The sequence below is a fragment of the Filicampus tigris genome, chromosome 6 (genome assembly GCF_054856515.1).
Source record: "Filicampus tigris isolate MCC_2025a chromosome 6, RoL_Ftig_1.0, whole genome shotgun sequence".
NCBI classification, from domain to species: domain Eukaryota; kingdom Metazoa; phylum Chordata; class Actinopteri; order Syngnathiformes; family Syngnathidae; genus Filicampus; species Filicampus tigris.
Window position 1 is genome coordinate 18,992,986 of NC_141222.1, and position 118,890 is coordinate 19,111,875.

The 118,890-nt window shown below is 40.2% G+C and overlaps 5 protein-coding genes across 9 annotated transcripts; 3 read left to right on the forward strand and 2 right to left on the reverse strand.

The window, feature by feature from the left end:
* Window positions 1-4,483: 4,483 nt before the first annotated feature.
* Window positions 4,484-14,647, reverse strand: aimp1a (aminoacyl tRNA synthetase complex interacting multifunctional protein 1a). Its single transcript, XM_086033271.1, has 7 exons — window positions 14,305-14,647; window positions 12,016-12,146; window positions 11,743-11,856; window positions 10,623-10,781; window positions 6,486-6,688; window positions 6,155-6,323; window positions 4,484-4,731 (listed from the first exon to the last, which is right to left on the reverse strand). Coding segments are annotated over exons 1-7 (945 nt in total). The 5' UTR covers window positions 14,307-14,647; the 3' UTR covers window positions 4,484-4,564.
* tbck (TBC1 domain containing kinase) lies at window positions 14,478-42,022 on the forward strand. 4 transcript variants are annotated; one of them, XM_086033268.1, is made up of 27 exons: window positions 14,836-15,392; window positions 15,522-15,715; window positions 15,811-15,883; window positions 17,017-17,131; window positions 17,209-17,282; window positions 19,100-19,241; window positions 19,320-19,380; window positions 19,457-19,518; window positions 20,126-20,187; window positions 20,951-21,099; window positions 21,396-21,534; window positions 21,615-21,714; window positions 22,328-22,377; window positions 22,664-22,793; window positions 22,875-22,973; window positions 23,049-23,111; window positions 23,839-23,965; window positions 24,613-24,663; window positions 24,742-24,825; window positions 26,439-26,524; window positions 28,244-28,280; window positions 29,873-30,034; window positions 35,164-35,336; window positions 36,014-36,174; window positions 36,848-37,007; window positions 37,724-37,879; window positions 41,201-42,022. In XM_086033268.1, exons 1-26 carry the CDS (start codon window positions 14,950-14,952, stop codon window positions 37,832-37,834), a joined length of 3,108 nt encoding a protein of 1,035 aa, XP_085889394.1. In that variant the 5' UTR covers window positions 14,836-14,949; the 3' UTR covers window positions 37,835-37,879; window positions 41,201-42,022. The 4 variants fall into 4 exon arrangements, with proteins under 4 accessions (XP_085889395.1, XP_085889394.1, XP_085889393.1 ...); XM_086033269.1 differs by lacking the exons at window positions 14,836-15,392; window positions 41,201-42,022 and adding an exon at window positions 14,478-14,820 and having other exon boundaries at window positions 37,724-37,929; XM_086033267.1 differs by lacking the exon at window positions 41,201-42,022 and having other exon boundaries at window positions 37,724-37,929.
* Window positions 42,023-45,138: 3,116 nt separating this feature from the next.
* On the forward strand, window positions 45,139-55,429 carry LOC147146092 (arachidonate 12-lipoxygenase, 12R-type-like). The gene is made up of 14 exons (XM_086033409.1): window positions 45,139-45,306; window positions 49,010-49,214; window positions 49,304-49,385; window positions 49,476-49,598; window positions 49,722-49,825; window positions 50,051-50,217; window positions 50,344-50,487; window positions 51,466-51,669; window positions 51,771-51,857; window positions 51,932-52,101; window positions 53,063-53,184; window positions 53,310-53,410; window positions 53,485-53,655; window positions 54,103-55,429. Exons 1-14 carry the CDS (start codon window positions 45,166-45,168, stop codon window positions 54,280-54,282), a joined length of 2,001 nt encoding a protein of 666 aa, XP_085889535.1. The 5' UTR covers window positions 45,139-45,165; the 3' UTR covers window positions 54,283-55,429.
* A 1,050-nt stretch (window positions 55,430-56,479) lies between these two features.
* LOC147146093 (arachidonate 12-lipoxygenase, 12R-type-like) lies at window positions 56,480-67,097 on the forward strand. The gene is made up of 14 exons (XM_086032528.1): window positions 56,480-56,767; window positions 58,260-58,464; window positions 58,555-58,636; window positions 58,739-58,861; window positions 59,154-59,257; window positions 59,483-59,649; window positions 59,810-59,953; window positions 61,145-61,348; window positions 61,450-61,536; window positions 61,611-61,780; window positions 62,014-62,135; window positions 62,690-62,790; window positions 62,872-63,042; window positions 64,623-67,097. Exons 1-14 carry the CDS (start codon window positions 56,627-56,629, stop codon window positions 64,800-64,802), a joined length of 2,001 nt encoding a protein of 666 aa, XP_085888654.1. The 5' UTR covers window positions 56,480-56,626; the 3' UTR covers window positions 64,803-67,097.
* Window positions 67,098-69,198: 2,101 nt separating this feature from the next.
* Window positions 69,199-118,190, reverse strand: npnta (nephronectin a). 2 transcript variants are annotated; one of them, XM_086032529.1, is made up of 13 exons: window positions 117,881-118,190; window positions 111,080-111,180; window positions 102,571-102,621; window positions 100,248-100,340; window positions 88,275-88,394; window positions 84,973-85,092; window positions 83,117-83,251; window positions 81,632-81,754; window positions 79,678-80,112; window positions 74,372-74,455; window positions 73,396-73,494; window positions 72,294-72,553; window positions 69,199-71,086 (listed from the first exon to the last, which is right to left on the reverse strand). In XM_086032529.1, the coding sequence occupies exons 1-13, from the start codon at window positions 117,952-117,954 to the stop codon at window positions 70,976-70,978; spliced, it is 1,806 nt and encodes a 601-aa protein (XP_085888655.1). In that variant the 5' UTR covers window positions 117,955-118,190; the 3' UTR covers window positions 69,199-70,975. The 2 variants fall into 2 exon arrangements, with proteins under 2 accessions (XP_085888655.1, XP_085888656.1); XM_086032530.1 differs by lacking the exon at window positions 102,571-102,621.
* Window positions 118,191-118,890: the final 700 nt, after the last annotated feature.

The following is a 118,890-nucleotide window of genomic DNA, read 5'->3' on the forward strand; positions in this document are numbered from 1 at the left end:
GTTCCCAGTCCACACTTCACATTGATAAGAAATAGTCTGTTTCAGGAATGGCTCAGATAAGATCAAAGAAAGCAGTAGGGTAATTATAAAGACACATAATACTTCCCTCTTTCCAGCGCCCTCTTAAACACGGCTGCTGCAGTGAATGATTTCACATGAGCTGGATGCTTCAGATCAGCTCCAATGTCAATGGAGGGAGGGAGGGGGAAGGAACATTTAAAGGTCAGCTCAATTTAAAACGTTTAGCTGTTAAATGAGCTGACAAAGCCTCGTCTTTGAAGACATGTGGGACTGGACACTATTGCCCCCCAGTGGACTGTTTCAATGCGTTCTTCAGAGGTATATCACAAGAAACGTTAGCATCCTAATGCAGATTAGCACCAGAAGTCTGAATCGGGATCAGAGTCAAAGGTCAGTCAGCACTGCGGCCTAATACTTTTACCAACTTTTTTTTACCAACATTTCATGTTGGTAGTAATACCACAGCCCTTGGTTTAAGATGCAGTTACTTTACTACGACACCAATGTAATTAGAAAGACATTGTAGTCTCATTACTATAGTAGTCATCATCATCAAGTCATCATTTTAGTTTGTGTAAAAGGCCAGAAATATAAAATGACTTACCTTTACTCCTGTGGTTGACTCGCACACCAAAAAGGGTGCAAATGTAAGCATGAAACGTTAAATCACGGATCCCCTCTATAAAAATGTAATCAAAAACATTACCTAGTCCCATTGGCAGTGGTAATAAAGCAGTCTCCCAAGAGGAAGACGATGGCCATGGACTAGGGCTACCGTTTCATCCCGGAGATGGAAATATGTTGCTTGAGCCTCATTTTCCTGGCATTTGTTAAAGATACTCAACTGTTTAAGTGTAAACAACAGCTCAGTCAGTAAGGACTTGACTTGGGGGATGGAGCATTGAGAAGATTCTACTCCAAATTCTACCAAAAGATACTGCTTGGCGAAGAGATGCTTGCCCTGAGCTCAGTTGAATTGACATTGAAGAACTGGTTTCGGGAGTAGTATCAGAAAGCAGTGGGCTGAGGACGCAGCCGTGGGGGTGGTGTGGTGGGGGATAGGATAATACCGTAGGTGCGGATATGGTGTTGTTAATCCTTACAGACTCTCTGTGGGGTCTGAGGGTCAGAAAATCCAAGATATGGTTACAGATTGAAGTACCAAGGCTGTCAAGTCACTGACATCTTGTTCACCGGTATTTGTAGGCTGCCTGTGTTGAAGGTAGTACAAATGTCCAGGAAGGGCGGCCTCACATAGTATAGTAGATATCTTGAGGCATGTTGGAAAAGTGGCCCGGGACAGTGAGATTTTATAAATATCCTTCATGCTACTACTTACATGTTCTTTTGAAAGTCTATCCTTCAATACTGAGAGGTGGGGTTCAAGAGAAGTGATCCTGTATGTACTTGTTCAAATAGGGATGGGTGTGGATTTTTCCTGCTGTAGTCCATAATGTGTTCAGTGCCCCGTGTGATAGACCAGGGGTCATTCAAGCACCCCAGCCATAACTTGGTGGGCCGCAAAACAATTTGCAAAAGCTTTTGTCAATTAAAAAGAAAAGTGCATAGGCCTACCAGCGTGGGAGGTGTTTCAGGCAGTAAGGACTTGACAAAGGTCTAATTCCAAAATTGGGATTGCTTGTGATTGGTGAAGAGATGCTAGACCTGAGCAATTGCTGAGTTTATCTTTATTAAAGGAAGACAATATCCCTGTGATAGGCTTTGACCCAAGAGGATACATAGGATAATGTGTTTGCCATTTTTGCTTTTGATTTGAGGTCCCATCACAGAAAAGTCAAGCAGGCAAACCGCATGAGAATGATAGTCCATGAATCTTCTATGGTGAGGGCAATTGCTCCCCTCAGACAAAATGCAGGCATGTAGAAGAGGCTTTATGACGTCCCACAGTGCCCGTCTTACGTGTTATACATCTCCTACAGTTAAAGCACCTGGATCGTATTGGTCATTGCAAAGTGTAGCAAAGCACAAAGCCACACACAGAGTATGCAAGCGCTTCTCTTTCAAGTGCAGCCAGAGTGAGCCTGCCAAGGGTTGTCTTTCCATCAGAGCTCTCAACCCAAAATATGTTTCTGTCCATCTTGAGATGTTTTACAAACAATGCTGTTGACCATTTTCCTTGTTTTTTTTTCCCCGCTGACAAACACAAAGTCTGACTTGTGCGGTTTTTCCATGACGAAATACACAATGAGGCACAGGATACTGAGGGTGATAACTTCAACATAGTTATGGGAGTCTGTTTGGCGAATATTGTGATGTTCAGGATTTCAGTTGGACTATTACTCAGTTAAATCTATTAATCATCATGTTGGTATGGATACAATTCAAAATCAGTTGGATTGTTCTAAGATAATTATTTAAACCCTAAGTTTAAAGAAATAATCAATAATGACAATCAAAAGATGACAAGGACCTTAGGTACCGATGCTAATTTCGAGTCACAATGCAAACGCTGGCTTCCACAGACGAATAATCCATTAAGTGGGTACGATTTTTAGTTGATCATATTTAAGACATTATTTAAAAGGAGCCATAATGTGGAAAATTGATTGAACCTCTTGTATACATATAGTTGGGTCTCTGGAATGTGTGAAGCTTGAAATTTAATGTTTCCTCGCCTTCCCTGCCCTTCAATTGCGAGGCTGGGTGATGATTTGCCACTTTCAAGCCACAGCCAGGCACTGTCTGAAACACTATGTCAAAAAAAGGTAAGCAGAAGTACTGATTTCTGCTGGAGTCACAAATTAGTGCTAACAGCATCAACAGCATGACCATTGGGGTATTTTGACTGTACTAAGACACCTGGGAACTGTTTTGAATTGCGGGGGAAAAATGCAAGAAATGTCTACTTTAAAATTGCATAGCCCTTTGACTCTTGATATTCTTGGGACCTTTTGAGATGGAAGAGTGACACGCCCCTAAATTATTACCAAGATTACATACCTGAAAACAAGCAAAGTCTGAATACAAAATGCATGAGTTAGGTTTGCAACACCACTTTGAAGAAGGATTACTTTGCTTCAGATACCAGAATTTGTCATTTCTACAGCTTCGTGACTGTTTGGAATTTAGAAAAAGGTTTAGGTAACGCGGGGAGTATTAGTACACTGCATCTCAGCGTTTTGATTCTTCATATTGGAATGAGCAACTCAAAAAAGTGACGTATGCTTGGACATGTACTCTAGCGTTCGTTTGCCTGCTTGCTTCTGGACAAATGCTTAACTTTCCAGAAAAGGCCTTTTGTCTGGACTCCCGAGCCTACTGGACATTAGCGTTGATGTGATGGCTGCTTTATGCTGCATTTCCCCATTTCATATTTTACCCTGCTTCTATTTTCAGCATTTAAGGCTCACTTGAGGCTAGTAAAGATTTACAACTTCTTCCCAAGCCATCAAAGTAAACACTTATAACAGGCTCGATGTGACACGCCAGGCGCTGAGTGGCAGGGCTTTGTTTTTAAATGATCTGCTGATTTCATCATCTATCACGCAAAACAGAGCATGGACCAATCTGCGGTCCAATGCAGTATAGTTAAGAAAATGACACTGTGGTCAAACCGCAACAAATATTTCAACAGTGTGGAACTTAAAAAAAAAACAAACACTCCAGTCGGAGCCTCCACCCGTAGCCCACTCCGAGAAGTTTGGTACCTCCAGTCTTAGAGACGATCTGTTCTTCCCGAGGGACGATAAAGAAAAGTGAAGGACAGAGGCACATAAAATCCACGAGAATGCCAGGGAGCACCGTTGAGCGATGTCTGTAAATCAATTATTTTTCAGGGTAATGCAAGTCGACTTTGAAATGTTCAGTGTTTTGGCATGATAGTTTGTGGTATATTTATGGACTATTACTATGGGCACTTAAAAAACATTTGGGGTTTTTCGCTTTCGCAGCAGGGCTACCCCCCACAAACTGGACCTACATGTGACAACAATCATCTAGATTCTTCACGTCTCGTTTGTGGGGTAGTGTGGCAAGATGGAATTTTCTTACCAAGAAAAACATCGGAGCCAAAAAAAATGACCATAAAGTCTCCCAAAAGCACAATTGCAAAAGATGTTTTGCACGGCCTCCTGGCAATTCTGCGGTTCTGGGGTCAAATCTCTGGCCTTCCTGTGGTTGAGTTTGCAATTAAAAAAAAAACAAGCTTGTTAGGCTCATTGACTACTCTAAATTATCCATAAGCATATGAATGACTTTTAATGGTTTGTCTGCATGTGCCCTGTGATTGGTTGTTGATTTAAGTGTTCACTGCCTCACGCGCAATGTCTGATGGTCTCCAACTCATTAGTGACCATAATGAGGACAGGCACTGGGAAAAAAAAAACAAAAAAAAACCGGACGGACAAATGTATATTTGACAAAACCACTGAACATCACCGTAAGAACGCTTTACCCTCTGTGAAGCATGTGTTTCTTTAGGAAATGAACGTCAGAATTCACATTAGGAAGATGATCAAACTTTTATTGAAGCCCTTCAAATGCTTTTTCACTTCCATTTATCACCGGGGGAGCAGCTCATCTTTTATTTGATGCCGCTGTTGGTCATGGTCTGTGCCCGGCACACTCCCTTACCGGCCACTTCGAACGGCGCCCCCTTGTAGGTCGCCACGCACTCGCCGTCTGTGCGCAAGTCCGGCTGAATCTGCTCCCACACTTTTTTCTTGGGGTTCAGCTCCTTGTCGGGCTCGCCTGAAAGTGTTAGATTGCAGTAGCGACCGTCACATTTTATTTCATTGTTAGCATTCTTAACGCTTGGCTGAGCGATTGCAAACATGAGGATTCGATGGACTTGGTAGGCGGAACCAAAAAAATAATTCAAACAACACAAAACAGCCAACAGTCCCAACGGACCACCGGGAAAGCAGTCTTCTCTTTAGTTCTTGGAATGGTCAAAAGAAACAATTGTGTGACCGATAGTGAAACCATCAACATGACGGGTACAGCTGCAACTTCATCCAAATGCACCACTTGTTTTTCTCTTAAGCTCACTGTTTGATGTTGTAGAGAACTCATCATTTACTTTTAACATGAAAGATGTCAATCGGGCGCATGAGTGTCTCCAAGCAATTTTAAATAAATGAACTGCGGAAAACGAGGTACGCATACTTGAGCCATCCCTCATTATCTAAGTCAGTCAATGCTCACTTGTCGGATGCATTTGAATGATTATCCCATGGAGTGGGAAAAGTGATTTTTCCTTCGCGATGCACCCGGGAAACGGTGGAGGTCGTCAATCGTAATATTGAAATTGTTCAATATTTACGATCACAAATCCTCACGTGTGTTCTAGGCCAAATTCGTCCGAGCCACAGATTCCGTGAGTGATTATGATGTGAAATGGAACAATGCCCAGTTAGGATGTGACATTGACTGTTCTAGGACCTTTGTCAAGGGGCAGCTAAGTTTAGCCCGGGCTGTGATTTGCCACTGCATATGTGTTTTTTTTCTACCAATGCCAATAAGATGCTCACAATGAATCAGAGGTGGGCAGTTTAGAAAATTTTGCCAGTCCGTCATAAGTCATTCATCAGCAGCCTGGGCACCAGTGCGCACCAGTTATTGCCAGTCCGTCATTTTTTCAAGCCGAACCAAACTGCAATTGTCAGTCTGTCATGTTATTTAAACCGCGCTTCGGTTATCGCTTTCATCAATAAAAATTTTACCGGTCTGCCAGTCCGTCTATCGTCAGTGGCATCAGGCTGCTTCTCACTGGTCAGTGTTTGTACTACAACAGACTTTGTGTGTGTGGTGTGCTGTGTTGGGTCGAGTACATCACATGGGATAAGAATAGTAAGCATACTTTTGCCTAATTTTTCGTTGTCACGTGTAGAGTCGCTTACATTTGAAAGATCAGTTGTTAAATATGTACAGGTTTGTACCCCACTTAAATGTCATCTATGAAAGAGGAAAGCAAGTTATCTTTCAAGCATTAGCATCGTTCGGCTGGTCAAAGGTAATATAGTTGCAACAAATAGGTCAGAGGACGCAAGCTTTTCCCAGAGGATTTGAACGATAAACTCGCTGTGTTGTTTCTGGCAGCCGGAGTATCAGCCAATGGACTAGCAGGTGGAAAATTCAATTTTTGCCAACTAAAAGAAAGAAGAAAATAGACCTGAGAAGCCCTGGAAAGTGACTCTTTCCCCTGGCACAGCGCCACTTGGAGGGTCGAGGATTTCCACGACATCGGGCGAGCTGGCGCACATGACCATGGCCTGGGACGTCACCCCTCTCATCTTGGCTGGCTTCAGGTTACACAGCAGAATGGCCATGCGGTTCTGCATCTGTACCAGAGAGTTAAAAACATTGTTAAGGTCCATTTATCCCGATACAGGAGAGGGGAAAATGTCAAACCCCTTACGACTTATTTGAATCAACTAGAATTTGACATTATGGAAAAAAAATGTAGGCATCTTTTCCAGATTCGGTTCAAAGTGAGTGTGTACCTGGTCTAGAGGTATATGCTTGACCAGCCCGCTGACCACCGTTCTGGGCGAGGGCTCCCCGACGTCCACCTGCTCCACATAGAGACTGTCCGCGTCCGGGTGCTTCTCCGCCGTGATGATGCGCCCGACGCGGAGGTCCAGCCGCGACACATCCACCTTGACGTCTTCCTGACCAGATGTCGCCATCTGCTGTGGCTTTTTCTCTATGCATTTTAAAGGCAACATCAGTCATTTTATGCCACATAAATTCAGACTTTAAAGTACAGTGGAAGACACAATATTTGGCATAAATCCATTAGGGCTTTTCGCTTTGTCTTTCACTAATTGCGACGCCACCACAGAACGGTACCACATGATGGCAAAGAGGGAAAAAGCCATAACCATAGAACAAGAAGTGAATCATGTTGTGAGACTTCAGAGCATCTGTTCCACTTATTTTCTTTTCTTTTTTTTTTGTGATGTCACCACTGAAGGGCTCCTATGATGGCAAAGAGGACATGTTTAATGACAACCATAGAACAAATGTCACTTGATGTGAAACTGAGTTCTGTAAGCATCTAAAGCAATTATACCACTGGTGGTACTCAGTCTTCCTTTTGTGGAATGTGAAAGAATTATTGTCTATGTACAGGTAAGTTATATTTAACATTTATTTAACTTTTACTTAAAGGGAAGTCAACGCAAACAAATATTTTTTTTAAAGAATATGTACTATGCAAGCTCACTAGTATAAACAAGGCATTCTGATGAATATTGCATTTGTGGAATAAGAGTTAATCCACGTTTTTCTAGCCATCTCTGGGGGCGGCCATTTTGTCACTTCTGTCGACTGAAAATGACATCACAACTGCTCAGGGCTCAGGTAATGACCAATCACGGCTGACCTGTTTTCTGAAGATTAACTCATATTCCACAAACGCAAATTAATCAGAATGTTTCAACTAGTGGGCCTGCTGGGAACATATTCTTGAAAAAAAAAATGTTTGGGTTGATTTCCACTTTAATTATTTTATATACAATGCATTTGCAGTTGATCTTCAATAATTTTTGTTTTGTTTTAAAATGTTTATTTGAACGATTATGGGCGGTACATCTGAATGGAATCAATATTTAAGGACATTTTTTCCCCTGTGTTAATGTTAGAACTGTGCAGAATGTTACTGTGGATAACAATAAAACCATATTTACTAGTCTGTCTTGTTTTTGATTAACATTTAGGCTGACTACACTACTTTAATTCAGCTTCAGTTTCATTTTTTTTTGTGGTTCTGACTGATTTAAAGGATCCACTCGACACACAAGTTGCTTTTTCTTTGGACTTAAATGTGTTACTTAAACATTACATATACAGTAAGGAACAAACGAGTTCACTTGTTTTGGGAAATGCTTTTTTAGAACAACTTGGAAGTCAACCACCATCACAGAATGCATTGTATTCCACTTGGAAGTTTCTCATGTATTCTCAACATGTTAGGGACAGAAGCATCTGTGAGTGTTTTCATGCTATTTTAACTAAGAACATGCAGCGCAAGTTTCTAGGAAATGATTATTCGAAAAAAACTCAAGAGCTTTCACTGAAGAAGTGAACCTTTGACTTCTCAAAAAAGGGAGACTTCTAACTGGATTAATATTTTAACTCATCCAATTAATTCAAGACTGCCACGGAAAACTACTCTATGGATGTGACTTCACGCAAAAAGCTAAATAGCAATTAGATGCCAACAGTTGCTTAGAATGCCCTCTGAAGATTAATGAAACTCAGCTGTGGCTTTTCTGAAACTCACTTATTTAAAGCACTTGCAACGCATTAAATTATCCGCAGATTTATGATGAGTGGGGTTTTCCATTGCATCAAATACAACCTATCAACACCTGAAATGAGAAATGTGAACGTTCTGAAATGAAATGCGTGTTTTGAATGTGGCCAACTGCTTTCAACACTGTTGAATGGCCACTTTCTATAGCTTCAATAGAGCTCACGCCAACACATTTCAATGAAATCCGCAGCTTGTGACGTGCGACGTGACACATATCACCAGTCAACGTTGGTGTCAGGACTTCAAAAGGATTAATAACTGGAGGATGTTGATGTGCTACGGAGCCCCTAAGGCACATATGTCAAAGTCAAGGCCCGTGGGCCGGATGTGAAGGTTTTCTACAGCCCCTGGGATGATATTGCTTTATTATTAGATCCGGCCCGCAGCAAGCCGGTGTGGGTAGCAGATCTGATTGGGTCCTTTGCGCCTGCCGAAGACGTCACGCTTTAAAATATATTGTAGCGACTTCAAAGAACACGCCGTTAGACGTAGTTTAATTATCATGTTTTTATTAGTCCAACCGGCTACTGTGGGCCACAGCCGACGCCAATACAGTACGACAACCGTTCAGTCAAAAAAGAGCAACGGCTCTCCTGTTTGTCCTCCACTACTCTCGCTCGCATACCCTCCCATCCAGCGAGCTGCGCGATGCATTCATTAACCTAGGAAACAACACAACTTGGCAAGACACAAATTCGACCACAACACAGATAACCCAATTCGTTACACTCTTTCTGGAATATATTTCTTCTGCCACCCCATGGCTGTTCTACATGCTGACTGAAGACTTCTCGTCACTTTTCGTGGCTTTCAGAATCGGATTGTGGTGAAAAATTTGGAGTAAAACACACATTATTTCATGTTAGAAATCTCACGTTGTTTTATTATTAGTAATGGTTGGCATTTGATAAATTCATTGAGTTTCGACGTAGTGCTGAGATGTCCCACACTGTGAGCAGGCATTGAACGCTATTCGAGCGCTAAGTGTTGATAGTGAGTGACTTTTTTTTTTCTCTTTCCTCCTTCGACACAGCTCGTAGTTTGTTCGTGCCAGCAAACTCAGTAGTTGCAGATTGTTGCAGATGTTTCACCACGTTTGTTGTTGTGTGTAAATGTTAAAAGGTGAGTTTAACCATTCAAGTTCGTGTCAGGTAACTGCTGTACATAATAGCCTAGATATGTTCTCGTGAGTGATGTCACGTTGATGAACACTAGTTAGTTATTTTGGCTCATATGCTAACTATTCTAGTGATGAAACGTGTGAATGTGTATTGTATGTATTGTTTGGCTGATTAATTTCTTAATACAGTGAATTGTAATGTTTAGGCATATTGTTAACAAATGGATATGCATTGGATGATGTTGCTAGGTTATTCTTTGTCTGTGTTGTTGCAGACCACAATAAATAGAAGTGTCAAGTGGAATACGGGCCTGTGTTTTCTGACAGGATCACCCACATTCATACCTTGCCACTCTAAAATAGGGTCAGCTGGAGACATCATACCAATCATATGATCCTCTCCGTTTTATTACACATTATGTACAGTTCATATAATCTTGCAGCCCGAGTCAACCAGAAAATTGTTTCCAGTTTGGCAGCAGAAACGCAAATGGAAGTGACGTACGAGCTGCCTCGCAAAAGTAGCGTAGCGGTGATGTACTTTATTTCATTTTTTATTTAGTAACTCCGAAGATAAAAACACAACAGCCAGGGGGGTGACAAACATAGACGCAGAGAAATCTATTACAGATATATAAAGCGTCACATCATCAGCAGACGCGAAAGGACCCGATCCAATCTGGACATTTTAAAAAATTTCAATGAACATTCTATCAGTCCGGCCCTCGGCTTGTCGTAAAATTTTGTATTTGGCCCTCCATCCATTTGACTTTGACACCCGTGCCCTAAGGTAACATGGAAGTAAAAAAAAAACAAAAAAAACTTTGCGTTCCCTCACAAAGATTTGCGTTCCCTTTTTTTTTTTTTTTTTTTTTTTTTAAATGCGTGTTTATGTACTTATGGGTCAAACAAAAGCAACAAAGGGAGCGTTTTCAGCCGTGGGCGGGTTTACTTGAATTGCTTTGAAATTCGCTTGAAATACAAAGACCTAAAATCAGTTTTTGATATTAAGCATGGTTTCTCCGTCTCAAAGAGTCGCACATTAGAGGCTAGGCTAGGCTAGCTGCCAAACTGACCCGGAAGAGTACATAAACATGCATTTAAAACAAAAGCGTTCTCTCGCAAAAAAACGTAACACGCAACGTTTTTTTTTTACTTCCATGTCACCTTAGGGGCTCCGTAATGTGCGCCATCCGTCACCTTTTTTCTCTGGCTTCTTCTTATTGTGGCTGTCGTCTTTCGGGGGATGACTCTGCACATTGGCGGTGGGGGTGACAGAGGGCGCCGGACCACCGGGTTGGGGAGGAGTGGCATTAGATTTCACAACGACTTCATCTGATGGCATGGCAACATCTCGCACTGTGCGAAATGGTAAGAACAAGATTTCATTATATGATGATACTTTCCAGATGAGTGCCTACCAAACCTTTATTTTCCTTTGAGACCAACTACTATTAGGGATGTAACGATTTACCGAAAATCAATATAAAATCATATCAATATAAAAAGGGAGGGGCGTGTACCCATACCTGGCAGGCAAATGCACAGACATTTTTGGGGGCAGGTGCTCCAGCAACCAAAAAGGCCAAATTACTCAAACAATAAGAAAAAAACAGTGACCCTAGGAATGGATGTATTTCTTTCTTTCTGTTAATACAAGCAATGCATCCAATATTAAACCTCTGATTAACCCCAAATAAATCTCAGCTGTGCTGCTGGTGTTTTATTTTTGTCTTTAAAGGGGAAGTCAACTCAAATATTTTCTTTACATTAACGTTTTAATCATGGCATTATGATTAATATTGTGGAATATGAATTAAAGAGGAAGTCAGAATGCTGTATTTCATCTAGTGGGCCTGCATTGAACATATTCTGTATGTAATATGCGGTTGTTAAAAAACCCCGGCTACGTGTAGACAAGGCCTTTAGGGGGCGGCCATTTTGCCACTTGCTATCGACTGAAAATGACATCACAGTTACTGAGGTGAGGACCAATCGCGGCTCATCTGGCGACCGTCACATGACCAAATTCAGAAAACAGGTGGACTTTGGAAGACAACAATGTTCATGCTATTGTTTGTGTTGCTTTTGGAAAGATGAAATTCAACCTTTTGTATGAATACACAGCTGTCATATTGATCCAAAAATACTGCAAAATACTAAATTATCCTTATCATGGATGTCTTTAGATTTCGTAGGAGTACTTAAGTTTATTTTGGAAACTTTACATTCAAATAAACCTAAAGACTATACTATAAATGTAACTTGCTGTGTGTTCTTCAGTAGATGAACAGTAAGGCTAAGGGAGACTTGACTTTACCTCCCCTCTTCTTTTCTTTGTCCAGCAGTTGTTTTTTCAGGTGCTCGATGTCCTGCTTCAACTTGGCATTTTCCACCAGTAGTTTCTTCTCCTCTCTGACGCTGGCCTGGACACCTACAGGGCGGTTAATTCTTGTTAACGTCTCCCGTAATGGCGCAAAAACTCCTCACTTTAGAAGCACTCCATTAAAGCAAACATACTACTGGGCGAAATATAGCAAAGGTTTGGCTCTATGATAACAGCTAGTTATGCTGTAGACTTTCAAGCATTTACTGGCTTTCTCCTTGAGCAGCTGGACTTGCTGTTTGAGGTACTCGATGATCTGGTCAGCCTCTGCGGCTCGCTGCTCCAGCCTCGCCAAGGGGTTGGGACTTGACATTTTGAACAAGGAGCGAGCTACAAACCTGAAAAATAAATGCTTTTACAGTGCGGGATTCACAATTTGTAGATTTGTTTGGTTAAATCCATCCACCGTAACAAGCTGACAATCTCATCGAGCAATCAAAATATTTTTGCTTGATTTAGTGGAACATTGTTGCTGTTTGTGTTAGTTTTAATTCACTGATGTTTTTTTTCATCTCCGAATGAAATGTCCTGTTTTGGTGGTGCTTGGTGTTTTGGGAAATGCACCTCACACACATACAAGGTGAAACATTCAATTTGCCTATATTCCCTAACATTATTCTGTGTGAATGACAAAAGATGAGTTCATGGACATAATACCCTTCGCGTACACTGCTAGTGTGCATATTCACTGCCCATATGGTGTTAGCATATTATGATACTACTGATAGTCCGCATGTAATGTGGATTTAGTTGTATAATTTTTGACTGAATATAGTTATTTATAAACATGGCTAAATGATTGTGGACGTGCTAGACGCATGGTGTTGTTGCAATATGATACTCTCCATTTTCAGTGCTTTGCTGCCATATTGGGGCATCTATATGCAATTACAAACCCTCTTTGGAGGCAAATTGTTGGCAGACTTTTGATAGTCGCGGCAGGGCTCAGTCGCTATCCCCGCAAACAGAGTATGAGCATCCATCTATTTTCTGTAGCTCAAGACAGGCATCATTACGGTTATCATGGGTGAGCTGGAGTTTACCCCTGATGATTTTAAGCAAGAGAAGTACTTTCACCGATTAGCTGTTAATACCTGTAGACAGAAAATCCACTCAAGCACCTTGATACATTTTTTTTTACTTAAACAGTCCTACTATGATTATATTGTTTTTAGAATTGTCCGGTGGGATGACTTTGACATGGCCACAATGGCCGGGGATCGAACCCACAACCTCTGGGTTGGGAGATGACCATTCTACCTAAAGCCTGGAATTGGACTCACTGCAGACTGTTGCTTGGTCAAGAGTCATCACTTCCTCGGGACGCTATGGCTCATTTTGTTGCCCATTGTTTCTTTTGATTGTGAAAATAGCAAGAGCAGATCATCGTGACATGCTCTTGCTATTGGCTGGATGTCCGAAATGAGGAAAAAGGTGACCTTTGTCCACAAGGTGCAGAGAAAGATAAACAATTAACCAGCCAATCCCAAATGAAACTCTTTACGAAAGCGAAACGGAATTTTAATGTTACTGAATTTATTTACAGGGATGACAAAAAAGGTGTACTTAAAGATTTGGATATTAGGTTTAAAAACTTCTACACGAGTACCCATTTCCGATTATTCCTTTTTTTTTTTCTTTTCCTCTTTCGGGGGTACAGTTCTAAAATTATATGTGAGGTGCTGTAAAACAACAGCTGGCTCAAGATGATAAAGGAGTGCTATAAAGGACAAGGAAAATTAGAAACAATTAAGCGCTACAGTTGATAGGGAAAAAAACTAAATAAGGATCAAAGAGTTGTTTTCTTGATAGGGAAAAAAACTAAATGAGGATCAAAGAGTTGTTTTCTTGATTTAATAAACTGGGCCAGCGACGGGGCATACCACATGAAGGCTGAACTCATTTGGAAACGCATTTAAACAGGCCATGGTACACATAGACGCATTACATCTGTAAATAACGTATAAACACAAAACAGGAAAAATCTGTTGGCATCTTGTGCACCACTATGACGAGTACAAAAGTGTAGTCATAGCGCCACCTTAAGTAAAATGAACTTTACTCTAAAAATAGCCATGGGACCCTAATAGTAAGTTTAGAACACATTTGTGGTCATATTCTCCAAAACAAGCAAATGTTCTATTGTATTTTTGTTTGTTTATGACCGTGTGTATGATAAAAACATTTGGGAGCGTTCTTGAATGAATATGAATAAGAATGTCAACATGAAAGCATGTTGACCTAAGGGGCCAAACGTATTCGAGTTCTGTGCTGCTACCTAAAGCTCTTTAGTTGTAGGCAAATATTATACAGACGGAAATTAATGTGAATAAGCAACTTGCAGAAAAGTGGATATTAAAATAGCTAGCTGTCAACTAACCGCACCAAAATTGTTTCAAAGACGTTCCAATAAAGACATTTATTCGTAGCTGGCGCTGCTAGTAAGAGTGCTTTAACGAAATAAGGGATTAAAACATAAAAATAGATGGCACTTACATGGACTTTTAGCATTCACCTCTACACGTTTCCACAAGCGTCGGCGAGGGCTTTGACACTTGCTTTAGCTCAGGCATGTACACGGATGCTAAATTAGGCCCAACATTATAGATCAGCAAAGCATGCGGACGCTCCGGTGGCATAAGATGGCTTTTGTCTCCATGCTATATAATTCGTTTCGACAACTGGCCGAAACAATCGCCGGTCAATAATTATTTCCCATTGACATTATAACGTTAGGACAAAAAAAGAGAAGAACACTGTACGAATTCGTGCTCCAAATCTTTAATTTGCATCCCATAACCTCAATTGTGCTTTAAAGTCATGTAAACTAATGCCCCTTTGAATACTTTAGTGTCGCACAAGTATGACGTCACAGATCACGTTCAATGCCTTCTCGTTGACGGTAGTATCCGACTTCATAAATGAAAATATCGCTTATATCAACCTGTTGTTCACGCTCTAGGACGACCGCACCTCTTTGCCGTGAAACGGGTGTGCACACAGCGTTCGCAGGTAATGTGTACATTTTGTATTCCTTTATTTCCTACCGGAAAACGATATTTTTAATGGTGTGTTCAGCGTTGTATCGACTGCAGCATAATGTGTCTATCACAACTCACTGAGCGCTGATAGAATAATAACATGCTCTCTATATATTGTAAAGTAAACCCTTCACTTGGTAGATTATGTACGTGTGTGTGTGTGTGGGGGGGGTGCTTGTTTGTCATGGTAGCATCCATCCATCCATTATCTATATTGCTTCTCCTCACAAGGGTCGCGGGCGTGCTGGAGCTCATCCCAGCTGTCTTCGGGCAGTGGGCGGGGGACACCCTGAATTGGTTGCCAGCCAGGGCACACAGAGACAAACAAACATCCGCACTCACAATCACACCTAGGGGCAATTTAGAGTGTCCAAACAACCTACCAAGCATGTTTTTGGAACGTGGGAGGAAACCGGAGTACCTGGAGAAAACCCACGCAGGCACGGGGAGAACATGCAAACTCCACACAGGGAGGCCGGAACCGGGATCGAACCCACGACCTCTGAACTGTGATGCGGACGTGTTAACCAGTCGACCATCATGGTAGCATTTGTTAAGTAAATCTGATGATGATAGAGCTGCAGTTAATTTCACGCAGTGCCGAGCTAGGATCACAGTGTGTCAGTAAATAAACCCTAATTAGACCTCTTTACCTCCATGATGATAATGCAGGATGCAGCCTCTCAAGGATGGCCAGTTGGGGGCTTTTACTTTCTTCGCCTCGGCGCTCCCCCATGATGTGTGTGGCAGCAACGGCCTCCCCCTGACCCCAAACTCCATCAAAATATTAGGACGCTTCCAGATCCTGAAGATGGTCACCCATCCCCGACTCTGTCAGTATGTGGACATCTCCAGAGGAAAGCATGGTATGCATTGTGTACTATAACTCATGGAATTTACGTGGCAAATTATCACTCAGCATACCCATACATGTCTCCTTCTACTTCGTCTCTTCCTGCAGAACGACTCATTGTTGTTGCCGAACACCACGAGAACAGTCTGGGTGATTTCCAAAAACAGGGAAACAAAGTCAGGTTGGAATTTTGTTAGAAATTTGTATTAACGGTCCATTAACAACAGGGGACTTAAGGAATGACAGAACTATTCTTGATGTAATACTATGGTCACTTTTGTATGGCATTACAGTTTATTTCACACAATATGTGTGGTTTTTTTTGCCCTTGTGTAGTGGGCAAGGGTATTGACTGACCCAACTGCAGAAAGCAGACCTATAAATGTGCAAAAGCATTTTTATGATTATATTATGCTTTCGTATTCATTTCCCACCAATTGTGATTGACTGGCCTGGCAACCTTGCCAGGGTGTAACCAGCCTCTCACCCAAACATCAGATGGGCTAAACTACGGTTTAACCTTGACCCTAATGAGGACAAGATCTCTGTATAACAATATAATATGCTAACCTTTGTCTTTCAAACAAATTACAAATATTAGCTTTACTGAATCCACGTCTGCCCCATGTCCTGGTCTGCAACACATGGTGGTATAGCAAAAGTTTTGTTTTGGGTTTTCTTTTTAAACCGGGGGTGTAAAAAGGGAGACGTGTGAGGCATTTATTCCAGTGGATGTATTAGGGCATGTAATTTGGTAAGGTATCTGTTTGAGGAAATACGATGTGATGGCATTTGGTGGCTGTTCTAGTGGTGTTTGCATGTGTGTTTGGTTTGCCAGCTGCACAAAAGCAGACAAGAAGGCTCTCCACAGGGTCATTAATCTGGCCAAGAAAAATCACACATTGCCCTTTTGCATTCCCCCATTGAACTGTACATGTCTCGTTGCCTCAGTAAGGCGCAAAAAATATCAGAGACCCCCAGCAGTCGTTGAAAACAAACTGAAAACAAAAATAGGCTCAGAAATACTTTCTTTGCAAATGCCATCTATGTATTAAACTTCGGACACAAACACTTAATTTTAGTGTTTAACACATTTATTGGTTGATTTTATGAATGTTTATTGTGACAGTCTTTTACTTTGTTTAGTTTTTTTTTCCTTGATTTTAAATATTATGCACTGTAAGAAGCACTCCAATGTTGTTGTTTTAATACAATGACCACTTACAATAAAGACATTCAATTGAACTTAATTATTATTACAGACCTTTATGGTGTCATAGTATGTGTGTGTGTGACACAAATGTGTGTGTTCAGCCCAGAGAGGGTTCTGCAGATCGCCTATGAGGTTCTGGAAGGCCTGGCCTTTATGAACAAACATGGTATGGTGCACAGGGCCCTCAGCGTGCATAATGTGCTCCTGGATAGCAAGGTAACTTTATGCTTATTTCAAATATAATGTAGTGATTTTTGTGAGCTGATGTTAACAGTACTTACGCTTCATTGTAGGGCAATGTCAAGCTAGCAAAGTTTGGCCTCTATCACATGACCGATCACGGCGCTGATGTGGACTTTCCAATTGGGTATGTCGTTTTTTTTCTCTTCATTTGTCACATCACAAAAGACCTCCTAGTTCTTTTTCAGATAGAGAACCTGAAAAATGCCCGCATCAGAGCAGTAACAGAAGATACATTTTTAGAATACGGTGAATGTCGAGCAAATGACACGCAGATAGAAGCCAAGATGACACTAAAGGACTACTTTTGTTTAAATCAAGCTCCTCAACACACTTCAACACTTCCTTGGCATCAAAATTCCACCAGATAGTGAATGGATATTGCTTTGCCCAGAACAAAAAAAACCCCAAAGAACAGCAACTAACAAGGTGCCAAAAATAATTAAATAATTCTGGGAAACAGCGAAATTGCGGTCAATCCATCCATTTTAGATGCCACTGAAGCTTACCCAGCTGACTTTGTCCTAGAGGTATGCTCTGGTTGATTGCTAGCCAATCAAAGGGCACATACTGACCAAAAAAAAAACATTTGCATCTACACTTATGGATAATTTAAGAGACTTCAATACATTTACATTTTCTAATGTGGGTGGAAGCTGAAATTCCCTTAAAAAAACGTACACCATACTGCCCATCAACAAGCATCTAATGAGATGTTTTTTCGCAGTTTGCAAAGAGGAAGGATGTCTGACACTGATGACTCGTGAAAAAAAATCAGTTAAAATACCACGTGGCATATTTTTGAGAGGAATGCTTCAAACATGTTTTCCATGTTTATTGATGTTTTGTGCAGGGGATTTATGACATTTTGAGCTGCGCGGCACAAGACGGCATGCTCAGTTACCGCCATGTTACAGTCAGTTGTTTTTATTTTTATTACGAACATTAACATATAACAAAGGACAAGGACAATCATCCTTACAATCAAAAGTCAGAAACAAAACACAACCACTATACACAAAACAGTCAATGTTACAAAAGTACATGCACACAACGACAACACGAAATATAATTTGTAAATCTTTCAAAAAAATTAATAATAATCGAAAGCAGGGTATCTTTATTGATCTTGATCCGGACCGAAACATTTATTTAAAACCGCCGATTTTCTTGTATAATTTCTAATTTCATTGTTTGTTCCAGCCATATACCCTTCCAATGTTCTATATCACCTCAATTCACTTTTATTTTTTTAGGGGAAATTCTATTAATACCTTTGAAAATAAACCGTTTTCTTAATAATATAGTTATTAAATACTCCCCAAGCATCAGAGAGATTATATCAAATTTCTGACACAAGTCTATTATTTCAACATCTTTCCAAAAGGAAGAGAAACAATGCCAAAACAAATGTATCAAAGACTCTGACTCTGCGAAACAAAAGCGGCAGTTATCAGACTCAACTAATCTCCAAACATTTAATATTTTCTTTTCATATATCGTCGCTGTCATGTGAAAAACACTTATCTCCATTTTTTACAATTTTCTTATTTTTACATGAATCATGCTTCCACGTTACAGACGACGCATTAAAGTTTAAATTAAAAAAGTTTCCAAGATGGAAGGTAAGTGTTTTTCACAGGACAGCGACGATATGCAATTAATTGCATATATGAATGAGTTGTACAAACCGGACTATATACAGCTCTAAATTCTTCAGATTTCATCATTTTCCTATTTTGTCGAAGTGGTTGATGTAAAAATGTTTCCTATATTTGTCACTTTATAGCTGTGTTAGCGAAGGTTAGCACTAGAGTCTAGTTTAGTGACTAGACTATTCTATACAAGAAATTCAGGTTACCTCGTCACGGGAGGAACAGAATTCAGTCATGAACCTGACGGTAAAATACTTGGACAAAGATTGAAAATGTGTGGTCCTCACAGGTACCCATCATACCTTGCTCCAGAGGTGATTGCGCAGGGCTCCTTTCACCCCAGTCACCCTTCCCACGATGAAGCCCCGCGGCCCTCGGGACCCAAAACTGATGTGTGGTCACTTGGCGTTCTGCTGTTTGAGCTGTGTGCTGTAAGAATGTTTTACATAAGGATACATTCAAGCTAGTCTTGCTGCCTTAACAGCTCTTTTGTTTCTACGGTGGACCAGGGTCGACGGCTGCTGCATAACATTGACATAAATGAGAGGCTGAAGTTCATTCTAACTCTGGGTAAGCCAGTCTTGGACAAAGAATGGATACGAGCTTTGGCGGACATCTCTCATTATGTTGTCTGTGTCCTTTCCAGGCTGCATGGATGACATTGTCACAGTCCTCGCTGAAGAGCACGGCTGCCTGGAAAACATTAAGGTAGTTCTTAAGTGGGCTGTATTTCAGCCCAGAATGTTGTAATCAATATGCTGAACTTAAATATTTTGGTTTCTTAGACCCTCATAGTCAGTTGATCCAAAATCAGAATTATTTTTTTCCAATAGGAAATAAGGGAAATGGAAAAAAAATCCCTATTGGTTAGCTGTCGTACAGGTATAAAAAAAATGTTTGCCTAACTTTTATTTGATTTTTGTTTTGATTTCAGAAGGAGATTTCTGCAAATGCTTATCTGCATCTTACTTTTCGCTATAAATTGTATTGCTGTTGTCCACTCAGTACTGCTTTTCCTATGTTGCAATAAGTTGAAATTGCATTGCCCATATTCGACCAAGCAACCAAAAGCTTTCCTGTATATTCAGTTTCACTTCCTGTTCTCTGATTACTTACCTGATATCCTTCTGTGGTGGCTGGAATAAAAGTCAGAGAGAAAACAAAAGCACACTTTGAGCCACATTTTTCTCATAAATGTTGGTCAAATTGCACAACTGCTTGTTCAAATTCTTTTATTTCAGTTTTCTGCTTTTAATATGAAAATTGATATGGAAAAAAATGTGTGTGACCTTGGCTGATAAAATCCTTATGACAGGAGCTGCCCGAGAACGTTCTAGAGTTGCTGCGGAAATGCTTGACCTTCCTTCCTTCCAAACGGTATGTTAGTCATTTCCTGTTTTCCCAATCTCCTTTTTGAACATCACACAGGGCTGGGCAATTACAGTATTCGATTTTACCCTCTGTCAACACTAACAGGCTGACAGGCCGACGGACTTCTGAAGGACTTAACTGATGGACTGCCGATTACAATTCGCTTCGGCTTGAAAAATAACGGACTGACGAATGACGGACGGGTACCCAGGCCACTGATGCGTGACAAATGACAGACCAATAAAATTTAGTAAAATGCCCGCCGCTGGTCATTTGTATCTAGCGCTACATAACAGGTTCAACTTATCGCTCATAGATGCAAAGATGCAAAGAAAGTATTTTCTACTAAAAAAGCAACGATGGAATTTTGTTCAAGTGTAGGGTAAGCTGTGGAGAAAAAAATTATTATATTGCAAAAACCTGGCATTTGAACATGGGTTTGTAGACTTTTTACATTAACTGTAGCAGTTTTTCAAATTAGCTAAACAATATATAATAGCTTGATGGCTTGGTTGTAGCACGTTTAGTAAATTAAAGTAGTAAAATGTCAAAGCGGCCTTTGCATCCTTCCATTTTTTCTGTATGTGGCCCTTGGAGGAAACGTTTGAACACCCCTGCCATAGATATAGAGCATGTCATGCAGTGCGCCATTCAATTCTAAAAACAAATAAAACATCAAAGGAGTTGTTACAAATAGTTTCCCTACCATTGAATGATATGAAACGGAAACATGATACCAACAAACAGATGTTATGTGTGCAACCTCCAGGCCGAGCCCAGCTGAGCTTTTGGGGGACGCCGTGTTCGATGGCGTGTCGTGCCTCTACACGCCCTTCCAGAAACCCGTCAGCCTGTTCTCATCCTCGCTACGCTGTGCACATCTGGAGCTCGCTGAGGACATCAGCGACCTTTGCAAAGGTTGGCCTCAAAAGCTCACTTTGTGCATGCTGATATTTCACCTTACATGCTCGTCAAAAGCGCCAGTCAAATGTCTCTCCTGGGCTAAAACTGAAATGACTCAAGTGAAATTTCGGATTCTGGTCTCAGATACCTGGTGAATCAGTTCATGGAGAATAGTGAGATTATCATCATTTTGTAAAACCTTTGTAATTAAGTGTGCAGGGGCATACTCGAAATCAAGATTTGATGTTTGTCTATCAATACATCATCAGGACAAAATGAATAATAATCATTTTTGCTTGTGCGGCTGTTAGGAGACAACGACGACTACCTTTCGGAGCGGGCCATCAACGAGGTGTACCACCTGTGGTGCCTTGCAGGGGGCGACCTTGAGAAGGAGCTGACCAACAAGGAAATCATCCAGTCCAAACCTCCCATATGCACGCTGCCCAAGTACAGTACATCGATGTTTGTTTGTTGGCGCATGACTGAACAATGTTCTTAATCCCTCCCCGTTTCTTGTTCATATGTAGTTTTGTGCTGGAGGATGGAGAATCGTTCGGCCAGGGCAGGGATCGCAGTTTCTTGCTGGATGACACCACGGTGACACTTTCTCTGTGCCAGCTCAGAAATGTAAGACCAACAAGAGTGTATCAAAAAACTCTGTACATAATATTAAGTACACTTGCACTACCTCGGGGTCCACTGTCTATTAGGGCTGAACGATTTTTAAAAATAATATAATTGGGATTTCACCCTTATCACTCAATATTGTGATTTAATAATAAAAATGATTACTTTTTTCAAGGTCCTTTTACAGAGCTGGGCACTTGACCCATTTTCGCCGGTCCGGCCGCAACCCTCCACCCTTGACCTGGGTACACTTCCAACCGCGACCCCCCACCCTTATTCATAAAAACTATCACTCCCCGCCCCGTTCCAAATTAACCATACATTAATATTAAGATTTATTTATCTACTTCAATTAGAGTGTGTAACTTACTAAACAATTTGATTTGCAGTCTTTTGTAAGTGGTCATTACGACAACTTAACAAAATTCTTCCAAACAAGGTTTTCGTCAACATAAATCTGTAAATCTTACATCAGATTACATGCGACTTTATCACCTCAACTTTTAAAGTGTCATAAAACAATGATATGTATGTAAACATGTGGTAGATAGATAGATAGATAGCTTTACGCGCATACACATACTTTTAAAGATGATCTTTTGTCCTTTTCCAGAGACTAAAGGACGTCGCCGGAGAATCTTATTTCCCTTTGCTGGAGGATGAGTAAGTGGAGCTGGCTTTCCGTCTCTTATTTTTCACCCCGTTGCCACAGGGGCTTTGATTTACCCAACTGCAGATGTGAGGAAATGCCTATTACGTTTATCAATCCATCCATTTTCAATAGCGCTTATCCTGTTCAGGCTTGCAGGGAGCTGCAGTTGATTATGGGTGAAAAACAGACCATACCCTGGACTAGTCGCCATTTAATCACAGGGCACATACTGCACATGCATATATGACTTTGAGTAATGACATCACACACCGTACGTTCTTCATCTGCTTGCCCCAGACAGTCAAGTCTGGTGCACTCCAACAGCGCCAACGAGCTGTCAGCCACCGTCACGCTACCGCTCATCATCCGGGAGAGAGACACGGAGTACCAGCTCCTACGTGTCATCCTCTTCGACAGGCTTCTCAAGGTCTCCCCCGCCTGCTCAAACACGCGCTGTTTCTAATAGCTAATATCACAAAATTCATATTATACTTATTAATGTCCTCAGGCTTATCCTTACAAGAAGAATTTAGTGTACAAAGAGGCCAAGGTTGACATCCCCCCTCTTGTGCGTGGTCTAGCCTGGGCTGCACTGCTGGGAATTGAGGTACAAAAGATGTTCTAGAACAAATTCAATGCCACCCAAATGCACCCTTTTGCTTCTTGTATTTATTTTGTACAGGGGGACATTCAGGCCAAATACGAAAGCATTGACAAGGACACACCCATTCCGACCGACAGACAGGTAACAGCACGGCAGAGGTGGCTGAAGTACTCACACGTTGTACTTCAAGCGGCGGTCCACCCAAACATATATTTTTTTAAGAATATGTTCTATGCAGGCCCACTAGTTGAAACGCCGCATTCTGATTAATCATAGCTCAGCTTCAGAAAACAGTAGAGCCGTGATTGTTCGTTATCTGTCTCCTGGGGGTCTGTGATGTCATTTTCAGTCGACAGAAGTGACAAAATGGCCGCCCCGCCCCCTGAGATGGCAAAAAACAAGTGGATTTTGCTACTTAACTCATATTTCATATGAATCATATTGCCTTGTTTCATCTGGTGGGCCTGCATAGAACATATTGTTGAAGAAAATGTTTGAGTTGACTTCCTTTTTAAGTAGATGTACACATACATCTGTAAAAAAAAAATACTCAGGTACTGACTCAACTCCTTTACTTCAGAAAAAGTGAAATTGTACAGACTGCAATTGACTTAAATGTGGCGTTTCGGTGTCTATTGTATATAGTTTTTATGTTAATTTATTGATTTCACTTGTTGTATTATGACTATTTTGTTGTTTGTGTGTAAAGTGCTTTGTTACAGCTCTAGGTGTTGTGAAATGCGCTTTACAAATAAAATTGTATTGTATTGTATTGTACTTTGTTACTCCCCAACACTGCAACACAACCATTTGAATGCTCAAATAATTCATTCGTGGTGTTCAAATGCGAGCCTATTTTCTCTCACAGATCGAGGTGGACATCCCACGCTGCCACCAGTACGACGAGCTGCTGTCCTCCCCACAGGGTCACGTAAAGTTCAGACGTCTCTTGAAAGCCTGGGTGGTCTCCCATCCCGACCTGGTCTACTGGCAGGGTCAGTCTAACCCAGGCGCATGATCCGTCTTCATCCCAACTTTTACCGTGCACCACCTAGATCATTATTTCACACACTTTCTGAGAAGCACCTGATACCTTGTGGTGTAATATGTGATTGGCCACAAGGGGGGCGTCCTGTCCCATCTCTGCCTGAGCCAGAAGTACAATGATTGCAATAAATATTATTTATTTATTATGTCTATAAAATATTGTCTTTATAACAGGGCTACAAATAGGATCAAATGATTAAGTCAAATAACATTTAAATTCAATTGAAAATCATTTGATGAAAAAATATGAATATAATACAAAAAATATGAGTGACATAAAACAAGAAATATGTAGTATTTTTTTACATGAGTAAAGTTGCAGTATTGATCGGAAAAATGTATGATTGCTCCAAGATCACAACTGTTGCGGATCCAGTTAGATAAAATGTATTTTACTGACCCCACCCAAAAAACATTCCAGCCCCCCGAATGCCGGTACTAAACCACATTTAGTCAAGATCTGATCCAGGTTGTTTATTTAGGGAATTTTCTTATGTTATGACTCTCAATAAAACATGACCTAATTTTAGCTGTTGTTAAGCTGTTAGATACAGCAGATGTAAGCATATGCTCTTTTGTTTTTTTTCTCTTTTAGGTTTGGATTCACTTTGCGCCCCATTTCTTTACTTGAATTTTAACAATGAGGGTAAGAAATCACAAATTGCTGCTCCTTGTGCTTGGCTTTTGTTTGTTTTCTTGTTTGAGATCCCTCTGCTCTTCACAGCGTTGGCATATGCTTGTATGTCCGCCTTCATCCCAAAATACCTCTACAACTTCTTCCTGAAGGACAACTCACATGTCATCCAAGGTGAGATGGAGAAAATTGATGAATTGTACTTGATACCACCATTGCGATTGCTGCCCTGTTTAGCCTGCGTGATGTTCAGCTGCTAACGGAGAAAATAAAAATGCAAAGGCTCTCAACGTGGCTGCAGCGCAGTTCAAAAGCAAATTATCACGGTCAGCAGCCAGCTGCACATTGTTGATTGCATTTTTTTACGTGTTGTTTCAAAGCCGTGAAAAGGAAGTTTTAAACCTCTCTTAATGCATTCCCACAGCTGTGCCACATCATGTGGCAATCGGGAAATAAATGAAACGGCAATTAAAAACTGTTCCTGCATGACTGATAAAAAGCTACAAACTGGACTATTGTCAACTCACTCCCATTAAAGGTGGTCCGGAGAGTCTGCTTTCTGTATGGTCGGAGCTCTTGTGTTGGTAATAAAAAATGCATGCCTTTGCTGCCAAAATAGACAATAATAAATCCAAGTTTAAGCAATAAAAAAAGTGTCTGCTACTGTTTCACTCGATATTCCCCGTTCCCTGTGCCAATCGCACCCTGACCAAATGTATTGATCCACTATATATTTTCCTAAAGTTGGGCACATAGTTTCCCCTCAATTTGATTGCTTCATCCTCAATTTGATTGCTTCATCTTACCTAGACATTTTGGCCAAGTGAATGCTTCCAGCTGTGTGGAAACACCTTAGTGAAGTTCTCACATGCTCAAAGTGAAGTCCATAAAGGAATTTGGTACGGAAGAACTTGACTTCAAGTCCATCAAACACCTCTGAGATAACTACAACACATTTTTAGCATTTGTTCATATTGGTGACTGTAGTCAACACAAATGTTGGTGCCAAGAAAAATTCAACAGTTATAGGGTATTTTGATGACCCTGAATGTGAAAATCATTTTGTTTTTCTGAATTGGCTTTTTAGGTAGTCCACATTTTTGTTTAAAAACAAAGTTAGGACATTGATATTCCCTTTATGCTCCAACTTCGATGGCCTGTGTCTGTCTTTTCAAGCGTGTCCATACCATATTCTTCCATGATGCGATATTGTGAAAGACTGCAATTGTTGATTGTTGTTGCGGAGAGCCTTCTGTATGCAAATTGTTTCATGTGAAATTCAAGCATCATTTAGGAAAATCAGTCAATATTAGCCGTAAACAAATGAAAAAACAGGTGAAGTCAAAGGACAAACATTTATTTTGGTCATGATAAAGTATATTTCGTAATCTGGCAAAGCACATAAATTATCGTTCGATTATCCAAAATAGCGATTTCTCAACAACTAAAGCCAATTCAAAGAAACTGATGTCATCTTCGAACTCAGCGGCCCAAAATTACCCAGAAACCATTATAATGTCTTGAGCACTTGAAAAAAATGTTGGCCAGTGTTATGTTTTATCTTCATGTGACAGCTGAATTATGAAGAGTTTTTGTTTTTATCAAACATAGATGGGCTTTTAGCACATATGCGCAAATCTAAATCTTCCTCAGGCTCACTATACTTGAGGTTGTAAGCGTCCACCAAATACACAACCAAGGTGATTGCGCTTGCTTTTGCTGGCTTCTGATTGGCTGATTCGTAGAAGCAGAGGATACTCACTTGTCCTTTGTGGCCTCTTTTTCAGAGTACCTGACCGTCTTCTCACAAATGATCGCCTTCCATGACCCTGAGCTCAGCAACCAGTTGAATGACATCGGCTTCATCCCTGACGTAAGAATACAGACAGCATGAGATCATTCACATCTCTTATAGCCAGTTTGTGTTGAAAAAATGCAGTGTAAAATTTGTGAGCATTTAACACAAAAAACATGTGACTGTGCTGTTATATTTCTTCAAGTACTCTGGGATTTATTTAATCCTTTTCTTTCAGCTTCCCTCTTTTTGACGAAACTGATTGTTTTTGCTTAATGTCTGTGTTAAGTTTAGAAAAATAAGATAATAAAACATCTGCCTTTTGTTGAGTTTTCACACTAAGCATGCATACAACTGCTAAATTTCATCCCAAAAGGGAGTTCTTTTCTATTTGATATTTTCCGAGCGGAATTATTTGGCAATTCTTGATGTCAGTCCAAGTCATTAGACCGTAAGGACCATGAATCACATTTTCCTCTCTGAACCTCATCCAGCGCTCAGGCCAGCACAACACCAAATTTATGGGAGCATTTAATAGAAGTATGAATGAAACACTTCTGTATTTCACTCTTATGGATTGAAGACAAAGTATCTAGGATGACCCAATGGCAAGCAAAAAAAACTAAAAATGTACACAATCCATCCATCAAGATGCCAAGTAAAGAAATTGGTATCCATTTTGTCTTTGTGTTAAAGGAAAAAAATGTGTTGAATTGTGTCGATGTCTAAATATTTGTGGACCAGACTCTAGGTCGCACACAGACTGTTAGGTTTTGGTAATGTTGTCTCTGACCTAATCACCTTAGAAAAGGAGTCCCACAAGGTTCTATTTTAGGACCACTTCTCTGTCTTTTAATTGTAAATAACATCTGTAGTCAATCAAATCACTCCCGGCATCTCATGTATGCCGATAATACAATATTGAAACTTCTGTCCTCCCTCTCTTCACGCTACTGTTTCAAATTTACAGTCTGATTTTGTTTCAACATGCTTTCGTTAATTCCAAATTACGATTGAAGTTAGTATTATTTAAAAGTGAATAGGTGAATTTGCAAATAGCGTATCACAACTAGTTAAGTGTAACAGGCACCTGTGGCGCAAAAATAACTAAATAAACCCGCGGCTAATTTGATGTACTGTTGAAGCGTGCAAGGTGTCCTCTCCAATAAATCCTGAGGCCAAAAGCAGACCTTCCGTAATGTGTATCCAGAGGTTTAATTTAGGTTGTTTTCAATTTGGCTCCCCCTTCCGGGTGTGCCATTTATGCTGCACTAATCCAATCTGGCCCAAACTCAACATCCTGTCGTTTGAAATTGAGGCTGCGGCCGGTGGCGCCGCTTATCGTTTGTGTGCGCGGAGTGAAACAACGGCATGCTCCTCGGCTCACCCTCCCTCAATTATCTGTCAGCTGAGTGGCCGAGATAAGCGCCAGCTGTCCACATCCGGCGATAACCATCCCCCACCACCCCCCGTACATCTGGCAGGTGTGTGTACAGGTGCTTCATTAACGGCCGACTATGCTTCACAATGTATTCATGTAGTCTAATTTAGCTTTTAAATTAGTCCTCAGGGGCAGGATTGAGAGATTGCAAATTGGTATAATGAGATTAATTGTGACTCGGAATCATAGTCAGCAGTTTTTGTTCCTTCTTTGCTGTCTGTTCCTTCAGGGCTTTCAGAGTTACGATAAGTCACTGACTAATGCCCATTTCGTGATGCTCATTTCAGCACATTGTGGAGAACAAATGTTGCTTTATCTCACTAATGTTTTTCCCGCCTTGTCTCTTACATTCACAGCTGTATGCCATTCCTTGGTTCCTGACCATGTTCACCCGTGAGTAGTTATCATAAGTCTCATTTACACAGACATCCTGCAAAATTGTGACTCAATTGTGTGACTGTCCGTTGAATTTCTCCTTAAGGGTGGGTATAATATACAAAAAAAAAATAAATAAATAAAATTGAATTAAAGTTTAAATTAGGGCATCGGTGACATAACAGTAGAGCTGGAAGACTGTATGTCTTCGCCTTTCAGAAGTAACCCAGCGAAGGATAATCTTGCCATAAAACTGTGACCCATAATGTAAGCAGATAACCAAATGATGGACAATGTCAGAGTCAGATGTGACATTTAAAATTCTACGTTTTCTAGTGTCACCTTAATACTCTCGCACTCAAATTTCGCCACATTGTTGGCATGTGTGTCCCCTGCTTTTTGCACAGGTGTCATTACATCGCGCTTCTATTACAGCTCTGATACTACTTCTGTAGGCAGCAAATTCCCATATCATCATCGTCATACTAGTCCATGTCGTGCTGGTTATACAGAACAATGGCAAAAAAAATAAAAACATCCAGCTTTTATAAACCATGTGAAAGAGGCTACAGTAGGGATGACTGGTGGAAGTGAACAAAGTACAATAGCATTAGTAGGCTTCGGGAGTCTGCTTCCATTTGAGGAACAAAGAATGAATGAGACTGAAAAGGTCAGAGGCTTCCCCTGGGATGTTATTTTTCATATTTTGGTGACCTTTATTCATTTATTCATTATTTAGTCTACTGATTAATCTGTAAAATATTTTTGATGACTCAAGCCAATGGAACAGCTGTGTTTAATTCTTAAGAGACCCTCAAAATGGACGTGCTCTGCTGAAAAAAAATGTCTGCAATTCTTAAATGGTAAATGCCATGTTTTTTTGAAATCCCTTCAACTAAAACCTGAAGTCTAGGCCATCAGCACATCTTGACGGTTTTATTTCAAATCAACTGTAGTGTTTTTTTTTACAAAGGCCAAAATTGTATAAACGCTGTCATTGTCCAAACTGGCTGTGTTTTCTGGTTTAGTTTCCGCCATCTGTCCCAGCATGAGAAGCACACATATTGAGAGTGCGGCTGTGGTGGAAAGGAGTGTGAAGCATGACCTTCTTACCTCCTTTTCACCCCCCTGAGGCAGAGTCCAGCACTAGGGTGTCCTGCTCTGACTGCTAATGTCCACCTTCCGAGCATCAGCCAGTTTTTCAGGGTCATGTTCTCGTCACATACATAATATACCACATTGACTGCCACTCCAACGCCGCAGCACACCCACAGGGGATCCAAACTGGTGGATGATCTACTTCATATGTGAAAACGATCATAAAAAAAAAGTAGGATGGCCATGTTAAATATTCTGCCAGAAAACCAGCCCCGCATGCAAACTCCCCATGGGCAACCTTTCCCCAGCACATTTCTTTTCTGGATTGGCCTTTTTTTTCTTTCTTTTTGCACAAACACAACCGCGCTTTAGCCAATGTATAATTCACATATGCAAATTATGCTGTTTTCTTTACAAAGCGTTTTCATTGTGGCCAGATCTTGTTGTCTCACATGCTGCTGCGTCTCTTTGATTTATTTATTTATTTTTCATATCTGCACCCTTCTTTGCAGATGTGTTCCCGTTGCACAAGATCTTCCACCTGTGGGACACGCTGCTGCTGGGGAACTCGTCGTTCCCGTTATGCATCGGCATGGCCATATTGCAGCAGCTTAGGGACCGCCTTCTTGCCAATGGCTTCAATGAGTGCATCCTGCTGTTCTCTGACCTGCCAGGTGACTGTTAACATGTATTATCACAGTGGTTTTCAGAAATTTTACACCATGACCACCTGAAAAAAATTACTCATCTCTCAAAAGTACCACCATCATTACCAACATTAAAATACGGCAACATTGTAAGCCAACTGTAAGTGTTCATCAAAAATGAAGAAAATTATGTTTTATCTCTAAATGGTATATTTAATATTATTTTAAGCCAATGTAACATGTTGCACGATTTGTGGCTTTGTGGCCACATACGTGGACAGCACATTCTAGCTCTTCTGGCCACAAGCGTGTGCACTGTGGAACTGTGGGTGTTTTGGACACATGCGGGCAATTACACTGCCATCTTGTGGTCTCAGAAGAGTATTACATACTACAGTCAAAATACATTATACAAAATACAGTAGAATACAATACAAAAAACTAAAAGATGATGCTTAGTTTTTCTTCTAATTTATTTCCAATAATCCCAAATAGCAAAAAGAAATGCAAAATGCATATAAAATAGTTTGGGCCTTAGGAGGTTAAGCAATGTGCTTAAATATAGAAAAATAAAGTTTTCTGTTGCTGGCTCAGATGAGATGTGAAATATCTTCTAAGACAGCCAGAAAAAATTTATTCAAAGCCCTTTTAATGAAAGGACCTGGATTCATGAGAATGTTCACAGGAACATAGTTTTCTGGTGTTCAAATACATATATAATGTAAGGCATTTCTAGGCTTAAAACTGTTTTAAAAGTGAGTTTTATGATTTCACTCTATTGCAGATGTTGACCTGGGTTGGAATGTAACTCCCACAATGAACAGGGAATCACTGTACTCCCAAACGGACTTTGTTAAAAAATTGAATAAAAACAGGAAAACTTTACACTTTTACTTACACACATTTTCTTCTTGAGACAACCTGGAGTACTGTTGTTATCATGATCCATCAAATTTTGTCGAACTGCCCTGAATTTCACACTTCAACACAAGTTGAAGTGAAATTTCTTAAAACCACTGCAAGCACTGGCATCCCCCTTCCGTGAAATCCTTCTCCTTATCTGCTATTGCAAGTTCAGTGTGCATCTCTGTGGAAATGAGATGCAAGCAGGCTGCCTCCAGCACCAAAACACTTGAGTTACAGCGGCGTAATATGGACTAAAATTTTTAGGCAGCTTGCTGTTGGGACAGTCTTATGTTTTCTGCTTTAAAATAGTTCCGCTGCAATGACAAACTTGCCTGACCAAGCCGCGTTTTCGACTGCACACTACCCACTCTTCTGATTGACAAAAACAGATACAAGGCACTAAAAAGTGGTATTTTTACAAGTACGCAGTCAGCCTAGGTGCTTCAGTATTTTACTTCACTCCTTTTTGTAGCCTTTGGCTAACAACCACATCCTGTTACGTCGTTGCTGCAATAGAATACTTGGATATTGTAAGCACATTGTGGTATTGGATTCCACATTGTCCAGTTTGCTGTCGTGCTCCTCTCTGATTAAACTCGTTGTGAGGTAAATACGGGAGAAATTCCCATTACTCCATTGTTGTTGTTCATCCAATGCCTCGTGGTTTTCGCCTGTAATATTAGAGCACAAGTGATGTTGTTGCCTTTGGGATTTGCGGTTAGTTCTCTCATTGTGGCCTCGCACGGTGCATTACTTCAGCGAAAAAATAAGATTGGCACAGAGCGAGCATGTGGCATTCACAATGAACTTGAGAATGTACAAAACGCATGGGGGATGACTTCCCTTTTAAAGCTCTTGCTTTGCCAGATTCTGCTGGGCCTTGCTCTCTGGCCTTTCTAAAAACATAACAACGAAACCAAGTCCAGCAACCTCCCGCCTTCCTAGTTGCCTTCCCTGTTTTACTACTTGACATGCGCATGTGACTGAGGAAGGAGGGCAAGGCAGAGGCAGATCTCCTTATAAAGGCAAAATATGTCAGGTGAAATAAGATGCAGGCAGCTCCTTTGCCAAGCTTTCTGAAGAGCGTGGGCCCTTGCCATCACCTTAAAGTGAAAGTCAACCCAAATTTTTTTCAAGAATATATTCTATGCAAGCCCACTAGTTGAAACTAGGCATTCTTATAGATATTGCGTTTGTGAAATAAGAATTAATCTACTCGTTTTTAGCCATCTCTGGCGGCGGCCATTTTGTCACTTCTGTCGACTGAAAATGACATCACAACTACTCAGGGCTCAGGTAACGACCAATCACAGCTCAGCTTCAGAAAACAGGTCAGCCGTGATTGGACGTTACCTGAGCAGTTGTGATGTCATTTTCAGTTGACAAAAGTGACAAAATGGCCGCCCCCTGAGATGCCTAAAAACGGGTGGATTTTGCTGCTTAACTCATATTCCACAAACGCAAAATTAATCTGAATGCCGTGTCTCAACTAGTGGGCCTGCTGGGAACATATTCTTGAAAAAAGTATGTTTGGGTTGACTTCCACTTTAACTCATATTTCACAAAAGCAATATTAATCAGAATGCCGTGTTTCAACTCCAGTGAAAAGTCTGGAAGTAACTGTGTTAGTGGAAAAAGTAGCTATCCCGTGGTACAAAAACATGTCACTTTGTCACAGTTCCTAAAATTGCCGATGTCCAGGAAACACAGTGTAGGTCAATTAACAGATGAATTGTTTCTAGTTACTTTCAGGAAACATCATAATTTGATGATGTGATGGTGTCATGGTTAAATACAACCTTTAATTCCAAAAAGCGTAAGATTAGCACTGCAACATTGTGCCTGTGAGCATGCGCTATATCTCAGCCTGACACCTGTGGTCAATCAATCTCAGTTTGTTTGGCCCGTAGCCTCGAGTTATACCGTAAGTCACTCGAGTTTAGGGACTTCATTGATTCACATTGGAGCATTGAGGTATTTATTGATGACGCAGCAGCATTTGCCTTCACGGAACATTAGTATCTGTCTCTGTAAGAGGAATTGGGCACTGAATTTATGGGCTCCAGCTTGTAGATTTGACAGGGAACAACAAACCACAGCTTCGATTGTTGAACTACGATGACATGCAGTTTTGTCATGTAGATTGAAACAGGGCTACTTACATTTTCCTACACTCTCAGGGAAAAAAGCGTACTGTTAGGGTGCTTTTTTTTTTGTTCTCCAAAGGCACCAATTTTTGTGATGCACCCTGTTGTAGTCACAGTCCTAAAGGTACAAGTTTAGCACTTTTTTCTGACAGTGTAGCATACATACATGCACAGGAGAGGAATCAAATTATTGGTATTGGCAGAATTCTGTCTGTGCTACCATAACTAGCGCCTTACCATTTGGGCTTTTTTTGTGTGTGTGGTTATCCAATTATCAGGTCACAAACTCCTATCATGGCTAAGTGTGATGTTTAATGAAAGTGCAGCATTTCCAAGTTGTCCTACCTTGGAAGTCCAATTAGTAGTTAGCATTATGCAGGTTTGTTAGCTTGAGACAAATATATTCTGTACGATTTCAGTTGACCAATTGTCTTATATTATTTATGATAATGATTTGACCACATTTCCTTAATTGGCTATTCAGTATTGAATGTTTTTTTATGTTTCTTTTAATGGGAGGTTTTGTATTGAGCAACAAAATGCTTATGCCACAGTGTATGTCTGTATTTGTCAACTTCATATAGCTGACGTGATGTAGTTCGCCTTAAAAAGTCAACCCCCCAAATTTATTTTCAAAAATATGTTCTATGAGCCTCCACTAATCAAAACACGGCATTCTGATTAATATTGTATTTGTTGAATATATTAAATAGCAAAATCCACCCGTTTTTATCCATCTCAGTGGGCGGCCATTTTGTTACTTGCTGTCAACTGAAAATGACATCACAGTTGCTCAAGGCTCAGGTAACTAACAACCAATCACGGCTGAGCTTCAGAAAACAGGTGAGCCGTGATTGGTTGTTACCTGAGCCCTAAGAAACTGTGATGTCATTTTCAGTTGACAGCAAGTAACAAATTGGCAGCCCCCTGAGATGGATAAAAACATGTGGATTTTGCTTCTTAACTCATGTTATGAGCGATATAAATTAAATTGTATTGTATTGTATTGTATATTCCACAAACACAATATTAATCAGAATTCTGTATTTTAACTAGTGGAGGCACATAGAACATAATATTGTAAATATTTTTTGGGTGTTGACTTCGTCTTTCAGTTAACGATTCAAGACTGAATTCCTGCACGCAAACAGGCTGAGAATTTTTGCTGTTGACATTGACAGTTTGTAGGAGTATTCTTACCAGGGAGTTGTGAAATATCCCCTTGTCAGTTTTATCATCAGGCCATGATGTTCCCAAGCTGAAACATGGGCTAGACAACTATTTTAATTTCATTATACTTTAGCAACTACCGGCTTTATCTTACAAATAACTTGTATTACAGATGACAATCCTATTATTTTGGACTCTTGAGTTATAATAGTACAATCAATTAGTCTTTTTGTAGCTTTCCTGTTAATTGGATTGGTAATTAATTTTCTGAATGTTAGGAACTCCTCTTTTCGTGCCAGTTTTATAATGGTCAGAAAAATGATTCACACAGGAGGTACGTCACAGTCAATGTCTGCGCAGATGTAGCTCTACTTTTCATAGCTAACGTCATGTGGTTGTTCTTTTGCAAACTTGTCAAGACAGACATCAACAACACCTCTGCTGGCTGCAACCAAATTGTGAATTCCATTTTGCTTCCACACAATGGACCAAATTCTTAACCATCAATTAATTGATTATTATGCTCAACCTGTTTGGAATGCCCCATTTGGGTCCGATATGTAAATGTACTGAAAGCAGCAGAAAATTAGTAAGTAAAGCGGAAAAGCGGAAATCTATGAATGAAATATGGCCCAAATTACAAAATAAAAAACATAAACAAAGCTCAAACCCATGAGGAGCATCAATTAAGTCACTGAGCCATGGTATTGCATCTTCTGGTGTGCACCACACAAAGGGCACTGACTGCTTGAGTAACAAAAAGTCTTTACCTTTGTTGTTGTCACTGCATTACCCATACCAAAGAGAAACATTTTATGGCTGTAGTTTCATTGTCTTTTTTTTCTTTCTTAGAGATTTTTTGATGATTTGCAACCTAGTTAACACAGCTAACTGAGTGGCTCGTTGGTTCATTTGGGTTTTTTTCCCCTCTAGAAATTGACATCGAACGCTGCGTCCGTGAATCCATCAACCTCTTCTTCTGGACACCAAAAAGTGCAACATACAGACAACACGCACAACCACCGAAGGTCTCCGGTGACAACAGCTTTGGAAAAACCACAACGTGCTACTCCTCTGACGATCAAGATTTTCCCAAGACGGACCTGGTCAGTATAGTAATACATATTACCACATATGTTGGAGACATACAGTAAGTAATGTCCACACATTATAGTATAAGGTCACGTTTCTTATAAATGCATTTCACAGTGTGTAAAACACAATAAATACAACGAACTTCATTGAAGTAGGAGATAACTAAATGTTTCAAAATCATACACTCTGCCAAGCATAGTTTTGACAAATGTTTTGTTTTTACTCAGACTCTAACAGTCTACAAAAATACCAGAAGAAAGAAAACTCCACCCATGCACACAGTTCGACTGTGCTTTGTGCTAGACTTGCGTTCAAAAATAGGGCATATCGTCTTACATAATGGACAAGACTACATTTTGGCAATTGGGCAATTCTGTATGAAATGATTTGTGGATTTTGTGTGATCAATCGTTTCTAAACCTTTAATATTGGTGGCTCTCACTCTCATTTAAGCGACAGAGGGGTGTGTGCGTGCCGGTGTCTGCATCTTATTTTGCAGTCATGAAAAACATTATTAGACCACCCTTGTTTCTTCAGTTTGTTGTTCATTTTAATTACATAGTTCAAAGGTACATTTTTGGCTTCTTTTCTGTCTGTCAGTCACAGGTAGCACTTTCAGTGGTGCCCAGCATAAAAATAAACAAACTTCAGAAAATAATGTAGTCAAATAATCAGATTTCCTTTGCAGTCTCGGGAGCCTCTTGTGCTGCTGGACCTGAAAGCCGAGGTGTCCCCTCGCATCTCGGCAGAGGACTTCATCGACCTATGCGAGATGTCATACACCGCAAATAACCGGACCAAAGCCAGAAGGCCAACAATCATTGCAGTTGACATTCGCAGTGCAGAGGAGTATCCTTACAAGGATGTTGTGAATTATGCTCCTTATCAATTTCCTCAAAAGATTTCATTATCAGGAAATGGCGTGCATAAGCTGTAACATGAGCTGGAAGATTCATTTTGTTCTTTTTTTAAGCACTTTTTTTTATCATCTAATCAGCTTTGTAAAATTGTTTAAGCCATTCAGCCAGTTAGTCAAATTTGAATTGGGTTTTTTTTTCTCACGGGATTTCATTCATCTTCTAAGGTTCGCCAGCTTCCATCGCTATTCTCACAGTAGCTTGAATTACTATATATATAATAGTTCTATTGTTTTGGAACTGAATTATAATACTGTGCAGGTTTGAATTTCAGTATAGGTTTCACCCCAAAGAATTGCAATTGTTAAGAGCTTTTTTGCTCAGCGGGTTTTGTTAATTGATTTAGGATACTAGGTAGTGATAGGCATTTGACATAATTTCTTTTTGATTATTTGATTTTAACTTTTACTTTTAGTCCTTCAAATTCTAAATAAAGGGACGGGAAAATCTCTTTCTGAAACTCCTGTACCCATGCCAGTCCCCTACTGAATAATAGTGCTTTATATTTAAAATTGCAAGTTATTGTATCCTAGCAGCGATAGTAAGGAAGCAGAGTCCAGCCTGGTTTTAACTGGTTAAGTGGTTCTTAACCTCACGGCAACCAGCTTCAGCAGAGGCCACATGTCTGGCAGCATCAACATTCCCTTCAGCACGGCGTTCGGCACAGATGACGAGGTGCTGCAATGTCCAGCAACGGGAACCCTCCAGAGCTACAGAGGGCGGATTGTTGTCGTCATCGGCCACGCCATGAAAAGTGCTTCTGTGGTAAGGCCACATTTACAAAAGCACACAGTCAGGCAAAGAACTTGTCAAAGAATAAGGAAGCTCATTACAAATTCTAACCGAATTTAGCAGAAATGATTTTCTTATGTTGTTGTTTGTGAAATTACTACATATTACCGTAATTAAATGAGCACATTTCCTGGATAGTTTGAAAGTTTGACATCATTCGCGGGTTGCTTGCATGAATCATCCTGGCCAATTGTTGCACAAAATAGATACATTGGTGAGATTGACCAAGTGCCTGTTAGATGTAACATGATGACATCACTTCTGTCTTCCTCTCAAGAGATATGGATGGAGGACAACTGTAGAATACAGCAAAAACAGTTTTGCATAGTTCACTCTTTGTAAATTCCGTATTTTGCTTGCGGGACTATTTGGATCATCAATATTCCTTTGTGATCTCAATGGAATAAATTAGCCTTGGCACCGGGGATAAACAACTCCCAAGTTGGGACATTGCTTTAATTTGGAAAACATGTCGTTATATGTTGGAACATGTTCGTGTTTCCAAACGTGTTGGAAAAAAATGAGGAGGTTTGAGCCTGTGGTCGCGACATGGACATGTAATGCTGTTATACATTTCTTTGCATTGCCACCCCCCAGCAATGCTTTCCTGTATGGCTGCACATGATGCACATGCAAGAAACCCCAACTGCAGGTATTGTTAAGTGTTCCATCTTTCTGTTTCCTCCTAGTTTTCTGCACACCTTGTCAAGGTGAACTTCCCACGGGTTTGCATCCTAGATGGAGGGATCAACAAGCTGAAGCCCACAGGACTCCTGACTGTCCCTTCCCCTCAGATATGACCCAAGCGGTTAAGTCAGTTGGGAAAGACTATGTACATACTCTTGGTGTGTTTTTTTCTGATACCATCATAAATAAAAGAATGGATCTACCCTAATGATATTTTTATGCATCTAGCTTGGCACTGAAAATTAAAAAGACACAGTGGGACTGCTTATGTTGAATGAGCTAGACTATTTCCAAAATGTTTGGGGAAAATATGCGCCTTTTAAGTCACATAAAAACCTCAGGTTGGAATCGTTATCATTCATGACCACTGTACATCCAGAAACTTGAGCTCAGTGGGGTACCTAAAAACAGTGTTTGGCTTCTGTGTTTGTATTGTCACCAGAAAATTGTGATGACCACAGAAAAAAAATATTGTGACTCGTGGTGAGTATTGGGAAACATGTCATGTCATGTCATCTTCCAAACCGCTTATCCTATATAGGGTCGCGGGGAGTTGCTGGAGCCTATCCCAGCCGTCAATGGGCGAAGGCAGACTACACCCCGAACTGGTCGCCAGCCAGTCACAGGGCACACATAGACACTGTCACTGAGCGTGAATCGATCCCACTCTGCCCGCACACAACTCAGGCGTGTGTACCACTACACTATCAGCGGACCTATTGGGAAACATCTTGCGCTAAAATAGTATTGCAATAATTTGACTACGTTTAGTTGATGGTTACGCTAAAAGGCTGTTCAAAACCACAATTCAAGTGCTTCTTCTTTTCACATAAAGTTGAAGAAAAGCAGATCAGTGCAGCCCTCAACCCGGCTTGGTGGAAACTCTCGAGTTTGGCCAGTCCAAGACCTCTATAGCTCTTGTCAAGTCAACTTTATTTACCGGTATTACAGCACTGATTCACAACAAAAGTATCCCAAGGCATTTTAAACTCAAACACATCCCATGTTCTGGGCTGGGTTGAAATGGAGAGTCAGAGATAAGATGGAGGATAGAAGGGATGGATTGACCAAGGCAGACAACAGAGCAATGGGCACATCATTGTCCTTAAAATTCCTGTCATTTTTCATCTTGATAAGGTGTCCTGCCCAAAATCCCTTGGACATCTGATTCTGATTGAGCTAGACAAGAAAGGCATTGTCGATGATGAGTAGTTCGCTCAGAAAGTGGAAGCCAAATCATACAAGGGCAACATCTACACTTTTCCTGTCTACTTCTGGATTGACAATAGCAAGAGGGGGCAAAGGTGGGTTGCTTTGTGTGCTTGTCTGCCAACATGCCAACAGATACAGTACATTAATACATGATGCAAATAATCTGCGCTCCCCCCCCCCCCCCATCCCCTCACTTGCAAATGAATGCTGTAGTGTTGTTTGTCTATAAAATTGTACATCTCTGCACAACACTATCCTTATTAACATTAAAGAAAAAAACGAAAATATAGATCTGCTGGTATTGATTATTCATTTATTATCCAATCCGCTTATCCTCACAAGGGTCGCGGGCGTGCTGGAGCTCATCCCAGCTGTCTTCGGGCAGTAGGCGGGGTACATCCTGAACTGGTTGCCAGCCACTTCAGTGGCTACTTTTACTAGCATAAATGTTTGTTTGGAATCCCGATATTAAAAAAAAATCATTACGAGCGATCAATGTAACCTCATTTATCAAAGCAGGAAGTAAAACCTATACAATATAATGTTTATTCTTTCAGGCTAAAGCTCTGTCGTATTTATACATTCATGTGCAGACATCATGAAATAAATATGAATAGAAATACACGTCCCCTCAATCATTATGCAGTCAGGAAGACCTGTTTTACTTTCTGTTTAGACCCAAGTTTATGGTAGCGCCCCCTTAAATGAGGGGAGGGTCTAATAACATGTCTAAACATACCTTGAACGAGGAACCAGGACATGCCTGGACTTGCCTAAAAACATGTCATGTCATGTCATCTTCCAAACCGCTTATCCTATACAGGGTCGCGGGGAATTGCTGGAGCCTATCCCAGCCGTCAATGGGCGAAGGCAGACTACAACCCGAACTGGTCGCCAGCCAGTCGCAGGGCACACATAGACACTGTCACTGAGCAGGAATCGATCCCACGCTGCCCGCACACAACTCAGGCGTGTGTACCACTACACTATCAGTGGACGCCTAAAAACATGTCCCTAGTTTACTTTGATCAAGGCGAAAGTAGATGTCAGAGGATCCCCATATTTGGGTATACCGGAAAGGCCTACAAAGATGGCGGCAGCCAGGACATGCCTGGACTTGCCTGGGTGACATCACCCTCCAAAACATGTCCCTCCATTACTTTGGATGAGGCGGAAGTATGATGTCAGAGGATACCCATATTTGGGCATGCAGGAAAGACTGGAAAAGATGGCAGCAGCCAGGACGTGCCTGGACTTGCCCGGGTGACATCACCGTCCAAAACATGTCTGAACATGCCCGGGCATGTTCTTCGTGAACTCAGCTGAAGCGGAAGCATGAGGTCCGAGGATGCCCTTATTTGGATATAATAGATCACCGGAAATGACGTGTAAAAGGGGCGTGGACTAGTGATGTAACGACAAAATGGCCGACAGGGAGTGACGCATGGCAGTGCAAAATGGCGGACAGGAAGTGACGTATGGCAATGCAAAATGGCGGACAGGATGTGACATTTCAGGGCGTGGTTAAGGGCGGAATTACATTTCCGCACTACAAAGGGGCGTGGTTAGAGGAGGTATTGGGCGTGGTTATGGGGTGGAATTACACTTCTGGACTACAAAATGATGTCATCAAAGGGCGCGGTTAGGGGCGAGATTCTACTTCCGGACCACAAAATGACGCCATCAGGGGGGCAGGACTTAAAACTGACGTCACAAAAAGGGGCGCGGTTAGGGTGAGATTTCGGGTGACGTCACACCTGTCAAAAGTTTGACGAAAGCGGTATTGTATTGATGCATGTAGCGGTTATATAATTCTAATTCTCAACTCCAGTCCCCAGTTGGACTCTTCCACAACACTGCAGTACAATATAAGACACAAAATATCTATTAATTAAAAAAAAAAAATAAACAGACAACTCAATAATCAAATATCACAATTATAGTATATGACATAAAACCTTCACTTAAAATAAATAATAACAAACACAAAACATGTTTTATAATTCAGTAAAACCACACAAAATACATTATTTACAGGTAAGTACAGTTTAATTTTTTCTTTAGCCAAGTTTTAGTTTTGGAAGTTTATTTATGTGTGCGGTCCGTCGCAGATAAAACAAAACAAAAACAACAAAAAAACGAACCATTCCGTCCCAGGAACAGAATGCCCACCTCTGATTGACATTCCAAATCAACTGGGTTCTTACTTTGAAAAAGTGAGTGATGATAATTGGTCAAAAATAAACATCTGTTCTTTGTGTCAACAGGCTCCCTCTGAGAATTCCTGGCGGAGCATTTCACAGAGGAGCCCCCCCCACCAGCTGCGAAAGGATTTTAAAGTTACGGTTTTAATTTATCGGTCACAATCAACACGAGGAACAGTGACCTGGAGATCCCTTACACTTACTTGAATCCAAAGAAGGTAGAAAACAATGTGGCCATCTAAACGTCGGAAAGTCACAATCAAATGTAGGATCCAATGAATCGCAAATGTGTGTTCTGGGCTTATGCCATTAATATTATTTTTAAATGTGTATTTTTATAATGTAAGGCAGTGGAACTTCCAAAGTTGAACACAATTTGTTCCATGAAGTTGATTGCTATCCAAGTTGATCTAGTTCGTAAAGAAATATTCCTTGGGAAAATAAAAAAGTCTTAGGTGGATTTGGAATCAATAAGTGTTGTGAAGAGTATAATATGTGTATCAACATTTTAACACAGGTCCACTGATAGTGTAGTGGTACACACGCCTGAGTTGTGTGCGGGCAGCGTGGGATCGATTCCCGCTCAGTGACAGTGTCTATATGTGCCCTGCGACTGGCTGGCGACCAGTTCGGGGTGTAGTCTGCCTTCGCCCATTGACGGCTGGGATAGGCTCCAGCAATTCCCTGCAACCTGTATAGGATAAGCGGTTTGGAAGATGACATGACATGACAACATTTTAACACAACTGCTTGGTGGACTGAATTTGTGCATGGAATTGATATTTAACTACCTGTATCGGGATTGTAGTTAAACCTTGTACTAATTAAACAATGTACTTTTTTTTTGTCTGGATGGTGTGCAAATAAAAAGTTTCAATATCTGAAGCATTTAAAAATATGTTTATTTCACAAAATTAGCCCCTGCATGATACCACGTGTGAACGGTGGAGTGTTACGGTTCAGTTGGTTTAATCTGGCTTTCCCCATCATTCACATTTAAGTGTCGCCATCCAGGAACACACAACGCAAGGCAAGAGAGGATGCAACAACGCTTCTGCTTTTCATTATTAAAATGTATCACAGTCTAGAGTCGTTGACGTGGTAGTCGTGTTCTCTTCTAATTTAAACTGAAACTCGGCAATGGATGTGGAGTGTTAAAGAGGTCATTTCTGTCCGTGGGCTATGAAAGCCTTGAAGTTGACCACGTGTTAGGTTTTTGTCATTGTTGCACTGGATTGCCTTTTAAAAAAAAGAAAAAAAAAAAGAAAAGATATGCAGCCAAGCAAAAGCGCTTTTTCAATTTAAGATGTTGTCTTCTTCCCAAGCACGACAACAGGCCGCACCCAAAACACGCACTCTATCGCTGCCAAACTCATCCTACTGATCTGACAGAAGTGATTATACACTCAACAGTCACTGCAATCTAATGAGCTCCAACGCAGTCACTTGAGTGCAAAACACTGCCTTTAAACTGTAGTTTGCTGCAGCAGTTTGGTTGCCTTCTAACTTAGTTTGCTTTGTCTAACCCGAATGAGTTTAAGAAGAAAGCAGCATTTGTTTCTTTGGTTCTTTGTCCAAATAATTTTTGTACTCTCTGTTAACTAAGTTGACGGTCAGATGTTATAGTTTATTTATATTTTTCACTTTGCCAAAGTTTGATTACTTTTTTTCTCACCTGACCAAACAGCCCACACCAAGAAGGAATAGCACCTACTGTCAGGTCAAACCGCCCTAAAGGGTGTGAATTAGGGATGAAACCATTTGATTGCTAAACAGTACCAGTAATCAATCTTGCCAAACCAGATCAGCAAGTATCTACTCTGGCAGAGAATCAACAACAGCTGCAAAGTTGCGACATGCTGCTCTTTAACGATGCTGTTTTTGTTGCGTGACCTGGCAGGGAAGCCTTATGACAATCATCTTTTTGTTCTATTTCCTCCTGGTTCACCGCACACCTTATCAAGGTGAACTTCCCACAAGTTTCAATATCCAATTGGGAAAGACTGTCTACATATCCGGGTTATTTTTTGATCGCATCAATAAAAATGACGGGACCCAACCTCAGAAAAATGCTGTGCATGAAGATAGTGGTGTAGTTGTACCGATTAAAGTAGGGTTGTCAAATTAGTGCTATAATTGAGATGAATTAATTACAGTCAGAGTTAAAGTGTTCATTTTTTTTTAATCACATCAATCAAATTTTTAATCTCTAATTTGACTGTTTCTGTATGATGATGAGATCGGTTTTGATGCGTGGGGCTTGCGCTTGAGTTGTATGGGTGTAAAAAAAACAATGGTCAGTGTCACACCCTGAAGTGGAAACTGATTGGCTGTCATTGTGTTTGGCATACCCTGATAGACTCCTATTGTAGGTGGGCGGGCAAGTTCAGGAGCAGAGAGAAGACGTGAAATTGGAGGAGCATATGAGAGTTGTTGGTAACTTTAAAAAATGCCCTGACGGCACTATTGATAAAGACAGAACGATAAGCCTTCTTTGTAAGAAGGACTTTGCATACCATAAGAAGCAGTTCAAGCATACAACATAAATGCAACGCAACCAGCCGCGACAAAAGCCACAGCTAACGATAGCAACGAAGACGCTCATGTAGCGAGCCACTACAAAGCTCTTCGCCAAACTAAACTCAAGAATAGCCCGCGCATGAGCAAGTCTGCGACTGACAGGCTGACGAATGTTGCTGCCAAGTGAATAGCGATGAACTGCAGGCCAATCAACATAGTTGAAGACAAGGGATTAATTGAGGTGTTCCAAACAGCGTCCAATGACCCATTATACGAACCATAATTAAAACTAAAACTGATAACTAAAATCAGCAAATGTATGACGGTGACAAGAAAAGCAAGCTTGATGCTTTGGTGCGGGATTAGGACAAATTTTTATTACCGCAGATCACTTGACCTTAACTCGCAACCACGGTTATTTAGGGGTGACTGGACACTTTGTTGATGCTGAGTGGAACTTCAAATCATTTTGCACTGATTGTTGTGAAAACAGAAACCAGGACCTGGTAGGTAAATATGAAAAACAGTTCCTCAAGGTGGCAAATGACTGGGTAATTGGAAAAAAATATATAAAAAAAGATATATTTTTTCAGCATTATTTTCTCAATTTTTTTTTTTGCACAGTCGTGAACACTGACCTGAGACGGGGGAGGCCTTCAGCCCTTTAGACATAGTCCTGTTGTTGTAGTCCTAGATGTAGACACTGTTCCATGATTTCTCCATTTGTGGAAAATGGCTCTGACTGTGGTTCACTGGAGTCCGAAAGGTTTAGAAATGACTTTGTGACCCTTTCCGGACTGATAGATTCAGTCATTTACTTTATTTCTCCTCTGTTCTTTGATTTCTTTGGATCATGGGAATTTGTTGCAGCTTCAGCTCAAATCAACTTTTAATTATAGAGCACTTTTCATACATTAAAAAAATGCAACACAGACATCTTTTGGTGGACTTCATTTTGTTGGTAAGGTTCTATTTAGGTGATTTCTTGATTGAACAGGTCTGAAAGACGAACAGGAATGATGAAGATGGTGATGATGATGATGATGATGATGATGATGATGAACAATGAAGTGTGATGAGTCACCCCCACCACCACAGCATCCATATGACTTGGATGTCATGAATATGGTGAAACTGTTACTGTATGATTGAGATGGCTGAGAAGGATCTGACTTAATCATACAGCTGCGCAAAAAGAAATATCGTAATTAATCAGACAGACACACAGATACACCTCATTCTTTTAGGTCTTACTGTATACTGTACGTTCATTTAAATCAGACTTCAATGTGGAAGTGCTTATCTTGAGAAATGAACTTTTGCAACCTCCAACTGGTCATTGCTCATACACATCTGACATTCCTAACGAAAATCTGCCACAGGTTCCTCCCACTAACAACCATATGCAGTATACAGTAGTATATAAGAAGCTATTTTGGACAGTTGTCTCAAGTTGAAAGAAGAATCTCATTTCCCTTATTAGGATTCCTCGTCATTCTGCAATAACAATGGTAGATTATGAGGTGAACGTCTACACAGGCGACCGAGTTAACGCCACCACCTTGAACAGCGTGCACATCAAGCTGGTGGGCACGGATGGCGAGAGTAGCCGCACATGGCTGAAGTCTTTGGTCATCTATAAAGGATCAGTAAGTAAATGACTTTTTTTGTGTGCTCCTGTGAGTTGTACTTGAAGTGCTAAAAGCTGATTGATACATAGTGCAACATTAAATCATCAGTGCAACTGCAAAACATTTATTGTCAGTTTTAATTGAAGGATGCAAATGTAGCTTTAATTAATTGGAAGCCAAATTGCACTTGGTGTGTCATCCAGAATTAAGACTTCCATTAGAGGTGTACTCACTTTTGAAAAAAAGAATTACTTTGTCGTACAATTCACCATAGAAAATATTTATTATGAAAGGAAACTCAAAGTTCTCCCCAAAAAATCTGTTGGGAGTGCACTTGTTGGCAAACAATCTTTCCAAGACATAATTTGCACAAATGTAAGAATGTAAAGTAAATACAACTTATGTGAAATTTAGCTTTAGCTTTGGTCAATACAAGAAAAAGTACAGGGTCTATTGTTTATTTCTTGAAACGTATTTAAAAAAAACATTTTTTTGGGGTCTCACTTATTATTTTTTTACAGTGGCTAGCTTAGTAAACGTATGTAAACTCTCATTTGCCAAATAAGCAGCATTGTTCCTGTGACTTGTCAAATTTTCATATATAATATTTTTATCCATCCATCCATCCATTATCTATACCGCTTATACTCACAAGAGTCGCAGGCGGGCTGGAGCCTATCGATAATATTTTTTATTGAAATAAAATATTTTAATTAAATATGTATGGTAAGGGAGTACAAAGTTAAAGAAAAAAAAAAGGAGTATGGATACACATATTGGAACAACGTTTTATCTATTTTCATGCACCATGCTGTGTTCATGCATAATTCATTTGTAATGCAATCCATTATATTTAATTACTGTAAAGCACATGCTTTGTTTCGGTTGATATACGGGTATCGCAGTATGTGTATTATTCTGGTTCATTCTGCGAGGCTTATTGAAATTTTGTCCATTGCTCAGCCAGGTTTGGTAGAGTAAAATACTCCTAAAGACGCCTATAAATGTGATGCAATACCTTTCTGATGCTGATCCAAATTATGTTTGCCTTGTTCAGCACAAATGCAGGTTGCAGATACCATTTACATTTTAATATACTATAGTAGGTACAAAACTCGTAAGTTTGATTCATCATATTATAGATGGCTCTATAATATTGATAAGCAATGATTTGCATTTACACCAGGGATTAGTGTACTTCAAAATGTGAAACAAATAAAATACCTTATGGGATGGCAACTGATATTTGCCTCTTCTTTTATGCACATGTGTAAACCAAGTATGCTTGTTTTTCTCTCTTTCCTGTTTTTTTCATCTTTTTTTTTCTTATATAGCCCATGTTGAAGGGCACAGCGGGAATATGTCTGTATGTGTGTCTAGGTGTGTGTGCGTGTGAGAGAGAGCGAGTGCGTGTTTGTAGGTGGGAGGGTAGGATTCTGCTAGTCTGTTTTGTTTGTTTTCAGAATCTTTGAAAGGGAAAAAACTGAAGGGGGGAAAGGGGGGGAAAATCTTAAGTGGACTTTGCATTGTCATAATGTGTCTCCTGTATGTTCCTAACATTGTATTGGATCTGGTTAATACTTTAATAGGAGACCCTTTTTTTTTTGTTCATGGATTTGCATAGTTTATATTTGCGTATGTGTGTATATATGTATACATATATTCAGAGATTGTTTATTATATTTGTGAAATAACGATTGGGAACATTTTTTTCACTGTGATTTGTTTGAATCAATCTTCTTTTAATCAATCTTCTTTAAAAGGAAAAAAAAAAAATCACAATTTAAAACAGTTTGCCGGTGTGACTAATAACTTGCTTTCCTCAAATTGTCAGAGACTCAAGAATTACAGCACGTTCAGCCCATTTCAGAGGATGGTCCTCATCACCCCACATACTGCTAGGCCAGTGGAGAGTACAGATTTTATGACAATTAGAGGCCGAGCTAGTGGTGGCTGCCTTGTCTAAAAAACAGTGACTGCTTCGCCACCCCTCAGCGCACAAACTGCAATTAAATGGCACTTGGGTGAAACAACCATTGGTAAATAAACCATATCCCACTCCAGCATTTCAAACTGATGGGTAGGCAGGCACTCCAGCGACTTAACTACCGGCATACAAAGAACTTTAACAATACATTGTATGTCCCCTTTAAGCCTTTAATTACATACCGAATGTGTGTAATTAATGCACAGATGATGAGGAAATCATCATCTCCTCCCTACTGCATGTCTGGCTGCCCCACATCTTGAGGAAGACCTCAAATCCCTCTGTGTCCTGGCCTATCCAGATAGCAAAATATGGGTGAATCAATGTTGAAATATGGTTCGGCTTAAGTGTTGAATCTACGTTGAAACCTAAAGTAGAAATTATACAGAAAGCGCAAGGTTGATAAAATGGTGGGTCAACGTTTGCTTTTCAACCATAAATCACACAACATCAACGTTGATTCAACCATCATCTAAATGGGAATTAAAATACTGTAAATGGGCTGTCACTTATATATGTCACTTCTACCTTGGGTACTCAAAGCGCTTTACACTGTACCTCATCTACTTACTGATGACGCAGCATCAGGAGCAACTAGGGGTTCAGTATCTTGCTCAAGGATACTTTGACATGGTCACCATGGCCGGGGATCAAATCCACAACCTCCGGGTTGGGAAACGACCACTCTACCACTGAGCCATGCCACCCCACTGGAACAAAAACATTAGCTTAGTCCCCTACAAAATGTTAGCTTTTCCCTTACCCAAATCTATGAAAAACCTATGACAGAAAACATATTTAATATTCAAAAATGTATCAGAAGAGATCAAAATACTGTGCGAAAATGCCTAAGAAATGAAAACGTTTCATGAATCAGGACCAACACCAGTGTTCTCAGGGCAACAAAAAAAAAAAATCAGTCAGTAAAAAGTGGTTTAAAAAAAAAAAAAAATATATATATATATATATATATAAATAAATACATACATAATGGAGAGCGAGAGTGTGAGAGAGACAAGTACACACACTATTTGCGGTTGAAAAAGGCCTGTCCCCTTCAGAATATGCCCCCTTGCCAAGTAGATAGCCAAATAGAGAAGGGCAAACGTAGATGACGGAGATTCAACATTAAACATTGACCTTTCAAATGTTTTAATTCAAGCAAAATACAATGCAGATTCAACAGCATCTTTGAGTCACAAACTTCAATGCTGACAAAATATTGTTGACCCAACATTGATTAAACATCAGGCTTCAACTAAAACCAAAAATCAACCTTCTTAACCCTAATTCAACATTGATTTAACATCTTTTGCTATCTGGGTAATGCTGATATTGTCGTAAACTGCGGCAAACGCAGGAGAGAAGTGGGTCTCATGACTGCTCCAGCTGGAATGGCTGCAAACTATTGCTGCCAACATTTGTCATATCTCACAAGTCACCCCCACTGACTCTTTGGAAAGGCCTCTCTTTACTGTTGTCCCAGCTCTTGCAATGACACACCTGGACCTTGATACCACACCCACTGCTTTGGTTACAAGTGCAATCAGAGGACCCCGAGCTTCATGGTGCTTTTGTGCAGACTCCAGTTTCTATACCCTGCAGACAGATCTGGACACATCTACAAAAGCTCATCTGAAATTAAACTAAGAGAGATTAACAAGTGTCCCAAAAATGTAATGTAATTGTGCATTCAATATTTCAAGAGACCTGTCTTTCCTGTCATTTTTCTAGGTGTCAACTTACACTGTTTCATGCCCAAACTCCCTTGGACAGCTGGTTCTCATAGAACTAGACAAACGACAGTTATGGATTTTGCCCAACGACGCTTGGTTCGCTGACAAGGTGGAAATTAAATCACCCGAGCAAGACATCTACACTTTTCCCATCCACTGCTGGATCAACGACCGGGAGACTCATCGCTTCAGAGAGGGCAAAGGTGGGCTCATTTGTGTGCTTTTCTGCCATTGTGTATTTGATACATACAAATAATCCTCATGCGATATGTGTGTGGTTCCTCACTGAAAGCTCTGAGAATCTTTGATGAGAGCAACTCTCTTGGTCAGTACGCGAGGCAGCGGGAGCTGAGCCAGCTAAGGGTAGACTATAAGTGAGTATCCAATGTGGCCACTTAATAGTTGCTTTCTTATATTGAAAGCATTCTGTATGTGGCTACATTAACCTTTAATTCTCCCAATAGCTGGGATTTGTATTCCCCCGGTGTGCCTTACACCATTAAGGCAGATGGCCCTTTGACACTGCCAGATAAGGTCCAGTTCTCGTTCACCAAGGCTACAGAGTTTGCATTCACAGCTGCTACAGGGTAAGAGAACCTCTAAACCTTACAGCGTGATGGGATCAAAGCCTTCAATGCTCACATTACCTTCTTTCACTCAACATCGCTATTATTCGACATGAAAAATTCTATACTTGTTTTATTTCCCAGGTTGGCTGAACTTCAACTGAAAGGGTTGGTTGACAACCAGGAAAATTGGCAAAATCTTGACAAAATCAATGATGTGTTCTATCACAAAGACACACCCATATCAGGTGCCGAGGCCTAATGGCTTTTCCATCCTCATCAAGTGCTTGTTTAAGTGTTGTTTGTCAAGTGTTTCTAGGAGTTCATATAAAATAAAATTATACATTGATACCAGCAAAGTAACAGGATGAGTATTTCAAAGAATATTATTACATTTTGTATTGTCATTATTTTTGACCAATGAATGTTTGTCTTACAACATTTGTGCTGTAAAAGTTTATTTCTATTATCAGATTATATCCAGAAACACTGGACGGAGGACTGGTTGTTTGCATACCAGTTCCTAAATGGAGTCAATCCCACCTTGATTCAACGTTGCAAAACTCTACCCAAGAATTTTCCTGTGACTGATGACATGGTCATCATTCCCGATGGCTCAAACTTGTCGAATGAGTTGATGGTAACAGTTTGTTTCGCATTCTCCTCACAACAGTTTTTTACTAAAGATTTGAATATATCGAGCCATTTTGTCAAGAATACAAAAATTCGGCATTGCACTATACAATATGTATTTGCCCTCAAACAGCAAGGCAACATATACCTGTGTGACTACAAGAACCTGGACGGAATGCCAGCAAACACCATACAAGGGGTGCAGCAGTACTTGATGGCTCCTCTTGTCTTGCTTCACAAAAGACCCGACGGCAAGCTGATGCCTATCGCCATTCAGGTGACATTATCTTAATCCAATGTGCAGGAAAAATATTTTCAATTGTGAATGTTCCATAAGATTGGGTTTGTGGGTGATGTAGAGATTTTCTACAGTATTAGTAGTTGGGCTTATCCGTATTTATTGCTTAGTCTCTGGAACTCCTTGAGAGGTGCATGGTGGCTCACTGTTGGAATCATACATACACTCAAAAAAAGTGTGCTTCAAGTGAACAAACGCTGGAGAGTATCCCTTCTGGGGACTCTTTGACATGAACCTAAACAGTGGTATGGAACTAGACATCTGATCTACTTAGTAACAACATGCTGGGACATAGACTCCCTCAAAAGTGCACATGACACTGGACCTCCAGCCACAGGTCAGTGATTAGCTTTGTAATTATATAATCAAATCTTTGACTGATTGTCGTGGACCCTCAAGTAAAGAGAGGGGCTTAGCTCTCCACTGAGCACCACCTGTTGATCAGACCTGGCACGCTCAAGCAAATCATGCGAAAGTGTAGTAGGAATGTTTGGCAGAGTCTCTCAGTCAATGAAGTCACAGGTCCACTTGTAGGTGGGTGATATGGAGTGTGAATAAGCCACATTCTATTTCGTCTCTCCATTTGCCAAGGCTGCCAATTAGAGATGTTGCCTCAAGATGGTTGAAGCAATCCTCAAACCCTCATGGTGACACCAGAAGTAAAGGGGAACGTCAGGCAGACTACCAAGTATAGTGAGCCTTCTGGGCTCCCAAAGTATCTCTGGGTCACAATTTTTCAGTAAGGCTGAAAAGGCTAGGTTTCCAGCTTGGTTCCGCGAACATATCATCTCTGCAATTTGGAAAGGATATAATTTATGATGCTTTATCAAAACTGTGACTTTTAATGTCTGCAGTTTGCAGCTGGAATAAGAATCAACACCTCGATCTGTGGGCCTCCAACAACAACATGCCATCCGTCCATCCTTAATTTCACTAAATCTCCTCCCACTCCCGCAGCTGAAGCAGACTCCGGCTGAGGACAACCCCATCTTTCTCCCAACTGACTCTCCATATGACTGGCTCACAGCTAAGATTTTTGTGAGAAGTGCCGATTTCTCAGAGCACCAGCTCAATGCGCACTTGCTCCGCACTCACCTGCTGGCAGAGGTTTTTACTGTGTCACTGCTGCATAATCTGCCAATGGTGCATCCCCTGTACAAGGTAACTGGAGCTTTCCCAATTTGGTTTCGACCGAGTGTTTTTATTCAAGACTTTTGTTGTCTTAAGATTTTTTTTCATGGTCCTTCCTTCTATCCCTTTAGCTCCTCGTGCCCCACACTCGATACACTCTGCAGATCAATGAATTAGCTCGGGATCGGCTCATAGGACCCACTGGTGTCTTCACTGTGGTAAAAGTCAAACTTTGTTTTCAACATGACATTTAAAATGCTCTGCTTACGCCATGTACTGGACTGTTCCTCAGTTTACAGCTTCTGGTGGCGAGGCTTTGACGAAGATCGTGGCAAGATCGCTGTCCTCGATCACTTACAGGTCCCTTTGCATCCCCGACGACATTGCCGATCGTGACTTGCAGGACGTGCCAAACTTCTACTACAGGGATGATGCACTCCAACTGTGGGACATCATGTTCAAGTATGACTTTTTGCCTGACAAATTATTGCAACACCAATCTCTATGAATCGTTGTAGTGGGGTGATGTTTAGGACAAATCAAATTTTCTGGAGGATCTAGTTGTATGTGCTGATATGGGAATTTAGTTTCACCTTTGATGTCACTATGACACCAAGAAGGCTGTCCAACAATCCCAAGATTCATATGGCACCGCCCATGTATTTGTCATCCCCCATGAACCAGGAAGTACTCTGCTAACTATCAAACACATGGGCACTCCAACACATTACTTTTTGTAATAATCCTGCATTGGCAGAGGTACAGTCTGTGCACTATTCTATTCAATTCAACTTTATTTATATCGTGCCAAATCACAACATGAGTTGTCTTAGGGCACTTTACACATGGAGCAGGTCAAAGACTCCACCCCCCACTTATTAAAAGAGTAACTCAGTCCCAACTGAACGCCACATGAGCAAGCACTAAGCGACGGAGGCAAGGACAAACTCCCAATTTTCTTGAAAAGAAACCGCAAACACATCCAAGCCCCAATGTGGGGCAACTGTCTGTCTCGCCTGGTTGGGTTGGACTAGAAAAGAAGAAAGACAGCCCACTAGACTGTGACAAAGAAAGTACAAAGCCCCAATCCTGGAATGGGTTCTCTTAAAAAATTATGAAATTAAATAAACATGGTTACCCTATATCAGGGTTCTTCAATCCTGTTCCTCGAGGTCGGCTGTCCTACCTTTTTTCCATCTCTCCCTGCTGCAACACACCTGATTCAAATGATCAGGATCGTTATCCAGCTTCTGCAGACCTTGCTTATTATTTGATCGGATGTGTTGCAGCAGGGAGAGATGGAAAACAGGCAAGACAGATGACCTCGAGGAATAGGATTGAAGACCCCTGCCCTTTATTATAGAGTCTCTAAGTATCAATGAAGCAGAATGGATGTGTAATGATACAAGTTGTCTCTCAAAAGATTCGTGCAGGGAGTGATACAGTACTACTACAACAGTGACGACGAGGTCCAGCGAGACTCTGAACTGCAGACTTGGGTCGGGGACATTTTTGAATATGGATTCCTTTCCCAGTCACAAACAGGTGATCTTTAGAGAATGATGCTGCAGGTTGCTACGTGAGTTCACATGTAAATCACCAGCAGCCACCCAGTAGCTCAAGCTTCTCACAGTAATACACTTTTCTCATTTTCTCATTTTCCTTCCCAGGAATCCCTCAGAGTTTCACCACTGTGCCTGAGCTGATCAAGTTTGCCACCATGGTGATGTTCACTAGCTCATGCCAACACTCAGCTGTAAACAGCGGACAGGTGAATTGCTGTGTTAAAAAAAAGACTGCGTTCCTTTGTAGTACTTCTGGTCTTATTGTAAACCGCCATTGCAGTACGACTATGGTTGCTGGATGCCCAACACCCCCACGACCTTGCAGCGTCCCCCACCGACTGAAAAGGGAACAACAAGCGAGGCCACAATGCTAGAGACGTTGCCCCCTATCAATGTGACCGCTCAGGGAATGGCCACAGTCTGGCTGCTCAGCAGGCAGTCCTCAGACTTTGTAAGTACACCAAACTTAACATGACAAAAATAATATCGGGGAAAGGCAGACACTTCTTGTTACGGTGACCCAGGTCTGGGCCGTGGGGATACCAAAGACTTGTCCCTTTACAACTGGTGCACAACTGGTGCAACTGGTGCAGTTGTAAAGGGACAAGTCAAGAATCTGCTAAGTGAACTACTCCACCGGTTATGGTCATTATCTTTATAGAATAAAGAACAGAATATAATTCTGTACAGGACTGGGCGGGCGGTCTATTTATGGCAGGCCCCATAGTCCTGTAGAAACCGACTCAGAACACTACCAGAGACACAGTCATGTTTTTTCCAAGCCTAAAGAGCCTAATGAGGATTGCTTGGTAAAACACTCCAGTATCAGAATAAGAAGATAACTGGTTGATAACGGAACTGTTATATATCCACGTATATTCTTTGTGTCTGTCTTCAGGTTCCCCTCGGACACTACCCAGAGGACCATTACACCGAAGAGACTCCCCGCCGGTTGCAAATGGATTTTAAAGCCGAGCTTGACAATTTGTCCATTATGATCAACAACAGAAATGTCGGTCTGGAAATCCCTTACACTTACTTGGATCCAAAGAACGTAGAGAACAGTGTGGCCATCTAAACATCGGAAAGTCGCAGTCAAAAAAGTAGGATACCATGAATCACAAATGTTTGTGCTTTGGGTGTTATAAACAGTAGTAATGAACAGTAACATTCAATAAAGTATATTTTTTTATAAAAAGGTAACACAAGGAACCTCCAAAGTTGAACACAATTTGTTCTTTGAGGCAGGTTGTCTTTCAAGTTTTGTAACTTTTCCCAATTGTAAAGCAAAAGCAAAGTCGAAGAAAGTCAATTTCTTTTGGTAATAAAATCAAAATTCAAGTATGGTGCGATTTTTTTGAAGGCATATTCGTTCAACAAACCTTGAAATTGAAATTGCATGACTTTCAGGTCATTTGACATTGGAGCTGCAACTGAATGTGCAACTTGGCTATTTCAGTCGCTGCGCGTAATATGCTCAATACGAGAGGAAGGACTGTTTTTTTGGTGTCAGTCAAATCTATGGTGGGGTTTTTTTGCAATCTGCTCTCTAACCCCGAATTACAATTAATTAAACAACATATGCATGCGCGATATCCAAATAAAACTTTAAATATCACAAGAATTGAGAAATCTGACTAACTATATCAGTCACTGCATGACACCACTTGGAGTTTATTCTTCAGTTAAAGTACAATTGTGCCATGATGTGTGATTGAGTGATAGAACATTACAGTTGGGTTTCTTTAATCTGATTTCCCCATCATCCATTTACGTAAGTGTCGCAATCCAGGAAGACACAGCGCAAGGCAAGAGATGACGCAACAATGCATCTATTACTCAATCTTAAAATATATCATAGTATAAGAGTTGGTGACTTTTCACACTTTCATCAAAATTAAACTCAGCAAAACAAACATCTGTAATAGATGCTGAGTGTTGAATTGGCGAGTTCTGTCTGTGTCCATTGGAAGATTTGCAGGTGCGACCTGATGGTCAGGTTTTTGTCATTACTTTGTTGCCTATTCAGACCAAAATATGTAGCCCAGCAGGACCACATTTTCATTTTATGATGTTGGCTTCTTCCTACGCAGGCACAAGTCCTTGCTCTTGTTTGCATGTACTACCCACGCACCTGCACATCAAAATAAAAGATCTGCTTTCAAAATAAAGACTCTGTGTATTTTACATTGTATTTTGACTTAATAAAGTCTTTTCAATGACCATCCAGAGACTCATGAGCACTATCACTGAAGGATTATGTCATTTTAAATTAATTTTGTGGTGTCTTGGAAATTATGAATTATTTTTGGTTGTTGCTGTTTATCATTTCTAACGTGTAAAAGTACCTTGAGTTGTTGTTGTTTTTTCACATTTTGCACTCAAAATAAAATGGAATGCTTTAAGCAATATCTTGATAATGATGATAACCGTGATACTGTTGTTCATGATGATTGTGATATAAAAATGATATGGTTTTTAGTCCACCCTCAAAGCTGTTCTTACATATTAGCTCATTTAGCTATCTGAGAGCTGCAAGTAACTCCCGCCATGAAAGCAAGGAACAGCGCTAAAATTTGAAGAATGTTGCTCTTTCATGATCTTGTTGTTGCGTAACCTAATGGCTTTTTGGCAGGGAAGCCACATGACAATGGCGGAGGAGACACACCTTGTCTAGGTGAGCTTTTCACAGTTTTGAATCTAGGCTAAAGGGATCAACAAGCTGATGCCCATCAAAATCCTGACTAATTTCTCCTCTAATCTGACCCGAGCTGTTAACTACATAAGAAGATTTTTTTTTTGATTGCATCGATAAAAAAATGTTTGGATCCAGTCCCACAATATGTGCATGTTGCTACTGGTTTAATAGAACCGTTAAAGTGAAAACAGCATACATTATACAGGGATATTGGAAGACCTATTGCAAAAACTGTGCCAGTTTTAATTTTGTTTTTTTGCATTGTTTTCCCCCTTTGCATGACAAGACATTGCATTCTTAGTTTTTGGTTGAAATTGTTTTCTAAGTCATTGAACAAAAGCTATTCTGAACAAACCATGTTTTGTATTTTCCCTTCATCTGCCTTTAGACAACGATTGCGCAGACAATTAAACAAGATAACAACAATTAAAAAAACAGCAACTTGACACGCCCCAGGAAGATGCGACTATTGTACGTCTTACAATACAGTACGTGCATGGAAGGCAGACTTCAAAGTGAAAGGGTTTATCTTTCATGGGAAATCTGGATTTACAACACTGAATCAAACATTGCTCATACACGTCTGACGTTCCTGACAAAAGCCTACTGCCGGTACCTCCCACAAATTTGGATATAGAGTACAGGTATATAAAAAGCTGTTGTATCTGGTTGGAAGAAGAACCGTGTTGTCCCTATTAGGGTTCCTGATCATTCCAGAATAACAATGGTGGATTATGAGGTGACCGTCTACACTGGTGACCGAGTTCACGCCACCACCGTGAACCCTGTGCACATTAAGCTGGTGGGCACAGATGGCGAGAGTGACCGCACGTGGCTGAGGTCTCTGATCATCTTCAGAGGAGCGGTAAGTGTTTGTGAAACAAAAGCTCACTCGGTTCAAATGACTTTTTTGTGGTCCTGCAATTGCCAAAAGTTGGTTTATTGGGAGTTTAAGTGCTCCACAATTCCTGTTTTATCAGTGCAACTAGCAAACAAATTGACCGTTTAAATGTTTAGGTTTATAAATTGGATCATAAAAATTAAAGCATAAGTCTCTCTATTACTTATTTTTCAACAGTTTATTTTATTTTTAAAACAATGTTGTTGTTTTGTTTTTTTTAGAACGGTTTCGATTTCAATTCTAAATTGGCAAAAAAGAACATTGTTGCTTTGACTTAAACTGTCGAATGATCCTTTTTGTGTAATCATTACTATAAAAGTACAAATTAAATGTGAGATGGAAATTAAAAAAAAAAAAAAAAAATATATATATATATATATATATATATATATATATATATATATAGATACACAGCATACTTAAATAAATGTAAATGTTGATAATGATAAGGTTTCATACATTATGCTGTTTTCAATCTGAATTGTATTTGCTATACAGTACATACGCTACTTAGCTTTGGTTAAAGTAAGAATGTTAGTGTTGTTCATTCTTAGCTGAAATTGTCCCTCCCATGTTTTGTCCCTTCAACATTTACTTCAATCAGGTTAAATAAGGCAACACACTTTTTCTGTGTGGGGCAACACCCTTCTGAACTTGAGCCAAATTATGGTTGCCTTGCTGTCTTACTTTAAGCACCATTTTACTTCACATATGTTTGTTTTACCAGGCTGTTGTTAGAAGAGACTAATTGTGCATTATTCCTAATTTTATAACAGTTCCAATGTGTCTCAATAACACGTCAGATGTCATTGTTGCACCACTCATGTTACACTGCCACTGCCACTGGCAAGACCTCTATTTCCTCTTGTCGCAGCTCTTGACTGATTCAGCAACGACTTCAGTGCCAATTAGGCAACCACAGCCTGCTTTGGCAGCATTAGGGGACAGAGATCATGATTCTTGTACAGCACTAGGTTTTCTGTACCCTGATAGACAGATCTGGACATATCGACCAGAGCACCCCACACAACCAGAAGATCTAGGTCTAGAGTTAACCAGTTAGACCTAAAACTGCACCATTTGGATCTCATTGCTTTGGAATCAGGCAGGACCCCGAGACAAATAATGGAGACAGTGGAGCCCAGTTTACGCTAGTGTTTGTCAGTAGTGGTTGGCACCTTGTCACTAGCTAGCTGGGACATGGTAGCATCCAGCAAGTCGACCTGCCAGCTGTCACTTCTTTCAAGTCCCTGTTTCTCCACGCTGTGCCTCATGCCAATGGCCTCATTCCTGCTACTAGGTTAGTTGCAGGTTGCCATATTCAAGTCGCGTTTCTGCAGTAGCCAACTGCTCATCTGGAATGGAGCTAACAGAACAGGAGTGTCCCTAAATCATAATGGTGCAACGAATATTTTCAACCGAATTCAACAGACAATATTTCCTGTCATTTTTCTAGGTGTCTACTTATACTGTTTCCTGCCCAAAATCCCTTGGACGGCTGGTTCTAATAGAACTAGACAAGCGACGATGGCTTATTTTGCCCAGTGATGCCTGGTTCCCTGCCAAGGTGGAAATCAAATCACCCGAGAATGACATCTACACCTTTCCCATCTACTGCTGGATCAGTGACAGCGAGACTCATCGCTTCAGGGAAGGCAAAGGTGGGTTGATTTGTGTGCTTTGTCTGCCATCATGTATTTAATACCTGCAAATAATCTTGATGCAAATTGTTGGTTTTCTTTTTTTGCAAGCTCTGAAAATGTATGATGAAAGTAACCCTCTCGGTCAATACGCAAGGGAGCAGGAGCTGAGTCAGCGAAGTGTAGACTACGGGTGAGCGTTCACCGTCCCCACTATGTTCTTGTTATATTTAAATCACACTGTATAGGACAACAACACTAACCTTAAGGCATTAACCTTTCCACCGCCCAACAGCTGGGATTTGTATTCCCCGGGTATGCCCTACACCATTAAGGCAGAAGGTCCTTTGACCCTTCCAGATGAGGTCCAGTTCTCCTTTACCAAATCTGCGGAGTTTGCATTCACAGCGGCTACCGGGTAAGAGCCCTCCAAACCTTACAGAATGATAAGATTAATACAATCATTGGTTATAGTGCTCCTCATCTGTGGCAAAAGTTTTTAAAAAAGTAGAACATAGGCACAGGTATTTCCTTGTTTTGAAATATGGTCTATTTTTTGTAAACAATTACTTTATATGTCCTCGGGGTCATTTGACTTTTGAGGTTCCACAGCGTGATGGGATCAAAGCCTTCAATGCTCACATTACCTTCTTTCACTCAACATTGCTATTATTTGACATGCTAAATTCTATACTTGTTTTGTTTCCCAGGCTGGTTGAGCTTCAGCTAAAGGGGCTGACTGACAACCAGGAAAATTGGACAAATCTTGACGATATCAATGAGGTGTTCCATAACAAAGACACACCCTTATCAGGTACTGAGGCTTCATGGGTCTTCTCTCTTGAAAAAGGAGGCCAAGCGCTCGAAAGAGGATTCGTTTTGTTTTTTTCTGCTCTCGTCTTTAGCAGTTATACGTAAATTGAGTGTAACGAGTTGCTTTTTCACTTTATAAATTGCACATTTAAGAGTACTTAATGATACAGTTGGAAGGGGAAATTCTTTGTGGCGTTCTTGTATTTTGATGGAAAACTTTTGTCAGACTATGTTCAGGAACACTGGAAGGAGGATGAGTTATTTGCATACCAGTATCTAAATGGTGTCCATCCCACCTTGATTCAGCGTTGCAAAACTCTACCCAAAAACTTCCCTGTGACTGATGACATGATCTCCATCCCCGATGGCTCGAACTTTTCTCAAGAGCTCAAGGTATGAGTTTGTGTCACTAACTCCTCAGTCCTCACTTTAGATTTGAACATTATAGAAGCATTTTGTCAAAGGCACAACATCTCTGCATTGCTCTATACTGTTACTGTATGTAGTAGCCTATCTACAAAATAAGCACTCAGATTTGTTTGCCCTCAAACAGCAAGGCAACATATACCTGTGTGACTACAAGAACCTGGACGGAATTCCAGCAAACATAGTCGAAGGGAATCAGCAGTACCTTACAGCGCCGCTCCTCCTGCTTCACAAAAGACACGATGACAAGCTGATGCCAATTGCCATTCAGGTGACATTCGTTTACGCCAGTGTACATTAAGGTAAATAAAATAAAATAGAAATAACATAAGTTTTAAATTAAGTTGGAACGGTGCCAGTCAGTCAAAACATTTTTACATTAGAGGTAAATTCGCCCCAAATTTAAATTGTGTGCTTTTATTTTGGAAATCCCACTCCCAACGAACAAATATATAAAAAAAAAATATATAATTAAAGGGGCTTTGTTGTGTGGTAGGCAGCTCTTGATACAGATCTTACCGCTGTTGCCGTGTTAAGATTTGCAGTCAGCTGTGCCAAAAGAAGCGCTTCAGTAAAAAAAGTTGGAATGGCCATCAGTGCCTAATTGGTAGGGGATGTTGCTGGGTGGCAGGATGTTTTGTGTCATGTGAGAGGCATCTGTTAATTATCTGCACCTGTGTGTCACAATGGGTTTAAACTGAAATCATGGGGAGAGCGTACACCTCAAACAAATTGCTCTCATGAGAAAATCATTGGAGACACGATACGACTTGTTAGAACGGCCAGGGTTTGGAGAATGTGTTGATATGGTTATTTTCCAATACTTTTGAAAAGTGACTGAATTAGAGCAGGTTTAAATTAGACTGAATCTAAAAAGAATAATATCAAAAAAAGGGGAAAAAAATGAACAGTATGGTCAATCGAGCCTTTTTGTGACTTTACCTTGCTTCAAGTCAAATAAAAAGTACTAAATACATTTTTGTGGCATGAAAGTGTTTATGTATTTTTTTCTGAAGGAAGACCCTTGTTTATACAAACTCACCAGATGTGATGCAAATTGAGTAGACATCGTGGCCAAAAATGAGATGAAAGTCACATCTCGAGGTTACTGTATGCAAGAGCAGTTTGGCTTGGAAAAAGGAACTTGTGTGGTCCCTTTTGCCACAGCTCCCCATTCATATCAGTGGGATTTTTTACGTGTTTTCTAAGAACTGTCTCGCCACGGTCACACGGAATTATGAAAACAAATTCTGAATCGACTCTGGCCGAGACGCATCTATTGATACCTCATTTGTGCAGATACGTTGAACAGTGCGTGCTGACTTCTTGCGTATAAAAAGGCAGAGCAAAGGATAAATTGGACATAAGTATGAATAACAGGAAGTTGGGATGCTCGCCTTGCATGCAGCAGCAAATGTTAGCCATATATCCATCCTTAAACGGATGCCTCTTCCTCCCACAGCTGAAGCAGACTCCGGGTGAGGACAACCCCATCTTTCTCCCAACTGACTCTACATACGACTGGCTGACAGCTAAGATTTTTGTGAGAAGTGCCGATTTCGCAGAGCACCAGCTCAATGCGCACTTGCTCCGCACTCACCTGCTGGCCGAGGTTTTCGCAGTGTCACTGTTGCGCAACCTGCCAATGGTGCATCCCCTGTACAAGGTAACTGGAGCTTTCCCAATTTGCTTTCGACCGAGTGTTTTTATTCAAGACTTTTCTTGTCTCAAGAGTTTGTTTCATGGTCCTTCCTTCTATCCCTTTAGCTCCTCGTAGCCCACACTCGATACACTCTGCAGATCAATGAATTAGCTCGGGATCGGCTCATGGGACCCAATGGTGTCTTCACTCTGGTAACAGTCAACATTTGCTTTCGACGCGACCTTGGTGATCGTCTCTTTACGCCGTGTTTTGGATTGTTCGTCAGTATGCAGCTTCTGGTGGCGAGGCTTTGACGAGGATCGTGGCAAGATCGCTGTCCTCGGTCACTTACAGATCCCTTTGCATCCCCGACAACATTGCCGATCGTGACTTGCAGGACGTGCCAAACTTCTACTACAGGGATGATGGTCTCCAACTTTGGAACATCATGTTCAAGTATGATAAGTGTTCTTCTCATAAAAAATAATACAATACCGTTTTCTACATAACTTTGTAAAGGGATGGCAGATGAGCCCAGGAAGAACCAATCGCATTTTTGAGGATCTGGATAAAATATAGGAATTCATTTTCTTATTGTTTTACCCTGAATTAAATCATCTTCAACTAATTCCCTATGTAAGTATTTAGCAGAATGGATGTGTAATGATAGTATTCGTTTCTCTCTAAAGATTTGTGCAGGGAGTGATACAGTACTACTACAAAAGTGACGATGAAGTCCAGCGAGACTCTGAACTGCAGACTTATATCGGGGACATTTTTGAACATGGATTCCTTTCCCAGCCACAATCAGGTGATCCTCACTGGCAGTGATGCTACACGTTATTACCTGAGTGTACAATTTACAGAGGTGGGCATTCCATCAGACTGACGGACCGGTCCGTCAGTTCGTCACTGACGGATGCCCATTTTGCTGACGATTGACAAATGATGGGACACCATTTCAAAATAAACGAATGATGGAATTGGGTTTTCATCCATCAACGTAATTGTCACTAACCATGTCCGTCAATGGTGGTCCGTCAGTCCGACACTGACGTTAGTCAGTCACCGGCAGACATCCGTTTTTCGGACGTTATTTTGGGAGAACGAATGACAGACCAATGGACTTCTGATGGACTAACTAACGGACTTAAATGACGGACTGACTGACGTATTGACGGATGGATGATTACAATTCAGTTCGACACGAAAAATGACAGACTGACGAATGACGGACGGGTACCCTGGCAGCTGGCGGATGACGAATGATGGATTGGCAAAATTTTGTAAAATGCCCACCACTGACATTTTACTCACCAGCTCAAACATCGCGCAGTGACACATTATTCTCACCCGTTTTCCCAGGTATCCCTCAGAGTTTCACCTCTGTATCAGAGCTGATCAAATTCACAACCATGGTGATGTTTACTAGCTCGTGCCAGCATGCAGCTGTAAACAGCGGACAGGTGATACACACCATCATTCCCTTGCATCCCATCCCCTTCTGGTCTAAACAGGTGTAAAATTTTTGCAAACCCTTATTGCAGTACGACTATGGTGGCTGGATGCCCAACACGCCCCTGACCCTGCAGCGTCCTCCCCCAACCAAAAAGGGGACAACCAGCGAGGCCACAATGTTGCAGACGTTGCCCGTTATCAACTTGACTGTTCAGGGAATGTCCGTAGTTTGGCTTCTCAGCAGGCAGTCGTCTGACTTTGTAAGTAGACCAAACTTGATATGACAAAAGATTTGTTGGGGAAAAGCAGATACTTTTATTATCACAATGATCCATTTTCTTTATGTAACGTTTGTGTACATCTTGACCTGGTTTGCAAAGGTAGAAATGAAAGAAGTGAAGCCCAGATTTCCCTTTCTCCAGCGACCTCATGCAATTCCAAAAGGGGATACTAGGATCTCCCAGACATAGATTCCACAACATGCGCCCACTGTATTCTGGACATCCAAGATGGACTTGCCTTGAATACCTCACTAGGAAAGCATCTGTGGGGTATCTGGGATAGATGCCTGAGGCACCTCAAATGGTGCCTGGATGTGGAATATCAGTCACTCTTGAATGAGTGAACTGTCCGCACTTTTTTCAAACTGTGATCCCAGCAACCCTATAAAGAAACAGCCGCTTGCTTTCATGATCTTAATGCCTCGGGGTATTGACTTGCACATGCACAAGTAAAAAAAAAAAATAAAGCTATGTTTTTAGCATTCTGCATACATTATACCAATATGTTCAAAAATTAGGAAACATTGTTTATTGGTGGGCGGCACGGTGGTCGACTGGTTAGCACGTCCGCCTCACAGTTCAGAGGTCGTGGGTTCGATCCCGGCACCGGCCTCCCTGTGTGGAGTTTGCATGTTCTCCCCGTGCCTTCGTGCGTTTTCTCCGGGTACTCCGGTTTCCTCCCACATTCCAAAAAAAAATGCATGGTAGGTTGATTGGACTCTCTAAATTGCCCCTAGGTGTGATTGTGAGTGCGGATGTTTGTTTGTCTCTGTGTGCCCTGCGATTGCCTGGCAACCAATTCAGGGTGTCCCCCGCCTACTGCCCGAAGACAGCTGGGATAGGCTCTGGCACGCCCCGCGACCCTTGTGAGGATAAGCGGCATCAATAATGGATGGATGGATGGATTGTTTATTAGTGATTTTGATGGTTTTATTATTAAACAGTACATTGCAGTGCATGGAAGGGTACCCACGCTGCAGGTGGATAGAATAGGATAATAATAGGATCATTAATTTTACCAAATTATTCACACTCACAGTCAAACCAACACACAGTTTAGAATCATCGATGAACCTAACGTATGTTTTCAGATTGTGTGAGGAAGCTGGAGTATTCGGAGAAAACCCATGCAAACTCCAAATATGAAGTCTGACGCCCCGAACCTAAGAATTGGAAGGATGACGTGCTAATTACTTATTCACCATGCAGCCCCAAATGGACACAATCCTGTTAGAAACAACACAAGAATAATCTGTTGTGTATATGGACAGTTAAATTGGTCTAAATCATGTCTCAACTCCAAGTAACTAATTTTAGATTAAATTATTAACCCCGTTGAGCTCATACTACAACTGTGAAGGGAAGCAATGACTCACGAGAGTCTTACCCAATGCCCTCAGAACACCACAGGGTACATAATCGCATAGTCCACAAAGTACATGATGAATGGTTGTCAAGACTCACATGCAACCTCAAGTATCTGCCGGAAATAAAAAAAATTGGGGGGGGATAATTGAACCATTATACATTCACTTATATTGTATTTTTTGCGTCAACAGGTCCCCCTCGGACACTACCTAGAGGAGCATTTCACAGAGAAGATCCCTCGCCAGCTGCAAATGGATTTTAAAGCCGAGCTTGACAAGTTGTCGATCACAATCAACAACAGAAACAAAAGTCTGGAAATCCCTTACACGTACCTGGATCCAAAGAACGTAGAAAACAGTGTGGCCATCTAAGCATTAGAAAGTCAATCTAAAAAGAGGATGCCATGAATCTCAAATCTTTGCTTTTGTTGTGTTTTGAGTGTACAGTATTAATGAGCAGCGATGTTTTTAAGTATATTTACTCAACAGTGTGGCCATCAAACATTGGAAAGTAGCAATCAAAAGGGCGGGGTCTATTGAATCACAAATGTATGGTAAACTTACAGTATATTATGTAGGCTAACATATTTTAAAAACGGTAAGAGAATGAACCTTCAAAGTTCAATATAATGTGTTCCGTGACGCTGGTTGACTTCCCTGTTGATAGAATTTCCAAATGAATTTAGAATTCCAGGCTCAAACTGTCATCGCCATCTTAATTGTGTGTTTTAACTGTACAAGTAAAGTACCATTTTAAGTAACATTGCAATGTTGTTAAATGTCAAACAAGACATCTAATGACCAGGTAACAGAAACCTGTCAATTTGTGGTGATTTATTGCTATTGCTAGAATTAAGAATTGTTGTGGAGCCGGAGCGTATATAATTATTTATTTTTCCCTGGTAAAATTACTTTGTGCATAAAATTGATACAATTAATTGTATTGTTCATTGGGTGATGGTCAGTTCTGTTTCTTTTTCTATGGTAGTATCCACTATAAAAATAAAACAAGGGGAAAATGACAAAGAAAATGCAAAACTCAGTTGTGAAGCTAATCCTTGTAAACTGTAGTATGGAGAAATTTGCTGATGTTTTGTTTTAAGTTCGAAGCATATTCGGCTAGAAATTTTTGATTGACCTTTAAATTACATGAATTTGAGGTATTTTCCTTGGCTTCTAATGAATTCAGTTTTTCTCTAAAAAATATAGGACCATAATTTAAAAAAGAGAAAAATCTAACCTTTAATTCAGGTGCATATATTCATTGGAAAAAAAAATCCTACATTAAGAAATCATTTTTTTACATCAAATCATGTGTGCCACAATTATTAGCGCCCCAATGTTAATACTTTGTACAGCACCCTTCTGACAACAAAACAACACAGTCTTCTCATATATTTCACAAGATGGGAGAAAAAAGAAAGAGGGACCATATTTGATTATATTAGTGCTGTCAAGTGATTAAAGATTTTTAACTAATTAATCTAAAAAAAATTATTAATCACGATTAATCACATTTTTTGAACTACAATTTTATACAAAGCTTGTAACAGATATTTACTTGATATTGGATGGGAAAAAAAAAAACAATGTATATTTTGAATCAAATACTGTTCTAAGAGTATTCTTTTATCCTTGAATACGATTCCTTACCTGTAAAATACAACTGTTGAATGATACACCGCAACGTAAAACTAATATGGTACAGTGTTTGAATTTGGCTTTGCAAAGTGCAGAGATTATTTTGGATTTTTCCAATGTCGTCAAGCAATTTTAAAGTAAAAATAAACTACCGGTACATCAAAGTCCATCTTCATCTTCATGCCAGTGATTCTCCTCTAAGTTTGGCTGCAAAGTGAGCACAGATTTTCAAAATAACATGTTTTCTGATAATAAATAAACCATAAGTACTGTACGTATTTTTTTTTTGTTTTCCTCTCAACAGTCCGGCCCGCCGCGGCCCAGTCCAAAATGGCCTGCGGCCCGGTACCAGTCCTCGGCCCTGTGGTTGGGGACCCCTGTTCTAGAGCAGTGTTTTTCAAACTGATATATTGTCAGGTGTGCCGTGGGAAATTTGTGCGTAATTCGTGCGGTCTAGCGCCTGGCAGCGTAATCATGTCTTTACGACATTGTAGTACTCTTCCATACCAGCAGGTGGCAGCAGCAGCAGCAGGTAGCTAATTGTCTTTGTTTAGAGACAGGCGAATTAGTGACACATGTTTATCCAAACAAGCCATGTTTTACACTGAGTAGGTATCAGTATGAAACATTATAAAATTTATAAAGTTTTTCTTTGTGTTTATTTAATTCCTATTCAAGACGTTATAATATGACGTCATTCTTCAATGTTAAAAAATGCTTATATAAACAATACAACACATATTGTTAAAATAAGCATTTTTTTTTTTTCTTTTTCACAATTTCAGCTGGTGGTGTGCCGCGGGATTTTTTTCAATGAAATAAATGTGCCTTGACTCAAAAAAGTTTGAAAAACACTGTTCTAGAGCATTTTTAAAATCACATCTTACAAAATCTTGTTCTGCAGTGTTTCTTCTTTTTAGTAATGTTACTTTTTATTTCTTTACTTTGCTTTTAAATGTCTTTAATTATGTTGTTTGTAAATTATTTTTCTACTTTCAATCATATAAAGCACATTGAGTTACCGTGTGTATGGTGTGTAAGAGATTTTCTTCTCTGTTTTACAATCCTGTCATTTTATTTAAATCTGACGTCAAAGTAAACGTGCTTATCTTTCTTGAGAATTCCACAGCTACAGCCATGAATCAGTCGTTGCTTATCACGTTGGCTATATTAGTTCATATCCCTGCTGTAAGGCACCTCCTTGTAATTAGCATTTACAGCACACATATTTAAGAAGCTCCAGGCACCAGTTGTCCCTCACTGAATGGAGGTTCCTTGAATCCTATTAGAAGTCCTCATCATTCCAGAATAACCATAGTGGTTTGTGACGTGACCGTCTACACTGGCGACCGAGTTTGCTCCGCTACCTTGAACAGTGTGCATATTAAGCTGGTGGGCACTGATGGCGAGAGTGACTGCACATTGATGAATGCTTTGGTTATCTTCCGAGGAGCGGTAAGTGTGGGAAGCAGCTCATTATGCTGGAATCACTTTTTTTTGTGGTTCTGGATCCCTGTCACCCTACGAAGGAAACTAGTTTAATCTTATTTGATTAGTGAGCTTGTGCTTTTAGTCATTACCCTAAACTAGTGATCATAGGTGAGGGAAGCAACGTAGCCTTACTGGCAAATCTCAACACCACAACAGTCGTATAAAGCAAATCCATTTTGCCTATCTGTCTTATCTGTCTGTAAGATTTATCCTTCCTTACTTTCCTTCATCCCAACACAAAGGGGATAACCCAGCAATTTTTGACTGAGTGACATGGCCTCGAATTTGGATGTGCTAATTCGCATCCTGTCTGAGAACGGTCTTGTGTATTTATGGCAGTCCTTCTCAATTAATGGGGTAGGCTCAGAGACCCTTTAAATTGTGACAGGCGTGGGCTGACCCCGATTTAACAAGCGTTTGAATGTGATCGGTTAATTCTGAACACAGCCACATCTCTCGTTATTCCTTCTCAAAAATATTTAATGGTCTTTAAACTGTGTTATACTCCTTATAAGTCATATCAATGGTGGAAAATGTTTTAACAACTTGGTCTCACTATTATATCACAAAAGCCTGGCATTTGAATCGACAAAATCAACAAAAGAAATGAAGGTCTGGAAATCCCTTACACTTTCCTGGATCCAAAGCGCATTGAAAAAAAGTGTGGCCATCTAAACGTCGGTGAGTCAAAGGCTTCGAGAACAACCGGCTTAAGTGATACACACATAGAAAAAAACAGTATCGATATACTTTATATGCGCAGGGAAGGATAAAGTTAATGGATACATAGTATGGCATAGAAATATCACAGGCGTAAGATCATTTCATTTCTGTTTCCATTATTTCTTTACAGGACAATTTGGAAACAACTGGAAGTCAATGGCTGTTCCACTTTGTCATAAAATGTAAAGTTGTTGAATTGATGAAAATGATCTACTTGGATGACTACTCCAACCCAAACCCCCACCACCCCCGACCACCTCGGTTATGCATCAAGAGACATTGCGGCCTTTGTTCTTGGTTGAAATTGTTCTTGTTGAAGAAAAGCTACTCTACACAAAACATATTTTATATCTGCCTTCAGTCTCCCTTCATCAGATGGAGCTAATTCTGCTTAGGTACATTTAAATCTGACTACGACTCAGCCATTGTTCTTACAGGTTTGACATTACTTACAAAAAATTGCCGGATGTACCTTCCGCTAATTAGCACAACAGAACAGGTATATTAAAAGCTCTTGTGTCAGGTTGTTTCTACTTGAAAGCACAACTGCTTCTTACCCTATTAGGATTCCTCATCATTCCAGAATAACAACACTGGCGACGGAGTTAACACCACCACCTTGAACACTGTGCACATTAAGCTGATGGGCACAGATGGTGAGTGAGCCCAGGTTCTTTGTCATCTTCAGAGGATCACAGTGTGTGAAAAAAAAAGTGTGGAAAAGAGGTCACTAGTTGAATTAACTTTTTTTGTGGTCCTGCGAGCTGTACTGCGCAAAGCTTATTTATTGCCAGCCAATCTCAAGCATTTAGAAGTGTGATTATTTCACAAAATCAGTTATGGCATGACACCGCTTGGTGAAAGTCGCTTCAGATTGGTAGCTTCATGTACAGTAAATAACATACACACTGTCTGTCAGTCAAACATGTTTTATTTACAATCGGCTCCGCGCTGATTTTGAATATGGTGAACATGCATATGACGTAACGTAAAAAAAACAAAAAAAACATCCAGTGCCCTTCATTATCAAAGCATACAATAAATGTGCTTTACATCTTAGGGGAGTGTTGAGAAAGTACTGTACTTCAACAATGCACAGTACTGTACGTATGGTGTTCAATTAAAAAGTATCACTAGCGATTTGGTGTGAGATTATTTAGCACGAGTGAATTTACAGTATGTCTAAAGTACACAATGAATGGTTGCTTTTGAGTAAGTACATTTACAGTAACACAATTTGTAAAAGCGGCACTTGGTAGACAACAATTGTAGAGTACAGCATACAGTATAAAGCCATGGGCTGATCACATGACACTTAGGACAAAAAGATTGCGATTTAAAAAAATAAAGCTAGTAGCTCGTTGCCTGAAATACTGTGATAAGCGAGTATGGGAATAGCTGCACGGTTTAAGAGAAAACCACAATATGATGACAGTCAAGTCACAGATTTAAATATCAATTCGGCGATTATGAGGGAGGAAAAAAGTTGCAATTTTATGAGAATAAAATTTGGCTGGGAAAAGTCCATTTTACAAGGCGAGTGAAAATTTATTGGAACAAAAAAGTTGAAATACGACAGAATATGATTGTTATTTTAACTCGACTTGGCTCATATGAACTATTTGTCACAAATTTCCAATTTTATTCTAAATATTTTTTCGTCCTACCGTAAAGGCTTCCCAGCTATATTTTAATTGAATGATTTTTATAACTTTCTCATGATATGGTGGAATGATAGATTTTTCTGTATTGTTGTTAAATGTCAATTTTATTTTTGCATTATTATTTTTTAAATTTCAAGCATTCTTTATGCGTATCGAATATTATTTTCTTGTAAAATGTTCATCTTGTGAATAAGTTTCATCCTAATTGTCATAACTTTTTTTTTCCCCAGATAAACTCAAACTGTGCTTGGAAAATCTATTCTCAAAGAAGTTTTTATTACATGACAATCTTACTGCTCATGCATTTTTTTTTTCAAATTACTCCCCCCCCCCACAAATAAAATGGCAACTTTAATCTCAAATGTGATTGATGTGATACATTTCTGCAACTTTTTGCCTGTAAATGTAAAAATAGCATTAAATTCTCACAATACTGATACTTTTTTCTCATAAAAAAGTTCAACTAATGTCTCTTAAAATGTAAAATTCATTGATGCAATATTAGTTTTTCTCATACAAACCATGATTTCTTTTCAGCAATATCCCATTATTTTCCCCCCACATGAACGTCAATTTTGCTCTGGTAAAATGTCAACTTTGGTCTTTTTACATTATGTTGTTGTATAACAATTTAAGTCAACTATTTTCCTAGATTAATTTCATATCGCGGACCCGATACTCCATTGTAACTTTGATCTGATCAGTTGAATAAGGAAACGAACCCCAGTGGCCACCACTGGTGTGACCGCAGCAATTGTGCAAAGCGACTAAACGGGCAGCGGTGGGACGGTAGGGTTGTAGGTGGGCGATAGATACCATGGCAACCACACGGGCGCAGGCCTCCAAGTCAGATGAGACTGACGTCGAGTTCAGTCTTTGTATTACGAGAAGCACACTGTGCTGATGTTCATTGGTTTGGACGCAAGGGGGCGCCAAGTGCGAAGAGGAGTCCGACCAAGAGTCAAGGCTCGTCGAGATGATCTTTGAATAGTTTTCTCTTTCTGGTTTCTCCTTCGAACCGCCGCGTCAAAGACTCGCCGGGTCGCGATCGTCTGTGCAGGAGCCTTTTGCTAGCGAGATGTCATCCACCGCCATCTCGCCACTTCGTCCCCGTCCACGCTCGCCCTTCAGCACCACCTGTCGGGAGCAGGGTCACAGCGCATCGCATCAGGTGCATGAATCGATATGACATATTGGAAGAAGTAAAGCTGGAATTTTGAGATTTACAAAAAATTAAATCAATGAAATTTTAAAAAAAGTCAAAATTCAACTACGATATTGAAAGCAACAGAAAAAAACTCAAGTTAACCGAGTAATATCCAATGTGACAAAAAAGTTTCATTTAAATTGATGACAAACTAATCTGAGAATAATTCTCAAGTGAACCTGAACACAAAGAAACAAACAAAAACAAAAAAATCAAGGAGTGGGTGAAAAAATAAAACAATATTGAGATTTTTTTTTTTTTAATGAATACTGGACTAATATTACTAAATAAATGTACGATATATAAAGCTATGGAAAAAACTAGGAGACCAAAAAAAAAGAGAAAAACAGATTTTGAGGTAGTTTAACCAATTTTCATTTTCTGCAAATGCTCTGAATGACAAAATTTGTATTTGGAATTCGGGAGTTATGTTGTCAGTATTTTATTAGAAAACAAAAATGTTCATATTTTTGAAACTCATCATTTTGCTGTGGGCTCTCTCTCTCTCTCTTTTTTTTTAAACCAGAACTATATACTGTATACAGTCATACGAACAACTTAGAAATATACGAATAAAATATGTTTTAGTATGACTGTATATTTAAAGAAGAAAAAAGTAATCTTGCGAGAGTACAGAATTTTAAGCAGTGAATAACAGAACTGACACGCTAACCTAAACGAAACAGATGCAAGTAGCAAAAAACATTAATTTTTTTTCGAGAAAATAAACTGTAATGTTACTGTAATATTGCAATCCTGACAAGCGGATGTCAAAATTCCATAACGAACATGAACACAACAGACAAGAGTCATCCCATTCTAATAACAAAGCATAATATGAGAAAACAAGTTGTCAAGAAAATAAACCTTTTAAAATAGTATAAATAATAATTGATGCGAGTTGGGAAGGGGGGGTCCTGTGCAAATGAGTACAAAGGGGAGCGCAAGTGAGCAAGCTCATATTTGGAGGCGCACACAGCGAATTAACAATCCAAAAAAGTATCAATGACTTTACCCATTATATGAAGTTGACAACTTAGTTTTGACTAAATAAAAAAAAAAAAAAAAATGTCGCCTAACCCCTACAAAGAGTGAGAAATAATTCAATTCTTTGTGGAATTTGGCGCAAGAACTTACGCTTTCCAGGCCCGTTCCCCACAGCGTTATCTGGGTGTGTCTCCAACTGTTGCCGCCCGTCCTCCCCCACACGGCCGGGCTGTAGCTGGCGCCCTTCTTCACGAACACCTGCAGCATGCCGACGTGGTGGCCCGCCAGCTTGTGGCGGAAGGACAGGCAAAGGTTGCCCTCGTTCCAGGGTGGGGCTAATGGGAGGACCAGCCTCGCCCCCCGCCCCGTCCTCTTGTTGCCCACTTCGGGGATGGTAAGGTAGCGACCACCTGGAGAGATAAACGCCTCCTTTCAGTCAAAGTAAAACCGAATTCTTCAGGATTCTGACTGGCACCACCTAAAAAAAAATACTTGTGTTCATCAAAAATGATACACGTTTTATCTACATGCTGTAACTGTATTTAATATTATTGTAAGTACAGTACAGTACATTGGAAAATACATTTTGAATTAAAATGCATTGCACATTAAATTAAAATGAAAAAAATCTAAATGGTATGAATTACAGGCAGAATATTTGATTATTTTACAATACATTTTCCTTTAGAACACGAGACCAAAACCGGCAAAAATCGGCCGATTTTTTTGCCGTTTTTTGGGGTGAAGGTTTGAATGTCATCTTTGTCTGTTGTAACGTGTTAGAAAAACATACATACACACACATATATATACATATATTTATATATATATAATCACATATACACAAACACACACACATACATTCACACACCAAAAATGTCTACAAAATCATCCATTTATTTAAGATAAAAACATTTAAGAAAAAAAGAATTTTTTTCCTCCGAATAATGTGTATGTTTTCACAATTGTTTTTATTTCAAATGTGACTTTATAGTAGCACTCTGCAGTCTGAAAGGTTCAAACCAGTCATTCTGAGGATGCCAGACGCTTCATGTTTGTCCACCACTGACTCACGTCAACACAATTCAAACATGTCCACCTTTTGTAAAGCTCAAGAACAAAAATGACGGTAATTTGAGTCAAAACTGTTACTCAATGGCATCCCTTTGTCGTATAGTCTCCATCTTGTCTCATGTCATTGAGTCCAAGATGGATGCGTTGTTTACGTTGCTCAACGCCGACAGCTCATTACCTGATGGGTCGGCCGTTGTCTCCCAGTGCACATCTCCGTCTTTGTCCCTGATCCAGCCGCAGAGGCCGTCATCAAAGGAGCAGCTCAGGTAGCCCGAATCTGACCAGGAGGAAGACGGACAACATTTGGGATGCAAAAAAACTTCAAAGAGAGACAGAATTGTCAAGTCACAGCACTACAAGAATAGGACGTATTTATTGAGGATTTTTATTTGGAAGAAAGTCAACAAAAAATACATATTGAAGAGATTACTTTTTCAAAAAAATAAATCTGTGATATTAAAGTGGTTTTCAGACACAAAAGTACAACTTTCAACCGTGTTGGGCTTTGTCAGGACAAAGCAAAGCGAAATGTCACAGCATTTGTAGAAGCTCCAGAGCAGAGTACCCAGTTTGTTGCCCGACCAAGATGGTCCTCTGCTTGGACACTTTCTTATCCCACACCCCACCATAATGTATTTAGTTAAAATTAAATTTAAATTAAAATTATTATATTTCTTCCAAACAAATTGCTTGTAATGATTTTTGGTTAATTGGCTAGCAAAAATCGAAAGTGCAATAGCACAAATTTTATTGCGATAATGTCATGTTTTCTTAGTCATTAGACCTTGAAGAGGGAATTCTGTAGATCTGCTCTATAAAATTTCTCCTCTTTCTACACTTGTATGACAGTTAAAGACATTACTGTAATATATGGCAGGGGCGGTTTGACTGTTAGGATTACGGTATTTCCAAATGGAAACAACATGATTTCCAAGCTAAAATGAGCATGCTCTATTTATAAAAGAAAAAAAAAACCCCATCACTGCATGCAGTCCCAGCATGCGATGGCAAGAGATGATGTTGCCGTGACGACGGAATTAAAGGAAGAACAGCCATCATTTTGTCTGAGCAGCAGATGTTCAAAGACACATTGGCTCACTTGGAGGCGAGTACAAAAGATGCGTGAACGGAATGTGTGACGTGCGCAAGCTTACCGGCGTCATCCTTGGCTTCATCGGCAGTGTTGCCCAGCTCGATGTCAAAGTCTAGCACTGTGTTGAGGTTGTGGTTCCGTGGAACTGAAGAGACAAATAGAGTCACATAAATACGTAAAGAGAAGACAAATTGACGTGTGGCCCAACTTACGGGTTTTTCCAGACACGAGACGACCCCCTCATTCAGTTTTGCTGCTTAGTGTTGGGAGCAAAAATATGACTTTTTTTTTTTTTTTAAGAGTATGTGAATTGAAAAAGAATATTTACATATTTCCTGAAATGGTGTATAGTGGTAAATTTGTTATTTCAATTTCTTAAAAACTAATATTGCTCTTCTCATCTTTCGTCGTTGATTGACAAGGAGAAATCAATAGTGCAGTCAGGTTACGTATATTTTTTAATAATTACATATTGTTAGGTTGTCTAGTTAGTAAAAGAAATCAACTGCTCAAAGTACATAAGACATTTAGATAGAAACACTGATTATATTGAAATATATAACTAGTATATTTATTTAAAAATAATAAATGCCCTTTATTTTTCTTTGCTGATTGGCTACGAGAAATAAGCATTTAAAGAATAATGATCATTATATATTATTAAATGTTACATTCATTCTAATTCTTTTCAGCTATTTTGATTTTGAGTTTATTTGCAGTGAGGTGAAATGTAGGAGAAATTTGGCAAACCATTTAAATGTAAAAAATATTTAAGACATCATAATACCAGTGCCTTTCTTTGTTCACCTGTTTTCTGAGTTTGGTCATGTGACGTACTGTGTATACCATGTGACGGTGTTAATTAAAATATCGTGTTTGGACTAGTGGGGCAGTTGTTTCGAAAATTTGGGATTGACTTCCCTTTAAAAAAATCTTAATGAGTTATTTTTTTGCTGGTTCTCTTGCCGCACAGCGAGAGAAAAAAAAAATGAATTCAGCCTATTATTAGAGTATATGAACTTAAAAAAAAAAACGTTTTAAAACGCTTCAGACTTCCATGAAAAAGAAATCAAAGATGCACATTTGCACTCAAGATCTTAGCATGATTTAATGAGACACAAATAATAATATGTTGGCCCTCTAATGCACTGAGCCTGTTCCAGACGCATGTGACCTCTGATGGGTCCAACAAGTGAGTCATAAATGCTGGCAGAGCGTCTGAATGCCTAAACCCATGTGGAGGAGGAGGAGGAGGCCAGACTCGCACCAGAACCTCCAGCGATCCTTGGCATCCAGTGCTCAATGAGTGTGTGTGCGTGTGTACGCAGATGGTCTTTGAAGGAATGCACCCAGACCACATCACCTCCCCCTCCTCTACTTGGATATCATGCATCCGGTCAAAGTGCGTATAAATAAAATGATCCTGATTAAGGAAAGTGTAACGTGAACTCTGAGGCAAGAAGCTGAAAATAGATCTTCAGCCGTCCTCTTAATAGACATTGGCAGATATTTATCCTTTTCCTATTTCTACTATTTGGACACACCCTGATGCCAGTTCATCATGACCCCGCTGATGAATGTGAGTTTGGGCATCCATTTTATTAAGCTTACGATCGATTCAATGCTCTGGGAAAGAAATGATCTGGATGAATGAGAATATCCACAAGCGTATTTAGAGTGTGGTGTTTTGGTCCTTTATAAGCAGGAGTGTTTAGTTCAAGTACTGATTAATTGGCCCAAAGAGTTAAAGCAGAGCACATCATTCAAGGAAATGCAGTAAAACTATAAACGTTGTTACATTAGTGAACTTGAGTCCCAGGCATTTTAATTGGGATACGGGTTTCATTTCTTAAAGTAGATGGCGTACATGGCTACTAATTGGGGCCAAGGTGTATATTAGAGCTGTGCACGCCATTTGAGCAAATATGGAAAAACTATAAATTAGCGGTCACCAACCTTTTGGAAACAGAGAGCTACTTCTTCCATACCGATTAATGCGACGGGCTACCAGTTTGATACATACTTCTGAAATAAATACACAAATTATCAACAATGTGAGGATAAGCGGTTTGGATAATGGCTGGATGGATTTACCAAGGTAGGAATTAGGTGATATCAATATGCAATACAGTAGTTCGTCTAAAAGTTAAAGATAGACCGATATGTTTTTTTTCAGGGCGGATACTGATACTGATTATTAATAGTCAAGGAGAACGATAACCGCTATTTGGAGCCGCATTTTCATTCAAACTTTTCTTGAAACTCATTAAAAAAAAAATAAAAAAAATAAAAAAATGGGCACCATGCTGGTGACCCCTGCTACAAATATTTTTACTCAACTGCACAGAGTACTAATTAGGGTAGACGTGATGAGTGATTGATTGATAAGAGTGTAGGACACCATTTGAGAAAATATGAGATAACGCGTATTTGGGCTGTCACTTACATAGCGCTTTTCTACCTTGGGTACTCAAAGCACTTTACACTGTACCTCATCTACCTACTGATGACGCAGCAACAGGAACAAATGGGGGTTCAGCATCTTGCTGAAGGATACTTCGACATGGTCACAATGGCCGAGGATCGATCCCACAACTTCCGGGTTGGGAAACGACCACTCTACCACTGAGCCATTTGCTCAAATGCTAAAACTTTGATTTGGGGTGCGATGTTTAGCAGAGAAGACTACATGCTCAGCCATTGAATAAGGAGTTTTGTCTACAAGTGTGACGACATATGGTAAAACAATGCATGATCTGTTTATTTACTCATATTTTATTTAGGGTGCTGTGTTTTTTCAGAGTGGATGACACACTCAGAAAATGACTGAGATGAACTAGCCTTGACGCGAACGTTAGCTCTGTTGTCTGGTCTTTGCTCATTGCCAGCAACATGTTTGCATTAAGATGATAGCGTAGATAGTTTTGAAAATTTGCACGGAATGATGAATCTCTATAAATATCCTTACGCACGCGGAGCCTCGAGGCGCCTTCCTTTTTATTTGCGAGCGCTTATAAGGAATAACTGCTCAGTGGGGAAGTCGTCTCCTAAAAGCAGCTCCCGGAAGCTGTGACTTGCAGACATGTGCTAATGAAATCTTCTCTCCGCCCCTATTCCCCACCCCCACCGACCCCCATTTCTAATTATGTGCCGCCATCTGCCCGTGCAAACACCTCACCTGCGACAACCAACTTTGCAGCTGCACGCATTTCGAGTTCATCTCGTATTGGACCCACTTTAACCCCAAAGAGTCTATTGATGTCCTTGTTAGATTATTAGCAGTAAAAATAAATAAATAAATAAAAAGTTAATTAATTAATTAAAACCACCAGCAGTGATGAATGGACCTTGCACCCACACCCCCCCCAACCCTCTTGTTTTCCTTTTTAAATGGCAGATGCTCAAAAATGATCATCAATCTTTGACTGCATGCTCCATCTACATTAGATGAAAAAAGTTTCATAATTTAGTGTCACCCATCTGTACACATTTCTGATTAGGGAAAAACATTTCGGAGTCGTAAAATACACACAATTCCACCATGAACTTGCAAAAATAGGACATATTGGGGCCCCTGAAAAGCCAATGTCCATTGAATTTGGTATCAATTGGTAAAACTGGTGTTGGAGATAATACTGTATTTGATCATTTTCAAGGGGGTGCTACTGAGCAATCACCGGGGGTCATGTTAAGGTCCTCTGAAACATATTCTCACCAGGATACGCACACTTAACAAATATTGGGATGTTTTGGGGCATGTTGAAGCCCGCCCAAAAAGGCAAATGTTTCATTGCAAAAGTAACACTGTAATCCAACTTCAAGAAAACATTTGTACTGCCTGGTGCTCGGCGATCTCTGAAGTTTTTCAGGTAGGGCACCCCAAGAATATTGACGATGACGTTTGATCAAGCTCTCACTCTTTGGAACAGAGTTACTCAATGTCTGTGATTTTATGGCCAATCATAAAACGTGAGGAAAAAAACTTGAAATCTTCCCTTTTGGCATTGGCCATGTTCAAATGTGGTTGAAATCAGAAAAAATTCCTAGAACAAGTCCATCTTTGAAGGAGCCCTGGAAATGAACAAACCGAACTTAAAATGGCTGTTTCAAAACAAGACAGCATACTGTGTGTGTGTCTTTTCGGGTATAGATTCTTTAAAGACTTTTTTGTGAGTCTACTCATGATCGTCATGGTTTCTAAATGTCTCGTTGCTGTCAAGTTAAATTGCGTTCAGTGGCTGGATTTTCAAAATCTCCAAGAAAAGTCTGCCTTTGAAGGAAGCTTGAAAATGGCCAAAATTCATATTAAAATGACTGCTTCAAACAAAATGACAGCTTTCCTGTGTCTTTTAGAGTATGAGGTTTTGAAACTTTTTTGGTGAGACATGTCTACTAAATTCCATGATGTTAGACTAAACTGGTTTCAAGGGCTGAATTTTCAAAACGTCCAGGACATGCCTGCCTGTGAACGGCATACACGGCCAAATATGACCCTAAAATGTCCGCTTCAAACCAAAATGGCAGACTTCCTGTGTCTTTTTGGGTTTGGGGTCTAGAGACTTTGTTGTGGGTCTACTCATGATAGCCTTGTCTCCTATATCTTACTCTGTTATGTAAACTGGCATCAGGTGCAGAATATTGAACATTTTTACAAGTCCATTCCATGCTAGACGCTTTGCTTTATGGAGATTTCATACAACAGCCGAACTTGGCTGCCAAAACTACCAAAAGACTACCGGTATTACTGTGACTGACTGGCCAGCAAACTCACCAGACCTGAACCCCATTGAGTGTATTTTTTTTGCATGTTTGTTTCTTAATTGGTTATTATGAAATAGTTATTTTTCGTTTTCGATGAAGAATAAGTACATATAAGAGTGTGTTGACTGTTAGCTATAAAGTATAAAATGTGGAAATATTTTTCCCATCGTGAAGTCAATCTATGATTCACTTTTTGAAACGAACTTATGAAATGAAATACATTTTCTGCAACGTTGTAATTTGCTAAACTGCGCCTGTAGACGGAACACAATGTTTTGAATGAGAACTACATGGGTCAAGTTAGGAATCACTGAGCATTTTCACGTCATCTTTCTACCTCAGTGCTCTCAAGTGAATAATAATGATGAGCAAAGGGTGAAAAATAATGTGCTTTATTACCCACGTCAAACATATCCAAGTATCTGAAAGTGCTTTAAAAGACAGATGAACCTTTATTAGCAAAGTAGCTTTTACAACCTTGTGCTGACTCTGAATGGTCATAAAATCCACAAACACTATTTGCTAAATGGCCTGTAATTCCACTAAGAGCCACAAAATGTTTTTTATTCATGCTGTGGGAGGGAGAAAAAAACCCCCAAAACTTACTGTGCACGTCTCCTCGCTGCTTGGTCACATCCTTGTGGATGCTGTTGTCCACAGTGGTCACCTGCGGAGGCAGTGGTGGCGTCGTCGTCGTCGTTGGGGCTCGTCTGGTGGGGGTCACCTGTTTTGGGGGTACGTAGGGCTTGCGAGTGGGTGGGGGCGGCTTCCTGGTGGGGACAAAAGGCTTCTGGGTCGGAGCTGGTATTTTGCGCGGGGATGTCGTTGTCATCCTCCTTGGAGGCACCGTTGTCGTCAGCGCCGGCGGCGTGGGGGCGGCGGTCGTCGTGGTTTTGGGGGCGATGGTAAACACCCTCCTGTGGGTCACCAGGGGACGTAGTGTGGTGGTGGTCCTCCTCTGGTCGATGTCGGGCAGGTGGTTGTGGAAGCTGGGAGGCAATTTGCCAGGCCTCGGCGGGTCTATGACCACCTTGGGAATGGCTAGAATGACAAGAACGTGCAGATGGAGCGCTAACAAGTAGTGAAGATGTAATGAGGCAGACAATTGGCCATTAAGTGTCACAACGACACTTTTAATACGCATTAAGTCGCTTCCTCAAACCTGTGATGTCCCCCAAATGTCTCTCTTTAACTAAAGCGGCACATCGCACAGCCAGGTTTTATAGCACTTAAGCTGTTCAGAGTCACAGGGGAGCTGGAGCCTATCCCAGCAGACTTCTGGTGATACATTTGCATTTAATCTTCAGGAATTGTTTGTTTTTAAAGCTTTATAGAGGTCCAAATTTTTATGTAACTTTCATGTGGAACACATTTATAAAAATATGACATTTTTTCCCCTCTCTATTTAAGCACGGTGTTAATGTTTGAACTGTGCATCATGGTATAGTATCTGACAATAATATTAAATTACTTTTAAAGGAATTTAACCTGTCTTGTTTTTGACTTATTTTTACAGATGGTTAGATGTCGTGGTTGTGTCTCTTATTGTGAGTTGCGAATTTAAGAATCGTTGCATGCAGTGGCCTCTGCACTCCGCATTATGACCTTGGTGTGTTGCCAGGTTCACATGCACCACACACAAAAAAAAACTTATTTCAAAAACTAAACAAATGGCACACAAGAAATCCACATCTAGAAAATGTTAATTATCAAATGTAGACAGGCAAGACATCATGTCACATAGTTCATGTTCAACTCAAGTCGAAAGTCATGAATATCAAGTCACAGTCAAGTAAGAGTCTTTCAGAAGTTTTAGTAAAGAAAGTCCCAAATCTTAAAATCTGCAACTTTTGTCTGACTCGAGCCATATCAGCAGATTTCAGTCCCCCAACTCTGGGACACAGACCACACGCAAAGAACATCTCGATTATATCATGGACTTTGTCCTTTTGTTCTGATGCGCATTCTTCACGTCAGGAGACGTGATGGGGGTCTGTTGTGCTGTCGGGGTAATGGGGGGTCGCCTCATCCGGGTTTCACGTGTGAGGAATGTGTGTGGACAAAGGATGTGTACCTCAGTTGTCGCCTTCTCATTTTACGCTGGACTTTGATATGTGATTCCCACATTGGATACTGCAACAGGATCCCTCCCCCTGACTCCTAACACCCACTCTGCCCTTGATGATGGGAAGAGGAAGAAGCATGTCCTTCCTTCTCACTGGACTGCCACGCCAATAATGTCTGCCGAAGGACTCCATGATTATAATCCTCTAGGAAATAATGGACTGTCTGAGAGTTGGGAGGAACTCCCCTGCAAAATAAATACATTTTGCTAGCTCAATGACTCTTTGGCCTGATTAAATTAAAATGGAAGAGCAACATTCTGGGTAAATGTGATAAGGGTGCAAAAAAAAAAAAAAAGGGGGGGGTTTCGTCAGTGACTGGCAACCCTCACAAAGAAAAGAAGCTCCCAGCTTCTTGGGGGCTTTTGAGGCTATTCCTCCCCAAAGAAAACAGAATGTGAGGCCCCATCCCAGCTCATGTTCACGTGTTGTCTTACGTTTGCAGTCTCGTCCCGTCCCTCTGTAGCCGTCTTTGCACTTGCACTTGTACGAGCCCGGCGTGTTGAAGCAGGTGGCGCAGCCGCCGCAGCGACCGGTCTCCAAAGAGCACTCATCCATGTCTGAAAGGAAAAACGGGAGGGACGGGGCAAACAGAATAAATGGAATGAGCCATCGTGACGTGACTGCAGAAGCTTATTAGCTGGCCGATTGTGGTGGCATGAAGGCAGGATCACAAGGGTTTGACCTGTGCAATGAAAGCCTTATGTAGGTGATACCGTACATTAAGAGCAGAGTCTGTCATTTTCCATTACCTTCAAGGGATGTTTTCAAAAGTCCACAATGCTTATTCACACTGTTTGTTTGCTAAAGCCTTACACAAAAGAGAATTAAGGTTCAGTATGAATGCTTCTGCGATGGACAGCAAGATCATTCAAATTCTACATTATGTATGCGTATAGTATTATGCAGTACAGCCGACCTTGAATGCATTGTAATTTGGGATTTGACAGATTGAACTATGAAGAAGCCAATAAAAACTTTAAGAAAATGTCTTTAAATCGAAGGCTGGAACATTGTAATGCACTGAATAGTATTCTTTATTATTCATATTATTATTCTAATATTTTGTTCATTATGGCCCTCACCATATGACAAATTTATCCTGGTGGAATTTTAAAAATCGTATTTTAGGGGGTCCCGAACCAAAACGTCATTGAGTAGCCCCACCAATCAACATCAGATTGGATGGGCATTTTGATCCTAAAAGGATGCATGAAAAAGTCTCAAGGCACCATGTATAAAATTTAAGAGGAGGTCAGCCATTTTGGTTTGAAGTCAATTCCAAGTTTTATACTTTCACAAATGCCTATTGGGGAATTTTTGTATGCGCCTCAATTGGAACAGGTTACATAGATCAGTAATTCTCAAAGTGTAGTATGGGGATCATTAGTGGTACTTAGGCTCCCTCTAGTGGTACATGATTAGCACTGACTGAGTACAGCTCAATTGTATTTAACTTTGAAGTTCAATACATTTGGAATTAATCATTCAGAAGGCTTTGTTTTAAATATTTGTTAGTTTAAGTTGTTTTAATGGCAGAAAAACGTTTGAAAATAAGTTCCAGACTTTTTATATCCAGTGCATTTAAAAAGCTAAAGCTGGGAATGACAAAACGAGACAAAAATCTCTACCCTCCAGCTCCAGAAGTTTCATTACGTCTGGATTACCACAGCTAAAATGGTTCAAAAAAAGGAGGCCAGGCGGACACAAATAGTCAGCATGAAACCCAGAGGGTTAAAAAGAGTGTAATGGTGAGGAGTTGGAGTTGCCTCATTCTTTCTTTAACACCCGTTTACCTTCACACACCCACTTGCTAGCATGTTTTGAAATAAACTGTTGGATGTACTGCAAATCGCCCAAAGGTTTAAGGACTGGAATTTGTAGTTCCTAATGGCCACAAAATAAATGTGAGTGATGCATACCGATACACTGGTATTTCCCATTGATGTACTGGAGGTCAAAGCCATCGTGGCACTTGCAGATGTAGCTGCCGAATGTGTTGATGCACTTCCGGAAGCGGGGGCACACGGCGATCCCGGTTGCACACTCATCCACGTCTACAAAAATGGTGACGAGAAGGTAAAAGACATACTTATACCCAACATCCATTCTGCTTTCTTTTCAGTGACGTGAGTCTCATCTTTGGGCATGTGGACGTTATTTCAGCATGCAGGCACAAAATAGAATCAAAATTAGAGCGACTGTAGTCTGTGGGCTTGTTTGGGAATAGACCTCACATGTTGTTCCTAGAATATTCCTAGTTCGGCTTTGGGTGCCAAGAGTCGCAGCTCCTGTTACCACCGTGAGTCCCCTGTCACTTTCTCCCTCCACGTCTCCACCTCCCTTGTCAATCTACAATCCATCTGTTTCCAGAACCGCCTATCCTGTCATTTTTATATATTATCACATATTTTTAAATGACCCACATTTGGTATCACTGTGTTTACATTTATTAAACATCTGAAATCATCCAACCAATATGCACGTTAACATCACAATGAAACCACGTTTATTGTGGCAGATACGTTCCAGACCCACATCGCTGATACAGCCAGCTAACTCAGCTAGTCCTGCCCACTGATGCTAACCATAACCTGGCGTTTGTGACAGATTTGCTGGGAGTGATGTTGGCAGTTTAACAACAAAATGTAGTATTACAAAGGTAACAGCTAGCATGCTAACATCTGACATGGTCAGAATTGCTATGCAAATCTAAAGCAAGTTGCACATCCTGAATAGAGAAAAAACAATGAAATGGAAAACATGAACTCATTCAGTGCCATTGACGAATTTATTGTCTTTTGACAGTGCAGCCAGAATTTATTTATATTTTTTTTCTGCGTGTAAAAAATCCCATCAGAAAATGTCTGGCAGTGAATGAGTTAAGTACGGGAGTAATGTGGGATGGCACAATCTAATGCTGCTGTGCAAAATAGTTTATTGCACGCTGTTCGTAACCTCGACATATCATAAGGACATATCATAGTAAACCAAGGACTCCTTGTATACATCATCAATGGGTTTAAAGGGCATTATTGTGCAACTTACGTAAACCATGTAGTGTAAATTCAGAAAAAGAGGCAGACAGAGCTAGAATTTTCACTGTAGCTACCATGTTTTGTTATGTGAGTACATTAAACGACTCGAAGCCACAACCTTCTTGTTTTGAGGTACACATGCTAAGAACCAGTCCATTTTGCCAACAAAAACTATCAAGACAAATACCACTTGAGCTCCGGTGGACAGTCTGTCCTGAAACAAAATAAACAGGTCTTAAAACTCAGACGTAAAAGTTTAGCACTGAGACGGAAGTGGAGCATCCCAGGCAACACCTGCAGCAGGTTTTGTTTCTCCTCCTCCTGTCTTTATGACTGATGTCCATTCCATGTCCTACAATTACCCAACCAACAAGTTATACGGGGCCGTAGGGCAGAAATGAAAACTAGTTAGGGGAACGTACAAAAGGAATGGGTGTGGGCGGCTTGATCACTTGATCAAATTGTTTAACCACTGGGGTCAAAAAAGCTGAGCTCTATTTTGGAGGACGTCCAGCTCTGATTGTTTTTGCTCCCAGGTTTGCTCTACGAAACTAATTTTATTATTTTAAATTGCATGCTCGGCCAAAGTAATGAAAGAAAGTTTTCCCTTAGATCCGGGGAGAAAAACACAGCATTCCTGTTGGTGATGTATTGCGTGAGTCGTTCTACAGAGGGAGGAGCAGCCAGCGGCTCAACTTTCAAGCCAGAGGAGGTAAATAAAGACGGAAAACGTCACTTACCCATGCAGGTTCTGCCATCCGGAGCCAACTGTAGCCCTGGCGACGGACACTGACATCGGACCTCTCCTTTCAGCACCTCGCAACCATATTGGCAGTTGGCCATGCTGCAAGTACGAAGGTCTGGTAGTTACAAAGAAAACAAGACACATTAGCACAAGCTGGTGATCTGAGAGAAAGTACTCCCATGACTTTAATTCCTTGTAGGATAAGGCCAATAGTGGCCTGAAACAAAACACACTGTGACACTGTTGCATTCTAGTGCTTCAGAAACCTCAAAACCTAACTTTTGTATTTATCGACTGTGACCAACTTACACACTTATCTCACTACTTATTGTATCTAACCACTTATATACCTATTCATCTATTATTTATCAAAATTACCAACCATCCATTGTAGGACTGAGAGCTGACTATTAAGACAAACACTACCTAGCTACTTCCCTTCCACCCAACCAACCTTCCAACCTAATCATTTATCACAAGAAATGACTGACTGGCGATTGATTATTGACTGAATGTAAATCATCTGTAAATCAAACATCAGCCAACTAACACTCTTTTCCTAGCCAGTATTTCTCTGAATGACCAACCATCCATTGAAAGTCTGTCGACAACTATCCCTAAAACTACCCACTGACCTATTACTCATTGGTACTGTGAACTAAAGATCACCTGCCATATGACTAATGCTTACCCTAACTACCAAAACTATCCGACCATCATTTATCAGAACTAACTTTGACTGACTGTCAGATCAATCACCAAAGAACCATTGAATCATTATCAATGACTACATCTACTCCTACCAACTGACCTGGCCATAATTTATTTGAAATATTGACTGTTGACAAGCTGTTGATCACCTGTTATTGGTCAAATGATAATCTTACCTACCAATGAATCAATCCATCATTTATCAGAACAATCAACCAACCATTGGCTAACTGACAATCTACACTAGACCTACCGACTTACACAATCGTTAGTTGAAAACTAACAGTAAGCCCACCTACTAGTACTGACCTCACCGTCATTTATCAGAACAAATGGCCGGCCATAAATTGATTGCTGACAGACGCTGACTGCCAATTACTTGTTGATCAACCATTAACTGACAAACCCTACCAACTGACTGACATATCCTTTCCTTTGTTAGTACAGTGAACAGTCGACCAACCGCTATCAGTAATCCTACCAACCGACCTATCACTCATTTTTCAGTACGAATGGCCGACAGTCGACTACTGACTTTAACCCTACCTATCAACCAATCCGTCGTTCGGCACATTGATTGATTGATGACTGACTGTCAATCAACCAACTATCTTAACACCAATTTAGCTATCAATTTATCAGAATGATTGAAAGCTGTAGACAAATAATCATAACCAAAACTATTGACATATCCATCATTCATAATGACTGTTGACCAATTGTTGGTCAACTGCCAGTCGACCTACTATCTCCCATTTTATCAATCAAACAGCCTGACCATCTTCATCTGCCAGGCAACCTACCTTACCACATCCCTACACACATATTTACTTATTGATCCATCAATTATCAACACCACAAGCCAATAATCAACCAATGGCTGACTGAACTCAACCAATCTACCTGTCCAATTACCTACCAACCAACATAGTCATTGGACTGTCTGTCCATAGATTCCATGTTTATCTACTGCTTTCTATCAAGCATTTGAGTACTCTGAGTACTGCATTTTGGACTTTGTTCTCTGTCAGGAAAACAGGGTAGCTGTGGCCCAGTGGTTTGAAATGTGGCCTAAACATAATCTAATCTACCAATACTTCTAATCTATAATTACAACAGACTTGTCTATTTTCCGGCCCATCAGCAACATCAGCGGAGACGTTGTTGGTCCATGTTGTGCACATCAAAACCATGGGAATCCTTCTAAAACGATTACCGTATACGGTCAACTGGAAATGCTCATGTCATCTCAAGAACTTTTAACCGTGAAGAGGAAATTGAAAAGCCAGGCCCGTTCTGCCAGAGCAGTTGTCGACGTCTCGCTGTTTGAGGACGGTGGAGCTGGCTGATTAAATGCTGCACTGATCTATTGATCAGAGCTCAGGCGGCAGGGACAATTCTAATACAGTCCTTCACGCGGCACTACAGAACACAGCCTCAAATGGTGATAAATGAAAAAACAAGCGGGATACTGGAAATGACAGGATGCTCAGGTGGAAAAACACGAGGAGAGAATGTTTATTAGACGAGGTGACGGAATTTATAGGGAGGCATGCACAGACATCAACTCCATTGCTGGGAAACACCACAGGGCAGCCAATAAGATTGCATTGTTCCTAAAGGGTTTAGGTTTCTTACACTCTTACTGTATGTATGGACTGTATTGCGTTGGTAATATCTCATTTAGCATAGTTACAATCCTTTGGTGACCAGAAGTTTTATTTTTTAAACCTTAAAAAGCTCATTCTAGCTTATTACAATCACCCAAGACTGCATTTCAAAGTCCTGCTTTCCTGAATGATCCGACTGTAGAGTAATTGGTCAGTGTTAAAGATATTGCTCATCCGATCAATGGACAATGTACTGTCAATCATTATAGAAGCAATGCTACTACTACAGCACTAAATTTGGTAACATTTCAGAAAATAGATTCATGTAATATTCAAAATACGTCGGGTCACTGACTGTTCGTGCTGCTTTTATTCACATTTACATTTTTATATGCGCACTTCAGTAGAGCATTCTGTCTTTACATAATTATTCAAAATGTCCAGGGATGAGTTAATACTGTTGATGTTTATTTTATTATTTATTTTCATCTGCTTTATTTTTGCTACATATAGTACACTGTTGTTGACTATTGCAGATTGTTTTAGTTCACATACTGAATACTATATAAGGGATGCATAGTATACTATCGAGTATTTTTGATACCAATGGACTACTCTCACTGTGGCTCACGTTCACTTTTTTTTTTTTGCTTATTTACTGTATATTTTGTTTGCATTGAAATCTGCATATATCGTATCCATAGTGTGGTTTGAGCATGTATTTTTTGGTACATGTATTGTATGTACAATTTGTCTTGCTATATACAAGGCTACTATTTTTGCTGCTGTTCGCATTCATTTCTGTATATTTACTGTATAGCATAATTCTGCTGGCAGTGGCTGATATTGAAATTATGTATATTATTCATTTGTTGGATGTTATTATGTGTTGCTGGAATTTTGAGGCATATGAAAGGATCATTGTATTTTACTGTATACATGTACTGGCACACTACATTTACTGTATGAGACATACTTCCACAGGTGCCGTCAGGCATCAGCATGTAGCCGTTGAGGCAGTAGCATTTGTAGCTGCCGTAGGTGTTCATGCACCTGTGTTTGCAGGGCCGTGGCTTCAGCCCGCACTCGTTCAGATCTGCAGACAAGACGAGAAACGGCGTCAGTAGAACGAGGGAGGAGCAGAAATTAGTCAGGGAGGGCAGAGGTGAAGAGGTTGGATCCACTCAGATGGAGCTGTCTGTGTTTGTGGAGAGTTCCGACATGTTTGGACGTGCCCATGGAGCTCACCTTCCACAACAGGAATCCTAGAAGTTACTGAAAGAGTCAACTGCACATAGGGTTGGAAAGGGGCGGCAAATTTCCGGTAAATTTCCTTGAGGATTTTGTAAATATTCCAAATTGGAAGCATGAATTGAAAGGTGTCATATTCCAGCATGAATATAAACATTTTAGTTATTTTTGTCATAAGTGGACATTCATGCACAGCAATACAAATGAAAAGCATGGCATTCCAACAGATTATTTGCAAGTACAACTTTATCAGGTTTAAAAAAAAAAATTGAGTAATCAATTATTTAATTGTCGAACAAAAACATAGATGTTGAGTTGAATATGACTGATAAAAAAAAATTAAAAGGGACCCCATCCCCAAATTGTGTAAATTCCTGGTTTAGGCTCATTGATACGCATAAAAAGTTCCCAACTTAGACAATACACAGAATTTTGCAAACCTAGCGGCACGTGATGGATAGAAGTTATTAAATCCCGCTGACTCATGGCAAGTTCACCGGGACGCCATCCAGCTGTCTCTCATAAAAGCAGTGCATCATTCTTGGCTTCTTTCATGTTGACAGGCCACCCATGGGGCGTGTAAAAAATCCCATCAGAAAAAATTAGGCGCTTTTTTCACAAGAGGTAGTTTTGATGACTGGAGCATAGGTGGAGCTAATAACTGTATAAATCTCCGCTCCCTCACTGCAGTTGCATCACTGTCATCGCCGCTTTCTACCTGTCAGCAAGTTGAGAAATGATCCTGATACGACTTCATTTTCTTCTTACGCCTGATTCCTAAATGCTTTAACCAGGCAAATGTGACAGCTTTATTCCTTATTTATTTATGCCCAACAGCCCCTGAGGTGACTTCCCGATGGCTGACTATTTTGACGTTTCCCAGTATGAAAAAGCACAGGTGTGACTAATGGCTTCTGATGCCTTCTCCTTAGGCACACTGCACGCTGCTGTGCGTCACACACACAGAAAAAGTTGAACAAATCAATGGCCTTTGATATAGTCATTTACATTGCGAATGCAACAACTTATTCCACGGGTGCATTCAATCTTGACCCTCTACAAACCACATTGGAGTGGCAGCAAAATCATGCCCTACAACTCGACACTACACTTTAATGTACTGCATAGCCACAAATTGCATCCAGGGGGCATTTATTTACTCAGCTGCAGATGGGCAAGTGTCTTTGAAGAGGAAGGCCATCATAAACATGTACACACACAGCATTGTGAAGTGATTACATGTGTTCCACAGTCAGGTGGAATGCTAAACAGTAAGATTCCACACTTTAATTAATCAAAGAGACTGTGTAAGTGACTAGATTTTCGCACTTTTTAAAATTGTTGGTTCATTAAAAAAACTGCCAGACTTGTCATAGCCTCTCTGCCCATATCCAAAACTTAACCTGCATTGTGGGGACTCTTTGTTAAACATAATCAACATTGACATATATCCAACAAGGAAGCACAAAGCGATATTTTCCATTAATCAAAGGGCTTATATTTTAAGACTATTATTTCAGCAGCTTTGGAAAAGGAGAGCCAATTAGCTTTCTTCAATCGGTGCTATGGAGCGTGTAAGAAGAGCTTATGGATGAGAGTACGAATGGGATCATTCACATGCTAACAAAGAGTACAAAGTCCCAAGATCAACTGGGAGCAAACAGAACATCAACAGTTGTTTCCATGACATTCGTAAATAAAGTCCGTTTTATCTTGGATACAGCACCATGGGCTCATATAGATTCCATCATCACAAGGTGTTAAGGCCAGACGGTTGCTTTGTAAATGATGCCAACTGCAGCACCATGGACATGTGTGCAATGCTTTGTTGGTGGGACTTCGACATACCTTCTAAAATTAACGTACTGTACACCACGGTTTCATTTGGATATATGATGGAACTCTTCTATTAATAGCAGCTTGTGTGCTCCTAAAGCCTGGCTAAATAATGGGTGACTACAGTTGTCATTAGCTTTGAATGCAGCTGTGGAATGAATTCCCTGTCCGCACTCCAAACAGCGGGGAGGCAGCGTTTCAGCAAATATAAGTTGCAAGAACTAGAAATGCTTGGAAAAAATATTTTTTTCGTCATAAAATGACAGTGGTAGTATTCTTGTCAACTAAGGCCTTCTCATTAAATCTGCTTCAACAATTACAATAAGTGAAACACAGCCTGTGGAAGTTCGAGTGACCATTTTGTTTGCCTCCTTATTCGTGGCTTTCATGACAAAACTGAATACAACTTTACTGCTTCATTTATTCAAAGTAACAGGTCGACTGCAGGTCATATTATCCCAATATTAAACCACATTGCGGGGACACTCACAACACCAACTGTGTTTTAAAGCCCTTAAAATAATTCACCTGCACTTTCTTATGAACGCTGCCCTGCCCTTGTCAGGGGGAAGCATTTAACTGCTTTATCTTTAACGCTCTACACCTGTGCACTCATGCACAGCAAACATAAATAAATAAAATAAAATAAAAATCTCTCTCAACTCTTTAATTAACGCTGTCTGCCCATCGAACGAACGCTTTTCCCCCCAAAGCCGACGGTGGGTGTTCTCATTATTGTGACAACAGAGAAACAAAAAGCGACTGCGTTCAGTGGGGTCTTTGCTTGCCTGTGGCGCTCAAAACCAAGCTTGAAACAAACTGAAATTAAAGCTCCAAGTAATGTTGAGCAGGCAGCTCACGGAGCGGCTTTAAATGATCGTGAAACTTTGAAGCCATCCTCCACCCACTTGAGTTGGCGAAGGCAAAAAAAACTTGACGTCAAATATGACTGCTTCCATTTGGGGATGATTTGGGAGAATCCGCTTGAAGGTGTTTGTCAAAATACGAGATCTGGAATTTGCCTAAAATCCAACCAAAATGACTAACCTACTTTTCAATTTTGGGCATGAGTGTTTGAGACTTTTTTAATGAGAGAAATGTCCTTTCAATTTCATGTTGATCAGTGAAACTGGTGTTGTGGTATAATTTTCTGTACACAAGGCCACACTGCAAAAAATTGCCAAGTGTTCAGCAACCCTCAAAAAAGCTATTAATTTGTCAAACTAATAATACAGTGATTCTAAGAGGGTCTTTGCAACACCTGGTGCTCGGGCCCCAATAAGGATGGAGAGCACATGCCAAACAGCCTGTGAAGTGAAAAGGATATGATGCAGAGAAGTTGTGACAAGTGACAGATAGAAAGGTCTAAAAGTGTGATAGCTCAAGGCTGAAGGGTGGTGGTGAAACTGCAGCAGGGGGCGGAGACATACACTCTACCATTTAAAAGTGTTGTTTTCAAATCCCAACTCACCAAGGTACAAGGTAATTGCCTGCTCCTAGTCTTGTCCCATCATCTCCTACTCACTACCTATCACATCCCTTCCTCACAGGAAGTAACACTGCGTACCTTACAACCCATGTTTTCTCCTGTTCTATTTGCTACTTACCTCCTTCATAGTGTGTAGCAAAGCCTAGCTAGCTCACTAGTCACGTCCTGTCCCATTTGTTACTTGTGGCATCCCTTCTTCACAGGGTATAGCACTGCCTCGCTCACTACGAAGGCCCAGCCCTGTCTTATCTCACTTGTCACAGGGTCTAGCAGTGTCTAGCTAGCCCGCTACCCATGTCCTATTCCATTTTGGTCTATTTGCTACTTGTCGTATCCCTCCCGTCCCTGCCTTATTTGTCACTCATCATGTCCCTTTCTCACAGGTTGTATTCTCAGTCACCACATACTGTATGGATAAAAGCGCCTTAATGTTCCTGCTGTCTTATACGGTTGTCGTTTTTAGTTTCATTTCCTATTTAGCTGTCTGTTAGCTAAATTTAATGTACGAATGCTGAAAGGCATATACTGTATAGTGTAGCTCGATAAATCTGAATGTAGGAGAAAAGTTATTCAGTAGTCAGTAGTTCATTTGAAAAAGTGAAACTCATATACAGATTCATTAAACAAATAGGAATATACTTCAAAAGGCAAATTTGACCAAATCCCTACATTGAAATCATTCTTCAAGTGTGGTTGGACCATCACGTCGTGAAGACTCTCCTTAAACTCAAAGAACAACCTGCTATACTCCTCCCCATCATACAATTTTAGGCAGCAACACATTTCCTCAAAACCAGTTACTTCTTTCCTTAACAACAACAACAACAACAACAACAACACCAAAACCCCCTAAAAATCCAAGAATAGGCAGGGTTCACTGTACTAAAAATCCAACCAATAGTCGCACCTCTCTACATACCGACCATACTTGAAAACAGATGCGAACGTGAGTTGGGGTTGAATCCGGCTTAATTCTCAGCGTATGCCCATCAAAAGGTGTTTATCATGTGGTTGGAATTGAAGTGGAAACGTGTACTCTGGGAAACGAGTCTCATCGAGGTGTGCCGTGCTGCATTCCCTACAAACATAGACGTCAGCAGTGGGCTCCTTTTCTAAGGGTTAGCTCTCTAGGCACTGTTCTAACGGCAAAGGAGTGGTCTTGAGCGGCATCCAAAGGTTAAGAATAGCCTTTAAGGAGTGCAAGATGACAAAGGAAAATGCTTAGGATCAACGCATGCTCGGCATTTCATGCGGACATTCTTCTAGTTTGGTGTTTCTTGTGACTTCCCATAAAGACGAGGTCTTTAGGAATAGAGGTGGAGAGTGACGTCAACTCCTTCACCATGCACCACGTCGGAAGGATAAATCTCACCCTCCGTCACCGGACGATGGTCCACAGGTAGAAATATGGGGAGGTGACTTGACCACATCGGTGGAGACAAATAGTCCGGCTGTTCTTCTTGCAAAACAAGATGGTTTAGGTGGAAAGAAGAAGGTAAATCAAAAGAGAAAAAGTGGTGGAGGGACAAGAGAATGAGAAGGCAGTGGATTAGAACACCTCTGACCGCCACATTCCTGGAAAGTAAAGAGGAACATTACGCAGTAAAGAGGATTACACTTGTGGAAATGCACATGGAAGAAGGCCAATTGGGTGAAAGTGGTCTCTTTCTCCTGCCAGCCGTTCAGCCGTTCCTGTTTTTGTAGTAGGATCTAAGGGAATTACAGTATCTTACGGATTTGTACTATCCTTCGGTAAAGCGCATCAGGAGGCTCAAAGACCGCCGCTTCCATTTAAAGAAGCAAAACAATGCCCCGACGACAAATGCTTAAGCTCTAGGAATTTTAGGCATTCTGCTTTCTCCCTGTCCAACTATGTTCTCCTCCGGCACCAGACACCTGTTTGTATGTGACAGGGAAGACGATGCTTTGGACACCAATGATTTCAAAAGGAGACGTTTAAACTGACAGTTTGCATCATTCCAGTTGTTTGGAATACAGTTTAAACAAGGTCACTGTTCTGTAAAGAATGACATGAGTGTAACAAAATGCCAAAAATCTTTTACATCTATATCTACATATGAACTTTGGGATAGGGTTAGGTATATTTACTGAATTGGGCTTCAAGGTAGATTTACGGATTCAAATTAAGGTTTGTAAACAGGATTAGGGTTTCAAATAAAGATTTCAAGCAATGGTAAGAGTTTTAAATAAGGGTTTTTAGCCGAGGTTCTGGTTTAAAGTTAGCCTAGCCTAGTTTAGCGTTTCAAAATGTTGGTTTCAAACAAGTGTTAATGTTTCAAATTAGGGTTTTAATGTATGGGTGGTGACCTGGTGGAGATCCAAAAAGTGGCAGCGTGCCTTTTCATTCTTTTCTTCCCATCTGTATTTCCTACTTTCCGTCCAACCATTCTTCCTTCCTTAATTCCATACTATTCTTGTTTCCTTTCTTCCCATCTCGCATCCACCCTTCCTACATCCATTCTTCCTTTTTTTGTCCTTCCTTGCTTCCTTTCATCCTTCTTTCCTTTTGCATAGCATCATTGTTCCCTTCCTTTCATCCTTCTTTCCTTTCATAGCATCATTGTTCCCTTCCTGTCATCCAATCTTCATCTTTCCTTTCATTCATACCACCCTAGTTTCCTTCTATCCTTCCTTACCACCTTACCAGACCTGGCTTGCTTGTTTCCATCCTTCCATTGTTTCTACCTTCCTTTCATCCTAACATTCTTCCATCTTTCCTTGTCCTTCCAACCTTTTAAACATCTTTCCTTCCATTCTTTGTACCTTCCATCCTTTCTCCCTTTTATTCATTCATACCACCCTTGCTTCCTTCCAACCTTCCATTCTTCATTTTTTGATTACTTGTTGCCAACCATCCTTTCTACCTTCTTTCTCCATGTCCATCCTACCATTCATCTTACATCTCTCCTTTTTTCATACATTTTTTCTTCCTACTTTCCACCCTTGTTATTACTTCCAAATTTGCATTCATTCTTAAATTAGTTAATTTAAAAAGTGTAAACTGTATCTACCCCTGCCTCACCCTGTAAATGAGACAGTGTCAGGTGTTTGACTGTAAACAAGAGACAGGGTATTTGGAAACCCACATTACAGATGGAGGTGTTGTGATGTTGTAGATGTGGCGCCTTCAGCTAAGTCCTTAAATAGCGGGTCAACTCAACCTAATTAAAGTCACCCACATGCAATAATCATCTAATTAGATGGTTCGCGTCTGCCACCGGTCGGTACCGCCAAATTGTTGGGACAGATTATCACGTTGATGAGTTTATTTGCACAGCGTGATTAAAATCCCCAAACGCTTGCAGGCATCTGGAGGAGGATCTTGACAGGCGTTTGCTTAACGATTCATTTATATGCAATCCCATCTAGACAGTGTGCACAGAAATATCAAAGGAAGTCGTATACATACTAAGATGGGGCTGGCGGTAAAAAGGCATTTTGCCATGCATAATGAGAGCCTCTAAGGGGGGCTGAATGAGATCGTAGCCCTTTGTCATGAAAAAATTTGAAACCTAAGACATTCTTTCCTCGAGTAATAATTCTAATGTTAGTCATTGTAGTCCAAAATAATTTGAAACCTATTTTAATACTCTTTTGTGCAGTTTTTGTTATACTTCTTAATTGTCAATATTATTTTTCTTCAAGTTGGACATCATGCATAATGGTAAACCGTTCAGGGCCCAGGACTAGAAAGTGGTGCCAAAACATATTAGATTAACCACTTAATTTAAAAAAAGTGGTTGGCTGTTATGCACTCAATTAAAATCAATGTAATATGCGTGTTTCAAATTGTGTTATTTCTTTTCAATAAAAAATCCCCAAAAAAACCTAATAAAATAGTGCCATAAAAACAAGTTAATGGCAGTGTTTCGACACACGCACAGCAAAAAAAAAAAACATCTAACAATGCATGGTAAAATTAAATGATTTTAGTTAGCGTGGATTGATATTTTAGTTGTCATTACCTAATGGTACATGATTTTTTGTATTTAAAAAATCCCATCCATCTGGTACATGTGTGTTAGGCATAAACTGCTCAACCTTTCCTGTGTTGTGTGTTGAGTGTTTAACAACGCTCTTGGTCTGAGCGCCTACAGGGTCATGTCTGTCTTCACCTCCCACTAAAAGCACAGGAATGTGTGTCCATTTACTAATGCAGGTGCACTGCAGACATGTTTTATTTGCATTTACTGATCAAGGCTCTTAGCGACGGTTTCATTTCCATGTTCATCATGTGATTTAAACGCTTTAAATGGGGCGGCAGGGGTGACACTTTGACCTTTACTGGCACGCGCCAGCCGGCGAGCGACTTGTGCCGCTCGCCTTGAAAAGGGGCGTGCAGGCTGCCACGCACATCAATCGTAACCACCAAATCAATTTTTAATGAAGGCATGCATTTAAATGAGCAACTTTAATCTATGGTTCGTGAATAATTCACTCTGCTTCCATAGCATGCTCTGGCTCAAAACACCCGAGGTTGTCTCCAGAAACGAAAATGCTGAAAAAAATTGGGTTGAAAGCTTCATAATGGAGCGTGTGTTCAACGGGTTACATCGATAAAACGGTCTGGAGTGGGCGTCAGTGCATAAGTGGTTAATTGCCCCTCAGTTGTGAAGTAGGGGTTTTGAGTCTGGGCTCCGGCCTTCCTGTGTGACGTTTGCGTGTCAAGAGTTCAAAGGCAAGATCGGGCAACTCCATTTTTTGGGATATTGAGTAAAGTGTTTTTTACATTTCTGATCGATGGTTAAAGCAAATACATTTGGTTTACCTGAATGTTAAAGCTAATACATTTTATTTACAGTAAAATCACAATTGCGCCCGTGTATAATATGTCCCCCCAAATTTACCCATAAAAAGCAGTTGTCTCGCTTATACTCATGTAAAGTATAATACGGTGCCCTGATATACTGGTATCATTTATTATCAGAGCAAACACTATGAATGAATAAAGATTCAAAACATACCAATAAAGAGTGAACGCTTTTAAACACGTTAAAAACTGTACTTATGATTAATGTCTTTCAAAGTATTTCTAAAAGCCTGTTTTCCAAAATCGTATTCTTTCACTGTACGCTCTTTTAGTTGTTTATATCTTTACTTTGCTTTTACATCTCTTTAACTCTGTTTGTAACTGCTTTTAAATGTACTTTTAATTACTGTATGTGAAGCATATTGAGTTACGTTGTGTATGACGTGCTATAAATCAGTGGCTTTTATTTAACATCCCCTAGGTACTACTAAACAACAAAACAATGGGAACATTTTTTCTTTCTCATTAAGCCCCTTGTATAACACCCCCCTCGATTTGTAGTATTATTCACAGGATTTTATTGTAGGTTGTATTAAGCAATTAAGAGGGTTATTTGGATCAAATTTTACTTTTATTCTAAAGTCTTTCAAAAGGGTCTTAGATGTTATTTAACTGCAAAAGCAGACAACTCAAAGAATTTTTTTTTTGCTTTTCTGAATAAAAAAACCCACAGGTGACAATAGTAGAACAAAAAATATCTTAAACTAACACCTATGTTTAAAATTAACGATTCGAATGGAGAGAAAAGACACACTGATGGCATAGAGTCAGTTATCTCAATCATTACTGCTATCCTCGAGATCCTTTCAACTTACTTGTAGAATCTCTGATCACCAACGCTAATCACACCAAATTAGCGATGGAAATTTCAGAGTTATGGAGAGATGCTCTTTCAGCTGCTGGCACCTTATTTTTTCTGTTGCTTCAAATAATGTATTCCCAAATTATGCGTAAAATGGATGACTAATTAAAAAATACAATAGATAGCAAATGACATCACTACACTGATGACATCATCTCTCTTGGACTGTTTCATTCATTGACATATTTTATGCTCACTTTCAAGCACAATTAAAGCTATACTATAGCAGCGAGTTCAGGAGAAATAATGGGTATGGTTTGAGGACATACGTGACAAGTGACCACTTTGTGATGACATAAATATGAATTGGCTCATAATTGGCTTACACTGAGATGATGGTAGCTGCATCAAAATGCGCTTGGTTTCTGCAGTTAAACCTTTACTTTCGACAAGTTTTACATAATGGTTGTTCGGTTTTGCGCGCTTATAAAATACGTTATCGGATGACGCCTTGATAGGCAGCTTGCTAGTGAGTGGCTCTATTTTTGACTAAATGGCGCTTGAAAAGGGGATTTTCTCTGGGTACTCTGTGATTGGCTTGCAACCAGTCCCGGCTGTACCCCACCTCTCACCTGAAGTCAGCGACTAGCTAGCTCACTTTTGACCCTAATGAGGAGAAGTGGTATAAAAGATGGATGGATGGTCTGGAGTGAGATCTCTTTGGTTAGATTAGGACGAGCCGTGTGGATGGTCAGACAGGAACCATTTACTGTATGTGCCCGAAGTGCATGAGGATTTGTAAGGAACATTCCCTAAAGGATCTCAATGTCTCTCCCTCTCGAGCCAACCTTGCTTTTAATTACACACTATCCTTTTCCTGTCTGAAGGTGTAAATTCCTCTGTGAAGCAGTTTTTTTTTTTTAAACCTGTTAGTGAGGATAGCTCACGCAAAAAGGTGCGCAAAAAGTGTAGTCGATGAGTGAGATCTCATCTTGGTGGGAAAGAGCTAACACACATGGGGACAGTTCATCCCTACTTGAGCCCAATCAACACATTCTCGCTGCACTCTTGTGATGAAAACAAAGAGTGTTCTGCTCAGTGAGCAAACGCCACCACACTGACAGGCTGAGGACTTTAACACCCATGATGACGAGTTTGTCACCTGGAAAGAATTGAGCGGGGTACACACATACCGATAATCAGGATTAATTTGGCCATTTTTTACTCCGTCCCATTCATTCAGCAAGGTCAAGGTTGTTGGATGTCTGTCTTTCAAAGATTATCCTGTGGTGTGGGCGAGGGATCTTTCCTCCCGTTCTGCTCGGAACAATGTCAAGGCCAGAAATAACAAGCATGCTTACTCGGGTCCAAATCTGGAGATTGTTATTGTTTTTTATTGCCTTGTGTCTCTTCTTAACAGGTCAAATGCAAGCTCCATAGGGTTTGGATTGAAATTGTTTATTTTTTGGGGGGGTGCGGGGGGGTGGGGTGTAAAATGCATGTTCTACAGGATTTAAGTCAAGAGATTGAATTTGTTTTGTGGTTTACTCTCTTCAGTCTAGTGTCTTTAACAGTGAAAATGTATATGCGATCTAGGGTTTAAGTCTGAAGAGTGAAATTGTTGTAGTTGCCACTTCCTTCATTTTGCTCTTTTGATGGTAAAATGCATCTATTGTAAAATGTATTTGGTTTCAGTCAGTGACTGAAATTGTTCTGTGGTCACGCCTTTCAGTTTTCTCTGTTCTGCAGGTAAAATGCATGTTATCGGGTTTGAGTCTGGAGATCAGAATGGTTTTGGGGGTTATTCACTTCAGTCTTCAATTCTGTAGGTACAATTCATGCTCTAATAGGGCTGGGCGACATGGCTGAAAAGTGTATTGCAATATAAATGTCATATTGGTCGATATCGATATATATATATATCTTTTTTTTTCATTTCCTTTTTAACTATCAAAAAGGGAAGGGAAAGGCTGAATTCAGATTTTTTTTTGTCTTAAAACATTTGACCTTCAAAATAAGGTCAACAACTATAAAAAGTATAGATTAAATAAACGCTTGCCAATCTGAATCAGTGCACTGCCTTTTTTTTCTTGTTTATTTTGAGACACTATAGAAAAAGAGGGAGGGAGTTTGAGACATAACCAAATATACTTCGCTGGGCCGTGATAGGTCAAGGCGCTGACGGTCCTTCTGGCCCGTTGTTTTAAGTTTTGAGATTTTTTGAGCACATGACCATGACAATACATATTGATATTGAATTATTGGCCCAGCCCTATGCTCTAGTACCTTTAATAATAGAGAACAAAATGGTTCTGAGGGTACTCCCTTCAATCTCCTCTTGTGTATTTAAAATGAAATGGATATAAGTCTAGAAATTGACGGATGAAAAAACGTGGTGATGTCAATGGGTCACTGGTTTGATGCAGCTGTTGCAAGCAAAACATTTGTAACTCAATATTTCTTAAGCAAGTCTTATTTAAGTTGTGTCAGGTCCAAATGGAAATACAAACTGAAATGTTGATCTCTCCTCGCATTTTCATCTTTTTTTTTTTTTTTTTTTGTCGCACCCATTTGTTCAGTCTGCATCAAACATACAAGGAATTGGAGTCATTGTTATCAGAACTGGACAATGTGAGAAAATAAAATACACCCACATTGAATCATTTGCACCTGTAGTAACTCAGCCTTATTGCTTCCTGTGTAGTGAGTGTTGCAATGATGAAGGACTCAGCCCACTCACCTTGATTGCAGGTCTTCCCCGTGAAGCCTGCGTGACATTTGCACTTGTTAGGCCCCACGCAGTCTCCATGCTTGCAGCCCAACTGGCAAAGTGCTGAGTGGGAATTCAGAGAGGAAAAAGGAGATTCATTCCACAGCTTCATCACCCAGGCTTTAAAAACGGGACACTTTATAGTAGTAAAACAGCAGTATGGTGCAATTATGGAGGACACGACTTAATCCTATAAGGTAGTTTATGGTGGTTTGATGGACCTTTAGGGGTCCAATGCTTAATTCTATTGACACTTTTACAGCTTAGGAACATACAGTGCTTAAATTTATTACATCATTTGTAATAAAACAACACACAATCCAGCATAAGTGAAGTGTTTTAAAGTGGATTCTTTCAGTTTCAGTCAGTTGTTGATTTACCATTTCGAACAGAATGAATGAGTATTTTCAAACTGAATTCCCATGGTTCACAAGACGGTGATCCAGACAGAGGACGATAACATTCACGCTGGATAGCTTTCTCATCATAAGTCATTTAAAAGCCAAAACCCAAAACTATCCAAATGTTGCAACCAGACGTTCGAAGCTGGCTAAACAGCTTAGCTGGCACAACATGACAATTGGTCGCCTGATATTTGACAGATTTGACAAGATAATACTAGCTTTATCCAGAATGTGCAATTATCTGGTTTTTGGGGTGGGGATCCCTTCAAATTTGCCAAATAACTTCAGACATTTGTGTGGATGTCGTGAACACATAATATAACCATATTAATATAACTTCTGAGTATGGCGTTGGTAACCAAGACAACTTGGGGAGGAGTTACTACAAACGAGAGCAAAAACAGTAAAAACATTGATTTTATTTTCATTCGAGGATACGGCACTTCGTTATCATGCAGCTGTATTACACTTGTAAATTTGCAAACACAAACGAGACCTCTTGATTGGCTAGTATGCAGTTGAAGGTGTGGCATCCCAAGCATGACTGATTCATTTTTGCAGTGATTTTGCTCAAACAAAAAGACTGTTGAATAGTTGAAATGTCCAGTGGACCATCAGGGTGCTGTTGGAAAGTCGCCTAGAACCAAGCGCTTTGTTAGCAGGTCAAACGAAAGGAAGCTCTGCTGCCAAGTTAGCTCAATGCAGAGGAATGCTAAGCCAGATCAGAGGCAGCCATCAGCAGGGCCTCCATGAGTATTTATAAGCTTCGGAGCTGGCGGAGGGATCAGGGAGGCCGTCACCGTCTATCAAGCATGGGAGGGACTAAAAAAAAAAAAAAAAGTCTTCAGCAGCTGGAAGGCCAAACATAGCTGGTAGGACCAACCTTCCATTAACACCAATATCCAAGTGGTGACACACTTTCACTGAGCTGGGGGAAGCGGGGAGGATTGTTTGGACATTATTTGTACAACTATGGTAACATTCTGATTTGCTTAAGTGACCGTGCGATCGATACCGGATGAACAGGGCTATTTTTGGCTTTGAAGATGATCGTTCTTTCAGCTCTATTTCTAGAGGACAGTAAATAACAGCACAGTACGGTGTGGTGGTGGTTAGCATGTCTGCTTCACAGTTCTGAAGTTCAGGGTTCAAAACTCTACTCTGGCATGAATGTGTGGAGTTTGCCTTTTCTTTCAATGCTTGTGCGGGTACTGAATTTCATATAGAAATCCCAAAGCATACGTAAGGTTGATTGAAGACTCGAAAGTGAGCCATCGTTAAGTGTATATGTGAGTGTGAATGGTTGTTTGTCTATAAACACCCTGCAATTGGTTGGCATCAGTCCAGGGTGGTGGTCATCCAAGGTCAACTGGTATAGGCTCCAGCTCACAAGTGAGGACAGGTGATATAGAAGATGTATGGATGAGAGTGATAAATGGTAATGTTGATCGTCCATTGTCTGGTACGCTGACTTAAAACTGCTTTTTACAAACGATTTACAAAGATACTTGACAACTCCCGATTAGAATCCTCAAAGCAACAACAACCGATATACGGCAATTACAGGGGATTCTATGTTTACGACGGAGTGCTGTTCCTACGGCGATGTAACCACATTTGAACAACTGAACGCATTGCAGACCCTCCCCACTTAAATGTTTAATACTTTCATACGTACTGCAGGACCAGTTGGAGCATGACCATAAACATTCAGTGTCTAGGCATCCAGGACACTTCAGGACTTCCACTAGTTGGGTTACAGAGTTTAAGCGGCAAGGTGATCGGAGTGACTTTGGATCTATAAATAAAGATTCAGAGGATGTACCCATCCCAACCCAACCCCCCACTTCCCTCAGCGATCATACGACCAAGCAACATGTGGAGCTAACCTTGGGGCTGGCACCTTATCCCGACTAGCCTGTGAGTTAAGTCGAAGGGAGCTGCAAGACAAACAGCCAGACACACAAGAACACAGTTGCAGGCATTGAACTCAATGTGAGAGGTGGTGACTTTTTTCAAAGCCCCAGTTCCACCAAATTGTTCAGTTCACTTGGATATCCAAATAAATTATCCATGTCATACTATTAAAAACATTTTCTTTGAAGTATCAACTGGGCTTTTGACAAAATTTTCTTCAAGTATGGGAAAATTAATGTACGTACGTACATACGTAAGTTGTTCTTTAGAAGGCAATCTAGTTGAAAGTAAATGAATATCACATCTCCTGATTGCAGCCAAGCGAAACACTCTGTTTTGCAACCAATTGACCACATTTTTAATAATTAATTATTAATCAACCATTATGTCCATCTCTAGTACCAACTGCAATGGAACTGTTTCACCCAGTTGGATCTTGACAAGCTGTGGTCCAATAATAAGCGGACAGACTTGCCTTATCATAAATAACATGAATTACAATTCCTGTTGAGTGTTTCAAACTTCATATCATTGTGAACTGAACTATTTCACTAAGTGGAAATGAGACTTTTATTCCTCTCCAAACAAACAAAAAAATAGCCTTAAAGTTCTGGAGTCACATGTGTTAGTTAGTTAGCGTGGGTAGCAGGAAGGCAAATGGTACGGGTAAATTCACACTTTCTAATTAAGTTGACTGCGATTTTGTCAATGTTTTCATAGCAAGAACAATTTGCTTGTGCCCTTACCACGCAGTGCCATGTCCTTTTTCAAATGGTTATTTTTCAATAATCTTTCAAAGGATTGATCACCATTTTGAGGGGCCTCAACATTCTCAAAAAATAACAAATGGTCACAAGTGTATGTATCTGGGGTTAATGTATGGATTTTAGGGGTCCAGAACACAACTGCTACCTAATTTTCATTGATCAACCTAAAATTAGGTGGACCTAAAAGTCCTAGACCTTTGCACTAAATTGAACAGGAAGTCAGGAATATTGCTTTATAAGCATTTATATTGACCAAATTCCAAGACTCATACTCTGAAAAATGTCAGAAGCAGGTATCCTGAACATAAATGTTTTGCACTTCATGTTTATTACAGAGCCGTTTAGATTACACCTTTACTTTGTAGGTGTTTTACATTTGGGGGTTATTTCATGACCCCCTTTGAGACTTGGCAATGCACCTTAAAGTATATTTTCTTTATTGATAAATTGTCACTTTGTACATAATGAGAACGTTTGGTGTTTTTATTTCCATTGCCAGGAATCTTTTATGTTAATGTTTCTACCTTGGCTTTATTTCAACACTGATCTGCCTTAGCCCATTTGTTCTATGTATCAGCTCAAGCAGCAGACATATTTTAAAGTGCAACCCGAGAAAAATGAAGCGATAAGAAGGCCGCCCACTCACCATCACGACAAAGTGAAACTAAAATGGTATCGCTTTACCAGTTTTTTTTTGGTCTTTTTTAAATCGCTGCTTTCAAAGCTCAAGTGACCGAGTGGAAACATAATCTTTGTGTTTGTCCAAACAATATCCTGGTCTCAGTGGCTTTGGAGGCCACCCATTTGGAAACAAATACGCGGCCTGTCTGGGACGAAAATTAACCTCATTCTAACCCGTCTACGTATGCGGTTACACCACTACTAGACAGGTCAATATTATTCATCGCAGTATTGATATTGGACCTGCTAGTGTTCTTTTTCTGTAACCATAACAGTGCATTGACTTTAATAGATAGGACATGCTGGAATGACCTGTAATTGATTTTTTGCTATGACAACAAAAGGGATCTTGTGAACAAGGAAGGGTATGAGAAAAATAGCAACCTTTGGCATGGGGTTTAGATTTTCGCAAATAATGTGACTCTATAGGGGAATGCCCGACGTACGATTGCTATTTGGCAATTACATTTTTTGAAAAACATATATCCAAATATTGCACTTGTAACAATGTGACGAATAGCTGCCATGTTTATGGAATTTTCTAACAAGTTAAAAACATGGCTTGAACTCTTCCAATGCCTTTACTATCTTCCAAAACAAATGCATTCAGTAAAAAACAAAACAAAACTAATGATTAATGATGGACATGACCTACTCCACTGCCCACACTGCCCTTCTCACGTATTATGTTCCATTTGTGCTATTCAAGTGGAGTTATTGGGGCAAGTGACCTCACGGTAATTTTGACACGTCGACTTGGATAACCCCTCAAAATTTAGGCCCATACAAACTTATAAGTGGATATTTTTAGCGGAAACTTGCAAGCCAATTGGAGAAGGAGTTCGCCGAGGAGCAAACCAAACAAAAGGGTCGAGGAGCTAAGTTAAGGAAGAATCAAGTTGTACCGTTTTACTTTAATATGAAGGCATTGTTTGACTCGATTTTCAATAGGTGATATCACACAGAAACCTTTTCCCAAAAAAGGCAAGTTTTTTTCTGACACACACAAAAAAAAAAAAACCTTCTTCAGAAACCATCATTGGATTTTCAAAATTGTTGGTACATTGTACTCAGGTTGAAGTGGGCAGTTTTTTTCTGACACACAAAAAAAAATAACCTTCAGAAACCATCATTGGATTTTCAAAATGGTTGGTACATTGTACATTGGGATTTTGACAGACTGTGATTTGGGGGAAATAATTTCTGCAAGCATCAAATGATTAACAATAAGAATGTTACTAGAGTATATGATCATTCAGGTAATTAACAAACAGAAGTGTTACAGTCGAAACTGTAAGGTAGATGTGCTCAGTACATCACAACAGTTACATACAGTGTGGTTGAAATAAAAGTAACTGGAACAGATTATTGCTGTTTCCGTTATTTTTACAAGGAAAATTGTTTCCGAATCCCAACAAATCAGAAGTGGTTGATTGAGTTGGGCCTTAGAGCTGTAGAGTTGTTTAATCACAGGGTGATTTCCTCTAAAATTTCATTCTAAATGTTCCGATGCGGTCAAATGATCCCGACAGCAGCTGGTTGGAATAAGAAGCTCCAAGCGGAGCTTCCGGAGCGTCTGAACATTAAACACGGAGTTGAAGCCTGCCAAAGAATTTCAGCAGCTCGTCTTCCTCAGTCTCTTGTGCGCTAAACCTCTAAATCTCACACCTCGGGATTCGTTCTCTCAACTTTCTTTTGTGCTTTCGTTCTTCTCTGCTGCCTCCTTTTTCGTCTGTAGGAATACTAAAAAAAAAAAAAAAAAAGTGATCCATCTTATTCTGGCAGAGGAGTTGCATGAACCGACTAGCTCATCTAGTCTCTCCCATCAGAAGTGGAGGTCAGCAGCACCTGAAAGCAGCTTGCCATGTTCGCACCGATGTGATTACTCTCCTTTTCATTCCTCTTTTTTGGACTTGCAGGAATACTAATGCATGTCTGAAATAAATTAATGTCAGGCCATGTCCACACTAACAAAAGGTGATATTTCAGTTTTAGCCACTTGGTTTGCTGAATTTAACTTTTGTTTAAAAGATAAATAAAACAGCATTAAAAAAAAGTGTGCCTTTTCTTAACTTCATCCTCAAATGTTTGCCATTTATTATATCCGTTAGTACAATTCTTTTTTTTTTTTTTTTTTTTTTTTAATTGAGAGGTCTTGATTGACCTTCATGAATTTGAATCGACTTCCACCAAACTTGGTGGAGGCATGGCGTATAAATTAAAGCAGTGATTGCCAAGTACTGAATGTGTGCAGCGGAAAACAATACAGTATACCCGAAAATAATAATTTACTACAAATAATGTATATTTGTTTATCTTTCTAAGCGAGCAACATATCATGACATAATAGCTTTGTGTTTAACTGAACAGGCTCTGATTTCATAAAGTATACATACATGTGTGAGTAAATTTAAATATCATCATCATCATCATTACAAACTACTTACTTTTTGTTTGATGATGTGCCATGAGATTTTTGTACTGCAAAATGTGTATCTTACGTCAATAAAGATTGGGAAAGAGTGAAATAAATAACAACTCATAAGGTTCTTAGTGAGACTCAGAATAAAAGAGTTTATTTTAGCCTGTGACTTAACCATACTTTGGTGCAAAGGCCACAACTCAATGGGTTTCAATATAAAGTGCAAATTGAATTTTCGCGATCACTCATCGTAGTTAGAACTATTAACGCCATCTGTAATGTGGTCACATCTTCCAGCAAAACATTACATTTTTTTTGTTAAGATGACCTGTTAAGATACATACAGTTGTGAACAAGTTTACATACACTTGTACAGAACATAATGTTATTGCTTTTCTGACATTCTAGTTATTTCTACAATTCAGATTTTTCTTTGATATAGTGATTGGAACAGATACTTCTTCATCACAAAATACATTCATGAAGTTTGGTTCTTTTATTAGTTTATTATTGGGTAACAGAAAAAGTGACCAAATCTGCTGGGTCAAAAATATACATACAGTAATGCTAATATTTGGTAACATGTTCCTTCACCATTTTGACGTCAATTAAGCGCTTTTGGTAGCCATCCACAAGCTTCTGGTTGATATCTTTGAGAACTCATCTTGACATAATTGGTGCAAGTCAGTTAAATTAGTTGGCTTTCATGGACTTGTTTCTTTAGCATTGTCCACATGTTCTCAATGGTGTTTAACTGAGTACTTTGGGAAGCCCTTTTTAAAACCTTAATTCTAGCCTGATTTAGCCATTCCATTACCACTTTGGATGTGTATTTGCGGTCATTGCCCTGTTGGAACACACAACTGTGCCCAAGACCCGATCTTGAATAATTTGATGGTATTCCTCCTTCTTTATTATCTCATTTACTCTCTGTAAAGCACCATTCCCAGTGGCAGCAAAACAGTCCCACGGCATAATACAACCACTACTGTGCTTGACAGTAGGCATGTGTTCTTTGGGTGAAAGGCCTCACCTATTCTCCTCCAAACATATTGGTGGGCATTGTGGCCAAACAACTCCATGATTTTTTTGGCCTGACCACTGATTTTTATTCTACAACGTCTTATTCTGTCCATGAGATCATTCGCAAATTTCAGTCGAGCCTTAAAGCGGAAGTCAACCCAAACATATATTTTTTAAGAATATGTTCCCAGCAGGCCCACTAGTTGAAACACAGCATTCTGATTAATATTGTGTTTGTGGAATATGAGTTAAGCAACAAAATCCACCCGTTTTCTATCTCTGGGGGCGGCCATTTTGTCACTTCTGTCGACTGAAAAGGACGTCACACACCCTCAGGACTCAGAAAACAACCAATTATAGCTCTGCTTCGGAAAAAAGGTGAGCCGTGATTGGTCGTTATCTGAGCCCTGAGGGTCTGTGATGTAATTTTCAGTCGACAGAAGTGACAAAATGGCCGTCCACTGAGATGGCTTTTGCTGCTTAACTCACATTTCATATGAATCATATTGCCTTGTTTCAACTAGCGGGCCAGCATAGAACATATTCTTGAAAAAAAAATGTTTGGGTTGACTTTCCCTTTAAGGTGCCACTTTTGGAGCAATGGCTTCCTTCTTGCACGGCAGCCTCTCAGTCCATGGCGATGCAAAACACGCTTGACTGTGGACACACTCCCCTATGCTCCAGCAGCTTCTAATTTTTGGCAGATCTGCTTTTTGATCGTTCTCGGTTGACTCTTCATCCTCCTGACCAATTTTCTCTCAAGAGCAGGCGACAGCTTGCATTTTCTACCTGATTATGACATTGACAAAACAGTGCCATTCATTTTATACTTGGGAAAATTGTTTGCACTGTTGCTCTTGGGACCTGCAGCTGCTTTAAAATGGCTCCAAGTCAATGATTCACATTTTCAGATCCGTGCTTAGCTCCTTTGACTTTCCCATTGCAGCGTTGTGGGCGTTTGTATCCAATGAGCCCTATTTAAATGGCTGAGAGAAACGATCAGCTATATTCACTCACAAGAAGTTAAGAGGCCATGCTATAAAGCTCCTTCCTTTGACAAAACTTTCTAAGTCACCAAAATTGCTAATTCATGTTGCTGTATGTATATTTTTGACCCAGAGGATTTGGTCTCTTTTTCTGTTAATCCATCATGAACTCATAAAAGAACCGAACTTCATGAATGTTTGTTGTGACAAAGAAGTATCTGTTCCAATCAGTCTTTCATAGAAAAAAATCTGAGTTATAGAGATAACTGGAAACCCGGGAGAGCCATGACATTATGTTCTTTACAAGTGTATGTAAACTTTTGATCACAACTGCAAGTTCAATTCTTGCAGATGGTGGCCAGTGGAGTAATGTGGATGTTACCCTCACTTAATTCAGTAACTGTAGCCTTCCATTGAACTCTGTCGATGGAAGAGCTCTATAAAGAACACATGCGACTCCGGAACAGCATGGAGGGTCACACACTGCTGTTTGGCTGGTCATCCTGAGGCATACTTTGTTAATTCTTTAATAATAACAAAGTAAATGTATTCCATTGGGGAGAAATAAGGATTATTAATAAATACAATGTCATGCTTTTTAGCAACAGATTCTCATGAGAAGTGAGTAGACAATAACAACAATGCAAAAATAATACAATGTTTATTTTGCAGAGATTTCCGACTAAATTCTCACGAGAATGGGTTGTTCTATACAAAACAAGGTGAGGAAAGGGGGACAATATCATGCTTTGTTTTGGGTGCAGGGTGAGGATTAAAAAGGCAGATTTGTCTTGGAAGGACCTTCAATTAATCTGGATGGAAAGAAAAGACCAAAGAATGTAAAACTGGCTGGGGCCAGGGTGAGTTCACTCTTTTCTCGCCGGAAGGACACTTGGAGCCAGAGGATGGCCCACCGCCACAAATTCATCAACGAGGCCAGCTTTTGACCACAAACAGCAATGTGCGACATCTTTCCCCATGTACACAAAATTAAATTCAACAAAAATACAAATAATGGACTGGATTAAAACAACAACAAGCATGCAGAACTATGAGCCCTTTAAGCCTTTTCCCATCACAGGAAGTGAGCATTTTCCCACCACATTTAGAAAGTTTACCCCATCTATGCTAAGTGAACTACTTGGCTAACGAACTAATAAAACATTCATTTCCTGCAGTAGAAAAGGCTTACAGGTTGAGCAGAGCACCATACATGCGAAGCAGTAGCACAGTACAGAGCGTTCATTAGCATGTTAGCATATTAGCGCTAGACTCGTCAAACTACCAACGAACACACTGGAATCTTCAGAGAACACCGGTGAATACTGCAATGTTCTTGTGCGTCGCTTTTGGGCATTAATGGTGACACTTGGTGCGTTCACACATACACTCCGAGCACACACTGCTTCACTCTGAATGTTAAAAGGACTGCCAAAGCGCTTCAACTGGGGACATGGCGCGTCCATGTGTGTCAGGCACTACAGGTGTAAACAATCACGAGATGTTGATTGGTTTATAACACAGGCTGCGTTTAGAAATTAATGGGAGAGGACAGCACTCTGCCTCCCTGAACACACAAGTCTCAAGAGCTGTGTTAGGGCGTCAGAGTGAATTTCCGAAAGCACCCATAATAGACACTGTTGTAGCCATTCTAAGCTAGCTGGTGTATGGTCAGTTCTTTAACCTTGAACCCCACAAAACAACATAGAAATCGAGCTAACACTAGCTGGTTCTTAACATGTAATGTAATGGGATTTTACTTTCTTCTTCACACTACAAGCAGTGTCAATTAATAAAACATGGTAAACAATTTTATATGTAGATTTTTTTTTAATTATTATTTCCATTATGCCGGGTCATCAAAATGGGAGTGAAGGGGGCCTACCGTGAATAACGAAAATAGGTGAGTAATTGAAGCATACCCAAAAAGGTTTGTATTTGCATATTGATGCCACAAAATGCCAACAAAGCACTTTATTTCTTTTAAACAAGGCCATGGTTTGGCTAAATGGAGCTCCCCCATCTCAATTCAATGTAGTTGCTTGGCATCAAGAAGCCACAATATGGCACCAAGTGAATAGCTTGAAAAGTAGACATGGCTTTGGCCTGAGCACAAAAACCGTGAATAAGTCAGTTTTTCAGTGAATAACAGAGGATAGATTACGATCAATAAATATCTGCGAATATGCGAAGGTTCACAATATTGTACATAACTGACCATAAAAACTCATTTCTACTTCTGTTCTTTAGTACTTTTCAGAGTTTGAACTGTTTTTAATTTCAGAGTACAGAAGCTGAATGAGAGTTTGAACTGCTTTACTTTCAGAGTACAGAAGCTGAATTACTTTTTTTTCACCCTTGCCACTTCTCGCAACAGCCAACAGTTTCTCTGCAGTGGAAAAGCGTCAGTTTTTCCATATAAAAACACCATTGAGCATATGCATGCTTCTCCAAGCCCTTTATCTACAGTATTAACACTAAAGCCACCTCATGGTTCATTCATAGCATCTATTTGTTGTTTTTTTAACACCCAGCTTGACACCTCGCCAGTCCATCCCTCCTCATCCAACAATGGCAACAGCAGGCATTATCGAACACTCACGCTGACAGTGACCCCAAGATCGGCGCGTCCATCCCCAGCAGCAGTCCACCCTGGCGCCGTAACGGCACAGCCCATTGGACGGCGACATCTGCCGCGGCCACCTGTAAAACGAGGCCACATGATGAGCTCAGCGCCAATTAATACGTCCGAATAGGGCGGGCGGGGGCTGTTCATGTTTTCATTCCATTAGGCAGATGCTTACGGTACTTATGCTCACGGTACTTTGGGTTTGTGTGTTTATGAAGCAGAGAAAGTCAGTTTACATGTAAATTATGATCGAAAAAAGATTATGTTCCACAAAAAACATTACTACAGTATGCTTTTTGGTGTATTTTGCATTCCTAGAGTGAGAAATGACAGAGCCCCAGACATGACATGGGGCAAATATTTAGGTTAGGGCCACTATATAGACCTCTTCCCAATATTTGTAAAACAATCGGCACCAGAATACCTCTGAAGGGCAGAACATGACTGACTACTGCTGATCTGAATTTAAAATAATGACAAAAGCATGTTAGGTTTGGGATTGCACTGTCAATGTCCCAATAGATTATGTTTTCCCCCCAGAGAGAAAAATTGAAATGAATCCAGCAGAACCTGTGGCTGAGGCGAATAAATTGAGTGGTTGCCGTAAATAGTTGTACAGATCATAAGGCGGGGTGATTATGAAAGGGTAATAATTTTTTTTTTTTAAATCACGGTTATTTTGATTGATATTGAAGGAATATCACTCCCGGAACTCAATGCTAATTGTCTGTTAGCCTGTCAATGGAATTTTACATTGACTGCTAGCATTAGCACTGGTGATGTTTCAAAAACAAAGTACCGGCATGTCTTGTATTCAAACAATGTGTGTATTTCTTTTTGTAGTGCAGTAGTGTAGTTTTGTTTTATAGTAAACTCCAATTGGGGTGTCATTAAACATCTTAAATCACACCGTTTTTCTTTGAATATATTTTTGTAATCGTGAGCAGACAAAATCGAAATCATGATTACATTTTAATAATTGCCCAGCCCTAGTAGATCATAAGACTTTCTTTGCAGCATACATTCCATTCTCTTGTGATTATCAACCACGTAAGCCATATTGCACTGAGCAGCCAGGACAAAGACATGTGCAGTCCGACAGTTTTGTCTGTGATGTCAAAGCCAAAGAAAAAGCACAACGCTTGCTCACTGCGACGCAGTAGTGCAGGACATGCTGATGTCTAACTTTAAGAGGCGTATTTTTAGTTTTTGAGGTTCCACTGAATGATGCAGAAACGTACAGCTTGTCACATAGCACTTGGCGGGCAAACGCTAATCCACCACCAGGTCGTTTTTATATAGCTCCGGAAGACAAAAGCCGCTTTGTTTGTGCCTCGCAGCCAAGTGCGACTGTCACTCAGCAGTTGTGAGGCCTGTTAAAGTCTTCATGGCGACATGATGAAATGCTAATGAGAGCCCCCCTCAGTATCCCCAGCTGCCAATCACATCGCTCGGGAACAACCCCCCCCCCCCCCCCCAAAAAAAAAACCAAAAAAACTGTAGAATGAAAAGTGATGGCGGTAACGTTCCGCTGGTACGACCTCTTTAATTACAAACAATCCTCCAATACCCCCTCAAATTTCCTGAGACTTCAACCAAGTGAGAATATCAAAAGGATTAACTACACAAGTGCATTTGGTGACCACCACCAAAGGTACCACAGATCCCATTCATAGAAGTTGTACTTATTTCTATTGTGCACGGCAGTTGTTATCATAAGTAACTTGCAAGAGGTGTTATCACAATAATTTAACTTTTTGGGACTTTGTGAATGAACTGGTAGTCCCTCTGCTTGATTCTCGTGTGCAAGGTAAGTGTTACCATTAATAACTGATGAGAAAGAGCGATCACAAAATGATCCGGTGCTTGTAGGGCCGAGTTGGAAGTGGATTATTTCAAGTCACTTCTCTTATCATATTAATCAATTACAAGTACACAGTGCACTTGCGCATGTGCCTGGAACTCCAGCCCGGAAAGCCCAAACGTGCTGTACACCGAACAGCATCACCTGGCGGGAGTCAACTTTTGTCAACTTATTGCTGTAGAGGTGTTGCTGGGCCACAAGACTGGAAATCAGCTCTCACCGTACGTGCAAACCAGAGTACGTGCATGCGCCTGAGCAAAATGATGTGGGCCGTGAAGGACCCTTCAGGGCCACGAGGATAAGCCTGTTAGGAACGCTCTCCAAAAGGCAATATGTGAGGGAGACCAAGTAATAAATCCCGCCCCCCCCCACCCCCACCCCCCCCAATGAATTCATATCAGACCAGAGTTGTAAAGAAGGGCAAATTATGAGCACGCTGAAAAGCTGCTCCGTCAGCCGCGACGTTATTAACGTACAATATGGCGGCGTACATAAATGATCATTACAGTCACACACCCGGGCCCATGCAAGAAATCCATCAGTGTTACTACGTCGCTGGTCGCCATGGTGATTATGGATGATGTGTCATAAATAATATGACGGATGAAAATTAATTACAATGTGTTCTAATCTGTTCCTTCGCTTCCACATATTTTTACATTTTTAATAAGGCTGAAGCTGAAGGAGAAGTCATAATGTATTATATGTACTTTCTCAATTGCAAAAAATATGACCCCGCCACTGAATACGCTCTACAAGTGCATTACTCTCGTAAACACTGGGACAAATTGAGTTTTCAATTCTGAAAAGAAAGAGAAGTTGTAAAGAGCAGACACACGGAATACAGTACACATGGTCTTGTGACTGAAACAGCAGCAGCACTCCCACTTTTTACTAAATACAAATTGCCCTGTAATTACACACATACAATTGTTGCAGTTACTTAAAACTGTGTTAAATAATAACTAATGAGCCACGTGCTGCTTCAGTCTTAATCTGATCACATCTAACAGGGGCTTCTTGGGCTTCGGGCTGGCGAAGTTGCTTTAGAGTGCCTCGTTGTTGCAGTCGCTAATAACAACAAGCCACATACAAAATGGATGGATTGTTGTTATGTCCATTGACGGGTGACCAGCACTCTCACCCAAAGTCCGTCAAGATGAAGGGAAGTATGAAAAGGTACAAATACCAGTGTTAGCACAAAACCTTCAGGCTTCTGCTAGGGAAAAAAGAATGCAAGTCAGGAAAAGCCTACTAAAACGTTGGAAGTTTATTTAGGGCGAGTCAGGGGCACTCTAAATAGTGGCATGTGTGTACCATCTCCCATTTAACATGAGTTTCAATGTGGTTAAATCTGAACACTGCTACATCGCCAGTTATGAGGGAGTGCACCCTTGTGCAATGCCATTACCTCTGATGTTTATTTTTATTTCCACTCTCAAATAGTCACTAATTCATTATAATACATTCCACCCAATTGCCTAAGAGGAAACAGGTAGTATGTTTCATGACGCGGGGGGAAAACAAACAAACATCATCCATCACTGGAGCTTTACAGAAGCAGATGGAGATCTCAGTCACACGCATTCTTTGTGATGCGGCCCATCGTCTTCCACGTCTGCGCGAACATGCTTCATGTCAGAACATGAACGACGACGTCTGCACCCGATTGTTGTTGTTGCTTCCTCACCGTGCCACCTTGCATTTGCAGAAAGCGCATCTCCTTGATCCATGCAGCAAATATGCCACTATATTAATCCCCATTGGGTAGAGCAACTACACTCTAGTTGGGCTTTCATCCGTAAATCCTGAAGGTCTACAAATACTGGATTCACACTCGATGGTTCAAGTGACATAATTCAGATTCTTTGCTTTGCTTGGTTGGGAAGTGCACGGTCCTATGTGGCTCCCTAGTTGCGCTGTTTAAAAACTGTGGCGCCCTTCATTGGTTTAAGTTGACCAACCCTGGCAAAGACTAAATGATAGGGTTCAAATAGGCTACAATAGAGGTGAGTCCATCATTAACCCATTAAGGACGGGAGCGTATAACCGCATTTTTACCACTAAAGCCGGGAGCTCTGTTGCGTGTTTCTTCCTTTAAAGCCGGAGAGCGTATGCGTCTTTTTCTTTTTTTAATCCAATTCTCGGTCTCTTAGCCAATGAAATGCGTCAGAATATACTGTACACGTGACGGTGTCGTGAGTTGTTGGAGCATATCCGGAATTTTTTTTGAGGAGTAATGGCAGACGCCGTCGATCGCTGGAGCTCTGCTATAAGTCACGGCAGTGATATAGGCGACACGCTAGCTGACTTTAAAGCCGTGAAACCATCCAAACATGATGTATGGTTAAGATATACGTTCGCAGACAATGAAAAAAGAAAAAAAGAACTGTAGTTTTAAGTTGTAATGCCACCATTCACCGCTAGATGACAGACATGGCTTATTTTCACTTACATCGGGTGTTATAATAGCCTATACTACAATGTGAGTAAGCATAATATTTTTTGAGGCAGATTTGTAATGATATGCAGGACATGCATGTTACCTAAATAATAGTAAAATATTGAATGAGTTGATTTTTGTGGAAAAAAAAATGCAGAAAAAGAGTTGTTGCACTTAATGTTAGTCTGATGTTCAGTAGTTTTGTTCCATCCTTTTTTGGTAGGTTTTGTGTAAGACAGCCCTTTGGAATGGGGGAAAAATAAATGATGTGATTATTCTGTTGTTTGCTTCAAACCCTTTGTGGTTGAGTTAGGGTAGTGGGTCATTAATGCATGTATTGAAAAATGTATTATGAAATATATCAAGAGCACATATTTTTCACGTATGGATGCATTTTGCCCATACTGTATTTAAAAGGCCTTTTTGTCATCCATCTGGTTAGGAGGGGCAGGGTCCTATGTGGCCCAACAGCAGCACTGATGAAAAATTGTGGCACGCTCCAGCATTTAAGTTGCCCATCCCTGAAATAAGCTAAACAATTGCAGCCAGCAGCCAGTGGACTAATGTGGAGGCTACGCATTTAAATCACCGGGGGAAGGGTCATCCCAGGCCATCTATTTCGCAGAGCGCTGCAGCCTATCCCAACTGGCTTTTGAAGAAAGGTAGACTTAACCCTGGACTGGTCGCTAGTCAGTCTTAGGGCACAGCTAAGTCAGGAGACTCCAACTCCTTACCACATTCCAAAAACATCCATATTGAGGTAAATCAAGACTTAACTGTAAAAAGTCCAGAAGCCTAAATGTGAGTGTGAATGGTTATTTGTCTGTTGTGCATTATGATCGTCCGCTGACCGGTTCAGGGTGTATCCCACCTCTCACCTGAGTGCTGGGATAGGCTCCAGTTGAACTGTGACCTTAATAAGGATAAGTGGTCTAAAAAAAAAAAAAAAAAAAAAGGATGGCTAGATGTTTACTTCTGTGTTGCCAATTGTGGCATTATTTAAGAGTAATTATTTGTATGTCTGCATGGTTGTTTCATATATATATATATATATATATATATATATATATATATATATATATATATATATATATATATATATATATATATATATATATGATGTTTCTGTGATCTTTGTTATTGTTCAAAACAACATTTCAAAAAGCATTCTCAATTGTACATGGTATATAAAAATCACTGCAATGCAATATTGTGATCCACCAGATGAGGTGGTTGTCTACTGTAATGCATTTTCTACTTGAAAATTGAAACAATTGAATTCAACTGAAAACAAAAATCAGGTATTCAGGTGCAATATTTCTTTGATAACTGTTATGAGTTCAGAATGTAGGTTCAAATAGCATCTCTCACAGAAAGCTATAATATAAAACCACTGTCTTATTATGGTAGGGTTGAAGAAAATCCCATGTCAATGATATACAGTTGCTACATTTCTCTTTACCCATGAATAAAAATGCATGGAAGAAAAATGATATATTCAAGTGCAATATTTCTATGGCCAACAGTATTAGTTCCGACCTAAAAACCAAATAGCATCTTATAGTATTATAGTAGTGCAGTATAGTAGGAAAACCAGAAATACAAATAAACAAACAAACAAACAAACTAAACAACACCAGGTAAGAGCCATGGGCAAATTGATCCAAATGAATTTGAGCAATACAGCAGAGAAAGAAAATTATACATTCAGGTGCAATATTTCTATGATTATCATTAAAAAAAAAGTTCAAAAAGCGTCTTAGTAGTATAACAGTTGAACATAGTATAGAAAGTCATGTATCATGAGTTGAAAAAAACCCGTCAACTTCAGATACTTAGTAATTGTAGATAAGTAAATGAATTTGTGAGCAACAGTGAACAATGAATAATATAGTGCGAAACCAGTGTTACAACAGTAAAACAACAACACTGCAATGTCAGGTGAGACACGTGGTGGTTGTATTTCGAAACGTATTTCTCCTTACCCAGAGATTAAAATGCGTGCAATTTAATGCAAATATATGTAATTCCGAACTTTAAAAATCGTTTTATAGATTAGGATTAACCACAGATACATTGTTGGTTGCTTCAATCGCTAATAAATTAACTGAAATGCATGCAACTAAATGGAGACAAATAATACATAAAGATGCAATAGTTCCCCAATCAGCGCAGAATTAAATCCCAAAAGGTTTCTTGTAGCATAACATCGTAAGAGCCACTGCGTTATGATTTTGAAAAAATATCTAAATACATATAAACGTGTGGGTAGACGCGTTTCTAGTTATCCATATATTGAAATGTAAAGGAAATAAGGCGCATTCAGGTGCTTTGGGTCACCAACGCAAGTAGTTCAGCGGAAAGTCCTCACACCGGTCATATCATATCAAAAAGAGAATATTTCCGAACATTACGCACATGAGAAGCTCAATAAAGCAAGTGTGAGATGCAAAACATAGGCACGTACCTGCCGTCAAACTCCGCTCGCGTCCCACAGCAGAAGGTGGCGACCATGAAGATGAACTTTATCCAGGAGTCCATGGTGCCTCGCTCCACTCGCTAGTCCGTCCTCAAGACCAAACAGACGCGTCTACTTCGGTGCTCGGATAACAACCACACGCTCTGTGTGTTCATGTGCGATCTATCCAAGAGTGAGGAGCGGAGAGGGGTAAGAGAGCGCATAGGCTGCTCCCCCTTTCTCTCACTGTCTGTTTCAGTGTGTCTCGACCCTCGCCCTCCTCTTCCTCACAAGTTCAGGCAATCACACCTTATAAAGCGGCCGGCGTGCGTGCGCCTGTCGCTTTAAGAGTGACGTCACATGCGAGGCGCCAACTGCCGCGCGCGTGCAGTAGGAAAGTGATTAACTAGCATGATGCTATAAAAAAAAAAATAATAATATATATATATATATATATATATATATATATATATATATATATATATATATATATATATGTATATATATTTTTTTTCTATTAAAAAAAAAAACTATGGTGATAGTACCAGTGATTTTCAAATCGTGGTACAAAGTCAGTACCACTAGTGCAGGGTCACCCAGGACCAGTCCGCAGATAACAGGTAGCTCCAACGACCACATGAGGAGCCTGTGGACCAAAAATAGCTCACCAGTGATGGGGCATTGTGATTTTGTAGGAATGTTGTAGGAGAGATCATACGAAAATGTAAACAATGGAAGAGATTTTGAGAAATAAAAAGTTAAATATGTTTTGTTTATCTGTTTCCTAATTATTGTAAGAAATTATATTAACATACATAACAAAATGTTATCCGATCCTATCAAATATTCCCTCGATTACTCAGTTTATCACCATGGCCCTCGTTTCAAGGCAGAATTGAACAACAACAATAACACAGTAATACGTTTAAATGTAATTTGATTACATCTGTTATTTCAGAAGTTTGTATCAGACTGGTACACCTTTGCGCTAATTATCAGCCACGAAGTAGCTCTCGGTT

What these genes read in the sequence shown, in the direction of transcription:
- aimp1a (XM_086033271.1), bottom strand. An exon ending in GCTGCTCAAGGAGAAAGCCA is followed by an intron (nt 11,857 to 12,015) that starts GTAAATGCTTGA and finishes ACCGCCCTGTAG; the next exon opens with GTGTCCAGGCCAGCGTCAGA. An exon ending in GAAGAAGCCAGAGAAAAAAG is followed by an intron (nt 6,689 to 10,622) that starts GTGACGGATGGC and finishes TAAAATGCATAG; the next exon opens with AGAAAAAGCCACAGCAGATG.
- tbck (XM_086033268.1), top strand. Translation starts at nt 14,950, where the DNA reads ATGCTCTCTATATATTGTAAAGTAAACCCTTCACTTGGTAGATTATGT. An exon ending in TTCCCTTTGCTGGAGGATGA is followed by an intron (nt 22,378 to 22,663) that starts GTAAGTGGAGCT and finishes TGCTTGCCCCAG; the next exon opens with ACAGTCAAGTCTGGTGCACT. An exon ending in TCTTCGACAGGCTTCTCAAG is followed by an intron (nt 22,794 to 22,874) that starts GTCTCCCCCGCC and finishes TAATGTCCTCAG; the next exon opens with GCTTATCCTTACAAGAAGAA.
- LOC147146092 (XM_086033409.1), top strand. Translation starts at nt 45,166, where the DNA reads ATGGTAGATTATGAGGTGAACGTCTACACAGGCGACCGAGTTAACGCC. An exon ending in TGATGCCTATCGCCATTCAG is followed by an intron (nt 50,488 to 51,465) that starts GTGACATTATCT and finishes CCACTCCCGCAG; the next exon opens with CTGAAGCAGACTCCGGCTGA. An exon ending in TGGTGCATCCCCTGTACAAG is followed by an intron (nt 51,670 to 51,770) that starts GTAACTGGAGCT and finishes CTATCCCTTTAG; the next exon opens with CTCCTCGTGCCCCACACTCG.
- LOC147146093 (XM_086032528.1), top strand. Translation starts at nt 56,627, where the DNA reads ATGGTGGATTATGAGGTGACCGTCTACACTGGTGACCGAGTTCACGCC. An exon ending in CCAATGGTGTCTTCACTCTG is followed by an intron (nt 61,537 to 61,610) that starts GTAACAGTCAAC and finishes ATTGTTCGTCAG; the next exon opens with TATGCAGCTTCTGGTGGCGA. An exon ending in CCTTTCCCAGCCACAATCAG is followed by an intron (nt 62,136 to 62,689) that starts GTGATCCTCACT and finishes CCGTTTTCCCAG; the next exon opens with GTATCCCTCAGAGTTTCACC.
- npnta (XM_086032529.1), bottom strand. Translation starts at nt 117,954, where the DNA reads ATGGACTCCTGGATAAAGTTCATCTTCATGGTCGCCACCTTCTGCTGT. An exon ending in TGAAGCCAAGGATGACGCCG is followed by an intron (nt 73,495 to 74,371) that starts GTAAGCTTGCGC and finishes CCTCCTGGTCAG; the next exon opens with ATTCGGGCTACCTGAGCTGC. An exon ending in GACAACGGCCGACCCATCAG is followed by an intron (nt 72,554 to 73,395) that starts GTAATGAGCTGT and finishes TTATCTCTCCAG; the next exon opens with GTGGTCGCTACCTTACCATC.